A 140,623-nucleotide genomic window follows, 5' to 3' on the forward strand; every position below is an offset into this window, starting at 1 on the left:
CCCATTCTTCTCTGCAGATCCTCTCAAGCTCATTCAGTTTGGATGGGGAGCGTCGCTGCCCAGCTATTTTCAAGTCTCTCCAGAGATGTTCGATCAGGTTCAAGTCCGGGCTCTGGCTGGGCCACTCAAGGATATTCAGAGACTTGTCCCGAAGCCACTCCTGAGTTATCTTGACTGTGTGCTTAGGGTCGTTGTCCGGTTGGAAGGGAACCTTCGCCCCAGTCTGAGGTCCTGAGCGCTCTGGAGCAGGTTTTCATCAAGGATCTCTCTATACTTTGCTCCGTTCATCTTTCCCTTGATCCTGACTAGTATCCCAGTCCCTGAAAACATCCCCACAGCATGATGCTGCCACCACCATGCTTCACCGTAGGGATGGAGCCAGGTTTCATCCAGATGTGAAGCTTGGCATTCAGGAAAATAGTTCAATCTTGGTTTCATAAGACCAGAGAATCTTGCTTCTCATGGTCTGAGAGTCTTTAGGTGTTTTTTTAGCAAACTCCAAGCAGGCTGTCATGTGCCTTTTACTGAGGAGTGGCTTCAGTCTGGCCACTATACCATAAAGGCCTGATTGGTGGAGTGCTGAATAGATGGTTGTCCTTCTGGAAGGTTCTCCCATCTCCACCGAGGAACTCTAAAGCTCTGTCAGTGACCATCGGGTTCCTGGTCACCTCCCCGACCAAGGCCCTTGTCCCCCGATTGCTCAGTTGGACTGTCAACTGTGGGACCTGATATAGACAGGTGTGTGCCTTTCCAAATCATGTCCAATCAATTGAATATACCACAGGTGGACTCCAATCAAGTTGTAGAAGCATCTCAGGGATAACCATTGGAAATAGGATGCACCTGAGCTCAATTTCGATTCTCATATCAAAGAGTTTGAATACTTATGTAAATAAGGTATTTCTGTGTTAAATTTTTAATAAAATTGCAAACATTTCTAAAAACCTGTTTTCACTTTGTCATTATGGGGTATTGTGTGTAGATTGATGATTTAAACATGGAAAAAGTCCAGGGGTGTGAATACTTTCCAGAGGCACTGTGTAATAAAGAAAACATGAGACATAAGAGAGGAAGCTGTATACAGGGTCAGTGCCAATACCACATGTACAATGTGCAGGGATACTGTAGTATTGAGGTAGAAATATACATGTAGGTGGGAGATTAGGAGAAAGTCACTGGTAGCAGGATAAACAATAAGAATAATAATAGTAAACAGTATGGCAGCAACATAAGTGGTGGTGAGTGTGTGTGCCAGAGTGTCCGTGTAGGCGTGATACGCAGTTATATGTAAACAGGGCTGAAAAGTGACTGGTTGCAGGACTATACACCAAATGTACAAAATATTAAGAACACCTGCTCTTTTCATGACATGGACTGACCAGGTGAAAGCTACGTTCCCTTATTGATGTCACCTGTTAAATCCACTTCAATCAGTGTAGATGAAGGGGAGGAGACAGGTTAAAGAAGGATTTTTAAGCCTTGAGACAATTGAGATGTGGATTTTGTGTGTGCCATTCAGAGGGTGAATGCCCAAGACAAAATATTTAAGTGCCTTTCAACGGGGTGTGGTAGTAGGTGCCAGACGCAGCTGTGGAGATGTGCAGTGATTTGTATTTTTCACCCTAAACAGTTTCCCACGTGTATCAAGAATGGTCCACCCTAAGGACATCCAGCCAACTTGACACAACTGTGGGAGTGGTTGGAGTAAACATGGGCCAGCATCCCTGGGGAATGCTTTCCACACCCTGTAGAGCCCATCGAATTGAGGCTGTTCTGAGTGAAAATGGGGTGTGCAAGTGCAACTCAATATTAGGAAGGTGTTCTTAACGTTTGGTATACTCAGTGTATAAATAGTTATGGTAATATACTAGTGGTAATATACTAGCTATAATATACTAGCTGTAATATACTAGTGGTGATATACTAGTGGCAATATACTAGTGGTAATATACTAGCTGTAATATACTAGTGGTAATATACTAGTGGTAATATACTAGTGGTAATATACTAGTGTTGATATATTGTGGTAATATACTAGTGGTACTATACTAGTGACAATATACTAGTTGTAATATACTAGCTGTAATATACTAGTGGTAATTATCTAGTGGTAATATACTTGTGGTAATTTATAGTGTACATGTAAACTGAAGTAATAGTGACCAGTAGCAAGATGAAATAGAAAGATACTAAAAGTAATGGCAATCAATAATTAATGAGCGGCAATCATAAATCTAATCAATAATCAATGAACAGCAGCGTAGCGGTAATCATAAATCTAATCAATAATCAATGAACAGCAGCGCAGCGGTAATCATAAATCTAATCAATAATCAATGAACAGCAGCGTAGCGGTAATCATAAATCTAATCAATAATCAATGAACAGCAGCGTAGCGGTAATCATAAATCTAATCAATAATCAATGAACAGCAGCGTAGCGGTAATCATAAATCTAATCAATAATCAATGAACAGCAGCGCAGCGGTAATCATAAATCTAATCAATAATCAATGAACAGCAGCGCAGCGGTAATCATAAATCTAATCAATAATCAATGAACAGCAGCGTAGCGGTAATCATAAATCTAATCAATAATCATTTTAGCAGAAGCGTAGTGGTAATAATAAATTCAATCAATAATAATTTTAGCAGAAGCGCAGGGGGGGGGGCAGTAGTTGTTAGTCTTTTAACAATCTTATGGCAAAAGCATGGAGAACAGGCCTTTCTCAGACACCGTCTGTCATGAAGGTCCTGGATGGCTGGGAGCTCACTTCCAGTGACGCTCTGGGCCGTCCGAACCACCCTCTGTAGGGCCTTACAGGTCACCTTACAGGTGCAGGTGCCATACCAGACGGTGATACAACAACCATGCTCTCGATGGTGCAGCTGTAAAAGTTCCTAAGGATCTGAGGGGCCATGCCAAATCGTATCAGCCTTCTGAGGGAGAAGAGGCACTACCATGCTTTCTTCATGACTGTGCTGGTGTGAGAGGGCCATGTTAAGTCCTCAGTGATGTGGACACTGAGGAACTTGAAACTCTTGACCCTCTCCACTGCAGCCCCTGTTTCTTGAAGTCCCCAATCAGCTCCTTGGTCTTGCTGACATTGGGGGAGAGGTTGTTGTCCCAGCACCACACTACCAGGTTTCTGACATCCTCCCTGTTGGTCGGTTACAGTTGGGTGATCATAATATGAAACCAATATCGAGGATTAAGATGGAATATGATTTGATAATCTCCTTAGTGTTATACATGTGAATCTTTAGTCAGCATGCTTCAATGTAGCCTATAGTCTTATGGGTGAGATATAGTTAAGTAGGCTCTGCAATTTTGACAACAAATCATTGGTTGAGCTGGGCGGGAGGATACAATGTTGCTATTGTTGATTGTCAGAACATATGTTGCACTGACTTGTGCTGGACCACATAGCCCATTGTGATTGAGACCAAGCTCATGAGCTCACCAAGCTCTTCAAGCACCGCCGATTCAGCCGCCACAATGGCTGGCCGCCGCAGCTGTGTGAATTCGCTCTGGTCGGGCACCGAGCGGGTTCGGATTGGCGAGCGGCTGAAAGCGACCCTGGCCGGAATCCTAGAGCTGGACCTGCTCCGGGGACAACATCTAGACATGATCGATGCGGAACTAGACCTCAAAGACACCAGCAGCACCGATACCACGGTGACTGTCATCACTGATAAACAGGAGGAAAACCTCGAGAGCGCAGCCTCGGATGGCTCTGCGACATCCCGCAGGCAACAGGTCAGTGTGTGTGTAGACCCAGATCTCTTGACAAGATTGGTTGTTATTAAATATGAATGCATGCTGATCTGCAAGTAAGGCATTCCCATCCCGTTCCATCAAACAGACTGCTGCGCTGCGCTTCTCCACTGGTTGAGCGATGGAGTCATAAGCACGGAGCGACATTGATTACACAAAGGTGTAAATAATTCTAATAGAATTGACAGCAATCCATCCGCCTCTACTGCTTCTAATTCCGTCTTGTATCAGTCAAGGTTAAGAAGACAACGGGTGTTATGGTTCTGTCCCCTTCTGGATCTCATATGATGAGTGTCAATGCCCACATCTATTTCACATTCCAGTTTTCCCCAAGGACATCTCATAGAAATGTATCTGTGTAAAGAATGTGCACTGTCGTACACACCCTATAGACACAATTCTACTCCTAGGTCAGGTCATTCTGTAGATTTCTACAGAGTTCTATATTCTGTATAGAACAAACGTCTTCTTTGTAAGTAGGCTACTGTAGTATGGGAATAGGTTGATATTTGTGTGGGAGATAAGATTATTTGATTGGGAAAGCCCCATAGTAAAACAACTTGGTGCAAGTGTAAGTTGTAGACCTATTGAATAAAGTTTATCACTTGCATAGTTGGTACAATACTAAGAATAGAATGCAGAAGGTCACATAGCCCTACACATAGCCTGAGTTTGAAGTCTGAAGTTGAACCTGATAGTCTGTGAACCCCCTGACCTCATGTAGGTTAGGCTACCATGCTGCTTTGTTGTTACAGTGTTTGGTGAACAGTCACTTAGCTCCAGTAATAGGGACAACTCAAGTCATTCCCTTTTAATTAATCAAATAGAGCATGGTCATCATATCCCGAGGGAATGAATCAGCACAGCATTCTACTTACTGCCTTTTCCTTCTCAGAAACCCTGCATCGATTTATTCTCTAGGTTCCCTGTGGCTTTCAGCAGCATCCATCCTAAGCTATGTTAAATGGTATTAGTCATCACCCACACCATAGAGACTAGCGCTGTAGCTGCCTTTCCATCCGCCAACGCAGACCTGATTTGCATATTAAACAACAAATGAAGAGACAAGTTACTTCTGCTGTTGTTATTTTCAACATGACACGTTATCACTTCTCCAATTCTGCCCAGAGGAGAGAGGGAAGAGGAGAGGGGAGAGGAGAGGGGAGATAAGAGAGGGAAGAGGAGAGAGGGAAGAGGAAAGGGGAGAGGAGAGAGGGAAGGGGAGAGGAGAGAGGGAAGAGGAGAGGGGAGAGGAGAGGGGAGAGGAGAGAGGGAAGAGGAGAGGGGAGAGGGTAGAGGAGAGGAGGAGGGAAGAGGAGAGAGGGAAGAGGAGAGTGGGAAGAGGAGAGGAGAGGGGAGAGGAGAGAGGGAAGAGGAGAGGAGAGAGGGAAGAGGAGAGGAGAGAGGGAAGAAGAGAGAGAGAAGAGGAGAGGGGGAGCAGAGAGGGGAGAGGAGAGGGAAGAGGAGAGGGAAGAGGAGAGGGAAGAGGAGAGAGGAAGAGGAGCGAGGAGAGGGAAGAGGAGAGAGGGAAAAGGATAGAGGGGAAATGTGACTGGATATACAGACTGCAGTTAGTCACTCTCTTTCTCCAATCTGTCTCTCTCTCTCGCTCTCTCTGTGGCTATTTGAACTATCACAGTGGGGTAACAGTAGTACAGTACGGTTGCACCCCATCAACACTTGATTTGCTGCCAAAGCCCACACTGTGATCACCCTCACCAGCATTCTTCTATGTACATTTGCACCATTACATGTATTGCTGGCCCTATATCAACCCCCAGCCCACACAGAGAAACATGACATCAGAGGGCATTATCTTGGATTGATACGTCTCCTCTGCTTCTTCAGTTACAGTCAACAGAATTCATTAATAATGCATAGTATGCAGGTGTATAACCAATATCTGCCTGCAAGTGCTGTTAATAATGTAGCCTATCTTTCCCAACGTCTCAAAAAATATGCTTCCCATTTTGAAAACAACTTATAAAGGCTTTATAGAGTATTCATAAAGTGTTCGTAAGCCCTACATAGATGCTTCATGAAAGTACGTCACAAAAGTATGTTATACGTTCACATTATGTGGTCCGTCGTTCTTAATGGAGTATTTTCTGTCATTTGTCTTTGCATTGTGTGGACATATTGTACCTTTAGGGAAAATGACTGAGTCTCTGTCTCACATAGAAGGACATCATATTACATATCACTTTCTATGTGTGTGTTTGTGTGCATGTGCACGCTAGTGTGCGAGCGAATCTTAGGGCATTTGCTATTTGTGTTTTAGAGTGTGGCAGGCAGGCAGGCAGGCTCTGGATGAGTTGAATGTTCTTCTGCTAGGTCTGTTGTGTGGGTGGAGAGTGAGCAGGAACCGGAGCATTTGCACATCGTTACAACATTGTATATAGACATAATATGACATTTGAAATGTCTCATTTCCTATAGAACTTTTGTGAGTGTAATGTTAACTGTTTATTTTTTACTGTTTATTTCACTTTTGTAATATTATCTATTACACTTGCTTTGGCAATGTAAACATGTGTTTCCCATGACAATAAAGCCCTTTCAATTGAATTGAGAGCAGCTGTAGCTATGGTGAGGAGGGGGTAGCTTTAAGATATTATGGGGGTTGAGCGGGATATTCATCACACTTGTTCTCTCCCTGACTCACTCACTCTTTCACTCTCCTCTTTTCGCTCACCCTTAGCTCTCCCACTCTCAAGCACCCACTCACTTCCCCTTAGCTCCCCCACTCTCAAGCACCCACTCACTTCCCCTTAGCTCCCCCACTCTCAAGCACCCACTCACTTCCCCTTAGCTCCCCCACTCTCAAGCACCCACTCACTTCCCCTTAGAGAATGACTTTTCTAACTAAAAGTAGCAGAAGAGAGAGAAGGAGACAGAGAGAGAGAGAAGGAGACAGAGAGAGATAGGAGACAGAGAGAGAGAGAAGGAGACAGAGAGAGAGAAGGAGACAGAGAGAGAGAGAAGGAGACAGAGAGAGAGAGAGGAGACAGAGAGAGAGAGGAGACAGAGAGAGAGAGAGAGAAAACGAAGCAAAGCTTGTAAGCTGAAGAAGAAGAGATAAGCAGGATCAGTTTTTTTCCTGCCCCCACCCCCATCATCCTCCCTTATACCCCTCTCCTCCTGTCCCCACCCCCGTCATCCTCCCTTATCCCCCTCTCCTCCTGACCCCACCCCCGTCATCCTCCCTTATCCCCCTCTCCTCCTGACACCACCCCGTCATCCTCCCTTATACCCCTCTCCTCCTGTCCCCACCCCCTGTCATCCTCCCTTATCCCCCTCTCCTCCTGACCCCACCCCCGTCATCCTCCCTTATCCCCCTCTCCTCCTGTCCCCACCCCCGTCATACTCCCTTATCCCCCTCTCCTCCTGTCCCCACCCCCGTCATCCTCCCTTATCCCCCTCTCCTCCTGACCCCACCCCCGTCATCCTCCCTTATCCCCCTCTCCTCCTGTCCCCACCCCCGTCATCCTCCCTTATCCCCCTCTCCTCCTGTCCCCACCCCCTGTCATCCTCCCTTATCCCCCTCTCCTCCTGACCCCACCCCGTCATCCTCCCTTATCCCCCTCTCCTCCTGACCCCACCCCCCTGTCATCCTCCCTTATCCCCCTCTCCTCCTGACCCCACCCCCCTGTCATCCTCCCTTATCCCCCTCTAATCCTGACCCCACCCCCCTGTCACCATCCCTTATCCCCCTCTCCTCCTGACCCCACCCCCCAGTCATCCTCCCTTATCCCCCTCTCCTCCTGCCCCCACCCCCCTGTCATCCTCCCTTATCCCCCTCTCCTCCTGCCCCCACTGCTCTTTGTTAAGTCATCTGTCTTCCCCTATTATTCCTTAAAGTCCCCTTCTCTCCCCCTCTGAGGGAGAGTGCATCCTAAATGGCACCCTATTCCCTATGTAGTGCACTACTTTTGACCATTGCCCTATGGGCCCCATAGGGAATAGGGTACCATTTGGGACACAGACCTGTCTTCTCCTCTCAGTTAGGCAGTATGAGTCACCTGTTTTGTCTCCTGTTTATCTCCGTAGTAACGGTGGATTGATCAGGCCTGACTGTGAACAATGCCCCCTGTTGTCCCCTCCACCCCATAACCCTATCCGGCTAATATAGGGCATCACCGCAGGGGTCAAGGGTCATCACATTCATCTAAGTAAGAAGAAAGTCATGTATTGGCTTTTGAGGAGAAAGAACACATCATGTTCACGAGTGTTCTAGAACTTCCAGTAAGGCTGATGACATCAGTGTTTAGTAAATAAGAACATTATAGATCCATTCTACACCACTCTCTAATTATCATCTCTTTAAAGGCAAGTTGTGACTTGAATACCCCTGTTTTCTGTCTTTCAGGTTCTCTCTTCTCCTTCAGAAACAGTGTTACCATGCCACACCAGCACGTTGGACAAGGACAGTGGGGGGAACTCTGGAGGAGATGGGCCGGTTCGTTCCAGAGTTGATGGGGATGGTGGGGATAACTCACGCTGCTCCACCCTCTCTTGGGATGCTCCATCTGACCTGCTCTTACCCCCAGAACTTGATGGTGCAGTCCAGCTGGACTATTACTCCAGGCCCAGCTCAGGTAATGGGCTGTGTGGTTGTGTGATCGTACCATGGGGGCGTAATTTGGGGGTGGTCTGTGACACCCATAGGGCTTTGGCCAGGGCCGGACTACCAATTCTGGGGCCCCGGGGTACCTACAGTACCTCCAGGGGGCTTGTGATGTGTTCATATGTTATCTGGAGGGGCCCTGACCTCCAGCCCTGCATGCCCATTCTGTAACCTGGGCCTGGCTTTGGCCAATAACACAGTTTTGTTTACTTTGTGAGACACCATGTTGAAAAGCCATATTAAATATTAACCCTCTCCTCTCCCTGTTCCTTTATTTACCCCTCTCTTGTTATCTTCTTAACACCACTTAATCACTCTTTGTGGTGACCACCTTCTCACTCTCTCTCTGGGCCTACACTCTCTCTCCCTTTCTTGCTCCCCATCTCTCTTCCTCCCTCTTTATTTCTCCCACCCTCCATCCTTCTGTAGGTTTTTATTCAGTCAGTGGCAGCTCCCTATCAGACTCCTGCTACTCTGTGTCCAGTGAGGCATCCCTGGCCCAGGGGGGTCCAGTAAAAGGTGGGCTAGTCCGGGCTGGACAAGGACCACCCTCAGGGGGAGCCTTCAGGCTGTGGGAGCAGCGGGCTCTCTCTGCAGACCACAGAGACACCCAGTGGCCGGAGGCCACGCAGCAGCCAAGGACTCAGAGCATTGAGGAGACCACAGAGATCACTGATAGGAGACCAGTGTCTACGGGTCAGATAAATATAAATGCACTCACTCTTCAGTACAGTTCATCTGTATTTAACCAGTAGAGGCCATTCAGACATAATTATCACTGTTTTACAGGGAGTCCTGGGACCATGGTCCTAGATAAATGTTACTGTTTTACAGGGAGTCCTGGGACCATGGTCCTAGATAAATGTTACTGTTTTACAGGGAGTCCTGGGACCATGGTCCTAGATAAATGTTACTGTTTTACAGGGAGTCCTGGGACCATGGTCCTAGATAAATGTTACTGTTTTACAGGGAGTCCTGTGACCATGGTCCTAGATAAATGTTACTGTTTTCCAGAGTCCTGGGACCATGGTCCTAGATAAATGTTACTGTTTTACAGGGAGTTCTGGGACCATGGTCCTACATAAATGTTACTGTTTTACAGGGAGTCCTGGGACCATGGTCCTAGATAAATGTTACTGTTTTACAGGGAGTCCTGGGACCATGGTCCTAGATAAATGTTACTGTTTTACAAGGAGTCCTGTGACCATGGTCCTAGATAAATGTTACTGTTTTACAGGGAGTCCTGGGACCATGGTCCTAGATAAATGTTACTGTTTTACAGGGAGTCCTGTGACCATGGTCCTAGATAAATGTTACTGTTTTCCAGAGTCCTGGGACCATGGTCCTAGATAAATGTTACTGTTTTACAGGGAGTCCTGGGACCATGGTCCTAGATAAATGTCACTGTTTTCCAGAGTCCTGTGAACATAGTCCTAGATAAATGTCACTGTTTTCCAGAGAGTCCTGGAAACATAGTCCTAGATAAATGTCACTGCTTTCCAGGGAGTCCTGGGACCATAGTCCTAGATAAATGCTTTTGCTTCTTCACAAGCTGACTGACATTCATCAACTTTCTGTCTCTCGTCCTTTGATCCCAGTTGACCTGGAAATGAACAGCCTTTTCTTCCTGTCTGACCTGTGCGCCAGCCTGGGCGACCCCCATGCCGGCTCCCTCCTCCCGCTCCCAGACCTCCGACCCCAACTCGACCCCAGGTTCTGTTCTGACCTGGTGTCCCGGAGAACCAAGGAGGTGTACCCGTACCCAAGCCCCCTCCATGCCGTGGCCCTCCAGAGCCCCCTCTTCACCTACAGTCAGAACCCCTCTCCCTCCCCTCGCCTCTCGCCGAGTCCGGACTCCTCTACCCAGGCTGAAGAATCTCAGTCCACTCCCCTCTTCCGGCCCCCCCAGCCTCCTCAGCCCTCCACCTTCACCCAGCTGGAGCAGTACATCACCAGGCTGGCTCACCAGTACCGAAGCCGGATTGCCCCCCCTGACACCACCCTTACCGCCATCCCCAGGCAAGGCTCCCACAGGGGCCCCAGAACCCCTGGCCACGGCTCCACTCAGTCGCTGTCGGCCTTTGAGAGCCGCAGTACCCCCTCCAACCTGACAGGGGGCAGTGTGACGCCCTGCAAGTCTTTTCTGGGTAACTCTGCACGGGTCAGCCTCAGCAGTATCAGTAAGAAGGCCAGTAGGAACTCCATAAACCTGGGCCACCTGCCCTCAGTGACAGGAGAAGATCTCAAAATCAACCTCCATCTCAACCTCAGTCTCAACCTCAGCCCCAATCTGAACAAAAACCTGGGTTTAGACTCAAACTCCAAGGAAGGTATTAGCACTAGTGGTGTATTAAGGAGTGACCATGCTACCCCCACTGCCTCCCCCTCTCCTTCCACCTCCTCCCTCTCCAGCGCCGCCACTCCCACCCCTGCCCTGAGGGTGAGGCCACGCATCTCAACCTGTCCCTCCAACCTCAATCACCGGAGCTCTCTGGAGGTCACCGGGTCAGGGGCTGGGTCAGGTCTAGGAATCTCCCGCTCACTGGACTGGAGTAGATTGGATTCTTCACCAGGGAAAGTGACAATGAGTCAACCCAGCGTCAATGCCCCGGACGCCAGCCCGAGTATGCTCAGCGAGGACTCAGCGATGGTGGGGGAGATCTCCCGTCTCTCTGGCCTGCCCCGGGCTGTGGTGGTGGGGCTGATGGAGCAGGGTGTGGAGCTGGATGTTGACTGCTTCCAGAGCGACACCGAGAGAAAAGGTCAGGGGTCAGAGTTTAAAGGCCAAAGCTCCTCCCCTTCCTCCCGCCAGACAGCCCGGAATGACCACCAGTCTCATCATCATGATTATTCCAGTGTCCGCCACCTCCACGCCAGTAACGAGACTGACCTCGACCCCCAGAGGCCGATCCATCTGTCCCTCAGTGTCACCAACTCCTCCAGTTCCCATTCCAGTAGCCCCAATCACCCTTACCAGTCCACCTCAACCCATCCATCTACCCATCATCATGTCACCCACCACCACACACATACCTTCCACTGCCAACAAACCCCTTCCCCATCCGACCCCTCCTCCTCTACTGCCTCCTCCCCCTCGTCTCGTGACCACCCCAGGGTACGCTCCCCACCCCGCCCTCTCCAGCCCTCCCCCCTCGCCACTACTCCATTCTCTGTGTTCCGGCGGGATGACCCATTCCAGTGCTCCCTGCCTCGCGTCAGGGACAGCAGCTCACCACAAGGGGGCGGCATCCGGCCCAGAGGGGGGTCGCTACGGCAGTGTGCAGGGGGTGGAGGGGGTAGATGGAGGGTAGATGGGGAGGGAGAAGGATGGAAGAGGGTGGATGGGGAGGGGCTCTACCAGGGGAAGCATGTGTCCAGGGAGTTGGTGAGGGCATCGACGGTAAGCAGCTTCCACAGGAAAGGGAGGTGCTACAGCAGCAACTGGGGAGAGGAAGGCAGTCATGACACGGCCCAGACGCCAAAGAAGGGGGCAGACAAACTCTGGAGGGACTTCGAAGGGCATTCATGGGGGGAAGAAGCTGAGGAGAACAAGGAGAGGTGGAAGAGAGAGGGGATCAGGAGAAAGAAGGACAATTACCAAAAGGAGAAGCAGCAGGCCAACAAAGAGACAGAGAGGCGACAGAAAGAGAGCAGTGCCTCAAAACGCAAAGGGAAGGGTGGTGGTGGTGGCTGGGACAAGCGTAGCTCCAGCCTGAGGCTGTCCAGGCAGGCTCTGTTCCGCAGTGAGTCCCAGGGGGAAGTGCTGGATCCTCGAGCCCTAAAAGAGGAGCATCTGAGGGGGGCACAGTGGACCTCCTCCCTGGACATCGGCAGAGGCATGGAGGTCAGTGTGGAGGGAGTTCGTCCGTTGGTGTTTGGAGGAAGAGCAGAAGAAGAAAAGCGCTTGTCCTCTACTGCCAGCCTCTTCCACCTCTCTAGCTCTCAGAGCCTAGAGGATAGCTGTCCCTCCCTCTCTCCTCCTCTCTCCTCCCCATCGTTCTCTCCATCCCCTCCAAGTAGGGCACCCCTCACACGCTCACGCTCGCTGAGGGACCTGAGTAGAAGGGTGTTTAGCTCAGTGAGGTCTCTCAGTTTGAAACACAAGACGTCAAGGAAGTGAGAAAATCACAGAAAGTGTTTTTGCCACTAAGTTACAGTCAATATTCAGGCAGTTGTATTTTGGCTGATAAGGGGGTGCCAATGTTTTCCCTTTCTAAACTTGATTCTGTTGAACTTGACTCTCAGTAGTACTATGTGACTGTGTGTGACTGTGTGAGTGGTCCCCTTTGCATGCAGCTCTGTGACATCTCTGTGGACGGTCACAGCAATCGGTAGTCTGAGCTTGTTCTCCTCTCGGAGTGTATATCAAATAGAAGTTTACACACTGTATGTTGCCTTTGAAGTACAATCATATTGGCTATAAAGACCAAAATCAGCAAACAAAATGTTGTATAAATGAATATTGTGCTCAGGATTTTGAAATGGATATCAGTAAAGTAATCATTAAGAATAAAATGTTATTTGAAACAAATGTGTGTATCTTGGATTATTATTAATAAAAGGCAACTAATACAATTTATTTGACTCTGAATACTTCCATCCACCTCGCTGCAGTAACGCCAGTGTACCGCTGCAGTAACGCCAGTGTACCGCTGCAGTAACGCCAGTGTACCGCTGCAGTAACGGCAGTGTACCGCTGCAGTAACGGCAGTGCACCGCTGCAGTAACGGCAGTGCACCGCTGCAGTAACGGCAGTGCACCGCAGCAGTAGTAACGCCAGTGCACCGCAGCAGTAACGCCAGTGCACCGCAGCAGTAGTAACGCCAGTGCACCGCAGCAGTAGTAACGGCAGTGCACCGCAGCAGTAGTAACGCCAGTGCACCGCTGCAGTAACGCCAGTGCACCGCTGCAGTAACGCCAGTGCACCGCTGCAGTAACGCCAGTGCACCGCTGCAGTAACGCCAGTGCACCGCAGCAGTAGTAACGCCAGTGCACCGCAGCAGTAGTAACGCCAGTGCACCGCAGCAGTAGTAACGCCAGTGCACCGCAGCAGTAGTAACGCCAGTGCACCGCAGCAGTAGTAACGCCAGTGCACCGCTGCAGTAACGCCAGTGCACCGCAGCAGTAACGCCAGTGCACCGCAGCAGTAACGGCAGTGCACCGCAGCAGTAGTAACGCCAGTGCACCGCAGCAGTAGTAACGCCAGTGCACCGCAGCAGTAGTAACGCCAGTGCACCGCAGCAGTAACGGCAGTGCACCGCAGCAGTAGTAACGCCAGTGCACCGCAGCAGTAGTAACGCCAGTGCACCGCAGCAGTAGTAACGCCAGTGCACCGCAGCAGTAACGGCAGTGCACCGCTGCAGTAACGGCAGTGCACCGCAGCAGTAGTAACGCCAGTGCACCGCAGCAGTAGTAACGCCAGTGCACCGCAGCAGTAGTAACGCCAGTGCACCGCTGCAGTAACGCCAGTGCACCGCTGCAGTAACGCCAGTGCACCGCAGCAGTAGTAACGCCAGTGCACCACAGCAGTAGTAACGCCAATGCACCGCAGCAGTAGTAACGCCAGTGCACCGCAGCAGTAGTAACGCCAGTGCACCGCAGCAGTAGTAACGCCAGTGCACCGCAGCAGTAGTAACGCCAGTGCGCAGCAGTAGTAACGCCAGTGCACCGCAGTAGTAACGCCAGTGCACCGCAGCAGTAGTAACGCCAGTGTACCACAGTAGTTACGCCAGTGTACCGCACCAGTAACGCCAGTGTACCGCACCAGTAACGCCAGTGTACCGCACCAGTAACGCCAGTGCACCGCACCAGTAACGCCAGTGCACCGCACCAGTAACGCCAGTGCACCGCCGCAGTAGTAACGCCAGTGCACCGCACCAGTAACGCCAGTGCACCGCACCAGTAACGCCAGTGCACCGCACCAGTAACGCCAGTGCACCGCCGCAGTAGTAACGCCAGTGCACCGCACCAGTAACGCCAGTGCACCGCAGTAGTAACGCCAGTGTACCGCTGCAGTAACGCTAGTGCACCACAGTAGTAACGCCAGTGCACCACCGCAGTAGTAACGCCAGTGCACCGCAGCAGTAGTAACGCCAGTGCACCGCAGCAGTAGTAACGCCAGTGCACCGCAGCAGTAGTAACGCCAGTGCACCGCAGCAGTAGTAACGCCAGTGCACCGCAGCAGTAGTAACGCCAGTGCACCGCAGCAGTAGTAACGCCAGTGCGCAGCAGTAGTAACGCCAGTGCACCGCAGTAGTAACGCCAGTGCACCGCAGCAGTAGTAACGCCAGTGTACCACAGTAGTTACGCCAGTGTACCGCACCAGTAACGCCAGTGTACCGCACCAGTAACGCCAGTGTACCGCACCAGTAACGCCAGTGCACCGCACCAGTAACGCCAGTGCACCGCACCAGTAACGCCAGTGCACCGCCGCAGTAGTAACGCCAGTGCACCGCACCAGTAACGCCAGTGCACCGCACCAGTAACGCCAGTGCACCGCACCAGTAACGCCAGTGCACCGCCGCAGTAGTAACGCCAGTGCAGCGCACCAGTAACGCCAGTGCACCGCAGTAGTAACGCCAGTGTACCGCTGCAGTAACGCTAGTGCACCACAGTAGTAACGCCAGTGCACCACCGCAGTAGGAACGCCAATGTACCACAGTAGTTACGCCAGTGTACCGCACCAGTAACGCCAGTGTACCGCACCAGTAACGCCAGTGCACCGCAGTAGTAACGCCAGTGCACCGCCGCAGTAGTAACGCCAGTGCACCGCCGCAGTAGTAACGCCAGTGCACCGCAGTAGTTACGCCAGTGTACCGCACCAGTAACGCCAGTGTACCGCACCAGTAACGCCAGTGTACCGCACCAGTAACGCCAGTGCACCGCACCAGTAACGCCAGTGCACCGCACCAGTAACGCCAGTGCACCGCCGCAGTAGTAACGCCAGTGCACCGCAGTAGTAACGCCAGTGTACTGCAGCAGTAGTTACGCCAATGTACCACAGTAGTTACGCCAGTGTACCGCACCAGTAACGCCAGTGTACCGCACCAGTAACGCCAGTGTACCGCACCAGTAGTAACGCCAGTGTACCGCAGCAGTAGTAACGCCAGTGTACCGCAGCAGTAGTAACGCCAGTGTACCGCAGCAGTCGTAACGCCAGTGTACCGCAGCAGTAGTAACGCCAGTGTACCGCAGCAGTAGTAACGCCAGTGTACCGCTGTCATTTCAAAAAATATTTATTAAGTTGAATCAAAACATTTTGTACACAAAAAGTAACACAACTGATCATTAGACCAGAAACAACCACATTCAGAAGGCATAATAGGACTTTGAGTTTGAACAGTGCACAAAACAGTCTCTTTGAGTACCCTCACTTTGACCTTCAACCCTTTTGAGCCTCCAACGACATAGCTTCCTGTTGGTCATCAGGCAAATATCTACTCATTATGTGATCAATATATTATGTGATCAATATTAGCCAACCGGCCTTAGGCCGATTCCCTCTAACATGCTGTAGCTCTTCTTAGGTGTCCAGTCTAGGTTTGTTTCCTCTTTCTTCTCCAGTGCTCTTCTCAATCCTCAGGGTCAAAACAACAGAACATCCCTCCTGATGGGAACTTATTTCTGGGTGACTCCTCCGCTGGCCCCCTCCCCTGCTCTCTGACTGGAGGAGAACATGCCTCGGTACAGAGCCTTCTCCTTCTGGTACTCTGTGCTCAGCCTATCCTCCGCTTGCTGCAGGTGCCTCCTCACATTAGTGTCTGTTAAAGAGACACAGTGACAAATAAAGTTATTCAAATTTCAGTCAACATTAGGAGAATGGGAATAGCATAGACACAAAAATAAAACAATATATTGTGATCTACTTCATTCTGTTGGGGAATAGAATAGTATGCCTATAACACGCCCTCACAACTCATCAATAAACTTTTGTTTTACTCAAAGGCTGTGGTAGGGAGAGCAGTCAAAAAGCTGAGCTACCATTGGGTTGTCCTTTGCTGGCCTGAGTGAGGTATTGCTTGGCACTCTGTGCGTTTCCCAGCTGCAGAGAGGCCACTCCTGCTCTGTACAGGGCCTTGATGTCACCCGGACGCCACTGCAAAACCCGCAAGCTGTACTCCTGGACACGCGTGTAGTCTACACATTCTCTCTGCAACAGACAGGCTAAGAAAGGGGGTGAGACAGAAAAGGGAGAAAAGTCAGTCAAGAAAGAGGGGGGATTGTTCATTGTGTTCAGGATTATACATTACTTTAAAAGGGTTATTCACTGCATGCCACGTATCGAGGCCTGTAATACCTGCTAAATTGTTGTAGCAGTCCACCTGTGTGTTCCTAAGTAGTTCTTCCTGTCCTGCGGTGAGTACAGGAGCCTCAGGACCAAACCCCTTCACTGCCGCAGTGACATCAGAGTCTAAACTACGCAGAACGAGCAACGAACGGTGGTAACGTCCAATGGCAGACCGAAGGTTTTTCTCTTTGTAGAATTTGTTCCCCTCCATTTTTAGGTGGATAGCATCTTGGAGCTGGGAGTCTACTTTGGCACCTGAGGGGCCAGGACTGGTAGAAGAAGAGCCTGAACAGCTTGCCACTGCAGCCCCGGCCCCCAGCTCCATAATCTCACCACCTGGTGGCTCTGGACTCGCCATGGTACTTGATGGCCAGTGGAGATGGGAACATAAGTACACGAGAAGACATGATATTAGATGACTAGACACATTGTTGTGTTACTTGGGTGGTACACACCAACACTAAATCTTAAGACAAAACTTAGCCAATGTCACTAGCCGGCTACCACCCAGTTACTCAACCCTGCACCTTAGAGGCTGCTGCCCTATGTACATAGACATGGAACATTGTTCACTTTAATAATGTTTACATAATGTTTTACTCACTTCATATGTATATACTGTATTGTACTCACTGCCACTCCGAAATTGCTCGTCCTAATATTTATATATTTCTTAATTCTAAGGTTTACTTTGAGATTTGTGTGTACTTTTGTGAACTGTTAGATACTAACGTTCCTGCGCTGTTGGAGCTAGGGCCACAAGTATTTCGGTACACCCGCAATATCATCTGCTAAATATGTGTATGTGACCAATAAAACGTGTAATTTATTATGAGTAAAGAACTGGAGGTGCTATTGCCCTGAAATCTGAAACCTTCCCTTGATGTATATTGGAAAACAATATATTGGAAAAGAAAAACTAGCTAGTCATTTCAACTTATTCACTAAGACGTTATATGGAGTGTCCTACCTAGGTCCTGTACGAGCTAACAAGAAAAAACGTGTTTTTTTTATGCTAGCTTGCGCGATAGACACGCATGTGAGTGAACAAGATGCAAAGTAACTTCCAATTGACATGGTCATATGTTGACCGTTATAAAAAATTGTAATAGCGACTCACCTTACAGTCTATTGATCTTTACACAAAAGACAAATAAAATACTTGAACTTGTCCACCTAGCTAGAGCACATCCAAACAATCACAACATTGGTGTTCAGACAAGCACTTCCTGCTTTTTCTTCTTCTGTGGTGAGAGTACCCAACCTAGTTGACTGCAACGGAACTGATTTTCTAGTTTTTTTAGCGCCACCTGCTGTAGTAACATGGACATGACTATGTGATGCATCCATCAATGAAAGAGCGTTCATCAATACTGTAAAGTAAAATGGTGTAATGTTTATGTCTTTGGTGAATTAATGAAGAGTCCTAGAAGTTTGTAGAAGTTTGTTTGGAACAAATAAAATAATTCATAAATTGTAGATGACCTAGGCTGCAGTATGTCTTATTTATATGACATAATCCTATAAATGATTTATAGGACAGACTTTTGCAATGGTCCATTGTTAGGAAGGTTGATCGGATTAATGTTGTCCTACTGACCGACTTTAAATGACAAGAGGTGGGGGTCGGCTTTGTACCCCCCTTTCGAACCTGGCGTACATTCTGTCCCATGCATCTTACATAACTAAAAAAAAAACACACATTTGTCGCTATTATGGATAATGATTGATTAAAAAGTACCATGATTAAAAAGTACCACGATTAAAAAGTACCACTCAGTTGATTGAGTCAAATAATACATTTGCAAAATGATAACGTTTTGACAGCATGCACTGCATCTCTAGGAAATGTGTCCAACGCTCCAGTATGTGTCGTATGCAAGTGCGTCACTGGCACATTTGTAAGGGGAAGGGAGTGTTGTAATGCTAGTTTGCGTGCAGTCTGTTCTTTAAATATCCTGTTTTCTTTCAGAAATATGACACATGGTAGTTTAATAATTCAAGATAATACCGAATAAACGGGACGGTACTGCCTGAAGATATCCTGTATTTAGTTCGTTTTGATCGATCTTTTAGATTTAGGATATGGAGCTTGATCGGCGACTGTTGGTGGCTCACTGCGCAGCCCACACCCTGTCAGTACTGGCCGGGTTGATGGTGGTTGTCCCGCTGGCGCTAAACGGCTCAGCTTTCAAAGGGCGTTGTGCGCTTTTCACCACTGGTTCTTGGAGAACGGACAATCGAACCGACATTTCTGTGGAACAGGGTGAGATTTCACACTTGGTGGTACAGCAATGGGGTCCACCGTCTGCATGCCAGTTCGCAACTTTTGTCGGTGTTTTCACGGTGCTGTATGGTGCTGCGCAGGGCTGGCGAAGCATCTTCTATCTCCACGGACGGCTTGACGAGTGAGTAGGCTTTCCATAGGCTTTGAAATAGTTAATCAATAGTACAATAGTACATAAAGTAGGCCTATATATATATATATATATATATAGTATTTTTGTGTGTTAAATATATATATATATATATATAAAATATTTAAAAAACAACGATACAAATGGAAACATAAATGACATAACTAGCCTCATAATAATAATAATGACCATTATGAAATATCAAATTGTGCAATGCATTGTTAGTCATATGTGTCATCGGTAACTGCTATTACATAGTTATAACAGTTTACGTCAAATTACAATGTTTTCAGTAGTTCACAGTCACCAATGTTATTACTATGTTTATTTTCCAGCACCTTGTTCTCTGCCTTCCTGACCCTGATCCTGAGCCTGTGTGTGTTGTTCCTATCTGGAGGGGCTAGTGTCACCCTCTCCCTGGGGCTGGCCTCCTGGTGCAACACTGTCACAGACGACAACACCAGACCCTACAGGTAATGTTCATATACTGAGACATATATATCAACAGGTCGTACTTTAGGGTCTTCCAGGCCAGGTCATTTGGTCAGGAAAATCTCTGTGCATCGACCGGTGTGTTGCATACATTGCAGTGAGTGTGAGGGTCAAGCTGCAGGGGTTTGACTGTTGCCTTGTTAAATATTGACAGTTTCTTGTCTCTGTCTGTTTGCGTGCAGCTGTGCAGAATCCCAGTCCGTCCCCATGTACCTGGATGTAGAGACGTCCTCCTTCTACACTGAGCTCACTCTGGCAGAGGTATGTAGTCCCCCATAGCCCATATCTCATGCCAGTGGGCTTTCCCTGCTCAAAATAGAAATGGTCTGCTTTGCATTAACATGAGTGAGTCAGTGTACTTGTGATTTAGTTCAGTTTTTTTCTCCCTCTGTGCTCTCTATTTCCCCTTACACCCTCTTCTTCTTCTTCTTCTTGTTATTATTATTGTTGCTGTTATTATTATTGTTATTATGATCATTGTTGTTATTATTATTATTATTAGTGTTCTTATTATTATTATTGTGTTATAACTCTCTTTCTCTTTTTGTTTCTCTATTCAATAATACTTATAATCTATACTTTAACTGATAATAATCTTTCTCTCTCTCTCTCCAGGTTGCTCTGTGGAGTGTGACAGCATTGTGGCTGACCCACTCCATCCTGTCTTTCATGCGTCTCTACCACTCCCACAGCGAGCACATCAGCGGGCCCTGCCTGCCCAGGGAGAAGGAGCATCTCCTCGGTCACTCTTCCTCCTCCTCAGGCTCATCAGGATCAGACCGGGGCTCACCCTCACCCGCACAACCCCTATCAACAGCACCCAGCATCATCTTTGTCTAAACCCCTAATGCCAATGGAACTCCACGCAGCTACACATTATGAGGGGTGGAAATCTATATGAAACAAAGAAGCTAAGAATGTATTGATTCAAGAGACTGGACTACAGTTTGTAGTTTGATTGAACCCTTGTTTAAACCCATTTGAATTTTTATGAATTCCATCCCTCATAACCCTTCATTACCAACACCCAGTGTTTTTATTGAACCCCAAGACCTTTGTTCTGCTAAATCTCATCACCACCACCATTCACCACTTACTGTAGCCTCTTATTTAACAGGGTTCAACCTCCAACCACAAATCGTCATCTACCAATTATTTTTCAGACCAAAGGGGATTCATTGAACGTACGGTAACCAAAAAAGGAATAAATGAAGTAATGTTATTGCATTTATTAATTAGATGTTTAACTAGTACCGTCTTATCTTAGAGTCTTAGACATATGGTTTAATATGTGATCACAATCAGTATGATATTAGTGACATTCATCAGTGCATAGCTCACTAACTTCATAACAAGGTAGCTGACTGACTGACCTGTGCCAAATTAGTTACATATAAATACTAAGTTATTATTTTACAGGGTTGTCTGTTTCAACAAAACATGACCTAAAAGTGTTTGTTCAATATGTATGTCTGTTATATCCAACAGTTCCAAAATTGGCAAATGTACCATTTGCATGTTGTGTGCAATAGATCCCAAGGCAAAAGTAATTCATTGTTTGAGTAAATGAACATTTGTACTGAGGCGCTTTCATTGAGAAGCAAGAAGCATATAGTATTTTTTGAAAGAGAGACACTATATTCAAATAGGATCACTGTGTGAGAAAGACACATTAATGTTTTATTGTGTCACAGAATCACTCTCTTCCTCTAGTGAAGGTTGTCGTATGATGCTATTTGTGTAGATGCAGCTCCTTTCAAGGCATTTGAAGCCTCCAGATTTTTCACAAATATATAGCTTTGATGATAGTAGTATCAGAACAAGTATATGTGTGAACTAGGCTGAGCCAAGAAGGTTTAGGGAGGTATAGGATAGAGACAGAATACACTCGGAAAAACACGTATTCCAAATTGTCTTGACCTTCAAACTCTGAACTCTGACCTCAGTAGTCGTGGTGACACACAGATAGCGGAAAAATAAACCGGAAGAGAGATAGACTGTCTATAATCTATTGCATTTTGGAGTATTACTGGCAATATTGATGATATTTTATACTGGTTATTTATGTTAATGTTTTTATTTAGCATCCTGTTTGTGTAAATCAAAAAATATCTTCCTATGAATAAAAAAAAAGCGTTTCATTTTGGGGAGTTACTATGTTTATAACTTGTTGACATTGCGCTGGGCATGGAACTAGAAGTTGGCTTGCAGTGCTGATTTTAGATCCGTTTTGTTTGTTTCTAGATCATTCGTAGACAAACATTTGAATTGGTTGAGCAACGTCGGCTGATCCTAGATCTGTGCTTATTTGGTGAATAAAGGAAGCGTGATTGGTCAACCCAGTCCATCGGAATGAAACGTGTCTATGGGCGGACCCAATTTACACCAATAGCTGGTAGGGCTTGGATATCAAGGCGGGGTTATTTTCCCTATGGACCAATCAGAGAGTAGAATCGTATATTGAACTTTACAGGACAGCAGTCTCTGGGTGTGTTTTGTTTCGAGCAGTTGCTTTCTTTTGCTAAAGTTTTTATATTTTTTTTACTGCAGAACAATCATTTGGAAGCTCATGAGGTAAAGTAACGTTTTTAACTTGATAAAAGCAACGCACATTTCAGTGGAAAATGAAACTGTCAGAAGTCAAAAAACTAAAAGTGGCCAAACTACGAGTCATGCTCAAAGAGCGAGCACTGGACGTCAAAGGACTGAAGGCAGAACTCGTAGGGCGTTTGATGTCCGCTTTCGAAGCTGAATTGCAAGCTCCAGAATCAAGCGATCTTGGACAAGACAAGGGAGTCCCTGGTCTTGGAGAAGAGCCGAAGCCACAAGATGACGATTCACCCAGAGCATCCACAGTGTTAGCGATGGAGAGTGAAGTCCCTCTACCGGGCGAGGAGGCGAAAGCCACTGGACACGATGGAGACGTTGCAGGCGCCGCAAGTTCAGAGATTATGGTGAGACCTAGAGCTGATTGTTCTCCTATCGGTGCAGACACGGAGGCACCTGCAATTTCAGCAGCCAAACCTGATAACACGTCAACAAGCCAGTTGGAAGACGTGTGTGTAATCAGCACTTTTACCATGAGCCCGTGTGCAAAAACCACGGCAGACAAAGAAGGGTTGATGGAGCAGACCTCGTTAAATCACCAACAGCAACATGTCACCCAAGAAGAGAGCGCTCAAGAACAACAGGGTGAAGGAGAACATGCACGCGGAGTCTCCAAACGGACTGCCACACAGGAAGCAGAGGAGGATAAAACGACATCAAACCAGCTAAACACAACAAGCATGAGCACCAGGCCCATTCAAAACACATGTAATACATCACAGATATCACGGATAGACATCGTGTATCAAGACACAAGTATGTTGGTTGTTGGGCAGTCTAAAGAAGATCATGCAGGATCAGCTGTGGAGAACAGAGTTGAGGAGGAGGACAGTGTTTCCATGGTGGCCCAGAGAGGAAGCTGCACTGCATCCAGCCTCAGCCTGGGATCTGTGGCCAGTGACCAGACAAGCCAGGACACCGGTAGATATGATATGACACACACTGAATAATGTCATGATTCTTTTTATTGTTATCATTCAGGGTTGGGGTCAACTCCATTTTATTTACAGTCAATTCTAAAAGTGAAGCAAACTCCAATTAAAAACAAATCCTAATTGAAAAGCACTGAAGAGAATTGTAATCTTAGTGTACTTCCTGAATTGACTGGAATTGAAATGGAGTTGACCCCAACCCTGGTATCCATATGTTACAGGTTTATAACCCATCTTTTACATTGGCCTACACTTTTAGAGTAATCAATCAATCAATCAGAATCCCCTCCTCCCCCACTCTCGTTGCAGTGTTTCACATGGACAAAGACGAGGAAAATAGGGCTGGAGGTGGAGGGGAGAAGCGTGGGGTAAAGAGGCCTGCTCAGGGTGAGAGAACCAGAGGCAGGGCCTACTACGAATTCAAGGAGGAGATCCAGTACAACAGGTACCTTTCCTCCATGACTCAAGCTCTGCAGGGTTTTCCGAGTGAGCCTGGGCAAATGATCCTCTACCCACCAGACAGTGTCTTTAAACATGACCAAACTCTCTCTCCACACAGGGCCAAATCCCCACCTCCTCAGCCTGAGAGTAATGGTGTTGATGCCGAGGAAGACGGAGGGCGGGTCAGACTAGACTCCTGTGAGTTTAATTATGAGGGATCACCTCTCTCTCATTGCCCTGGTTGACCAGTGTGGTGTTAATGGTCAGTTGGTCATCCTCTCTAATCTCCACAGACGGCGGTGACCTGCACTTTGAGGTGGGCCGGGATGGCTGCAGCGGCCAGCCAAGGTTCTGGGAGCGTTGCCCTCTCCTGTGGTCTGGATGCAGACTGACACACGGAACTCACCAGGGGAGGGTGGGCTTCGAGGCTATGTTTGAGAAAAAGCTGGTGTCTCCATCACTGGACTCTGAGGACCCTGAGCACCATGGTCTGAGACTGGGCTGGTCAGTGGAGCGTTGGAACTCCAACTTGATGCTCGGTAAGGACCAAACTTTTTTCCCAACAAAAAAATGTGCCAATTATGTGGATATGTTCTGATTATAAATGTCCCATGGTTTAGCAGAGGTACTTCATTGAGTCTTATGAATGAAATGTTTCTGTATGATTTGTGCTGATTTCTCTCTCATTCCCCTCATTCAGGTGACGAGGACTTGTCTTACGGTTACGACGCTAGGGGCAGAAAAGTGACGGCTGGGAAAGAGGAGGAGTTTGGAGAGCCCTTTTCAGAGGGCGATGTCATTGGCTGTTATGCTGTGAGTGACACTAGTTTTTTTTGTTTTTTTACCCCTCCCTCACTTTCTTGAATGCAGGACATGTTGAAATGCCATTTTAATAATAACAATCCGAATCTAAAAAATACAAACCTTACTATTGAAGTAATCCCTGCCTCGCTTTGTGTTTATGGGTTTGTTCCTGTCTCCCTGCATCTTTCCACCCATAGTCTTTCTCTAAGGAGGAAGGAGTTGAGCTCTCCTTCCATAAGAACGGTCGCCTTATGGGAATGGCGTTCCACCTGAGTCCGGCTGCTCTCTGCGGTTCTGTGCTGTACCCCCACGTCCTCTGCAAAAACACCTCTATCACCCTCAACCTGGACCCCACGTCTCCCCCCTGGTACCCCAGCCCTGCAGGGTACACCCCCCTCTCCTCCCTGCCTGCTGGACAAAGGCTCAGTGCCCCAACCCCACCAACCTCCAAACTGCAGTGTGAGGTGAGAGAGCAGAGCAATGGCTGCCAGCACTAACATGAACTCTATTCGCTGGCCTGTGTGCACTTTATTCATGCTATACCCCTCTCTCTCTTCTCTCCACCCTCTCCCTCTTCTCTCTACCCCTCTCCCTCTTCTCTCTACTCCTCCCTCTTCTCTCTACCCCTCTCCCTCTTCTCTCTCCCCTCTACCCCTCTTCTCTCTAACCCTCTCCTTCTCCCCTCTACCCCTCTTCTCGCTAACCCTCTCCCTCTTCTCTCTAACCCTCTCCCTCCTCGCTCTACCCCTCTCCCTCTTCACGCTACCATCTCCCTCTTCGCTCTACCCCTCTCCCTCCCTGCTCTACCCCTCTCCCTCCTCACTCTACCCCTCCCCTCTCTACCCCTCTCCCTCCTTGTTCTACCCCTCTCCCTCCTCACTCTACCCCTCTCCCTCATTGTTCTACCCCTCTCCCTCCTTGTTCTACCCCTCTCCCTCCCCTCTCTACCCCTCCCCTCTCTACCCCTCTCCCTCCTTGTTCTACCCCTCTCCCTCCTTGTTCTACCCTCTCCCTCCTCACTCTACCTCTCCCCTCTCTACCCCTCTCCCTCCTTGTTCTACCCCTCTCCCTCCTCACTCTACCCCTCCCCTCTCTACCCCTCTCCCTCCTTGTTCTACCCTCTCCCTCCCCTCTCTACCCCTCTCCCTCCTTGTTCTACCCCTCTCCCTCCTTGTTCTACCCTCTCCCTCCTCACTTTACCCCTCCCCTCTCCCTCCTCACTTTACCCCTCCCCTCTCTACCCCTCTCCCTCTTCGCTCTACCCCTCTCCCTCCTCACTCTACCCCTCTCCCTCCTCTCTCTACCCCTCCCCCCTACCCTCTCCCTCCTTGTTCTACCCCTCCTCGCTCTACCCCTCTCCCTCCTCTCTCTACCCCTCTGCCTCCTCTCTCCTCTTCAGGTGTTGATGATGGTGGGTCTGCCAGGGGCAGGTAAGACCCACTGGGCCAGGGCTCACATGAAGCAATACCCAGAGAAGAGATACACCCTGCTGGGCACCGCAGGCCTCCTACCCTGCATGAAGGTCAGACCACAAGACACACAACTACCCACCATTATAACACCATTATAACACTATTATAACACCATTATAACACCATAACATTATTATAACACCATTATATCACCATAGTAGTATTATAACACCATTATAACACCATTATAACACCATAATAGTATTATAACACTATTATTTATTTTTTATTTCACCTTTATTTAACCAGGCACGCCAGTTGAGAACAAGTTCTCATTTACAACTGCGACCTGGCCAGATAAAGCAAGCAGTGCGACAAAAACAACAACACAGAGCTACACATGGGATTAACAAACATACAGTCAATAACACAATAGAAAAATCTGTATACAGTGTGTGCAAATGAAGTAAGGAGGTAAAGCAATAAATAGGCCACAGTGGAGAAGTAATTACAATTTAGAAATTAACACTGGAGTGATAGATGTGCAGATGATGATGTGCAAGTAGAAATACTGGTGTGCAAAAGAGCAGAAAAACAAAAACATATGGGGATGAGGTAGGTAGTTGGTTGGTTGGATGGGTGTGTACAGCTGCAGCGATCGGTAAGCTGCTCTGACAGCTGACGCTTAGTTAGTGAGGGAGATATAAGTCTCCAACTTCAGTGATTTTTGCAATTCGTTCCAGTCATTGGCAGCAGAGAACTGGAAGGAAAGGCGGCCAAAGGAGATGTTGGCTTTGGGGGTGACCAGTGCAATATACCTGCTGGAGCGCGTGCTACGGGTGGGTGTTGCTATGGTGACCAGTGAGCTGAGATAAGGGGGGCTTTAACTAGCAAAGACTTATAGATGACCTGGAGCCAGTGGGTTTGGCGACGGATATGTAGTGAGGACCAGCCAACGAGAGCACACAGGTCGCAGGGGTGGGTAGTATATGGGGCTTTGGTGACAAAACGGATGGCACTGTGATAGACTGCATCCAGTTTGCTGAGTAGAGTGTTGGAGGCTATTTTGTAAATGACATCGCCCGAAGTCAAGGATCGGTAGGATGGTCAGTTTTATGAGGGTATGTTGGCAGCATGAGTGAAGGAGGCTTTGTTGTGAAATAGGAAGACGATTCTAGATTAAATTTTGTATTGGAGATGCTTAATGTGAGTCTGGAAGGAGAGTTTACAGTCTAGCCAGACACCTATGTAGTTGTTCACATATTCTAAGTCATAACCGTCTAGAGTAGTGATGCTAGACGGGCGGGCGGGGGCGGGCAGCGATCAGTTGAAGAGCATGCATTTTGTTTTTACTAGCATTTAAGGGCAGTTTGAGGCCACGGGAGGAGTGTTGTATGGCGTTGAAGCTCGTTTGGAGGTTTGTTAACACAAGTGTCCAAAGAAGGGCCAGATGTATACAGAATGGTGTCGTCTGCATAGAGGTGGATCAGAGAATCACCAGCAGCAAGAGCGACGTCATTGATGTATACAGAGAAAAGAGTCGGCCCGAGAATTGAACCCTGTGGCACCCCCATAGAGACCGCTAGCTAGAGGTCCGGACAACAGGCACTCCGATTTGACACACTGAACTCTACCTGAGAAGTAGTTAGTGAACCAGGCGAGCAGTCATTAGAGAAACCAAGGCTGTTGAGTCTGCCGATAAGAATACGTGATTGACAGAGTTGAAAGCCTTGGCCAGGTCGATGAACACGGCTGCACAGTATTGTCTTGTATTGATGGCGGTTATGATATCGTTTAGGACTTTGAGCGTGGCTGAGGTGCACCCGTGACGAGCTCGGAAATCAGACTGCATAGCGGAGAAGGTACGGTGGGATTCGAAATGGTCGGTGATCTGTTTGTTCACTTGACTTTCGAAGATTTTAGAAAGGCAGGGTAGGATAGATATTGGTCTGTATCAGTTTGGGTCTAGAGTGTCTCCCCCTGCGAAGAGGGGGATGACCGCAGCAGCTTTCCAATCTTTAGGAATCTCAGACGATACGAAAGAGAGGTTGAACAGACTAGTAATAGGGGTTGCAACAATGGCGGCGGATAATTTTAGGAAGAGAGGGTCCAGATTGTCTGGCCCTGCTGATTTGTAGGGATCCAGATTTTGCAACTCTTCAGAACATCAGCTGTCTGGATTTGGGTGATGGGGGAGGCTTGGGCCAGTTGCTGTGGGAGGAAGTTCTCTTATTCTCCATGGACTTTACAGTGTCCCAAAACCTTTTGGAATTAGTGCGGCAGGATTCAAATTTCTGTTTGAAAAAGCTAGCCTTTGCTTTCCAAACTGACTGTGTGTATTGGTATCTGATTTCCCTGAAAAGTTGCACATTTCAGGGACTATTCGATGCTAGTGCAGTACGCCACATGGTGTTTTTGTACACCACCATAACACCACTATAACACATAACACTATAACACCATTATAACACTAACACCATTATAACACTATAACACAACACTATAACACCATTATAACACTAACACCATAGCACCACTATAACACATAACACCATTATAACACTAACACCATTATAACACTATAACACATAACACTATAACACCATTATAACACTAACACCATTATAACACATAACACTATAACACATAATGCTATAACACCATTATAACACTATAACACCATTATAACACTTTAACACATAACACTATAACACCATTATAACACTAACACCATTATAACACATAACACTATAACACATAACACTATAACACATAATACTATAACACCATTATAACACTTTAACACAACACTATAACACCATTATAACACAACACCATTATAACACATTATAACACTATAACACCATTATAACACTAACACTTCATAGTTTTATTCATCTATTGATTATATCAATTCCAAAGGTGTGTGTCTGTATGTTGTTAGCTGTACCTTTTCTCCCTACTGTATTTATTTATTTATTTTGCTCCTTTGCACCCCCCCCCCTTTTTTTTGCCTTTACCTCCCTTATCTCACCTCATTTGATCACATAGTATATAGACTTATTTTTCTACTGTATTATTGACTGTATGTTTGTTTTACTCCATGTGTAACTCTGTGTTGTTGTATGTGTCGAACTGCTTTGCTTTATCTTGGCCAGGTCGCAATTGTAAATGAGAACTTGTTCTCAACTTGCCTACCTGGTTAAATAAAGGTGAAATAAAATAAAAAACCTGTGTGTTCCTCTCCACAGGGGCAGGGTCGTAGAGAGAGCAGGCTGCAGCAGGCCTCTCAGTGTCTCAGTGAGCTGATCAAGGTGGCGGCTCAAACGCCACGCAACTACATCCTGGACCAGGTAGGTAGCTATTTGATAGGACAGCAAGGGGAGGCAGTGTCTGTTGATTGGCTAGATCCCTGAAAGAGTGAGGGTATATTAACTGATAGGTTAGGAATCAAATCTGTTCATAATTAAAGGTGATAGTTTATACAATCTTTCTCTCCTGCCACTCCTCTCTTTGTTTCCTCTCCTCCTCCTGCATACCACCAAGCAAAAAATATGAATTTGAGTTCTCTGTAAAGACAATTGGACAATAATGTATTGTTGTTCGTCCCCAGCCCAACGTCCACCCCTCAGCTCAGCGCCAGAGGCTGCTGTGGTTCGCGGGTTTCAGGCGGAGGGCGGTGGTGGTGTTCCCATCTAAAGAGGAGTGGAAGAGGCGTCTGCAGGAGCAACAGGAGGAGGAGGGGGACAAGATCCCTGAAACGGATCTCCACAAGGTCAAAGGTGAGGGAAATACAATACAGAAGATAACCAATGAGCAGTGACCTTTTTAAGTATAATTTCGTAAGCATTCACACAATTCAAAAACGTTTATAGAGTCGCAGCATATCAGTCTTTGAGTTGTTCTGAGTTGCATAATTTTCACACAGATTCAGTTTAATGGAGTAACATACTGTGCAAGCCTATACAGTGAAAGGAGAACCTAACTGAAGGTATGGTTGCTTTTGATGCTGTGTTGATGTCCTCTCCTCCCCAGTGAGCTGCACTCTGCCAGAGCAGGGAGACCTGCTGGAGAAGGTGCTGTTTGTGGAGCTAGCCAGAGAGGAAGCACAGGCTCTTTTGGAGGGGTACAAAAAAGAGTCAAAAAGCCTGCTCCCCCCTGTCCCCTCCGCCCCCAAACAACGGAAGAAACCCCGCGTCCGATACAATAACCCCCATAGCCTCGGACTTCAGTCTTATCACCTTAACAAGACCAGATTTGGAAGGATGGCCACGCAAGACTATAACCCCCCTAAACCCCTCATCAAGGGCCGGATGGACAGGGGGTACAATCCAGTGGCGGCTGGTGACTTGAGAGGTCAGGGAGAATGATTGATGGCGTGAAAAACTTGAGTGGCGCTATTACTGTGTAATTATTCCTTAATGTGTTTGGTCTGGTAATATGTCACGCCTTTGGGTTCTTCTGGTTATAGTAATAACATTTTTTGTCTGTAGGTTGGGACCGCACATGGTTCAACCAGGAGCAGCCATACCCATATGGTCATCAGCAGTACTGGACACCACAGCAGCTCAGATATGTGAGTCCTCGTCTATCCAATCAACCTCTGATGAACATACTTCACCTTTACATAGTTTCCTTATATTCCGCCTTATTAATTCATACATTTATTTTTTATTTTTATTGATTTAAAATGATTAGTTTATTGGATAGGACAGGAAAAGACTGGAATGATATAGTAGAGAGTTGCTGATATAGCAGATTGGAAACCATGCTGGGGTATATGATCTAGAGACAGTGGTATATAACCTAGAAGCAGGGGTACATAATCTAGAGGATAATCTAGAGGCAGGTGTATATGATCTAGAGACAGTGGTATATAACCTAGAAGCAGGGGTACATAATCTAGAGGATAATCTAGAGGCAGGTGTATATAATCTAGAGACAGTGGTATATAACCTACAGGGAGGGGTACATAATCTAGAGGCAAGGGTATATAATCTACAGGATAATATAGAGGCAGGGCTATAGGACCTAGAGGCAGGGCTATAGGACCTAGAGGCAGGGCTATAGGACCTAGAGGCAGGGCTATAGGACCTAGAGGGCAGGGCTATAGGATCTAGGGGCAGAGCTATAGGATCTAGAGGCAGGGCTATAGGATCTAGAGGCAGGGCTATAGGATCTAGAGGCAGGGCTATAGGATCTAGAGGCAGGGCTATAGGATCTAGAGGCAGGGCTATAGGATCTAGAGGCAGGGCTATAGGATCTAGAGGCAGGGCTATAGGACCTAGGGGCAGGGCTATAGGACCTAGGGGCAGGGCTATAGGACCTAGGGGCAGGGCTATAGGACCTAGGGGCAGGGCTATAGGACCTAGGGGCAGGGCTATAGGACCTAGAGCCTAGGCGACACATTTCTGTGATATTTATCTGGCAGGATGAACCGTTCAATGGAGCGAACTACCAGTACCGCAGCCATGACTTTAATCATGAAGCATGCAGGGAGTACAATAGACAGCTAAACTACAACAAACAGCTAGAATGCTACAGACAGGAAGCATGCTACAGACAGGTAGTGGTACACACTCACACAAACAGGCATGCACATTGGGTATCTGTCAGGGTTTCCATTAGCGGTAATAGCCGGCTTTTGGCAACAAGAAAAGTAATTTTTAAAAAGCCGATAAATAAAAATGTCCCCGGCCAATTGTCCAGGAGAAGAAAACAAATCCCATTGCGAAAATGTATTTTAGCCTATTGATTGAAATACCTGTCAATGTAACATGAGAGTTGCTGCTACAGCTCATCAAACAGCTTGTTAATTGCTGCTGGAGTGAAAAGTGCTTTTATAATAAGCCCAATCATTGTGCAACAATTCTAAATGCAATTGCATGTTGAGAGCTGTTTTGATGGCAAAGATTAAAAAGAGCTACTATTTTTATTTCTCAACGGCTAATTGAAGTGTGCTTCCCATTCTCCATTCAAGTGCATAGGCAATTTGGTAGGCTTCACACCACTTTGCAATGAGCTGGAGGCAGTATGTATTTTGAAAACATATACTTAACTGTTTGAAACCTGAACATTTTACACTGAGGCATGTCTTACCTTGCTTCAAAGTAGCTTAGCCAAAACCCAATCAAACTATAAAGACTTCCATATGCCATTGAAAACAGTAGCCTATTTAGCTGTTGTTTTTCAAATGTATTTCATTGTCGAGTTAGCCAAAGGCCCAATCCTAGTCATATTAGCAACCCATGCTAGTTGTTGCATCTTTATCTCAACTCTAACTAAATTTCTAATAGATACTGTAATTTCATCCCGGTCTCATGAAAGCGCTCTCATGTGCAGTGGCTTTTAACGTTTTTTTCCCGCTAAATTGCAGTTTGGTACGAACATTCACGCGTCGCCTACTGCCTTGAAATAATAGTTGATCAACATTTTAAGCTAATCGTTATCTGTTGCATCAGACTCCTTGCTTTTTAATGTTGTTTTGGATGTATCCTAGGCCTACTGGTTGTATGAATTTCGGATCTGTCGACCCACAACTGTCCCAGAGTGTTTGGAATGGGCTATTTCTTTCTCGCACAGAATGACTAGCTGACCAATAGAATAGGTTAACGTTTCTACTGGGGGATAGTAGATTGACATAGGCTAGTGATGTTGCTGTTCCTTACTGGTCTACTGAGGAAAAGTAAACGTGAACAGTTATTCTAACATCTTTAAATTCTGCATCGGAATTCGGTAAGGAGCACATTGCATCCGAGTTTCATGTTCTGTTAAAATGAATTACCATAATCTAAATGTGATTTATTTTATTCTGAGCACCGTGGGTGCGGTACATTTCTTAAATGTCTGGTAAATTAAAATACTGCCGGTCAAATGTCCTGCTCCACATTTTTCTGAGACCCTGGTACCGGTGTGTGGGTGCAAAACAGGTAAATGCTATAGACAGGGTAGGATAGAGAGCATACCTGTGTACAGAGCTCAAAGGAAGTGCAGTCTGATTTTGCAGCACCTTAGACAGTCTCACATGTTAAAAGTCTCACAGTCAATGTTTCTGTTAAGGTATGAATGATGTATTCTATTCTCTCTCTCCCCCCCTCTCTGTTCAGTGGAATCAGAGTTACCAAGACCAGGACTATTACGGCAACGAGAATCAGGTTTACCAAGACCAGGACTACTATGGTAACAGGAACTACGCTTACGATAGTTACCGTTACCAGGATTACTGTTAAACATCTAAAGAGATCAGCAAATTCTGCAGGTGGTTTTATAAAGATTTATTATACAGGTTATATCTTACATTATCTTACAGCATTTTTATGCAAAGTTGGGAAATATTGTGCCTCCACCAGGTGCCTAAGTGTCAAACATCAAGCAACGTTTGTATGGTGTTATCTTTTTCTGAAATACTGCTGGAACTTTATATTCAGGGAATGTTTCCTCAGACATTTTCATAGCGGGGGGCTTAACTTTCTACAACAGTATTGTCTCTTAAAGCAACAACAACATTAAATCGCTGCTTTTTCGTTGAAGAAAATGTCTATTGTATTAATTTCATCATCTGGAAATTTTATCCGGTGCAGTAGCTGGAGTTTGTGATCGATTGCTTTTGTCTTCTCGGTCAGGCAGCACTAGTTGATAGAGCAGCACAGCACCCTTGGCTGAAGGACACGACTCCGACCACAGGGGGGTGCTCTGGTCTAGCCGTAGCACCTCCTTCAAATCACAAGACAAACGTTCAGAGATTCATTACACATAAGATGTTAATGTGTAATAAACTGTTTATAAACTATTTGTATGACATTGTTCAATATCTATGTTTCAATGATGAACTTTCCATATGCTTTGCTCTGTTCTTAGACATTACATTTTCTTTATGCACAGATTACAGTTTCACAGATAACAGTAACTGTTGTGGCGCTTCTTACTGTTTGGCTCAAGAACACGATATCTGTAGACTCCTGGGCCTCAATGCCCCCCTGCCAGTAAAGCTCTCGAACTTCTGTGGAAGTCAGTGAACAACTGGGGACAGACAACACAACATAGGAATGGTATAATACTGAATGTCTTATCATTTTGTGGTCAGTTATCAAACATGGGCCTGATAATGAAGGGCTATTTTCTATGATGTCATTTCCTTTGAGTACCTGATGTAGAACTCTGCACTGGGTCTGCCTGCACTGGTGTGATTCAGAGCGATGCCCATCAGTACCGGCTCACCCAGAGAACACAGAGGAACATTTACCTGCAGACAGACAGTGGGGTCGTAATGAGAGGAATGAAGACGAACTTAATGAAAGAGATGGAGAAAGAAAATGATAGATGGCGAGAGAAAGAAAGGGGATAAACAAACAGACTGTCCTTGACCACTCAGTCTCATGGCCAGCAGCTATGTTTCTTTGTCTCACCTCGTCTCTGATCTCAGCGCACACAGAAGAGAACAGCTCTCTGACCACAGCCTCCTCCCTCCACTGCAGCATCTCCACCCTGATCCTGTCCTCCTCACCGAGGCCTTCAAACACAGCCTGGGGGAAAGGGGGAGGAGGCAGCAAAGGTAATTAGATACCATAAGTAAGTTGCCATAAGTATGGCAAACACTGGAAATAGATTGCAGTTCAACAGTCGTTTTGAATAAGTGTCAAAACTTAATCCAACCTCACAAGTATGGAGGATACAATACCACATTTCATACAGTATTGGTTTAACTTTCAACCTCTTTCTCCCGTCTCACCTTTGGTTCTGGGTGCCCCCCAGGGATGTCCAGCAGCCCCCTTGCCTCCGCCACTTGCTGGCTCCTCCTGATCAGCACCACCTGTCTGTCAACCGTACACAAGACCCCACCCACCCCCAGCGGCTGGGCCAATAGCGCCAGAGGATCCCCATACTCCACCTCCGCACGCTGGCGTAGCTTCCTTGCTCTCTGAGACCAGTTGGTGCCCAGGAAGTCCCTATAGCAGGTCAGGCCCAACCTCAGGGTCAGGATGGGAGTGGCCCCCTCACCCTTCCCACCCACATCGCTCTGTGGGAAGGGTTGAGCTTCTGCTGCACTGCTTCCCACAGCAGGATGTTGGTCTCTGCACCCTGGGGTGGAGGTTTGCGTGTCTCTGAGGTTCCCATCCCTCTGCTTATAGCTACTCAAATCCTTATCATTATGCTGTCGTTCGTCTATGACTCTGTCTATTTGATCTCTTTGGTGTCTGAGCACCTCTGCTCTTTCAGAGTCCGCGTTCCCCTTTGTCTCGTGTTGGCCCTCTTCCTCCTGAATGCTACATTGCCTTCCATCTTTGTCGCCTTCTCCATTCATGCAGGGAGGCTGGGGTGTAGGTGGACAGGAGGGCTGGGGTGAGGCCAGACTGAAAGAGTGCAGCCTGAATTTGGCCCCATTGAAAAGCCATGGCTCCATGGTCACCCTCTCTGTCCACACCTCCTCTATGTGACTCTCCAGTGCTGGCTCTGTCTTACGGTTAAACCTTGATAAAGAGAGAGAGAGATGGAGTGAGAGGAGAATAGATTCATTGTGATAACTGGTTTTATAGTTAGAAGTAGTCTAACAACCAACTATCGATTGAAAGTAATGAATTCTGAATTTACCTGGCAGAAAGCTCCACCTGCACTTGTGGTTCCATGAGTCCTCCCCAGGCAGTGCAGTTCAACAGCACAGAGACCTCAGGATCCATTCTGATTAAGCCTGATCAAATCGGAATCATATAAATCAGCTCTCATGTTTGTGTAGAATAAATGAAGATCATTTTCAAATTGAGGAAGGATAGTTTTACCTAGCCCAATATTGGACTAAAGGAGTCTAACGTTACTCCTTACAGTCCAAGGACCTTACATGCTCTGTTTAAAGGGCTAAGTGGCTCTCAAAGTCAAAACAGCCAAATACTCCATCTAAACGTGAATTCCCAATAATGGTACATTTCTAGCAACATAAGTCATTGATAAAGTAGTTTGTCACTAACAAAGTGCCGGGACTAAACGGTCAAACTAACTTTAGCGAGAAACTGATTGAACTAGCTAGCTACTAGCCAAAGATGTACTCTTACGGAGCCTAACGTTACTCCTTAAGTCCAAGGACCTTCTAGGTTATTTTCAGAGGTATACTGGCTCTGACACCCAAGGAGTAACGTTAGGCTCCGTAAGAGTACATCTTGGGTTAGTAGCTAGCTAGTTCAATCAGCTTCTCGCTAAAGTTAGTTTGACCGTTTGAAACCAGCACCTTGATCTGACAAGCTAATTTATCAATGACACAAACACGGCTATAGTTTGAAAGATTGATCCTTACCAATAGCTTCCTTCCACTGCTATATCATAAACAAGTCAAGCCTTAACGAACATATAGATTGCTTTTATGGAATGGACTCTGACTGAACCAAAGCCTCGAGCGTTTTGTAAAGTTAGAAACATATTTAAAAATTGGTCACTGAGAGACATAAATGCAAAGATACTAGTAACTGACAAAATATGTGGTCTTAAAAGTCCAGGAAGTGATTTAGTGGACGAGTGATAACAATCAGGTCAGCACCGCCCACTTCTACAGCTGATTGGAGGAGGCATGAGGTTGGTGAGTACATGAAGTAAACTGCTGTGAATGCATTGATGAGTAAAATACTATTTTGGGGTGTTGAAGAAAACCTCAAAAGTGTGTGAAATGAATTAAATGTGCGTATTTGTTGTTATTAGCCAGAAGAGAAACAATGAGGCATTATCTTGTAGAGAATAGAAAGACAAGGAAGGGTTAACCCCAAAACGTGCAGTAGTGTGTGGTCGTGTTCAGTATGGAATAAACGATCTGAAAAGGAGTGAAACTGTGCGCTAACGTCCTGAATGTGTCCACTAAGAACAGATATTTTGTTTTCAGTTGCAAACGGAACGAAATGGGGAGGGACTTACCTGAATTTGTCCAATATAAACTATAGTTTGCGTTTGGCGTAAACGCAACAGAATCGGTATAATGTTTACACCCCAGCACAATCTCCAGTATATTTGTTATGATGCGAAGAAAGTACAACATTTCGGTACGTCTATGCTTCTCTACCCTTGCAATTCACCATTGCTTTTTTGTTGTTCAAATACTTGTTTTGCCACGTGACATCATAGGTCACAAGCTTAGCCCAGTGTCTTTAGTCGAGTTAGCTAGCAAGCTTATAGCCACCGCTAATACTGAACAAAAATATAAACTTAACATGCAACAATTTAATGAGGAAATTGAAATACATTCATTAGGCCCTAATCTATGGATTTCTCATGACTGGGAATACAGATATGCATCTCACAATGGGCCTCTGGATCTTGTCTCGGTATTTTTGTGCATTCAAAATGGCACTCTGTTTACAATGTTGACATCGGCAAACCGCTCGCCCACAGGATCTAATACACGGTTGTGAGGCTGGTTGGATGTACTGCCAAATTCCCTAAAACGAATTTGGAGGCAGCTTATGTTACAGAAATGAACATGAAATTCTCTGCCAACCGCTCTGGTGGACATTCCTGCAGTCAGCATGCTAATTGCAGCTCCCTCAACTTGAGACATCTGTGGCGTTGTATGACAACTACACATTTTGTAGTTGTCTTTTATTGACCCCAGCACAAGGTGCATCTGTGTAATGATCATGCTGTTTTATAAGCTTCTTGATATCTTGATTATCTTGGTATAGGAGAAATGCTGACTAACAGGGATGTAAACAAATTTGTGCACAACATTTTAGAGAAATACGTGTTTGTGCCTATGGAACATATTTTATTTCAGCTCATGAAACATGTGACCAACACTTTACATGTTGTGTTTATATTTTTGTTCAGTATATATGTTTTTTTAAATGTCAAATACACATCAATCCAAATGCCTCAGTATTTATATGTGGGAACACTTTCGATTGGAGAACCATCTAATGAGTGAACATGTAGTTCATCTGAAACATTCTTATGAGAGTTTGAAAACAACATGTATTTCGCTTTGCCCGTATTAAGCACAAGTGTTAAACCAGCAAGGGATTTCTGCATAGCTATAAAATCTGACTGTAGTTTTAGCACAGCCAGATCAACAGTTGGGGAAGTAGCATACATAATAGTATCATCCGCATATAGATTAAGTTCACAATTTTTAACAGATTGACCAATGGTGTTTATATAAATAGGGAAGAGAAAAGGTCCCAAAATCGACCTCTGTGGTACATCTTCATGTACTTCAAGAAGTTTAGACTTAACCCCATCAATCACGATGGTCTGAGTTCTGTCATTAAGATAATCATGAAACCAAGAACAGGTGTCAGAGCTCAGGCCTATTGAGGACAACTTATTCAATAAAATAGCATGATCAACAGTATCAAAAGCCTTTGACAGGTCCACAAACAAAGCAGCACATTTCATTTTAGTGTCTAAAGCAATTGACAAGATCATGAACAACTAAAGTGGTTGATGTAATAGTGGTATGTCCAGGCCTAAACCCTGATTGGTTTACATTCCAAATGTAAAAAATTCAGATAATAAATAGCAAAGTTGTACATTTACCAAGGTTTCAAGAATCTTAGCTAGACAAGGAATCCTTGAAATGGGGTGATAATGATGAAGATCACTACTATCCCCGTCCATATGGAGTGGCTGCACAAGAGCTGATTTCCATACTTTTTGAATATTTCCTGATAACAATGTTAAATAAAAAATGTGAGTTATTGAGCCAACAATGAAAGGCAGACCTGGATTCAATTGGTTAGCCTCTGTGGATCTCTTGTTGTCTACAAAGCATCCAGGTCTCCTTTTTCTGTAAATAGCCTAAAAGAAAAGCTGTACCAACTATAATTTCTGTGATCATGCAGAAAGTTTACACTATCAGCATCCAGCCCAATATCATTGTGAATAGGCTTAGAAGTTCTTTCAAAGAGATAGCCCGCTGAAATAAAATGGTGATAAAATGCATCAATGATGTAATTTTTTCCCCGTAATGAGGCCAGTGTCTGAATTAATTTGTTGTGGCAGAGAGGAGGAAGTAGAACCCTTAAGAGATTTGACAGTTTTCCAGAATTTTGCCATTACAATTTTGCCAGGTTCCCATTACAATCTGAATAAGCGGTTACATAATAATCTGATTTAGCCTTTCTGATTTGTCTTACACAATGATTCCTCAGTTGTTAAAAGCTTGCCAGTCCAGGCCTGTGATCCCAGCACTGTGTGGTCATTCTGTTTAATTAGTGGCAGTAAATTATTACAACCTTCTTGGTGTAAAACCTGATGCCTCACTGGAGCAAATAAAGAATGCATTTTTTGACAAATCAAAAAAGGTACGACAATCTCCTAGTCTGCCATTTAAAAGCTTCATATACTTAGTAAATGTAGGAAAGGCACAGTTCAAGCAGCACAGATTTAGGGTTTGCTGCATGATGGTTTATATTGCAGCATCTCTGTCCAACCACACGAGTGCACTCTTGCACAGTATTTTTCTACCTTCTTCCAACATGGCATTCCCACGGTGTTCATGTATATTATATTTTGGTGTTGTGAGGATCTCTATGTTAACAGGGCTGTACAGTATGTTTACCAGTATATATATATGAGCAGTGGCAATTTTAGCATGTAAGTCTTGGTGGGGAAAACTCCGCATTTTTTCTTCAATGCATGCCAGCAAAGGCACAACAGGACACAACACTAAACAATATATTAATTGCACTATAACAGTGACAAACGGTGCCCACAAACTGTTAGGGCCTACATAAAGCTGTCCCAACAGCAGATATTTCTTTTCAGCACCATGGAGTGTATCCTTACCACGGCTACACCAGGCTATCAGCGGAGCCTTGTCTGGCAGCGACAACGGTTAATTCAGCCTTTTAAACATTTACTGCCTTTAAAAAAAAACTGCTGATATGGCTGACTTGCTTGAACAAATGTGGTTTATACTGACAGTTAAGATGTACAAATTATGGCATAAAAGACGACGAGCAGATAAGAGGCAATCCGGCAAATTTTTTCATCAAAGTCTGGCATTCTCTGGATTTATGGCGTTTTCAAGACAACTGGGAACTGAAAAAAACAAGGTCGAATCAGGAATCAGGAATCTTCAGGTCGGAGCTCTAAAAAGAGGTCAGAGTTTCTGACTTGGAATTCTGAGTTGGATGACCATTTAAGTTTACAGTTGTCTTGAGTTCACTGAAGTCTGAGATTTTCGAGTTTCCAGTTGTTTTGAACACGGCAGAAGTCATGCTGGATTGACATTATGACCGGTGTTGAATGTTTATTATTTTAAGCTTGGAAAAGAGACCCTGAAGCCCAGACTTGGACCACACACCCACTCCACTGAATTGCAGGCTAGTGATTGCTTTGCAACGCTTGCAGTTAGCCACTGATTCCTTCCAAACCACTCATTGTTGTATTTGCGATTTCCAACTTGTTGTGTAATATTTATGAACACCAATACATTTGTATCTGTATTGTGTTTTATCTTCATATGACAAGGTTTGAAAGTGATTTGCCAGTAGATTGTCAATTTGATTCATGATAATGACTGCTAGCTTGCTAGCTAAGTTTGATCAGTCCAATCAAAGCTACGGTAGATATAATATGATTTTATGTAATTTAATCTGTGGCCAATGACCTTGAGCCTTCTTGGATGGGCAATTCTAATGTAACTATATGGAAGCACCCAAGGGGCTTGAATTTTTGAGCTCTCCCCGTAGATTTTGCAGTGATGTGGTGTCCCCATGAGTGACAGAACACTGAGCCAATCACAGCGCAACTAAAAAACATTACCAACCCCTACGCTCCGTATTTTCCGCGGGCTGTCCCACCACCACAGAAAGCACTGAGCTAGGCTGGAACACCTGCATGTTCGAGCTGCCTTAAGAAAGCAAAAGAGCGACCATGTTTGTGTGCGGCTTTATTAACTCAGTGATTTATAAACATTTTTTTTACCTGGTTTGCAAACTGAAATGTGACACGTATTAAAGCCAAATTAACATGCAAAAATAAATATATGCAGTTGAAGTGGGAAGTTTACATACACCTACAGCCAAATACATTTAAACTCAGTTTTTCCACAATTCCTGACATTTAATCCGAGTAGAAATTCCATCTTAGGTCAGTTAGGATCACTACTTTATTTTAAGAATGTGAAATGTCAGCGTAATACTAGAGAGAATGATTTATTTCAGCTTTTATTTCTTTAATCTCATTCCCAGTGTGTCAGAAGTTTACATACACTACATTAGTATTTGGTAGCATTGCCTTTAAATTCTTTAACTTGAGTCAAACGTTTCGGGTAGCCTTCCACAAGCTTCCCACAGTAAGGGGTGAGTTTTGGCCTCCTGACAGAGCTGGTGTAACGGAGTCAGGTTTGTAGGCCTCCTTGCCCGCACATGCTTTTTCAGTTCTGCCCACAGATTTTCTATAAGATTGAGGTCAGGGCTTTGTGATGGCCACTCCAATACCTTGACTTTGTTGTCCTTAAGCCATTTTGCCACAACTTTGGAAGTATGCTTGGGGTCATTGTCCATTTGGAAGACCCATTTGCGACCAAACTTTAACTTCCCGATTGATGTCTTGAGATGTTGCTTCAATATAGCCACATCATTTTTTTCTCATGATGCCATCTATTTTGTGAAGTGCACTAGAAACTCCTGCAGCAAAGCACCCCCACAACATGATTCTGCCACCCCCATGCTTCATGGTTGGGATGGTGTTCTTCAGCTTGCAAGCTTCCCCCTTTTTCCTCCAAACATAACGATGGTCATTATGGCCAAAAAGTTGTATTTTTGTTTCATCAGACCAGAGGACATTTCTCCAAAAAGTATGATTTTTGTCCCCATGTGCAGTTGCAAACCGTAGTCTGGCTTTTTTATGGCGGTTTTGGAGAAGTGGCTTCTTCTTTGCTGAGCAGCCTTTCAGGTTATGTCGATATAGAACTTGTTTTCCTGTGGATATAGATACTTTTGTACTTGTTTCCTCCAGCATCTTCACAAGTTCCTTTGCTGTTGTTCTGGGATTGATTTGCACTTTTCGCACCAAAGTATGTTCATCTCTAGGAGACAGAATGCGTCTCCTTCCTGAGCGGTGTGATGGCTGCGTGGTCCCATGGTGTTTATACTTGCGTACTATTGTTTGTATTGATTAACCCTTCAGGCGTTTGGAAATTGCTCTCAAGGATGAACCAGACTTCTGGAGGTCTCCAATTTCTTTTCTGAGGTCTTGGTGGTTTTCTTTTGATTTTCCCATGATGTCAAGCAAAGAGTCACTGAGTTTGAAGGTAGGCCTTGAAATACAGCCACAGGTACACCTCCAATTGACTCCAATGATGTCAATTAGCCTATCAGAAGCTTCTAAAGCCATTACATAATTTTCTGGAATTTTCCAAGCTGTTTAAAGGAACAGTCAATTTAGTGTATGTAAACTTCTGAGCCACTGGAATTGTGATTAAGTGAAATAATCTGTCTGTAAATTGTTGTAAAAATTACTTGTGTTATGCACAAAGTAGATGTCCTAACCGATTTTCTAAAGCTATAGTTTGTTAACAAGACATTTATGGAATGGTTGAAAAACTAGTTTTAATGACTCCAACCTAAGTGTATGTAAACTTCTGACTTCAACTGTTAATATACAGCACCAGTCAAACGTTTGTACACACCTACTCAATTAAGGGTTTTTCTTTATGTTGACTATTTTCTACATTGTACAGTAATAGTGAAGACATCAAAACGATGAAATAACACACATGGAATCATGTAGTAGCCCAAAAAGTGTTAAACAAAATATATTTCAGATTCTTCAAAGTAGACACCCTTTGCCTTGATGACAGCTTTGCACACTCTTGGCATTCTCACAACTAGCTTCACCTGTGATGCTTTTCCAACAGTCTTGAAGGAGTTCCCATATATGCTGAGCACTTGTTGGCTGCTTTTCCTTCACTCTGCGGTCCAACTCATCCCAAACCATCTCAATTGGATTGAGGTTGGGTGATTGTGGAGGCCAGGTCATCTGATGCAGCACTCCATCACTCTCCTTCTTGGTCAAATCACCCTTACACAGCCTAGAGGTGTGTTGGGTCTTTGTCCTGTTGAAAAACAAATGACAGTCCCACTAAGCGCAAACCAGATGGGATGGCGTATTGTTGCAGAATGCTGTGGTAGCCATACTGGTTAAGTGTGCCTTGAATTCTAAATAAATCACCCTCCGTGTCACCAGCAAAGCACCCCCAGTAGGGTTGCACATTTTGGGGAATAGTCCGAGGTGGAAACTTTCCGTGGGAATTAACAGGATAATATGCAAATGAATATTAATACCATTTTAAATGTAGATATTTTTTTCTATTGGATATATTTACCATATCATATGGAGACAAACAAACCTTTTACCTTAAGTAAATATAATTGCAAATGATTAAATCCTTCCAATAGAAAAAATATATAAAACATTTGTTAAGAATTTAACTTTAATTAAATGAGTGGACTCTTCACATGGGATGATTTCACTGAACAACAAAATAATGGGAATATTGAATGATCCTCAATGATCCATCGCATCTCCCAAAAAACTTTTAAAAATACATCTGTAAAATGATAGTCTAGAAACTAAAGCTTTGGTTGTCTTCCTCTCAGGCTTCCTTGTCTTCTCCCTGAACCCCCTTAATGTCCACCTCTTGAACATCAGACTCTGAGGCCTCATCTTCACTGTCACTTTTCAACCTTGTTGAGGATGGCTCATTGTCAGGCTCAAAAAGCCTCAATTTTGCCCAGATGCCCACCAATTTTTCAACCCTTGTATTGGTCAGCCTGGTGTGCCCGTGTGTGTGCCCGTGTGTGTGTGCCCGTGTGTGTGTGTTCCCATGTGTGTGTGTTCCTGTGTGTTCCCGTTCCCAAACAAGGACCAGTTGCGCTCTGAGGTGGCTGATGTTGGTGGGATTTGGAGGATGATGGAGGCAACAGGGGAAAGAGCCTCAGATCCACAAAGTCCCTTCCACCAGGTGGCTGATGAGGTATGTTGGCACAACTGCCATATTGCATCTCCATCCCAAAGCCCTTGCTTGGAAGTGTAGACACGGAAGTGTAGAGACACGGAAGTGATGACACCATAGGCCTTGTTGATCTCTGCGCCAGACAGGTGGCTCTTGCCAGCATACTTGGGGTCCAACATGAATGCTGCTGCGTGTATGGGCTTCAGGCAGAAGTCTTCACGCTTTTTGATGTATTTCAGAACTGCAGTTTCCTCTGCTTTGAGCAACAGTGAAGTGGGCAGGGCAGTACAGATTTCTTCTTTTACATCTGCAAGCAGAGTCTGAACATCAGACAGGATGGCATTGTCTCCCTCAGTCCGTGCATTGCCTACTGCTATAGATTTTAGGAGTTTCAGGCTGCTTACCACTCTCTCCCAAAATACATAATCCAGGAGGATCCTCTTGATGGGGCTGTCCATATCGGCAGACTATGATATGGCCATTCCTTGGAGAGACTCCTTCACCTCCAGGAGACTGTCAAACATGATGACAACGCCACCCCAACGGGTGCTACTGGGCAGCTTCAATGTGGTGCTCTTATTCTTCTCACTTTGTTTGGTGAGGTAGATTGCTGCTATAACTTGATGACCCTTCACATACCTAACCCTTTCCATGGCTCTCTTGTAGAGTGTATCCATTGTTTTCAGTGCCATTGTGTCCTTGAGGAGCAGATTCAATGTATGAGCAGCACAGCCAATGGGTGTGATGTGAGGGTAGGACTCCTCCACTTTAGACCAAGCAGCCTTCATTTTCACAACATTGTCTGTCACCTGTGCAATACCTTCTGTGGTCCAAGGTCATTGATGACTGCCTTCAGCTCATCTGCAATGTAGAGACCGGTGTGTCTGTTGTCCCTTGTCTGTGCTCTTGTAGAATACTGGTTGAGGGGTGGAGATGATGTAGTTAACTATTCCTTGCCCACGAACATTTGACCACCCATCAGAGATGATTGCAATACAGTCTGCTTTCTCTATGATTTGCTTGACCCCTTGAACTCTGTTGAACTCTGTATCCAGCAAATGAGTAGATAAAGCATGTCTGGTTGGAGGGGTGTATGCTGGGCGAAGAACATTCAGAAATCTCTTCCAATACACATTGCCTGTGAGCATCACAGCAGAGGTTTGAGTATATTTTATTTTTACAGGGACAGTGCACATTAATCAACGTTTCACTAAAAGTGACGGTTTTAGCCAGCTGGCTAATTTTCAACCACAGTCCCTGGGCAGGTTATTAAAAACAATTACAATATAGACAATCATTGAGCAGTGAGCACACGCAGAGCAACATAGGACAAGCAAGACATAGCATATAGACAGAGTGGTTAGAATGGATACTTCAAAGTACCATTCAGAAATGTTCTCATAGAAAGATGCTTCGGCGGTAATCTGTTCTCGTCCTAGGTTTACGTAATTTCTAGGTGAACCAGTTGTGTACACAGCTCGAGCAAGACATTTGTCGTGTCTTTACAGTGATTAAATTAAATAACATGCTATTTTCAAAATCTGACTTTTGAATTATTTGATTAAATTAATCAGGCAATAACTAACTCATTAGGAATCCGGGGCACCACGGAAGCATTAAATTATATAGAGCGGCTATCTTCCAAATCCACTCTTAAAGATCTGAAGATCTTTTATATCAATAGCGGTCAATCATTAATTCTTCTTTACCTTCTATCAGTCTCATCTGAACGTCGTAAAAATGATTGATTATCTCCACAAACCCTAGCATAAATTATGAATCACCAATATACAAATTTGCTTGATTATTTTTTTACTAACTAACTAAATAATCACAGAAATACATAAAAACAAATTGTAGGTATTGGTTACTAACCATGATGGAAAAGTCCCTAGTGGGCTAAGCCAATATGACGGCTTGGTAGACAAAGGGAAGGGGGTGTGAACTGAGAAAGAGCGGGAAAGGCAACATGGATTCACTACACACAGTCTATAATTATATTAATTGAAATACTAATCCTTTGCACATGAACGGCCACTCATTCGAGAATAAATGTAATGTGTATATATAATTACGCCCGTATGTTGTTATTGTCTTCTCTGTTGGAATACTTGATCGTGCTGTAGGGTTCATCAGAGTCTCTGGTTAACTTTCATTGAAGTCACAGTCTTTCCTGGTTAGAATGGATACTTCAAAGTACCATTCAGAAATGTTCTCATAGAATAGGTGCTTCGGCGGTAGTCTATTCTCGTCCTAGGTTTACGTCATTTTTAATGTCAGATTAGTAATTATACGTCTAAGATTTGCTCTTATTCTGTAGGGACCGATAGTCTCAAGTTTAACCATTTCCAGCCGTGTAGCCAATGCTCCACGTGGTATAGTCTTGTCCTTTGGTAGAGTTGTAGTTTAAACCACTTCACACACCACCGTCCCCCGGCATGTTTTGGTCTTAGAAATTCAACCATTTGCAACCTTAGCTTACACCTGGGTTTGTGTGGTTTGGTGTGAATTTCACCAAGAGTGGGTTTTATACGTTTCAGTAGAAAAGGGCGGTTCCATGATGCCGGCGTAATGTCTCTGCTCACGTGGGCGGGGCCACTGGCTAGTTAATATTGTTAATATTGATATAAAAAACCCATACTCTCATTTAGAAGCATATTTTCACAAATAGTTCCATGTTTAATCACATACGTTTCGCAATATTTAGATGTAAACCTTACAGCTGGGAAATTCACACTTTAAGAGATACCATTATGTGTGTTTCTTGTCCTTCATGAGATCACCAAATGAAACACACTCAACATAAATGTCCCTTAAGTGTCTACGGATCATTCCCACATTCTCAAAAATAGAAAAAATGTTTAATTCTCACATTTTTCTCACATTTTGGGGATCTCTCGCTTTCTGTCTCTCTCTCTCTCTCTGTCTGTGTGAATACCGGTGTTTATGACCTGAGGTACTAAACCTGGTTTCGCCGAGAGAGAGTTTGGGGGAGCCACGATCTACACCCAAAAAGGGTCATATCATGACACATGCATCAGCATTTCTCTGACTACGTTCCTCCATTGAGTAAAAAAACCTTCTGATTCCAGGAGGACCATGAGCTGTTGCTATCGATAAGGTGTCTGATTCATCATTTTCACCTCGAATAGAAGTAGAGGGACTTTTGTAAGAGGTTGCTTGTTGTCAGCGCTGAGGGAACTTTATGCACTTGGCCAGATGATTCTGCATCTTTGTTGCATTCTTCACATATGATTTGGCACAGTATTTGCAAATGTACACAGCTTTTCCTTCTACATTAATGGCATTTTCCTGTAAAGATTAGAGAAAGAAATGGTCAAATAAACCAAATATGCAATTCCATGTACAGATAACTAGTTAAGTAGTTAGATTAAACAACTCCTTTGTAAGATAAATGTTTATTCACTGAAAGAATAAATGTTTTGTTTTCGAAATTATAGTTTCCGGATTTGACAATATTAAGAAGGAGGCTCGTAAGCATTAATTCAAACAGAACTTTACTGCGTTTGCCAGCAGCTCTTTGCAATGCTTGAAGCACAGCCCTGTTTATGACTTCTAGCATATCAACTCCAGAGATTAGGCTGGCAATACTAAAGTGCCTATAAGAACATCCAATAGTCAAAGGTAAATGAAATACAAATGGTATAGAGAGAAATAGCCGACGGGTCATAATTATATAATAACTACAACCTAAAACTTCTTAACTGGGAATATTGAAGTCTCATGTTAAAAGGAACGACCAGCTTTCATATGTTCTCATGTTCTGAGCGAGGAACTTAAACGTTAGCTTATTTACATGGCACATATTGCACTTTTACTTTCTTCTCCACAGGAGGTTGGTGACACCTTCATTTGGGAGAACGGGCTTGTGGTAATGACTGGAGCAGAGTCAGTGGAATGGTATTAAATACATCAAACACATGGTTTCCAGGTGTTTGATGCCATTCCATTTGCTCCGTTCCGGCCAGTCTTATCAGCCGTCCTCCCCTCAGCAGCCTCCTGTGCTGTCTGTGTGCAGGTACTGTAGTAACCCTGATTTGTCCTAATCCTTATCCTGACTGCTCGAAAGTAGTGTGCACACATCCATCTAGCACTGACTGAAACAGCGGGAGCAGTCAACAGTGTGCTGGTGTCTATTGTTTTTTTTCATCAGTAATCCTCACTGCTTATTGTCTCTCTACCAAATGCACCCAGACAGTGCCCTGTCTAACCCGGGGCTGCATGGCCAGTTTGTGGAGCTGAACGAGGCCTACAGGGTGCTGAGTAAGGAGGTGTCCCGGAGAGAGTACGACCTGCGGCTACAGCACCCTTTTACCGGGGGACAGGCCTTCAGACCCACCTCCACACAACCCTAGGTATGTAACCACACACACACACAGCCCTCCAGAGTTCATACACACTTTTAAAAATAGTTTTATTTACCTTTTATTTATTTCTCTGTCCCTCTCTCTCTGTTTCTCTCTCTCTTCTCTCTCTGTCTCCCCCTCTCTCTCTCTGTCTCCCCCTCTCTGTCCCCCTCTGTCTCCCTCTCTGTCTCCCTCTCTGTCTCCCCCTCTGTCTCCCTCTGTCTCCCTCTGTCTCCCTCTCTCTCCCTCTCTCTGGCTCTCTCCCTCCCTCTCTCTGTCTCTCTGTCTCCCCCTCTCTCTGTCTCCCTCTCTGTATCTCTCCCTCTCTCTGTCTCCCTCTCTTTGGCTCTCCCTCCCTCCCTCTCTCTGTCTCTGTCTCTGTCTCTCATGAGAGTATGCGCTACTAGGATCAGTTCAAACCCTGTCAACCTGAGGAGTGGGGGAGGAAGATGAACTTTAGAATAATTAGCTACTGTATGCTCATGTGACTGAGCTTCTCTTCAGGTAACATCATGGGGAAAGATCAGAGTGAAATTGATGATTGGACATTGATTCTGTATGTATGTACACTCTCATAGTTAAATAAGAAATGCAGTAATTCTGTCACATTCTAGGAACGTAATCTGTCACTCCTAAACCTAAAGAATTTCTGAATTATGACAAACATCTGTGCCAAAATGTCACAATTGCCTATTACTGCTATTACTATTTTGTTACTCATTCATAGTCTAGACTAAATAGCCTGTAAACTCAGATAACTGTCTGTCTGTAGGCACAGGTGCCCTTGGCTCAGACCCAGGTTATGCTGTCATAGATCTGGTAATCTGTGTTTTTGCACGTTGACTTGGCAGCACTTTTGTTGATTGTAGAGATTCAACTTTTCCTGGTATATGACTTCCATTTGTACTAGCACAGAATAATAAAACATGAATAATAATCAAAATGCCAATTCAACTGCCAACGATATTCCTCTGTGTGCTGTGCGTATGTCTGTGATGTCTGACAGGTGTCTCTCTCTCTCTTCCGGTCACACAGACAGTTGGAGTCTGTCCATAACAACTTCACGGACGAGAAGAACAGGTCATCAAGCAGATCTACAATGAGGGCAAGGTGTGTGAAAGAAGTTATAAACATACTGCATGTGTTATAACTTATTACACTGTTCTAGTTAGGGTAGTAGTAATAATCAACATTGCATGGAATATGTATTAATATGATTTGTTGGTGTGAAATACCTGAGGCTGGAACTGATTTTATATATTTCTTCATTTTGATTCACAGAGTGAACGGGTTTAAGAAGCAGACAGAGATTCTCAGAAAGAATTCTCAGGAGAAATACAAAATCACTTGCAACAAGTAGGAGTTTAGTAGAATACGAGCACATGGTAAAACAAGGGGGATTGATTTGGCCGAACACCTCGGAAGAGGAATGGAGTCATTCAGGAAGGGGAGTGAACGGTTGATTGAGTTAGGAGTAGTTAATTTTTCAGTGGTTTGTGGCAGACGTTGATGATGTGCACAGCTCTCGTTTGCTTGGATCTTGGATACTAAGCCAAGGAGTTAAAAAACAAGTGTGTAATACCTGGGTGAAACGGAAACATTAATGGGGTACATGTCTTTGTCACAGTAAAGTCTTGCCCCACAGCCATTCTAGGTTTTTCCAGGAGGAGAATACGTTGTGGAGGTTTGGTCTGGTATCACAAGACTAACAGCAGTAGGTCATTAGCAGCACATCTCTTCCGCTATTGGATGGAACCAAGACTCCTGTTAGCCAGTTGTTAATTGGTTTGCATACCCGTGACATGCTGTTTCCCCCACGACCGTTCAGAGGCAGTCTCAACAAGATTCATGGGACTGTGTGAATTTGCCCACTGGAGATGGGGCATTCCAGATATTGTAAACTTCAATGTTCCGTAATGTAAGTCTATGGTTCCGTAATGTAAGTCTATGGTTCCGTAATGTAAGTCTATGGTTCCGTAATGTAAGTCTATGGTTCCGTAATGTAAGTCTATGGTTCCGTAATGTAAGTCTATGGTTCCGTAATGTAAGTCTATGGTTCCGTAATGTAAGTCTATGGTTCCGTAATGTAAGTCTATGGTTCCGTAATGTAAGTCTATGGTTCCGTAATGTAAGCCTATGGTTCCGTAATGTAAGTCTATGGTTCCGTAATGTAAGCCTATGGTTCCGTAATGTAAGTCTATGGTTCCGTAATGTAAGTCTATGGTTCCGTAATGTAAGTCTATGGTTCCGTAATGTAAGTCTATGGTTCCGTAATGTAAGTCTATGGTTCCGTAATGTAAAGACTTTAATCAAAGGTAGAATCCCTTAATGACAGAAAGGGGGTGCTCTGCACAGCTGCCCTTGAACCACTGGGATTCAGTCATTGCTCTGTGTGTCAATGATATCATGGATCTCTTGACTCTGCTACTGGGCCCATGGTGGACCCAAATAGTCATAAAAATATACTGTTCGGGACAGGAGTTTTTCCTGACAATGTTACCTACATGCATAATTAGGGCCTTCTGCTTTTTCCTGGTTATGTGATGAGGAACAACTGTCCTTAGATATTCTATATACTTTCCCATTGAAAGGACATGGAATCAAGAGACATTTTGAAAATGAAGTCATATTGGGACTTTTTTAAATGGTATTTAATGGTGCACTTCTCTGATGTTGAAGAATTCATTTTAGGAATGGTAGTTATACTATGGAAAGTACTGAAGTGCCACGCAGGCAGATTTATTGAGATTAGAAATGTATTTCATTTATTGCTGTGGTGACGGCCAACCGACACTTACCATAAGTCACAGATTGTGTTTCAGTGATGTTTAATGACAGCCTTAACTCGTCACGGTGTCGTGGAGTCATGCAATGATGAATAAATTAGTAAACACTGTTCCTCTGATCTCAACCAACAACCTCCAATGTTTCATTTTGAGTTTGTTTCTCACCTGATTCCACGCTCGCATGTCCTGTCAGGTTTGGGAGTGAGCGAGTGGTGCAGTGTGTGTTAATGACTCTATGGCCTTGTGTTGTTTCTCAAGCCCTTAGCTGAAACCACAGGAGATAACAGGTCCCTGCATACCGACATCCCCTATGTAGTGCACAAGTGCCCCCTCATAACCAAAACACACCAAACTGACAGAGACTCTTCTGTCGACTTAAAGACAAACTGATGGGAGACAGGGTTCACTGTACGGTCTGGGCTGCTGATCAAGGTTTTGTAAGCCTCTGACTGTGACCTAGTGCTGCTGATCAAGGTTTTGTTAGCCTCTGACTGTGACCTAGTGCTGCTGATCAAGGTTTTGTTAGCCTCTGACTGTGACCTAGTGCTGCTGATCAAGGTTTTGTTAGCCTCTGACTGTGACCTAGTGCTGCTGATCAAGGTTTTGTTAGCCTCTGACTGTGACCTAGTGCTGCTGATCAAGGTTTTGTTAGCCTCTGACTGTGACCTAGTGCTGCTGATCAAGGTTTTGTTAGCCTCTGACTGTGACCTAGTGCTGCTGATCAAGGTTTTGTTAGCCTCTGACTGTGACCTAGTGCTGCTGATCAAGGTTTTGTTAGCCTCTGACTGTGACCTAGTGCTGCTGATCAAGGTTTTGTAAGCCTCTGACTGTGACCTAGTGCTGCTGATCAAGGTTTTGTAAGCCTCTGACTGTGACCTAGTGCTGCTGATCAAGGTTTTGTTAGCCTCTGACTGTGACCTAGTGCTGCTGATCAAGGTTTTGTAAGCCTCTGACTGTGACCTAGTGCTGCTGATCAAGGTTTTGTTAGCCTCTGACTGTGACCTAGTGCTGCTGATCAAGGTTTTGTTAGCCTCTGACTGTGACCTAGTGCTGCTGATCAAGGTTTTGTAAGCCTCTGACTGTGACCTAGTGCTGCTGATCAAGGTTTTGTTAGCCTCTGACTGTGACCTAGTGCTGCTGATCAAGGTTTTGTTAGCCTCTGACTGTGACCTAGTGCTGCTGATCAAGGTTTTGTTAGCCTCTGACTGTGACCTAGTGCTGCTGATCAAGGTTTTGTTAGCCTCTGACTGTGACCTAGTGCTGCTGATCAAGGTTTTGTTAGCCTCTGACTGTGACCTAGTGCTGCTGATCAAGGTTTTGTAAGCCTCTGACTGTGACCTAGTGCTGCTGATCAAGGTTTTGTAAGCCTCTGACTGTGACCTAGTGCTGCTGATCAAGGTTTTGTAAGCCTCTGACTGTGACCTAGTGCTGCTGATCAAGGTTTTGTTAGCCTCTGACTGTGACCTAGTGCTGCTGATCAAGGTTTTGTTAGCCTCTGACTGTGACCTAGTGCTGCTGATCAAGGTTTTGTTAGCCTCTGACTGTGACCTAGTGCTGCTGATCAAGGTTTTGTTAGCCTCTGACTGTGACCTAGTGCTGCTGATCAAGGTTTTGTAAGCCTCTGACTGTGACCTAGTGCTGCTGATCAAGGTTTTGTTAGCCTCTGACTGTGACCTAGTGCTGCTGATCAAGGTTTTGTTAGCCTCTGACTGTGACCTAGTGCTGCTGATCAAGGTTTTGTTAGCCTCTGACTGTGACCTAAATTAGTTGTGCAAATGTATTATTCCAACCAAATAAATGATTAATATCAATTCACTGGGGGTGATCAGTTAGTGGTCTGTGTGTTTTATGTGTCTGTCTGTGAGAGCTTGGATGTGGATTTGGGTGAATGATATAAAGAGATCTTAGTGCAATAAAATTGCCCCCTTTAATGTATCGTTATTATAAAATGTATTATGTGGCTGAGAAAGTGTAGTGGTAAATTATTGATTGACCTGCTGAATGACGAATTGAAGGGCGACGTTCACCTGTGTCCAGTGCGCGGATGCGTCCATGTCATTTTGAAAAAGTTGGCAGTGCAAAGGTTACGCTGAATTCGGAGTGCGTCCAGTGGAGTGCGCCTTTTAATTGTGATCTGAAGGGCAAAGGACATGAGCAACCAATCATAACAGACCAAGAGACGCTGTCAAGGACCCTTCTCTTTGTGGACTGCTCTGGCACCATTAACTTCTATATGTTATTATCAAAGAGGACAAAAGGATATGTCGCCGCGGCACATGCGTCTTCAACGAAACGTCATCTAGGCTATTTCTCAGAGACACCGCTGTGGATAGGCTGCGCAGTGTCATGAGATGTGCGTTCGGCACCGTAGCCTCTGTGATTCAAGACATTAGTGTTGGATCGTAAATAAGTGCTTTTTGTCCTTTTTAAACGTTTTTAGAGACAAGGATACAATATCGCAAAATATCTTATCGGGACTATAAATGGACCTGTAGTCACGCTACTACTGACGCTCAACCACGGACCGTTTCATGGGTTTCTGGCCAACAATGGGCGAATGTAACCGGTTTACATACCCGAACCTCTGGCTTTGGAATATTGGGGGCCATCATTCAAAGTTCACACAACTCTCAGTAAAATAGATGCAACCAAACTGTATTGAATTGAACGTGAACGACTGAGATTTATTAAACTAGGCTATTTGTCAATATGCAGGCTATTTGTCAATATGCAAAATGCATGTGTGCGCTTGATTGCCAAGAATGATTTGGCCGATTGATGGCATTCGATTATAAATTGTTATATTGTAGCCAAATACATTGTGCAATTGTTGATGAATTAAGTTACAATCTCAAGCCACTCATTTGAGTGTTAGCCTACTCATTTGCCATAAAAGGATTCATAATTACTTGTATGTATACATTAATATATTTCACGTTCTTAACCAACGGAAAGGGAATGCCACCCCAGCTGTCAATCCATAACATGGAACCTAAGGACTGCAGATTGAATATTGATTGAGTGGAGTGAAAAGACAAAAGAAAATCATCAATTAATTTACGGAAAATTAGGCTTTTGGGAGTTCTGCACAATGGGGATTATGCTTCAAGTTATTCTAGGAATGTTTCAGTTCCTCTTGCTCTCCAGAATACCCACGTCCCATGCTAAGGTTAGTTATCTGACATACTACACTCTGGTAGACAGTTGTTTGCATGGAAATATCAGGAGTTTAGATTTTTTTATTCCTTTGCCTGAATTATGCAACAAAACATGTGGTTTATTTGAAGGGAAAATAAAGATGGGAATACAGTGACTTTAGGAGCAGTATAGCGTCTTTGTTTCGAACTGATCCTTGTGTGTTTGGAGCTTACCCCCACGGTCATTGACGCTCTGAGCTTATGAAGGTTTACAGAATTCTGTGGTGCACCTCTCACTTTCCTAGAGCATGTACCATGTTGACTAATGGTAGACTCATGTACCATGTATGGATAGGCACAATGTGGCACAACTCTGTCAGAATGACTGACATGTTCTTTGTAACACAAGGTAGATGTACTGTACATGAGTGACATATGGGGATGGATAATAATTAGCCAACATAATAGACTCTCAGACACACAACTCTTCACATGGCAGATTGGTTTTATATCAAGAACATGTAGTGGCCCGAAGCTGCCCTGATTGAGCTGCGTGGCCGTGGGATATATCAGGTTGGAGGTCCTGGGAATCATGTTGTATTGGGGCCCACATCTCTCTCTCTCTCTCTCTCTCTCTCTCTCTCTCTCTCTGACACACACACACACAGTGGTCACAACGGCTTTTTCTACTCGTCCCCCTGGGGGAAAGCAGAGTTAATTTTGGCAGTTAGAAGGTCTAAGACTGATGCTGCAGCTGGCACTGTGTGGGCTGCTGCAAGAGCTTGGCTGGCACTGTTTACATTACTTGTGTGTGTGTCAGAGAGGGAGACACAGAGAGAGTGAGACTGTGCCAGTGTCAGCCAGAAAGAAATGCAACCAGCCTGGAGGGGAATAGTCTTCTCTGGGGGCAGTACAACGAACACACACTTGGGGTGACAGTATCAACTCCTCCACAGGGGCCAGTCTGTGGAGCTATAGCCCGCCCGACTTCTCCTAGGGGCCAGTCTGTGGAGCTATTGCCCACCCTACTCCTCCTAGGGGCCAGTCTGTGGAGCTATTGCCCACCCTACTCCTCCTAGGGGCCAGTCTGTGGAGCTATTGCCCACCCTACTCCTCCTAGGGGCCAGTCTGTGGAGCTATAGCCCACCCTACTCCTCCTAGGGGCCAGTCTGTGGAGCTATTGCCCACCCTACTCCTCCTAGGGCCAGTCTGTGGAGCTATTGCCCACCCTACTCCTCCTAGGGGCCAGTCTGTGGAGCTATTGCCCACCCTACTCCTCCTAGGACCCAGTCTGTGGAGCTATTGCCCACCCTACTCCTCCTAGGGGCCAGTCTGTGGAGCTATTGCCCACCCTACTCCTCCTAGGGGCCAGTCTGTGGAGCTATAGCCCACCCTACTCCTCCTAGCGGCCAGTCTGTGGAGCTATAGCCCACCCTACTCCTCCTAGGGGCCAGTCTGTGGAGCTATAGCCCACCCTACTCCTCCTAGGGGCCTGTCTGTGGAGCTATAGCCCACCCTACTCCTCCTAGGGGCCTGTCTGTGGAGCTATTGCCCACCCTACTCCTCCTAGGGGCCAGTCTTTGGAGCTATTACCCACCCTACTCCTCCTAGGGGCCAGTCTGTGGAGCTATTGCCCACCCTACTCCTCCTAGGGGCCAGTCTGTGGAGCTATAGCCCACCCTACTCCTCCTAGGGGCCAGTCTGTGGAGCTATTGCCCACCCTACTCCTCCTAGGGGCCAGTCTGTGGAGCTACTGCCCACCCTACTCCTCCTAGGGGCCAGTCTGTGGAGCTATTGCCCACCCTAATCCTCCTAGGGGCCAGTCTGTGGAGCTATTGCCCACCCTACTCCTCCTAGTGGCCGGTCTGTGGAGCTATTGCCCAACCTACTCCTCCTAGGGGCCAGTCTGTGGAGCTATTGCCCACCCTACTCCTCCTAGGGGCCAGTCTGTGGAGCTATTGTCCACCCTACTTCTCCTAGGGGCTGGCCTGTGGAGCTATAGCCCGCCCTACTCCTGGGGATGTTTTGCGCTGATTGATTTGTGATTTGAATGAAACACCCATGTGATCTGACATGTTTCTTGTTGCTCAGACACTACAGTATGTGTTCACAAAATGGCCACACACACATCGGTGAACTCCAAATGAAATGGGGCCAAACCAGAAACTGTAAAGAGAGCACAGGGGCAGGGTTGGGCGGTTAGGCGAAGTCTACATTCTCTCAGCAGTGGCCCTGGTCCACTCAGATCTAATAATGACGGTGGGTGTGATGTGTTTGCGTGTGTGCGTCTGTGTGTGCTTGTGTTTTGTGTGTGTAAACTACATAGTATGTTTTTTTTGGTGTGTTACTCACCTGGCTAAGGTTTTTGGTATCAGTGTAGAGCGTACGAGGGGCTGTGGGGTACGAGGGGCTGTGGGGTACGAGGGGCTGTGGGGTACGAGGGGCTGTGGGGTACTAGGGGTCGTCTCTGTATATAAGGTTAAAAACATGCAGGGATTTACCACCTGACACACCTCTTCTTCTGCCTCTGCTCATCCAGCTAGCCCACTGGAGACCTGCGGACACCACCCCCAAATCTAGAGAAGGTACCCCCCCCCCCCCCCCCCCCCCCCGTGATAATCACACCAGCATATATGAACAAGCTGATGATGAGTAACTGTGTGTGTATGAATAACACAGTGGAGATTCATAAAGTGAGAATGAATACATAATGACTAGATTTGTGATGTGTTAGTGACCTTGTCAAACCTATTCATCTGAAATTTCTGTCTCTCCCTCCCTCCAGTGCGTCGGTGGTTGGAGGTGTACTCTCGGAGTGGTTGTGAGCCCAGGGATACCCTGGTGGAGGTGTGGCGGGAGTTCCCGGGAGAGACGCATCACCTCTTCGTGCCTTCCTGTGTGTCGGTCCGCCGCTGTGGTGGGTGCTGCTCCGACGAGGCACTGGAGTGTGTGCCCTCACTCACACACTCTATCACCATGGAGGTACACACTCACACACTCTATCGCATTGGAGGTACACACTCTCACACACAGAATGATTTGTAACCGTAGTTTGTGTCTTTGTACTCTGCAGCTAATGAAGACCTCCTTCATGAAGCATGAGCTCATTGAGCTGGACTTCGTTGAGCACAGCCAGTGTGAGTGCAGGTGAGCACACACACACACACACACACACACACGCGGTCTATGCATGACTGCATTCTCTGTCTGTGTCCTCAAATAACCCGCTCTCTTTCCCTGTAGACTAAAAGAGAATCTTCAATCGGCCCCTACCAGGTACAGTACTGTATGTATGTGGCTGTCTGTGTACATTTGTGTTTTGTCTGTGTGTGTGTCTCTTAGTGTGTGTTTGGGTATCTGTTTCTGTGTACTTCTAGCTTAGTGAGTTAGCGTCTTTGTGATGCTCGAGCGCTAGCCTAATATCCCATGGGACAGTTCACCTGCCACTGTCTCCATAGAGATACCTTACCCTTTGTGCTGAGTGAGTGCTCTGAGAGCAATTACCAAAGCAGATCGAAGTTTCTATTTCTACACAACATTATTATTACACCATGTTATTTTATAGTATTTCTGAGAAGACGCTAAGGCAAGGCTACTTTTGCTCTGTCACATGTTTGGAAGACCCAGCCCACCCCTGACCTAGTGGCAGAGTGACTAGCTGGCGTTAGACCAACAGAGCTGGACAGAGGTCAAGGCCCACAGAGAGGGAAAGTTAGGGAAAGAGTGAAAACAGAGGGATAGAGAGAGAGTAAAAATAGTTTTTTAAATGTATTTATTATTTAACCTTTATTTAACCAGGTAAGTCAGTTAAGAACACATTCTTATTTTACAATGACAGCCTAGGAACAGTGGGTTAACTGCCTTGTTCAGGGGCAGAACGACAGAATTTTACCATGTCAGCTCGGGGATTCGATCTAGCAACCTTTCAGTTACTGGCCCAAGAAAGGGAGACTGACCCAGACATTTTATTTTCTAATAAGGCTGTTGGACTTTAAGGGTATCCACAAAAAATGGAAATAATAATGTATCTATTTAGATTTTGATCTGCTATTGTGATGTATTGTTGTTTGACACAGATGTATGTCTCTGACTAATAGGCCTGCGAAGCCTCTGAGGAAAGGCAGGAAAAGGGAGAGAGGAAAATCCAAACGAAAGAAAAGTGGAACTATGTAAGTTCAACTAAACATGCTAAATTAACTCCTGAGTTGTTGCTTCTTTATTTATATAAAGCTTTATGAACAAGTCTAAGCAACTATCTGTTTCTCTGTGGGTACGCACAAGTAATTCCAAGAATATCACTCCACACACAGCAGAAAGTGAATTCAGCCTTTCTTCTTCAATTCTCCACCCATCATGCTGCTGTCAGCTATGTCCTCTTATAGGGGTCAGAGTTCACTCAGTGTCTCTCAGGCCCATCCATCACTCAGATCAGATCCCATTGAGTTACTGGCAGGTGTGTAATCTGCCTAATTTGGTGACTCATTTTCTCTGTGGCAACCCAGCCACAACCTCCCTCCCTCTCGGGGCCAGCCCAGCCACCACCTCCTCCCTCCCTCCCTCTCTCTCTGTGGCAACCCAGCCTCCACCTCCTCCTCCCTCTCTCTCTGTGCCAGCCCAGCCACCACTTCCTCCCTCTCTCTCTGTGCCAGCCCAGCCTCCACCTCCTCCCTCCCTCCCTCTCTCTCTGTGCCAGCCCAGCCACCTCCTCCTCCCTCCCTCTCTGTGGCAACCCAGCCACCACCTCCTCCCTCCCTCTCTGTGGCAACCCAGCCACCTCCTCCTCCCTCCCTCTCTGTGGCAACTCAGCCACCACCTCCTCCCTCCCTCTCTGACAAACCAGCCACCACCACCTCCTCTCTCTCTCTGTAGCAACCAAGCCACCACCTCCTCCCTCTCTCTCTGTGGCAGCCCAGCCCAGCCACCACCTCCTCCCTCCTCTCGGTGCCAGCCCAGCCACCACCTCCTCCCCCTCTCTGTAGCAACCCAGCCACCACCACCTCCCGCTCTCTCTGTGGCAACCCAGCCACCAGATCCTCCCGCTCTCTCTGTGGCAGCCCAGCCACCACATCCTCCCTGGCAACCCAGCCACCACCTCCTCTCTGTGGCAACCCAGCCACCACATTCTCCCCCAGCCACCACATTCTCTCTGTGGCAACCCAGCCACCACATCCCCCCTCTCTCTATGTTGCAGCACAGCCACCACATCCCCCCTCTCTCTCTGTTGCAGCACAGCCACCACCTCCTCCCTCTCTCTCTGTTGCAGAACAGCCACCACCTCCTCCCTCTCTCTCTGTGGCAACCCAGCCACCACCTCCTCTCTCTCTCTGTGTGGCAGCACAGCCACCACCTCCACCCTCTCTCTCTGTGGCAGCACAGCCATGTGGCAGTACAGCCACCACCTCCTCCCTCTCTCTCTGTGGCAGCACAGCCACCACCTCCTCCCGCTCTCTCTGTGGCAGCAAAGCCACCACCTCCTCCCTCTCTCTCTGTGGCAGCACAGCCACCGTCTCCTCCCTCTCTCTCTGTGGCAGCACAGCCACAACCTCCTCCCTCTCTCTCTGTGGCAACCCAGCCAGCACCTCCACCCTCTCTCTCTGTGGCAGCACAACCATGTGGCAGCACAGCCACCACCTCCTCCCTCTCTCTCTGTGGCAGCCCAGCCACCACCTCCTCCCTCTTTCTCTGTGGCAGCACAGCCACCACCTCCTCCCGCTCTCTCTGTGGCAACCCAGCCACCACCTCCTCCCTCTCTCTCTGTGGCAGCACAGCCACCACCTCCTCCCTCTCTCTCTGTGGCAGCCCAGCCACCACCTCCTCCCTCTCTCTCTGTGGCAGCACAGCCACCACCTCCTCCCGCTCTCTCTGTGGCAACCCAGCCACCACATCCTCCCTCTCTCTCTGTGGCAGCCCAGCCACCACCTCCTCCTGCTCTCTCTGTGCCAGCCCAGCCACCACTTCCTCCCTCTCTCTCTGTGCCAGCCCAGCCTCCACCTCCTCCCTCCCTCCCTCTCTCTCTGTGCCAGCCCAGCCACCTCCTCCTCCCTCCCTCTCTGTGGCAACCCAGCCACCACCTCCTCCCTCCCTCTCTGTGGCAACTCAGCCACCACCTCCTCCCTCCCTCTCTGACAAACCAGCCACCACCACCTCCTCTCTCTCTCTGTAGCAACCAAGCCACCACCTCCTCCCTCTCTCTCTGTGGCAGCCCAGCCCAGCCACCACCTCCTCCCTCCTCTCGGTGCCAGCCCAGCCACCACCTCCTCCCCCTCTCTGTAGCAACCCAGCCACCACCACCTCCCGCTCTCTCTGTGGCAACCCAGCCACCAGATCCTCCCGCTCTCTCTGTGGCAACCCAGCCACCACATTCTCCCGCTCTCTCCGTGGCAACCCAGCCACCACCTCCGCTCTCTCTGTGGCAGCCCAGCCACCACATCCTCCCTCTCTCTCTGTGGCAACCCAGCCACCACATTCTCCCGCTCTCTCTGTGGCAACCCAGCCACCACATCCCCCCTCTCTATGTTGCAGCACAGCCACCACATCCCCCCTCTCTCTATGTTGCAGCACAGCCACCACATCCCCCCTCTCTCTCTGTTGCAGCACAGCCACCACCTCCTCCCTCTCTCTCTGTTGCAGAACAGCCACCACCTCCTCCCTCTCTCTCTGTGGCAACCCAGCCACCACCTCCTCTCTCTCTCTGTGTGGCAGCACAGCCACCACCTCCACCCTCTCTCTCTGTGGCAGCACAGCCATGTGGCAGTACAGCCACCACCTCCTCCCTCTCTCTCTGTGGCAGCACAGCCACCACCTCCTCCCGCTCTCTCTGTGGCAGCACAGCCACCACCTCCTCCCTCTCTCTCTGTGGCAGCACAGCCACCACCTCCACCCTCTCTCTCTGTGGCAGCACAACCATGTGGCAGCACAGCCACCACCTCCTCCCTCTCTCTCTGTGGCAGCCCAGCCACCACCTCCTCCCTCTTTCTCTGTGGCAGCACAGCCACCACCTCCTCCCGCTCTCTCTGTGGCAACCCAGCCACCACCTCCTCCCTCTCTCTCTGTGGCAGCACAGCCACCACCTCCTCCCTCTCTCTCTGTGGCAGCCCAGCCACCACCTCCTCCCTCTCTCTCTGTGGCAGCACAGCCACCACCTCCTCCCGCTCTCTCTGTGGCAACCCAGCCACCACATCCTCCCTCTCTCTCTGTGGCAGCCCAGCCACCACCTCCTCCTGCTCTCTCTGTGGCAACCCAGCCATGACCACTCAGCCAGGCCCACACAAAGATGGCCTCTCTGTAGCTGCTTCATTAATTAAATCACTTCATTGAAGAAGTCCATTAGCTTCCCAGACAGGCCAGGGTGAGTTAACTCAGTCATGGATGGACTCACTTAGACAGACTGAGGTTAACTCCCTAATGGGAATCCCAGCCAATGGCACATTAAAGGGTCTCTCAGACAAGAGGATGTCTACTGCAATGGGCACAGGGACAGCTTTATTCCTCTTGAATCCTATGTGGAGCATCAGGTTTGAAAGCCACTGGTGTCTGTTTTAAAGTTGCAGTATTTGTTCTATTCTTCTTACCGCCACAGACCCTCCTCTCCCCCCACTACGCCCTCTCCTCCCCCGACCACCCCGTCTCCCTTGCCAGGCCCTCGATGTACCCCCTGTCCTGGGAGGAAGTGGACACTCGATTTGCATTCGTGTCGGTGTCGCTGCAACGTGACCACAGAGAGCTGCAGTCAGAAAGGGAGGAGGCTCAACCAGCACCTCTGCAGGTCAGTGTCCAGTGACAGCAAACCATAGAAGGAGAGCTTGAACCATTAACAGAGATGTAGTATCAACTGTGACCATGCATCAACCACATTCAAACCTGGCTAAACAACATCGCAACATTACGTATTTAATCAATCTGATCTAAACTCTCTCTCTTGTTTCATTTTTTGTTTTAGATGTGAGGCCAGGAGGCGGTGATGCTCTTTCTCTCCGATGGTTCCAGACTCACTCTCATCCATGCTCATCCACTCTCATCCATGCTAAGCAGAAGTCTGGGTAACAAAGAGGAGTGGAGGATGTACCCCTAACTCTCCTCTTCCTTGCCCTCCAGAACCACCAAGTCAGTGCAGTATTACAACATAAATATATGTACCTGTGTGTAGAGCTGTATATGTGTAGTCAGTCTCATCACACAGCTTCTTCAGGCGCTTAGCTGCTATCGTCCAGTCAAATCAAAATCAAATCAAATCAAATTTATTTATATAGCCCTTCGTACATCAGCTGATATCTCAAAGTGCTGTACAGAAACCCAGCCTAAAACCCCAAACAGCAAGCAATGCAGGTGTAGAAGCACGGTGGCTAGGAAAAACTCCCTAGAAAGGCCAAAACCTAGGAAGAAACCTAGAGAGGAACCAGGCTATGTGGGGTGGCCAGTCCTCTTCTGGCTGTGCCGGGTGGAGATTATAACAAAACATGGTCAAGATGTTCAAATGTTCATAAATGACCAGCATGGTCGAATAATAATAAGGCAGAACAGTTGAAACTGGAGCAGCAGCACAGTCAGGTGGACTGGGGACAGCAAGGAGTCATCATGTCAGGTATTCCTGGGGCATGGTCCTAGGGCGAGTCCTCCGAGACAGAGAAAGAAAGAGAGAATTAGAGAGAGCATATGTGGGATGGCCAGTCTTCTTCTGGCTGTGCCGGGTGGAGATTATAACAGAACATGGCCAAGATGTTCAAATGTTCATAAATGACCAGCATGGTCAAATAATATTAAGGCAGAACAGTTGAAACTGGAGCAGCAGCACAGCCAGGTGGACTGGGGACAGCAAGGAGTCATCATGTCAGGTAGTCCTGGGGCATGGTCCTAGGGCTCAGGTCCTCCGAGAGAGAGAAAGAGAGAAGGAGAGAATTAGAGAACGCACACCTAGATTCACACAGGACACCGAATAGGACAGGAGAAGTACTCCAGATATAACAAACTGACCCTAGCCCCCCGACACATAAACTACTACTGCAGCATAAATACTGGAGGCTAGGACAGGAGGGGTCAGGAGACACTGTGGCCCATTCCGAGGACACCCCCGGACAGGGCCAAATAGGAAGGATATAACCCCACCCACTTTGCCAAAGCACAGCCCCCACACCACTAGTCAACATGTATGTAACACTCTCCTTCACAAGAGTAAATGATGGGACCAAATGTAAAGAGTTTAGATGTCTGGTAACATGAGGGCGATGTGAGGTAGTGAGTCGCCAGGACGTTAGTTGTGGACCAGACAGAATTCAACACTCACACCTCCAATGCTGTATGGGACATTGGGACTTTGGACATGAAGAGGATTTAAAGACTGATCACAGATCAGATTTAACAGACGTGTTCATGTTGAGTTTTGTTGTCTTCATAGACACGGTGGGTCAGTTTTGCCCATGAACTGCTATTGGACTGTTTTGCAGAAAGACAATGGCAACAGACATAATGATCCTGATATTGATACGTGTGTTATATTTTGTGTACAGGGAGACCCCCGATAGGAGAATGATTCCAGGGTCAAGTCATTAAAGTGCAGTAAGGATATAGAATAGTGAATGAACATACATGCACACACGCACACATGTACACACACACACATGCACACACGCACACATGCACACACGTACCAGCTATTTGTTGTGTGTATAAAGCCGTCAGGGATACCCCATGGACCTATAGCTAAGTGAGTTGAATAGCTGCATAGACTGTATCTGTGTGGTCTACACACTGAATGGCACAGATGGGTTAACATGCCACAGTTAGTCTCTCTCATTCACAGCATATGGTCACAGGCTGGATCACTGAGGGGTTTTACAGGCTGGATCACTGAGGGGTTTTACAGGCTGGATCACTGAGGGGTTTTACAGGCTGGATCACTGAGGGGTTTTACAGGCTGGATCACTGAGGGGTTTTACAGGCTGGATCACTGAGGGGTTTTACAGGCTGGATCATTGAGGGGTTTTACAGGCTGGATCACTGAGGGGTTTTACAGGCTGGATCACTGAGGGGTTTTACAGGCTGGATCACTGAGGGGTTTTACAGGCTGGATCACTGAGGGGTTTCACAGGCTGGATCATTGAGGGGTTTTACAGGCTGGATCATTGAGGGGTTTTACAGGCTGGATCATTGAGGGGTTTTACAGGCTGGATCACTGAGGGGTTTTACAGGCTGGATCATTGAGGGGTTTTACAGGCTGGATCATTGAGGGGTTTTACAGGCTGGATCACTGAGGGGTTTTACAGGCTGTATCATTGAGGGGTGTTCTGTCATCTGTTTGATTTGGTTTTTGTCTCCATCTCTCCGCTCTGGAGTGAATGAGCTGTTCACGCCGACAGGGCAGTGAGGGGAATGACAATGATGAGGCTTGGCTATGGTCCAAGGGTTCACACACACACTTCTGATTAGAAATGAATGCAATATAAGAGTCTAAATAAGTCCAAATGTTTGTTTCTGTTTAATTTTCTTTGTAGAATTTGTTATATTTTGGCATAATTCTGTCCAGTTGACTTATTAGATGTTGTATATTGTGGAATGTTTCTTTGTTTTGTTTTTATTTGTCCATAATCCGTCTACATAAAGAGTCCCTCTGGGTGGCCGACAAAGACCACTAGGTAGACATCAGGCATTTAAACATATCGCCACCTGTGTAGAATTTTAAACAGAGAGAGAGTTCTCAATGGCCACAAAATAGGACACAATATACATTCTAATGGGTAACTAAAATAATGGCCAGAAAAATGATGTCTAGCAAATACACATTCCCACTGCAGTGAAAATTCACCATTTAGTTCTCTGTCTGTGTGGGATATGTAGAGCTGTGGGGTTAGGATACAGCTACAATATTGGTTAGAACCCCATTCAACACTGAAAATAGTTCATTTCTACTTAACATTGTTCAAGCTTCCAATCTGTTCCTCTTCTTAGCAGTGCTGGAACCCCACTAATGTAATTCCTGAGCCTGTGTCACATTCCAAATGTTATTCCACTGACATTCCTTTTCGCTAAGCAATAAGTATGGTCTCTGATTCAGAGACTGAGATGATCATATGAGTATTTTAGCTGAAGTTGTAGCAGATTCCTCTCCAAAATATGAGATAAAACTCTGACAACATATCAGCTATTCCTCTGAACTCTGCCTGTTAACAGATATATAGCTGAGGGATTTGTGAGCTGTATGTGACGTGTGTTTGAATTCAGGCTCTGAGGTTGGTCCTGTGAGGGCAGTCAGACCAGACACAGCTCTACTGAATGTGCCTCCCCTCCCTATAGCTGGAAGCATCTGTGAGCTCCTCTCCTCTGAATGGTGGCCAATGAATGCCAACCCAAAACCCCCGAGGTATATTTCGCAAAGCGTCATTGTCTAGCTGTGTGTTGGTCCACAGGAAACTTGCCAGTTACAGAAAGACACTTCTAGAAGGGACTAAATGCTCTATTCAAGCAGTAGTATACTACCCATGTCCATGACATAGTCTAAATGAATGTGCTGGTTGCTCCTCTTGTTTGCACGCACCTAGTCTTCCCTCAACCACCTTGTTGTAGACCCACGAGTTGGACAACGCGAGTCTAGCAGATACCCTATCTACTGTAGACTGTCCAGGTAGACCTATTCTAGCCCCCATGGTCTTATACTCAGCTATAGCAGGCAGACCCTGACTAAACATACATAATAATATCTTATGTCTTATATCCAACCACCATCTTGTGTATGATGTAGAGCATACTTTAGAATGTCTTGTAATTCATTCCGACTATACTCCCATGTTAGACTGTACAAATGCGTTGTGATGTGTATATCACTGATACTATTTATGCTGCTACACCTTTTGTGCCCAATCTGATGTAAGTGTGCAACTGTCTGTACCATGCAGAGTTGGCCTATATTATGTCTGACTAATCAACTCGATGTCTATGTAAACAAAGCATACTGTCCTATTGAAGATGTTAATACTACCAGGAAATGCTCAAAACAACCATGATACAATGTTCCAGATATTATTAAATGAAACGTCTTATTTTTCGTAAAATGTATTGTTATTGGTAGTCTCTCCAATGCTTCCAATGTCCTTCCCGTAAACACTTTGACGTCATCCCTCTTTTGCCATCCTCCCTCCTCCCTTTTCTTCATTCCTCTCTTCCCTTTCATCTCCCTGAACAGTAATGAAAGATAAACAGGCTGAGGATTAGAGTGACACCCTGGGAGTGAAGGACGGAGGGATATAGAGTGTGTGAGTGATATGAGAAATAATATTGCCTCTCCTCCTCACATGAACTGTGCTGAATCAGCCACACGTGTGTGTGTGTGTGGGGGGAGTGGGGGGGGGGGGGGGGGGGGGGGGGGGGGTCTACGTCACTGTCTGTGTGTGTACTGCTGAGTGGCAATTATTTTAATCTTCAAACGAGTGATGATAATGTGATTTTATGGGAATATACTCAATCGTCCTCATATGGACTTTTCATGTCAGAGGTTGTGAGGCAGTGACAGTGCAATTTCCATTAGCAGATGTTATCTCTCTCTCTCTCTCTCTCTCTCTCTCTCTTTCCTCTTCTATCTCTCTCAGTGATGCAGTTCATCTTTTGGGGTCCTCCCCACCCTGAGATAGGCAGCTCTTTCTGTCTGTCTGTCTGTCTGTCTGTCTGTCTGTCTGTCTGTCTCTCTCTCTCTCTCTCTCTCTCTCTCTCTCTTTCATCTTCTATCTCTCTCAGTGATGCAGTTCATCTTTTGGGGCCCACACTGAGAGAAAGACAGAGTGGGCTCCAGTGAGAGTGAGCTCAAGGCCGATGCTGCCTGGCCTACCTGTCTCGAAGGGCATCCTGCCAGTGACTAAATATAGACGCCTGCACAAGATTAGGGGAACAGAGGGAGAGAGGGAGGAAGAGAGAGTGACTCATCCATCAGGAGACAAGGATTCATCTCTTTTTTTTGTAAAAACGTTGTCTACTCTCTGAAAATGCCCCAGAACCTTGCCATGTTGGTGAAGAGTAATATTGGAACTTACTGTGTCTGCTACGATGGTGATGCACCTGATAACCAATGACTTGTTGTGATGTGTCCCTGAAACTCCTCATCTCTCTCTCTCTCTCTCTCTCTCTCTCTCTCCTTCACTCCCTATCTTTCATTCTTGCTCGCTCCCCTCTCTTTCTCTCTTTCAATTCAAATGGCTTTATTGGCATGGGAAATATGTTTCTAAAGGAATAGAGACATTTCAAATGTCTAATTATGACTATATACAGTGTTGTAACAATGTACAAATAGTTAAGTTACAAAAGGGAAAATAAACATAAATATGGGTTGTATTTACAAGGGTGTTTGTTCTTCACTGGTTGCCCTTTTCTTGTGGCAACAGGTCACACATCTTGCTGCTGTTATGGCACACTGTTGCATTTCACCCAATAGATATGGGAGTTTATCCAAATTGGATTCGTTGGGTCTGTATAATCTGAGGGAAATATGTGTCTTTAATATGGTCATACATTTGGTAGGAGGTGATGAAGTGCAGCTCAGTTTTCACCTCATTTTGTGGGCAGTGTGCACAAAGCCTGACTTACTTGAGAGCCAGGTCTGCCTATGGCGGACTTTCTCAATAGCAAGTCTATGCTCACTGAGTTTGTACATAGTCAAAGCTTTCCTTAAGTTTGGGTCAGTCACAGTGGTCAGGTATTCTGCCACTGTGTACTCTCTGTTTAGGGCCAAATAGCATTCCAGTTTGCTCTGTTTTTTTGTAAGTTCCTACCAGTGTGTTGTCGTGTCTTTACTATCATTAAATTGAATACTTCGTTTTTATCAAAGATTCTCTGTAATTAGTATTACTGATTAATCATGTAACTGTAATTAACTAGGAAGTCGGGGCACCAAGGAAAATATTCAGATTACGAAGTTAGCATTTCCTAAAATAAATATTTTCATATCTGATCCAGAGTCTTCTGATTAATGATGTATTTATTTTACCTCACGTTAGTCTCATTCCAAACGTCGTGAATTGTTGGTTATCTGCACGAACCCAGTCTTCATTATGAGTCATCCATACATCAATTGTCTTAAATCACTTAGTTATTACTAACTAAGTAATTCACAGAATTGCATAAACAAAACAACAAAGTAAATATGGTTACAAGAAATGATAGGGGAATGTGCCCTAGTGGGCTAAACCGGCATGGCGGCTTGTTAGACAAAAGGGGAAGTGGGGGTCGACTAAGAAGTCACTACAGAGTGATAATTATAACAATTGAAATGCTAATCCTTTGCACATGAACACTCACTCATTCGGGAACAATTGCAATCAATATATATATTTACACTCAGTGTGTCGTCTTGATCGCTGTTGAAAAGTTTGTTTCTGTTGGACAGTTTTCGTCCTCTCTCTCTCTCTCTCTCCGTGGTTAGGCTAGATCGTTCAGAGTAACATGAATTAGTTTCGTTATAGAATGGATGTTTCAGCGGTTGTCGTTCTTCGCGTTCAATGATACCGAATTCCTAGCTGCAGACTAGTAATTAATATCAAAGACTTGTTCTTATTCTGTCGGTATCGATAGTCTAAGAGTTTAACCACGTGGTATGGTTAAAAGATTCAGCAATGGTCTGCAACCTTTGTACTCCCTTGATTGAGAGAAACATGGTCTGGTTGAGGAATTCTCAAGATTGGGTTTTTATTCGGAATTGCAGAAAAGGGGCTGTCCCAGGATGCCTGACCCTAACTGGGCTCATGGGCGGTCCTCTGATTTAGTTAAACTCAAAAGGGAATTGGAGTTTCCTTCATTAAACAGTCCAAAATCATATTACACAATTTTACAAACAGTATCATACTCACTCATTCATCTTATACAACAATTAGATGTAAACCTCATATCTGAGGCTATTATATAAACAGCGTTATGGTAATGTGGCCGCATCGTCTCCCATGAGCTTCCCCAAGTTGTAACAAACGGACCAGTTCATAGCTGGATTCTTCACCGATAATTTATACCTTCTCCGGAACGTAAATGTTGTTCGGACCTCAAGTTCTGTGAGGTGAAAGAAATTTCTTTGTTCTCTATGAAACTTTACTCTATCTCTATAGTGTGTGGCCATGAGGAGATCCTCAGGAATTTACGACCTCTCTCTGACCACAGCAGCCTAGTTGAAGGAGGAAAGGGGGAGGCAGGGGGAGGAGGATGGGGCTTGCTGTACCCAAAGAGGGCAACGTCATGACAGTGTTAAGTAATTTTATTTTTCTCATGATTTGGTTGGGTCTAATTTTGTTGCTGTCCTGGGGCTCTGTGGGGCTTGCTTAGGGGACTTTTCTCGCCTTGTCTATCAGATCGTTCAGAGCTTTTTGGAAGTTACCTGTGGCGCTGATGTTTAGGCCCAGATATGTATAGTGTTTTTTGTTCTCTAGGGCAATGGTGTCTAGATGGAATTTGTATTTGTGGTCCTGGTAACTGGACCATTTTTTGGAACACCATTATTTTTGTCTTACTGAGATTTGCTGTCAGGGCCCAGGTCTGACAGAATCTGTGCAAAAGATCTAGGTGCTGCTGTAGGCTCTCGGTTGGGGACAGAAGCACCAGATCATCAGCAAACAGTAGTCATTTGACTTCAGATTCTAGTAGGGTGAGGCTGGGTGCTGCAGACTGTTTTAGTGCTCTCGCCAATTTGTTGATATATATGTTGAAGAGGGTGGGGCTTAAGCTGCATCCCTGTCTCACCCCATGGCCCTGTGGAAAGAAATGAATGTGATGTATAATGTTGTATATTTCTCCCTCAACACCGCTTTCCATCAATTTGTATAGCAGACTCTCATACCAAATTGAGTCAAAAGCTTTTTTGAAATCAACAAATAATGAGAAGACATTACTTTTGCTCTCTCTCTCTATCCTTCTCTATCCTTCACTACCCCCCTCTCTCTCTCTGTCCTCTCTCTCCTCTCTCTCTCTCTTTCTCTCTCTCTCTCTATCCTTCACTCCCTATTTCACCCCTCCTCTCTCTTTCTCTCTTTCTCTGTCTCTCTCTGTGAAAGTGGTTTCCTGTATTTTTCCCATTTTCTCTGTGTGGAGTAGTGCTATATTTTTCTAATGATAAACTTCAGGCTTGTTTTCCTCTGCTTTTGTAGCAGCAGCTGTGTTGAAGCAGGTAGTTGACGGTATCTGAACTGTGTGTGTTGTTAGATGGTATCTGTGTGTGGGAGAGGGAGAGAGAGTGCATGTCATTGTAGGCCTACAATGTGTGTATGTTCTGTGTGTTGACTATGGCCAACCATGTCTCTCTGACAGGAAGATGAATGATGTTTTAAGACCCCTGTGACTTGTGAACAAAAGAAAATACAATCAGTGTTATCTGTTACGGAAACATGCATCGCTGTGCTGCTTTGACTCATTTTAAAAAAATAATCATTTTAGAGAACATAAAAGCCAATAGAAGCCAATAGAAGATGAATTACAGATTCTAGTAGGGTGATATTGTAAAATGTATTTACAATATGAATGTACTCAAATGCACAGATATTGTTTCGTTTTTTTCCCCTGCATTATCAGAGAACATAGGCTTTTATCACAGAAAGGGTTGAGGTGTGCGGAGAGTCTAGGTTATAGGGAAAGAGAGGAGAGGAGAGGGTATAGGAGAGGTGCAGGGGAGAAGATAGGTGAGGACATAGTTGTGGTCTGAACATGCCAGTTCTTGTTGAGGTAAAGATGTGGGAGCCAGTAGGTATAGAATGAGATCTGAGCAAGTCCTGTATGTTATCTCCCTACCTGTATTCATCTGTGTAGCTATATCGCCTTCCCTCTGTTTGTCTCCCTCCCTTCCCCTCTCACATTCTGGAGTTTGGTATTCACTGTTATCTTCACTATACTCTGTAAGGGCCACACTATCTTCATATCTTTCCTTTCACCTTAGTGTTACATTTAACTTGTTCATAACATTTCATTTTCAATTACTGAAATGTTTTCCCGTATGAAGCAGGTTTCAAATGAATACAGCCTAGTCCCTTGAGGGCAAGAAGGAGATATGTTAGTAAAAGTGCAATATTATCATAAAGAGACATACTTGGAAAACGGAGGAGGAATGGAGGGGAAAAAGAGTCGAAGAAGGAGAGAGTGAGGGAGGTAGAAGGTGAGCTTGAGTTGGTTGAAGATGGTGGGAAAAGGGAGATGGTTTGTCGAAGAAGAATGGAGGAAAGTGTAAGCAGAGCAAGCCATACGCCGGATCTACATCTGGAGGAGAAATAGAAGTGAATGAGGGTGAATTATCCAAGGTGGCAGGTGTACTGAAGTTCTCGAAGTGAATTATCCAAGATGGCAGGTGTACTGAAGTTCTCGAAGTGAATTATCCAAGATGGCAGGTGTGTGGAAGTTCCCGAAGCCCGAGGCTTGCACAGATGGTCAGGATAAAGATGAGTCTGTGATGGTAGGAGTGTTGAAGTTCCCGAAGCCCGAGGCTTGTACAAATGGTCAGGATAAAGATGAGTCTGTGATGGTAGGAGTGTTGAAGTTCCCGAAGCCCGAGGCTTGTACAAATGGTCAGGATAAAGATGAGTCTCTGATGGTAGGAGTGTTGAAGTTCCCGAAGCCCGAGGCTTGCACAGATGGTCAGGATAAAGATGAGTCTGTGATGGTAGGAGTGAGAGTTTGAGAAAGTGGATCCCTGCCTTTTGGCTGATCCATACAGCACATTTGGTATGTATTCAGACCCCTTAACTTATTCCACATTTTGTTTCGTTACAGGCTTATTCAAAAATGGATTAAATAGTTGTTTTCCCTCAATCTACACACAATAACCCATAATGACAAAGCAAAAACAGTTTTTTAGAAATGTTTGCTAATTTATAAAAAATTAAAAATGGTATCACATTTACATAAGTATTCAGACCCTTTTACTCAGTACTTTGTTGAAGCACCTTTGGCAGTGATTACAGCCTTGAGTCCTCATGGGTATGACACTACAAGCTTGGCACACCTGTGTTTGGGGAGTTTCTCCCATTCTCCTCTGCAGATCCTCTAAAGATCTGTCAGGTTGGATGGGGAGCGTCACTGCACAGCTATTGTCAGGTCTCTCCAGAGATGTTCGAATGGGTTCAAGTCCGGGTTCTGGCTCGGCCACTCAAGGACATTCAGAGACTTGTCTTGAAGCCACTCCTGCATTGTCTTGGCTGTGTGCCTAGGGTTGTTGTCATGTTGGAAGGTGAACATTCGCCCCAGTCTGAGGTCGTTGGCAATCTTCAGCAGGTTTTCATCAAGGATCTCCCTGTACATTGCTCCATTCATCTTTTCCTCGATCCTGACTGGTCTCCCAGTCCCACCCTCTGAAAAACATCTCCACAGCATGATGCTGCCAACACCATGCTTTACCGTAGGGATGGTGTCAGGTTTCCTCCAGATGTGATACTTGGTATTCAGGCCAAGGAGTTCAATCTTGGTTTCATCAGACCAGAGAATCTTGTTTCTCCTTTAGATGCCTTTTGGCAAACTCAAAGTGGGCTAACGTACCTTTTACTGAGGAGTGGCTTCTGTCTGGCCTCTCTATCATAAAGGCCTAATTGGTGGAATGCTACAGAGATGGTTGTCCTTCTGGAAGGTTCTCCCATCTCCACAGACTGATAATCGGGTTCTTGGTCACCTCCATGACCATGGCCCTTCTCCCCTGATTGCTCAGTTTGGCCCGGGCGGTCAGCTCTAGGAAGTGTTTTGGTGGTTCCAAACTTCTTCCATTTAAGAATGATGGAGGCCACTGTGTTCTTGAGGACCTTCAATGCTGCAGACAGTTTTTGGTACCCTTTCCCAGTTCTGTGCCTCAAGTTCTGTACACAATCCTGTCTGGGAGCTCTACGGACAATTCCTTTGACCTCATGGCTTGGTTTTTGCTCTGACATGCACTGTCAACTGTGGGACCTTTATATAGACAGGTGTGTGCCTTTCCAAATCATGTCCAATCAATTGAATTTACCACAGACTGACTCAGTTGTAGAAATATCTCAAGGATGATCAATGGAAACAGGATGTACCTGAGCTCAATTTTGAGTCTCATAGCAAAGGGTCTGAATAGTTATGTAAATAATGTATTTTGGTTTTTAATATTTAATGCATTTGCAAAAAAATCTAAAAACCTGTTCTTGCGTTGTCCGTGTGTTGATTGGTGAGGAAAAATAAATAATGTAATACATTTTAGAATAATGCTGTAACGTAACAAAATGTGGAAGAAGTCAAGGGGTCTGAATACTTTCCAAATGCACTGTATGTGGTTACAAGGTGGGTGAAAATGGAGTTGGGTGCTGTGGAATTGGTGAAGGTAACCCTAAGAGGTCTTGTGATAATTGTTTGTGTTTGCCCCACAAAGTGATGTTAGGATATTTCAGTTATCCTCTGAGCTTTTGTACCGAATCCACTACGTTGTTTCAAGTGTCAAGCTTCTGGGCATGTGGTATTAGTGTGTAGGGGGGAGGTTCCTAGGTGTGAGAAGTGTGTAGAAGGGCATGAGACAAAGGAATGTGTTCTATTGGGGAAAGAAGCTGTATGTGTTAATTGTAGGGGTGCCCATGGGGCTGGGGATCAGAAGTGTCTGGTCCAAGAGAAGCAGGTTGAGGTTACCAGGGTTAGTGCAGAGTAGTACGTATGCTGAGGCAGTTTTTTTTGTGTTTTTTATTTATTTTACCTTTATTTAACCAGGCAAGACAGTTAAGAACAAATTCTTATTTTCAATGACGGCCTAGGAACTGTGGGTTAACTGCCTGTTCAGGGGCAGAACGACAGATTTGTACCTTGTCAGCTCGGGGGTCTGAACTTGCAAACTTCTGGTTACTAGTCCAACGCTCTAATCACTAGGCTACCCTGAAGAAAGTAGAGGAAGATGGGTCAAAAGGGAGGGATCCTGAGAGGATTTGTGTGAGTAGTAGATCTATGCCAGTAGAGGGATAGGGAAATTAGTGATGTATTTAACAACAACAAAAAATGGAACCTTATTTAATTAGGCAAGTTAGTTAAGAGCAAAGTATTATTTACAATGACTGCCTACCGGGGAGGATCTGCCCCTCAAATGTTCACCTAAAATGACATACCCAAATCTGACTGTGCAGTTAGATGAACAAGAATTTAAGCTTTCTGCCAATATCAGATATGTCTGTCCTGGGAAATTGTATTATTACTTATGTAACCGATGTGAAATTGCTAGCTAGTTAGCTAGTGCTAATAGCATTTCAATCGGTGACGTTACTCGCTCTGAGACCTTGAAGTAGTTGTTCCCCTTGCTCTGCAAGGGCCGTGGCTTTTGTGGAGCGATGGGAGGCAGTGCGATTAGCATGAGGTTGTAAGTGTAACAGTATAGCTTCCATCCCTCTCCTTGCCCCTACCTGGGCTCGAACCAGATACCCTCTCCCCATATGGGATTAGCATGAGGGAGAGGGTCTCTGGTTCGAGCCCAGGTTGGGGTGAGGAGAGGGATGGAAGCTATACTGTTACACTTACAACCTCATGCTAATCGCATTAGCCTGCGTTAGCTCAACCGTCCGGTAGGGGACCCACCGATCCTAAAGAAGTTTTAACTGCCTTGTTCAGGGGCAGAACAACAGATTTTTACCTTGTCAGCTCGGGGATTTGATCCAGCAACCATTCGTTACTGGCCCAACGCTCTAAACACTAGGCTACCTGCCGCATCAGTAAGATTGGATGAAATGTAAGTCACATAAAATAAAGGTTGTAGAGGCACCTGCAGAGAAGTATTTGGGTGTGCGAGATTTCATATCAGAAGAGTTACAGGGTGTAGAGTTGTGGTTTCCCGTTCTTCCAGGCCCTTGGCCTGAGGTAGGAGTAGATAGGTTTAAGTAGTGGAATTGGGTGGGTTAGATGGTAAGGTATTTGTTTATGATTTATTTATTTTCCTTTTCCAAGCCAAGTATAAGGGATTTTATACCCCAGTCTAGTCGGTGGCAGTAACGCAACATGTATTGTCGCCTTTAAACCTAGAAGAAACAATAACAAACAGCAAGTTGGCTTGAATACTGCATTAGTTGACATATCTGTTTACAAAACATAACATATGGCGACATCTGGTGGTGTATTTTGGCTGGGGCTCAAGCAGTGGTGGACGTGGCAATGACGTCGGCATCCGGAAATTACCCGGATTCAAACTTTCATTCCATCAGACTCGGCTTGCTAAAAACATCGACATATCTGTGAAGTCTTGTGGAAGTTCGCGAATAGTAAGTTGAATTTTATAACGTTTATCGAGTAAAACTAGATATATTCGTTTGATTTGAGTGGTTATGAGATAAAGTTTTCGTTCTTCAAAGAAAACATTCAAGCCACGTCGCTAGGGTTAGCAAAACATCATCAGCTGTGATGGAGTCGACTCTTTAAATAACGTTAGCTTGGAGTAACGAAATAGCTCAATGCCTAAGAACATGTAAATGACAACAGTTTTTTTCTAGCTAATCTTAGCAATAATTTGATATTGTATTACTGTCATGCTAGTGTCTAGTAACATTTGTTTCTGTTTCAGTGGTAATGTTGGCTATGCTAACATTAGCTAACTTGCTACTAGCTAGCTATTATGTGGGGGGCAAGCTGAATTGCTAAATAAAACCGAGACGTAGTATTGGTAAATATCTAACTAGATAATGAAGTTATTTAGGCAGCGCGGGGCATCGGTGACCACCTAGCAAAATGTCACTTTACTTGAATTAATTTATGTTCCTCCTATCAGTACAGATGTGTGTGTACATTGATTATGTATATGTGAACATCAATGGACACGGATCGACGCCTCGCTGTTAGGAGTTGACGTCAGGAGGTGTAGCGACTTTCCACGGAGCACGGACCGTCTCCAGGACACTACCAAGATCATTCAGACCCTTCCTGGTGATATACCTGCACCAGGATGACGTGCAGGGATCGCACCAATGAGTTTCAGTCCGCTTGCAAATCCCTACAGACCAGACAGGTATGGAGGTATGGGAGACCCAAGGGCAGTGATGTTGAAGTAGCCAAATGATAGTTTCTTATGCATTTTCCCTCATGTAATCTGGAACAATGATCACTATTTTCATCCTTCTCTCTCGTTCTGCAGAATGGTGTTCAGCCCACCAAGCCGGCCCTCAGTGCTCTCAAGCAACGCAGTGACTTCACCCTCATGGCCAAGTGAGTCCAACTGCCAGTGCCACTGCCACCAATCTCACCCAAAGAGCCAGCCAACTCATTTACAGTGCACAACCCATTTTCTCAGAGGTGTCGCTGACACTTGTGTGTCTGGTTTGAAGTTTAGTATATAGCCAGTTGTTGCTGTTAGTTTCTCCATGGTGTTTTGATCACATTGTAGCTCAGTGTGATCTCTTTGGAATGCTGTTCTTTTCTGTTATCTTACAAATCAAATTGTATTGGTTGCATACACATATTTAGCAGATGTTATGGCAGGTCCCGTGAAATGCTTATGTTTCTAGCTCCAACAGTGCAGTAATACCTAAGAATACAAAACACACAAATCTCAAAAAGAAGAAATATCAGAACGACCAAGGTCAGATTCCGGAATATAAATATATATTTATGCATACAATGGTGTGTATGGACCGTATATGAATAGAAAAAGTGTGTACTGCAGTAGTTATATAGGATGAGCCTTGACTAGAATACAGCATATACATATGAAGTGGGTAAAACAGTATGTGTTCCATGACAATGTACATAGGGCAGAAGTCTCTAAGGTGCAGGGTAAAGTACCTGCACCTTCATGCAGCTATGTACATGCGTTAGCAGATTCCTTTCACTGTTTTCATGTTTTGGCCTATGACTGATGCCAATCTCCTGTTGTTTTGAATCTCTCCAGGAGAATAGGAAAAGACTTGAGTAATACGTTTGCTAAACTAGAGAAACTCACTATATGTAAGTATATAGCAATATTTATGTTTTAACATTTCTCATGAATAACAATTTTGAGTAACTTGTTTTGTCAAAGTTCTGGATATATGACTGTTTTGACCTTTTTAGTGGCTAAAAGAAAATCTCTATTTGATGACAAGGCAGTGGAGATTGAAGAGTTAACCTACATCATCAAGCAGGTGAGATTTTTTTGTTTTGTTTTTGCGTTGACACAGATACCATAAAAACAGTCGGCTGTCTCTCGTCATTAACTATAAATGGCAAACATGATGACCAGTCAGTCAGGTGGAATCTCTAGTCAAGAGGCAAACATGTCTGTTTTAGTGGGCGCAGTCTATGTGTAACCGTTCTGTGCCCCGTTTGACTCTCTTCTGTATGTCTCCCACTATTCCCCTCTCAGGACATTAACAGCCTGAACAAGCAGATAGCCCAGCTGCAGGATCTGATTCGTTCACGTGGAGCTCCCAGCGGCAGACACATTCAGACCCATTCCAACACCATCGTCGTCTCCCTGCAGGTCTGACTGCCAGTGCCTCTCTACTGCATTATGTAACTGATGTGGATGAGTAAAATGATGTAGCCATATGAAACCTGAGGCTTTAATAATCAACAACCAGGTTTTTGTTTTGTTTTTGCAGTCCAAACTGGCATCCATGTCCAATGACTTCAAGTCGGTTCTAGAAGTAAGAACAGAGGTAAGATTCACTGGAACTTCCAGCCCCTGGAACTTTCTGCCACTGAACCTGAAGAATTCTAATAATGCTAGGTTGAGTTTATCGTTCTTTCTCTTTCGTTCTTTTTCAATTTAATTGAAGGGATTTATTAGCGTGGGAAACATATGTTAACATTGCCAAAGCAAGTGAAGTAGATAATAAACAATAAAAATGTACAGTAAACATGACACTCTGACCCTTGCTGTCTCTAGAACCTGAAGCAGCAGAAGAGCAGGAGAGAACAGTTCTCTCAGCCTCCTGTCTCCTCTTCTTCTCCTCTCCTCGCCAACAACTTCAGTAAGATAGAACACCATGTTTATCTCACCTTCAGCCTCTCATTCCTACACCAGATAACTTCACAAATGTCTCTTGGAATTTCAATCACCAAACTTTTATTTTCTATCAACTGACCATCTCCTCTGCCAGAGAGTTCAGTGTTGATGCAGGATGAGTCCAGGAGTATGGGGGGTGAGGTGGCCATCAACATGGACAACCAGTCTAACCCTCTACAGCTCCAGCTCATTGATGAGCAGGTACAAACACTTTATTATCACCTGTATTGTGTCTGTCAGTGTTACTATAATGCTGTTTCTCTGTGGTGCAGGACTCATACATTCAGAGCCGTGCAGACACCATGCAGAACATTGAGAGCACCATCGTAGAGCTGGGTTCCATCTTCCAGCAGCTGGCGCACATGGTGAAGGAGCAGGAGGAGACGGTACAGAGGTGAGGGAGGGAGAGAGACGTGGGGGGGAACAGAGGAGGAACTTTGAGATGCTTGAGCACTGCCAGATCTTTATCTAAAGCCCTATGTGTTTGTTCCTGTCCTCCCCTGTAGGATTGATGCTAACGTGGAGGACACTCAGCTCAACGTGGACATGGCTCACACAGAGATCCTAAAGTACTTCCAGTCTGTGTCCTCCAACCGCTGGCTTATGGTCAAGATTTTCCTCGTCCTCATCGTCTTCTTCATCGTCTTTGTGGTTTTCCTCGCCTGAGCAGGGAGAAACGACAGAGAAAGAAGGGAATCATGAAGAAGAGAAGGAAGGGGGGAAAGTCTGAGGTTGTGCCACTCCTAGTGTCTCTTCTGATAGGTTGTGTCACTCCTATAAAACAATAGTCGAGCAATAGTTGAGGCGGGGTCAGGCTGTCTGAAATAAGACAATGGGAAAGCTTGGACTGAGATGAGGGGTTGCCACAGCACCGGGGCAGTGGGAATGGAGTGTTATTGGATGGTTTGGGACTTGAGGTCCAGCAGACCAACAAATTATAGTAGTTCTCCCCCCACAGAGATTAAGGAAATACCTGTAATGAAAAGGATATGGTATCGAAACACTTTACAGTATGACCAGAATTCTTGTCATTCTGTTCATTGTTACTTTAGAGACTAAATCATCATAAAACATTTAATCAAAAATTGCTATTTAATGGTTTGATTCTGCAAACTAGTTTTGGTTTTTGGTTAATTTTATTTTATGCCTCGTAGTGTTGATTGGTGGTAAGACAGGAAGGGCTTACTCATTAACTTCCTGTCTGTGAGCACACAAAATACTGGAGTTTTCTTTCTCATATTGTAATTATGTATGCTAGTTTTTGTTCCTCATTATTATCCTCTTATTAAAGAGAGGGACTTTAAGCACTTCTCGCTCTATCATTCACACCACGCATGAGTGAAAACATTTTTTGTTTTGTTGGGGTACTTCCAAGCTTTCAAGCTTCCTTATTTGCCAAATGGGTACTTTCAATTTCAAAGAAATGTGACAAGACACCTGTGGTATGAGCTGTTGTTTTATGAAGTACAGGAGGGTTAAAGGTGGTTTAAACTGAAGAGGACATTCCCTTCATAGATCCAATCATAAACACAATGTGACGAGTCCGACCCAAACACTTTCTAACAAGTTACATAACACTGTTATTGCAGAATGAACAGTTTAGATGATCTGCTTTACCTGCCAGCAAGTCAGCTGGGGTCACTTTGAATACTGTTACCTGTTGTGTCCCAAATGCCACTTCCTATACAGTGCACTACTTTGATCAGAGCTTTATGGGCCCTGGACAAAAGTAGTGCACTAAATAGGGAATCGGAAGAGTCTCAAATGGCACCATATGTCATTACTTTGTATTGTCACTTGAGAGAAACCCTTATTAACAGGTTATAACTGTTATTAATAGGTGACATGTTGATGGTTCTGACTCGGTATGAAGGGCTGAATGTACACTAGTGAAGTGACTTTCTCTATCAATCCTCTCTGCAGCTGGTCAGTTTGGACCTTACTGCTTTATTGGAGACTGTCCTCTTCCTCTCTATCTCTGAGGACAGACGGTTATGTACAGGCCATTATTTAACGACCAGAACTTTGTTAATAAGAAAACACTCCTATTTCTTCCCTTTTTTTGCCAAATGCCTTGACTTCTACAGTGTATAAAGTGCTAATATATTGGAAATAAGTGCATATTAAAAAATAACTATGGGGAAGTACAAAGGACTCCAATTCTTTACTGAGTAAGAGTATTATAGAAGGTTAATATAATTAACTTATAGAGTAACAATCACAACCAAAGGACTGGAACAGTAGTAATGGACTCATTGTATTGAATCCACACACAAACTCATTATCAAGGATCTGTTGAAAATTAAGGTTTTATTTTATGCATTCAAAGTCGAGTTAATTTTGCATTTCAAGTGTTTAACACGTTCAGAAAATGTCATTCACAATAAAAACAATGTTTGAAATATTATGGCATACATCTGCTGGCTAAGCTTGCATTTCCACTCTAGTATATGTTTGATACAGCTGCATCTTTTTGTCTAAAGAGTAAGTGGAAATCTGCTGAGGTGTGAGCTGTCAATGTTGCATGTCTCATCTTGAGACATATTTGACTTCTCGACATTCCTTTATTTGTCCCATTCCTCCCTTCCTCAATCAATCAGATGTATTTTATAAAGCCCTTTTTACATCAGCAGTTGTCCCTCCCTCTCTCAGCCAAGTGCACTCTGTTCGATGGGGGTGATATCAGGCATGCTCATGCTCCTCCCCTTCCTGGCCGCTCTCGCCACATTCGCTGCTCCCTTATGCTCCTCTTCCTCGTACCAGCTTGACTCCTCCTGCAGGTTGGCGCGCGACCCGCCCAGGCCCCCGCCCCTGAAGGGTGCGGGGCGGAACTTGGAGCGGAAGGTTACAAAGGAGAGGCTCTTGCTGCGTTGTTTGTCCCAGCCGGCTGACCTCATCCTCATCTCCTCGTCCTCCTCTTCTCCCTCCACACAGTCACGTAGAACAGTGCGGAACAGACGAGCCACCTCGTAAACTTCTGTCTCTGTCTTTGTCACCAGATTCCTGAACCTGGGTAGAGGACAAAGGTAAAAAAGGAGTTTGTTTGATGTTGATAGAGAGATAAAGGTGGACCTGTTGAGAATGATGAATAATCCATTTCCATTATCTACCTGAGACATTCAGGATAAGTGGACAAATGACGCAGATGCTAAACTACAGGACTGTTTTTCTAGCACAGACTGGAATATGTTCCGGAATTCTTCCCATGGCATTGAGAAGTATGGCATTGATCCCGCTATGCCCTCCGATGAATCATCAAACAGGCAAAGCGTCTACAGGACTAAGATTGAATCGTACGACACCGACTCCGATGTTCGTCGGATGTGGCAGGGCTTGCAAACAATTACGAACTACAAAGGGAAGCACAGCAGCGAGCTGCCCAGTGATACAAGCCTACCAGACGAGCTAAATAACTTATATACTCGCTTCGAGGCAAGCAACACTGAAGCATGCATGAGAGCATCAGCTTTTCCGGACAACTGTGTGATCACGCTCTCCGTAGCCGATGTTAGTAAGACCTTTAAACGGGTCAACATTCACAAGGCCGCAGGGCCAGATGGATTACCAGGACGTGTACTCTGAGCATGCGCTGGCCAACTGGCAAGTGTCTTCACTGACATTTTCAAACTGTTCCTGACCGAGTCTGTAATACCAACATGTTTCAAGCAGACCACCATAGTCCCTGTGCCCAAGAACACCAAGGTAACCTGCCTAAATGACTACCAACCAGTAGCACTCACGTCTGTAGACATGAAGTGCTTTGAAAGGCTGGTCATGGCTCACATCAACACCATTATCCCAGAAACCCTAGACCCACTCCATTTTGCATACTGTCCCAACAGATCCACAGATGATGCAATCTCTATTGCACTCCACACTGCCCTTTCTCACCTGTACAAAAGGAACACCTATGTGAGAATGCTATTCATTGACTACAGCTCAGTGTTCAACACCATAGTGACCTCAAAGCTCATCACTAAGCTAAGGACCCTCGGACTAAACACCTCCCTCTGCAACTGGATTCTGGACTTCCTGACGTGCCGCCCCCAGGTGGTAAGGGTAGGTAACAACGCATCCGCCACGCTGATCCTCAACACGGGGGCCCCTCAGGGGTGTGTGCTCAGTCCCCTCCTGAACTCCCTGTTCACCCATGACTGCATGGCCAAGCACGACTCCAACACCATCAAGTTTGCAGACGACGCAACAGTGGTAGGCCTGAGCACCGACAACAATGAGACAGCCTATAGGGAGGAGGTCAGACCTGGCAGTGATGCCAGGATAACCACCTCTCCTTCAATGTGATCAAGACAATGGAGATGATTGTGGACTACAGGAAAGGGAGGACCGAGCAAGTCCCCATTCTCATCGATGGGGCTGTAGTGGAGCAGGTTGAGAGCTTCAAGTTCCTTGGTGTCCACATCACCAACAAACTAACAAACTAACACACCAAGACAGTTGTGAAGAGGGCACAACAACGCCAATTCCCCCTCAGAAGACTGAAAAGATTTGGCATTGGTCCTCAGATCCTCAAAAAGTTCTACAGATGCATCCAGACTGGTTGTATCACTGCCTGGTATGGCAACTGCTCGGCCTCCGACCGCAAGGCAGTACATAGGGTAGTGCGTACAGCCCAGTACATCACTGGGGCCAAGCTTCCTGCCATCCAGAACCTCTATACCAGGCGGTGTCAGAGGAAGGCCCTAAAAATAGACGGTTCTCTCTGCTACCGCACGGCAAGTGGTACCGGAGCACCAAGTCTAGGTCCAAAAGGCTTCTAAACAGCTTCTACCCCCAAGCCATAATACTCCTGAACAGCTAATCAAATGGCTACCCAGACTATTTGCATTGAACCCCCCCACCCCCATTTTTATGCTGCTGCTACTCTCTATTATCTATGCATAGTCACTTTACTTCTACCTACATGTACATATTACCTCGACTAACCGATGCCCCCCAGCACATTGACTCTGTACCGGTACCACCTGTATATAGCCTCGCTACTGTTATTTTATTGTTGCTCCTTAATTATTTGCTATTTTCTATTTTTCTTTCTTTTCTTTCTTTCTTTTTTACTTCAGTTTATTTTAAATACTTTCTTAACACTTATTTTTCTTAACTGCATTGTTGGTTTAGGGCTTGTAAGTAAGCGTTTCACTGTAAGGTCTACTACACCTGTTGTATTTGGCGCATGTGACAAATACAATTTGATTTGATGTGTAGTGTACATATACCTCTCTGACACTAATAAGGTACAAAGTCCCACCTGACAATGACAGGGCCACACTGAGATGGTGGCACCCTGGCACACAGGTCCTGCAGTTCTATCAGATCTCGGGGGGTCAGCTCGTAGGGTTGGTGGGTGGGGGCAGTGGCCAGCCATCTATAGTCAGCAGAGGAGGAGCTGCGTCGGCGCCGGCCCTCTTGTGTCACCCTCTCCAGGCGGATACGTTCGGTGCGCTTCACCATGGCACCCAACTCCAGCATCAGAGTGTTGGTGACTAGTTCTTCTGCCGTACGCTGTCCAGGCACCTTCGGCTCCAGAGAAAACACTGCTGACCAGGGGAACATCTAGGGATGGGACCAATACAAGTTCTTGAAACTGTTTTCATGCTGCAAATTCATGCTATACGATACAGGATATTAATACAAAACATTTTTGAAGTAAATGTTTTATGCATCTTAATTGTTTAAATTTGTTCTTAAATCTTAATCAGATAAGTGCTTCATTCGGTAAAGAAACATACCTGGGGATACTTGATTGAGAGAACTGCAACTACAGGTAATTAGAATCACTGCAACATTGTATTTTTGTCTTAAGATGTCCTGCCCTGTTCAAGACACCATGTAAAAGTACATTTACCTGTAGTCAAACAGAAGTTTGATAGCTTACCTTTACAAAATTCTCTGAGTCAATTATTGAATAGTCTCTTTGTTACAAATCCTCTTCTTATCAATATGCAGACAATGACACAATTTCACAGTATAAAAAATATGTTTCTGTTGTCTTTGGTATGCAACTGGAAAAAATGTACTGTTAAAAAGAAAATCTAAAAATCTAAACTCTTTCACACACTGCTAACTGACCACCTTGCTACCTCGAAGGTCCGTGGCAGATAGGTATGTGTGTTTGTTCGGGATTGACAATGAATGTAATCCTGTATTAAAATACAGAGTGATTGACAGGTATTTTACCTCACAACAGGACTAACCTCATAAGCACACATGGAGGTGTTGCTAGACGTGTCAGGCTGTACATATCCAGTCAGCCAACTAGAGCAGCATAGCAGCAGGGGGTACTAGCAGTTTTGTAATGTCATCTGTGAATCAAAACAGAGACACTAGACCTTAAATATACAGTAAAACACAAGCAATATCTTCAGCGAGGAATCCTGATTAATGACTCTACTTAGATGCAGGTTGGTAAAGGAATGGTGTGGGTTTTGTCAATGATACTTGCATTTGATTAAATTGAAATGATAAACCTCAGATAAATGTTTATAGAACCCCTAGACCAACAGTGAGCTGAGTGTGACATTGGCAAGGTATTTCTACTCTTCCTGGAAGACCTAGGCACATATAGGAAAACTACCTCATTAGTGACAAAATAGTAACATCAAAAACTATTATATTTAGATCATGATCATCGTCCTAATAACTCCGATGCAGTTCCAGGTATCGTCGTCTGGATTTGAGCGTAATCTGAGATTAGGTCTGCGCATGAGGTAAAGCCGCCTCAATGCTGAGTGGTGTGGAAACCAAGGGGGGTTAGAGAAGTAACCACATCCCCATATATATATATATACAGTGCCTTGCGAAAGTATTCGGCCCCCTTGAACTTTGCGACATTTCAGGCTTCAAACATAAAGATATAAAACTGTATTTTTTTGTGAAGAATCAACAACAAGTGGGACACAATCATGAAGTGGAACGACATTTATTGGATATTTCAAACTTTTTTAACAAATCAAAAACTGAAAAATTGGGCGTGCAAAATTATTCAGCCCCCTTAAGTTAATACTTTGTAGCGCCACCTTTTGCTATGATTACAGCTGTAAGTCGCTTGGGGTATGTCTCTATCAGTTTTGCACATCAAGAGACTGACATTTTTTCCCATTCCTCCTTGCAAAACAGCTTGAGCTCAGTGTGGTTGGATGGAGAGCATTTGTGAACAGCAGTTTTCAGTTCTTCCCACAGATTCTCGATTGGATTCAGGTCTGGACTTTGACTTGGCCATTCTAACACCTGGATATGTTTATTTTTGAACCATTCCATTGTAGATTTTGCTTTATGTTTTGGATCATTGTCTTGTTGGAAGACAAATCTCTGTCTCAGGTCTTTTGCAGACTCCATCAGGTTTTCTTCCAGAATGGTCCTGTATTTGGCTCCATCCATCTTCCCATCAATTTTAACCATCTTCCCTGTCCCTGCTGAAGAAAAGCAGGCCCAAACCATGATGCTGCCACCACCATGTTTGACAGTGGGGATGGTGTGTTCAGCTGTGTTGCTTTTACGCCAAACATAACGTTTTGCATTGTTGCCAAAAAGTTCCATTTTGGTTTCATCTGACCAGAGCACCTTCTTCCACATGTTTGGTGTGTCTCCCAGGTGGCTTGTGGCAAACTTTAAATGACACTTTTTATGGATATCTTTAAGAAATGGCTTTCTTCTTGCCACTCTTCCATAAAGGCCAGATTTGTGCAATATACGACTGATTGTTGTCCTATGGACAGAGTCTCCCACCTCAGCTGTAGATCTCTGCAGTTCATCCAGAGTGATCATGGGCCTCTTGGCTGCATCTCTGATCAGTCTTCTCCTTGTATGAGCTGAAAGTTTAGAGGGACGGCCAGGTCTTGGTAGATTTGCAGTGGTCTGATACTCCTTCCATTTCAATATTATCGCTTGCACAGTGCTCCTTGGGATGTTTAAAGCTTGGGAAATCTTTTTGTATCCAAATCCGGCTTTAAACTTCTTCACAACAGTATCTCAGACCTGCCTGGTGTGTTCCTTGTTCTTCATGATGCTCTCTGCGCTTTTAACGGACCTCTGAGACTATCACAGTGCAGGTGCATTTATATGGAGACTTGATTACACACAGGTGGATTGTATTTATCATCATTAGTCATTTAGGTCAACATTGGATCATTCAGAGATCCTCACTGAACTTCTGGAGAGAGTTTGCTGCACTGAAAGTAAAGGGGCTGAATAATTTTGCACGCCCAATTTTTCAGTTTTTGATTTGTTAAAAAAGTTTGAAACATCCAATAAATGTCGTTCCACTTCATGATTGTGTCCCACTTGTTGTTGATTCTTCACAAAAAAATACAGTTTTATATCTTTATGTTTGAAGCCTGAAATGTGGCAAAAGGTCGCAAAGTTCAAGGGGGCCGAATACTTTCGCAAGGCACTGTATATATGAGAGAGAAAGAAGCAGAAAAGGAGGGAGAGAGAGAGAGAGAAAAAAGGGGGGGACAGAGAGAGGAAGAGAGAGGACGAGAGAGTGAGGAAGAGAGAGTGACGGCTGGTGGATGCTGTAGCCTACTAATGAGTGAGACTGAGTTGGATGTGTGGGTGGATGGGGGTAGGGGGGAGCATCACTCAGATGACATATACTGGATGACACAGTCATGTTATGTAATCGGGACATGATTGTTATAGTCTGAACATTTCTTTCAGATGCTCGTGTCTTCATATCAAATGTTCAAAAATGTGTTGTCCTTGACCTTGGCAATTTATCAATATGTATCTGTTTCACAAACTAGTCAGTGGGCCTAATATTACAATATGACATAACATGGACAGAATCTGTATCCAGAGATAATGAAGTATCTCTTCATATTTTCTGCAATGATTATAATGTCTGAAATGATTGATAATATAATAACTTGTGGTCGAAGACTAAGGAAAAGCTTAAAACCCCCTCTTGAAAATCTTTCTCTCTATTTATAGTTTCATCATACAGTACAATCTTTCATCGCTAGGTGTCATCCAAGAGGTCTTAATTTCCTCCTCCATTCTGACCACACGTCACTGACCGCCGCCTCGTGTCAAATCGTTTTTTGTTGGCTTGGGCTGCACGAGACTCACGTTTTTTTTTAGCATCCAGTTGTTGAGTTGAAACGCTAGCAGATTTTGAAGCCATCACCAGTCACGCTGCTGCAGAAATACTTCCATTAAACCTATATTCTGCTGCCACCTGTGAAGGAACAAATATGAGTGGATCTGAAGTCGCGTTGGAGCATTTGGATTTTACATCAGTATAAACTGGATCTGGACATACAGTGGGGCAAAAAAGTATTTAGTCAGCCACCAATTGTGCAAGTTCTCCCACTTAAAAAGATGAGAGAGGCCTGTAATTTTCTTCATAGGTACACTTCAACTATGACAGACAAAATGAGAAGAAAAAAAATCCCCAAAATCGCATTGTAGGATTTTTAATGAATTTATTTGCAAATTATGGTGGAAAATAAATATTTGGTCAATAACAAAAGTTTATCTCAATACTTTGTTATATACCCTTTGTTGGCAATGACAGAGGTCAAACGTTTTCTGTAAGTCTTCACAAGGTTTTCACACACTGTTGCTGGTATTTTGGCCCATTCCTCCATGCAGATCTCCTCTAGAGCAGTGATGTTTTGGGGCTGTTGCTGGGCAACACGGACTTTCAACTCCCTCCAAAGATTTTCTATGGGGTTGATTTTCTATGGCAAGGCCACTCCAGGACCTTGAAATGCTTCTTACGAAGCCACTGCTTCGTTGTGTTTGGGATCATTGTCATGCTGAAAGACCCAGCCACATTTCATCTTCAATGCCCTTGCTGATGGAAGGAGGTTTTCACTAAAAATCTCATGATACATGGCCCCATTCATTCTTTCCTTTACACGGATCAGTCGTCCTGGTCCCTTTGCAGAAAAACAGCCCCAAAGCATGATGTTTCCATGCTTCACAGTAGGTATGGTGTTCTTTGGATGCAACTCAGCATTCTTTGTCCTCCAAACACGACGAGTTGAGTTTTTACCAAAAAGTTATATTTTGGTTTCATCTGACCATATGACATTCTCACAATCTTCTTCTGGATAATCCAAATGCTCTCTAGCAAACTTCAGACGGCCCTGGACATGTACTGGCTTAAGCAGGGGGACACGTCTGGAACTGCAGGATTTGAGTCCCTGGCGGCGTAGTGTGTTACTGATGGTAGGCTTTGTTACTTTGGTCCCAGCTCTCTGCAGGTCATTCACTAGGTCCCCCCGTGTGGTCCTGAGATTTTTGCTCACCGTTCTTGTGATCATTTTGACCCCACGGGGTGAGATCTTGCGTGGAGCCCCAGATCGAGGGAGATTATCAGTGGTCTTGTATGTCTTCCATTTCCTAATAATTGCACCCACAGTTGATTTCTTCAAGCCAAGCTGCCTACCTATTGCAGATTCAGTCTTCCCAGCCTGGTGCAGGTCTACAATTTTGTTTCTGGTGTCCTTTGACAGTTCTTTGGTCTTGGCCATAGTGAAGTTTGTAGTGTGACTGTTTGAGGTTGTGGACAGGTGTCTTTTATAGTGATAACAAGTTCAAACAGGTGCCATTAATACAGGTAACGAGTGGAGGACAGAGTAGCCTCTTAAAGAAGAAGTTACAGGTCTGTGAGAGCCAGAAATCTTGCTTGTTTGTAGGTGACCAAATACTTATTTTCCACCATAATTTGCAAATGTGATTTTCTGGATTTTTTTTCTCATTTTGTCTGTCATAGTTGACATGTATCTATGATGAAAATTACAGGCCTCTCTCATCTTTTTAAGTGGGAGAACTTGCACAATTGGTGGCTGACTAAATACTTTTTGCCCCACTAAATGGTAACTCATTTACCAATGGTTAGTCTGGATTGGCTAATTTTAACTAGCTGGCTGGCAAGATAACCCAGTGTAGAATTGTCAATACTGTCTAGGTGGCTAACGTTTTTTCCTTTCTTTCTACTGTCATTACATATCTAGCTAAAGTAAAGATACATTGATACTAGCTAGCTAACTTACTATTTGAATATTCAAAACAATGCCATTGAGTGTTACATGGTGTGTTTCAGTGAATCAAACAGACAACAATATTGTCTTACTCCACAGTCCTGATTTCATCCAAGTGGTGGTTGAAGACGAGCGTGACAATCCTGGCTAGACCGATTCTGAATATTTTCCTGTCTTGTTCGTCTGAGGGACGTTGCCGCTGCTGTCTCCTAAACACGTTATTATTTATTGTCAAGCAGTATTTCCAAGTAACTTTGTTGCTATGATGAGTTGTAGCTAAATACTGTAAACAGTTTTGAACTTTGAGCTGTGAATTGCACTATGGCCTCTACCTAGAATGAAGGAAGGTTTCAAAGCAGCATGTTACTTGGCATACCTTTCATTCGAACCACAATGTGATTGTTGTCACACTAGAGAACTGAAACAATAGTTTTTGCAATGCCAGCTATACATAAGCCAGAGGAGCTGTCTCAACCTGAGGCTCCTCCAAAAGTGAAAGCATGCACACGGTGTTGTGTAGAAGAATAAACATAAGACTAAACACTCATTTAAGTTGGATTTGAATCCAGCATGCCTCCTGAAAAGTGGCTTGTCCCTGAAGAAGGCTGTCTGTGTTGTGCTAATGTGCTGGTGGAAACTGACAAGCTTGGTTACGCGGTTCAAACTAAGGCAAGCTGTGAGATAGATTGAAACATGTTCAGATGTTTCTTTGTCCTATTTTTTCTACTTTATTCAACATCACTGTCTCTTTCTATTCCAGCCTTAACTTCCTGGGGCATATTGGTCTTACCAGGCTGGTTCTCCAGTGTACCAACCCTGGTGTCTGAGAGATCTACCCTGATCGGGAGGGGATGAGCTGGGCAGAGGAGGACTGGACGGTGGGCCTGCCTGGCCGGGCCTTGCAGAAGGTCAAGGAGCTGCAGGTCCAGCATGAGAGGCTGAACAGAGAGAGACAGCAGAAACAGCTGCAGCTGGACAGCACGCAGACCTCCCTCAACAAACAGACTGTCAAGGTACGAGGCCTATGTTAAGTTAAGGTATTGTGTTCAGTTCACGAGGCAGACAAAGTTGTGATCTGAGTTAGGTGATGATTACTGTAGAGAAAGGATATTGAGCTGTAAAACAACAACAATGCAGTGCTTTGCTCAGCTGGTTTAATACTCTTAACATGCTTTTCCTCTCATGCTGTAGCCTAAACACCTGTTTGTTGTTGCTTTTAGCCAAATGCTATGTTGTTGTCATGCCAAGTCTGTTATGTCTGCGATCCCTGTACAGGGACTAAAATCAGCGGAAATTTCAGAGCGCCAACTGTAGTACTCGATAAAACTCAAACTTTCATTAAAACACACATGCAGGGTACTCAATTAAAGCTACACTTGTTGTGAATCTAGCCAACATGTCAGATTTGTAAAATGCTTTTCGGCGAAAGCATGAGAAGCTATTATCTGATAGCATGCACCCCCTGAAATACCTGAACGAGACGCAAACAAAATAATTAGCGTAGCCGGCGCTACAACAAAACACAGAAATAAAATATAAAACATTCATTACCTTTGACGAGCTTCTTTGTTGGCACTCCTATATGTCCCATAAACATCACAATTGGGTCTTTTTCCCGATTAAATCCGTCAAAGTATACCCAAAATGTTGATTTATGAAGCCCGTCTGATCCAGGAAAAAGCGCCTTTCCAAAACGCAACGTCATTGTATAAAATTACTAAAAGTTGCCTATAAACTTTTACATATCACTTCAAACTACTTTTGTAAACCAACTTTAGGTATTAATAAACGTTAATAATCGAAAAAATTGATCACGGGGCGATCTGTATTCGATAGCAGCAAGTCTTGAAATCATCGTCCATATTTTGCCTTTCATAACTTCCTTCGGTGGACCCCAAGACAGGAAGTGCCTATTCGTCATCACATACTAATAAAATGCCAGTACTGGCGACATCGTGTGGAAGCTGTAGGCATTGTAAACGGGTCTCTATCTATTTTCCCTTGCCGTAGACAATACATTGACTGGCATATGTATTTTTTCTTTTGTGTTTTTTGTGAATAGTTTTCCTCTGGATTTTTACTCCTAAACACGTTCTGTTAAAGCCACAGACATGATTTAACCAGTTTTAGAGACTTCAGAGTGTTTTCTATCCACACATACTAATCATATGCATATACTATATTCCTGCCATGAGTAGCAGGACGTTGAAATGTTGCGCGATTTTTAACAAAAATCTGCGAAAATTCGCAGCATCTTAAACAGGTTTTAAAGCAAGAACAGACTGGCACCTAGACTAGTGTGTACTACTACTATGTCAGGAAGTAAATGGTGTTTTTCTGGTGTATTCTTTAAATTGTTATTTCCTGGTTTCCTGACATTATTGAGCTGATATCTACCCTCTCTCTGTCTGCTCTTCTCCCTTGCCTCTTCTCTCCGTCTGCCACACTCCTTTACCTCTCTCTCTCCTCTCCATCTCTCCTTTCCTTTGTCCTCCTCTCTCCGTCTGCCCGTCTCCTTTACCTCTCTCTCTCCTCTCCATCTCTCCTTTCCTTTCTCCGTCTGCCCGTCTCCTTTACCTCTCTCTCTCCTCTCCATCTCTCCTTTTCTTTCTTCTCCTCTCTCCGTCTGCCCGTCTCCTTTACCTCTCCTCTCTCCTCTCCATCTCTCATTTCCTTTCTCCCCCTCTCTCCGTCTGCCTGTCTCCTTTACCTCTCCTCTCTCCTCTTCTCTCCCCTCTTCTGTCTGCCCATCTGCTCTCTACCTCTCCTCTCTTCTTCAGTATGAGTAGGTGCGCAGGGAGCTGCAGTGTGTACAGAGGGAGTTTACAGGGGGCTCGTGAGGAGGTGCAGGCAGGTGCGTGTGCGCGGGAGCGTCTCTCTCAGGATCTCCAAGTGAAACAGGCCCAGGTGTGATCACTGGAGGGACTCGGCACGAACCCTCACACACACCCTCGAAAAGGAGGTGAAAAGGTGAGTAGCAGCAGCTATGGACATTTGACATGCAACATTTTAATTTACTGGACATTTGACATGCAACATTTTAATTTACTGGACATTTGACATGCAACATTTTAATTTACTGGACATTTGACATGCAACATTTTAATTTACTGGACATTTGACATGCAACATTTTAATTTACTGGACATTTGACATGCAACATTTTAATTTACCGGACATTTGACATGCAACATTTTAATTTACCGGACATTTGACATGCAACATTTTAATTTACTGGACCCATATGCATTGGGTCCAGTAACCTGATTAGGGCTTCCACCAACGGTGCTCTGAATGACAGAAATAAGGTTTATAATATGGTAATTCATATTAACAGAACATGCAAGTCGAGGATGCAATGATGATCTGTCCTTTTTACCGAATTCTGATGTGCACTTTGAACATGTTAGAATAACTGTAGGTGGGAGGCAGGGATACAGAGGCGAGGGGGACAATAATGCAGTACACGTCAGAGTGAGTTCAATACCTAAAATTGAGGCCTTGTCAGTACAACCAGCCACACATGTTCTGACCACACTGTATTCGCTGTCATCGTACCATATGTGTTCCCAGTTCTATAACCCAGTGTTGTAGCTGCACTTGTTTTCATTCCTCTTTTCTCATCCCACCTTTTTCATCCCACCTTCAGCAACAGCTCAAGTTCTCAGACCCTGGCGTCTCGCCCGTGCCCATGTTCCCACAACAACAAGCCAAGGGCACGCCCCACCGGTGTCCGTCCCACCAATCAGACTCCTCCACTCCCGCGGCTGTGTTTCCGTGGGAATGGGACGACCAAAAGCCTTCCACCAGGGGACGACTCGCTCCTCCTCCATCTCCCCCTCTCCCCTCCAGCAATGTCATCAGACGAGGATGCTGGGGGTTGTGGGATGGTGGAGGACCTCGGGAGAGAGACAGACAGTACGTGTCAGTTTGTCACCTTTGTTATCACTTATTGCCAGTTCAGTGGCAACGCAGTTCATGTGTTCTGATGTCAGACTCCACTCCAAGCACCTTGGTTTATCATATACTGTATGTCCCAACATCATATATTTGATACATTCTGATGTCTGGCTTCAAATCTCTCTCTAGTATTTCCAATGATCTGAGGATTTGTTTCCCTTAGTAGGGCAATAATATGGGTTGTATTTGTTTCCATTAGTAGGGCAATAATATATGGGTTGTATTTGTTTCCCTTAGTAGGGCAATAATATGGGTTGTATTTGTTTCCATTAGTAGGGCAATAATAAATGGGTCGTATTTGTTTCCATTAGTAGGGCAATAATAAATGGGTCGTATTTGTTTCCCTTAGTAGGGCAATAATATATGGGTTGTATTTGTTTCCCTTAGTAGGGCAATAATATATGGGTTGCATTTGTTTCCATTAGTAGGGCAATAATATATGGGTTGCATTTGTTTCCCTTAGTAGGGCAATAATATATGGGTTGTATTTGTTTCCCTTAGTAGGGCAATAATATATGGGTTGTATTTGTTTCCGTTAGTAGGGCAATAATATATGGGTTGCATTTGTTTCCATTAGTAGGGCAATAATAAATGGGTCGTATTTGTTTCCCTTAGTAGGGCAATAATATATGGGTTGTATTTGTTTCCCTTAGTAGGGCAATAATATATGGGTCGTATTTGTTTCCCTTAGTAGGGCAATAATATATGGGTTGCATTTGTTTCCCTTAGTAGGGCAATAATAAATGGGTCGTATTTGTTTCCCTTAGTAGGGCAATAATATATGGGTTGTATTTGTTTCCCTTAGTAGGGCAATAATATATGGGTTGCATTTGTTTCCATTAGTAGGGCAATAATAAATGGGTCGTATTTGTTTCCCTTAGTAGGGCAATAATATATGGGTTGTATTTGTTTCCCTTAGTAGGGCAATAATATATGGGTTGTATTTGTTTCCCTTAGTAGGGCAATAATATATGGGTTGCATTTGTTTCCATTAGTAGGGCAATAATAAATGGGTCGTATTTGTTTCCATTAGTAGGGCAATAATATGGGTTGTATTTGTTTCCCTTAGTAGGGCAATAATATATGGGTTGTATTTGTTTCCCTTAGTAGGGCAATAATATGGGTTGTATTTGTTTCCCTTAGTAGGGCAATAATATATGGGTTGTATTTGTTTCCCTTAGTAGGGCAATAATATGGGTTGTATTTGTTTCCCTTAGTAGGGCAATAATAAATGGGTTGTATTTGTTTCCCTTAGTAGGGCAATAATATATGGGTTGTATTTGTTTCCCTTAGTAGGGCAATAATATATGGGTTGCATTTGTTTCCATTAGTAGGGCAATAATAAATGGGTCGTATTTGTTTCCCTTAGTAGGGCAATAATATATGGGTTATACTTAATTGAGGAAAATAAGAACAATCCGAAATTCCTTTTTGATACTGTCGCAAAGCTAACTAAAAAGCAGCATTCCCCAAGAGAGGATGACTTTCACTTTAGCAGTGATAAATTCATGAACTTCTTTGAGGAAAAGATTTTGATTATTAGAAAGCAAATTACGGACTCCTCCTTAAATCTGCGTATTCCTTCAAAGCTCAGTTGTCCTGAGTCTGCACAACTCTGCCAGGACCTAGGATCAAGAGAGACGCTCAAGTGTTTTAGTACTATATCTCTTGACACAATGATGAAAATAATCATGGCCTCTAAACCTTCAAGCTGCATACTGGACCCTATTCCAACTAAACTACTGAAAGAGCTGCTTCCTGTGCTTGGCCCTCCTATGTTGAACATAATAAACGGCTCTCTATCCACCGGATGTGTACCAAACTCACTAAAAGTGGCAGTAATAAAGCCTCTCTTGAAAAAGCCAAACCTTGACCCAGAAAATATAAAAAACTGTCGGCCTATATCGAATCTTCCATTCCTCTCAAAAATTTTAGAAAAGGCTGTTGCGCAACAACTCACTGCCTTCCTGAAGACAAACAATGTATACGAAATGCTTCAGTCTGGTTTTAGACCCCATCATAGCACTGAGACGGCACTTGTGAAGGTGGTAAAGGACATTTTAATGGCATCGGACCGAGGCTCTGCATCTGTCCTCGTGCTCCTAGACCTTAGTGCTGCTTTTGATACCATCGATCACCACATTCTTTTGGAGAGATTGGAAACCCAAATTGGTCTACACGGACAAGTTCTGGCCTGGTTTAGATCTTATCTGTCGGAAAGATATCAGTTTGTCTCTGTGAATGGTTTGTCCTCTGACAAATCAACTGTAAATTTCGGTGTTCCTCAAGGTTCCGTTTTAGGACCACTATTGTTTTCACTATATATTTTACCTCTTGGGGATGTCATTCGAAAACATAATGTTAACTTTCACTGCTATGCGGATGACACACAGCTGTACATTTCAATTAAACATGGTGAAGCCCCAAAATTGCCCTTGCTAGAAGAATGTGTTTCAGACATAAGGAAGTGGATGGCTGCAAACTTTCTACTTTTAAACTCGGACAAAACAGAGATGCTTGTTCTAGGTCCCAAGAAACAAAGAGATCTTCTGTTGAATCTGACAATTAATCTTAATGGTTGTACAGTCGTCTCAAATAAAACTGTGAAGGACCTCGGCGTTACTCTGGACCCTGATCTCTCTTTTGAAGAACATATCAAGACCATTTCAAGGACAGCTTTTTTCCATCTACGTAACATTGCAAAAATCAGAAACTTTCTGTCCAAAAATGATGCAGAAAAATTAATCCATGCTTTTGTCACTTCCAGGTTAGACTACTGCAATGCTCTACTTTCCGGCTACCCGGATAAAGCACTAAATAAACTTCAGTTAGTGCTAAATACGGCTGCTAGAATCCTGACTAGAACCAAAAAATTTGATCATATTACTCCAGTGCTAGCCTCTCTACACTGGCTTCCTGTCAAAGCAAGGGCTGATTTCAAGGTTTTACTGCTAACCTACAAAGCATTACATGGGCTTGCTCCTACCTATCTCTCTGATTTGGTCCTGCCGTACATACCTACACGTACGCTACGGTCACAAGACGCAGGCCTCCTAATTGTCCCTAGAATTTTTAAGCAAACAGCTGGAGGCAGGGCTTTCTCCTATAGAGCTCCATTTTTATGGAACGGTCTGCCTACCCATGTCAGAGACGCAAACTCGGTCTCAACCTTTAAGTCTCTACTGAAGACTCATCTCTTCAGTGGGTCATATGATTGAGTGTAGTCTGGCCCAGGAGTGGGAGGGTGAACGGAAAGGCTCTGGAGCAACGAACCGCCCTTGCTGTCTCTGCCTGGCCGGTTCCCCTCTTTCCACTGGGATTCTCTGCCTCTAACCCTATTACAGGGGCTGAGTCACTGGCTTTACTGGGGCTCTCTCATGCCGTCCCTGGAGGGGGTGCGTCACCTGAGTGGGTTGAGTCACTGATGTGGTCGTCCTGTCTGGGTTGGCGCCCCCCCCCCCCCCCCCCTTGGGTTGTGCCGTGGCGGAGGTCTTTGTGGGCTATACTCAGCCTTGTCTCAGGATGGTAAGTTGGTGGTTGAAGATATCCCTCTAGTGTTGTGGGGGCTGTGCTTTGGCAAAGTGGGTGGGGTTATATCCTTCCTGTTTGGCCCTGTCCGGGGGTGTCCTCGGATGGGGCCACAGTGTCTCCTGACCCCTCCTGTCTCAGCCTCCAGTATTTATGCTGCAGTAGTTTATGTGTCGGGGGGCTGGGGTCAGTTTGTTATATCTGGAGTACTTCTCCTGTCCTATTCGGTGTCCTGTGTGAATCTAAGTGTGCGTTCTCTAATTCTCTCCTTCTCTCTTTCTCTCTCTCGGAGGACCTGAGCCCTAGGACCATGCCCCAGGAATACCTGACATGATGACTCCTTGCTGTCCCCAGTCCACCTGGCTGTGCTGCTGCTCCAGTTTCAACTGACCTGAGCCATAGGACCATGCCCCAGGAATACCTGACATGATGACTCCTTGCTGTCCCCAGTCCACCTGACTGTGCTGCTGCTCCAGTTTCAACTATTCTGCCTTATTATAATTCGACCATGCTGGTCATTTATGAACATTTGAACATCTTGACCATGTTTTGTTATAATCTCCACCCGGCACAGCCAGAAGAGGACTGGCCACCCCACATAGCCTGGTTCCTCTCTAGGTTTCTTCCTAGGTTTTGGCCTTTCTAGGGAGTTTTTCCTAGCCACCGTGCTTCTACACCTGCATTGCTTGCTGTTTGGGGTTTTAGGCTGGGTTTCTGTACAGCACTTTGAGATATCAGCTGATGTACGAAGGGCTATATAAATAAATTTGATTTGATTTGATTTGTTTGTATTTGTTTCCCTTAGTAGGGCAATAATATATGGGTTGTATTTGTTTCCCTTAGTAGGGCAATAATATATGGGTTGCATTTGTTTCCATTAGTAGGGCAATAATAAATGGGTCGTATTTGTTTCCATTAGTAGGGCAATAATATGGGTTGTATTTGTTTCCCTTAGTAGGGCAATAATAAATGGGTTGTATTTGTTTTTTGAGTGCTGGTTTGGAGCAGGAAGGATGCAGTTAAAGTTAAACTAGTAAATACAGCTAGCTTCCTTTTGACAGCAGGAGGGCAGAGGGAGACACAGTCCAATGTTTGCTTTAGGTGAAAGTCATAGAGAGTGTGTTTAGCCTGATGGCCTTGAGATAGCCTTGATGGCCTTGTCTTCCCTGCTGGTCGGCTGACAGCTGGCTGCAGTGATGGGCTTTGTGTCATCCTGTATGGCTCCAGACACATTGAATTACTGGCCTTTCAGTACAGACACTGCGTTCTTCAACAGAGGAGACAAGACTGCTCAAATGTACTGTGAAATTAGCTCCAAATGGATTTTACATGACTTGAAATCCATTGGAATTGTGAAACCCCAAAGTAATTTGAGAAACAGAGCTGATAGTGCATTGACAGTTGACTGACTCCCCTTAGGACATCTGTATGGATTGTCCTACTTTCACAATCACCAACAGTAGCTACAGTGGTGTTGTTGTTTTTGGCCCATCCACCACCACTGTTCAGAGAACAAAATAAACATTGTTTTTACAGCTTATTTTTTTGTTGTTACATGTACAGTCTACACACATTTTATGTACATGGCCCTTTTATTTGTATATATATTTTTTACAGTAGTTACATAGCAAGAATAAAGTAATTTGACATTTTGATATACATTATGTTTTCAGTCATAACTATTGTAGAACATGAGCTTTTAAAGCATCCCCTCAGCTACTCTCAGTCCATCCCACTTATCTCCATAACCCACCCATCAGCTATTCTGTCCATCCCACCTATCTTCATAACCCACCCCTCAGCTATTCTGTCCATCCCACCACCCCCAGGTGGTGAGGGTAGGTAACAACATCTCCACCCCGCTGATCCTCAACACTGGGGCCCCACAAGGGTGCGTTCTGAGCCCTCTCCTGTACTCCCTGTTCACCCACGACTGCGTGGCCATGCACGCCTCCAACTCAATCATCAAGTTTGCGGACGACACTACAGTGGTAGGCTTGATTACCAACAACGACGAGACGGCCTACAGGGAGGAAGTGAGGGCCCTCGGAGTGTGGTGTCAGGAAAATAACCTCACACTCAACGCCAACAAAACAAAGGAGATGATTGTGGACTTCAGGAAACAGCAGAGGGAGCACCCCCCTATCCACATCGATGGGACAGTAGTGGAGAGGGTAGTAAGTTTTAAGTTCCTCGGCGTACACATCACAGACAAACTGAATTGGTCCACCCACACAGACAGCATCGTGAAGAAGGCGCAGCAGCGCCTCTTCAACCTCAGGAGGCTGAAGAAATTTGGCTTGTCACCAAAAGCACTCACAAACTTCTACAGATGCACAATCGAGAGCATCCTGTCGGGCTGTATCACCGCCTGGTACGGCAACTGCTCCGCCCACAACCGTAAGGCTCTCCAGAGGGTAGTGAGGTCTGCACAACGCATCACCGGGGGCAAACTACCTGCCCTCCAGGACACCTACACCACCCGATGTGACAGGAAGGCCATAAAGATCATCAAGGACAACAACCACCCGAGCCACTGCCTGTTCACCCCGCTGTCATCCAGAAGGCGAGGTCAGTATAGGTGCATCAAAGCAGGGACCGAGAGACTGAAAAACAGCTTCTATCTCAAGGCCATCAGACTGTTAAACAGCCACCACTAACATTGAGTGGCTGCTGCCAACACACTGACTCAACTCCAGCCACTTTAATAATGGGAATTGATGGGAATTGATGTAAAATATATCACTAGTCACTTTAAACAATGCTACTTAATATAATGTTTACATACCCTACATTATTCATCTCATATGTATATGTATATACCGTACTCAATACCATCTACTGCATCTTGCCTATGCCGTTCTGTACCATCACTCATTCATATATCTTTATGTACATGTTCTTTATCCCTTTACACTTGTGTGTATAAGGTAGTAGTTTTGGAATTGTTAGGTTAGATTACTCGTTGGTTATTACTGCATTGTCGGAACTAGAAGCACAAGCATTTCGCTACACTCGCATTAACATCTGCTAACCATGTGTATGTGACAAATAAATTTGATTTGATTTGATATCCCCGTAAACGCACCCCTGAGCTACTCTGTCCATCCCACCTATCTCCATAACCCACCCCTCAGCTACTCTGTCCATCCCACCTATCTCCGTAAACCCACCCCTCAGCTACTCTGTCCATCCCATCTATCTCCGTAACCCACCCCTCAGCTACTCTGTCCATCCCACCTATCTCTGTAAACCCACCCCTCAGCTACTCTGTCCATCCCACCTATCTCCGTAAACCCACCCCTCAGCTACTCTGTCCATCCCACCTATCTCCGTAAACCCACCCCTCAGCTACTCTGTCCATCCCACCTATCTCCGTAAACCCACCCCTCACCTACTCTGTCCATCCCACCTATCTCCGTAAACCCACCCCTCAGCTACTCTGTCCATCCCACCTATCTCCGTAAACCCACCCCTCAGCTACTCTGTCCATCCCACCTATCTCCGTAAACCCACCCCTCAGCTACTCTGTCCATCCCACCTATCTCCGTAAACCCACCCCTCAGCTACTCTGTCCATCCCACCTATCTCCATAAACCTGCCCTCTTCTGATTTCCGTGGGACATATTTTTTCCAACTGTGCTGTTTCACATAAATTCTGAACCCGTTTAATCGCATAAGTATCTACAATTTGTAAGTTAAAGATAAATATTTTTACTAATAGTATTATTATATTGTTGATCAATTGACTATTGCTATTTGTAGGGTTCATTTCAAATAAATGTTTTTTTTGTTTGTTGCTTTTCTTGAACCTGTGACCAGAAACAAGCTACATGGGGCAATACCAGTATAAGTCATATATTGATGCTGTCTCTATGGTAGAACATCTGCAGAGCTGAGATAGTTACAGTGGATGGTGAAAGTATTCACCCCCCTTGGCATTTTTCCTATTTTGTTGCCTTACAACCTGTAATTCAAATGGATTTTTGGGGGGGTTGTATCATTTGATTTACACAACATGCCTACCACTTTGAAGATGGAAAATATTTTGGATTGTGAAACAAACAAGAAATAAGACAAAAAAACTAACTTGAGTGCATAACTATTCACCCCCCCAAAGTCAATACTTTGTAGAGCCACCTTTTGCAGCAATTACAGCTGAAAGTCTCTTGGGGTATGTCTCTATAAGCTTGGCACATCTAGCCACTGGGATTTTTGCCCATTCTTCAAGGCAAAACTGCTCCAGCTCCTTCAAGTAGGATGGGTTCCGCTGGTGTACAGCAATCTTTAAGTCATACCACAGATTCTCAACTGGATTGAGGTCTGGGCTTTGACTAGGCCATTCCAAGACATTTAAATGTTCCCCTTAAACCATTCGAGTGTTGCTTTAGCAGTATGCTTAGGGTCATTGTCCTGCTGGAAGGTGGACCTCCGTCCCAGTCTCAAATCTCTGGAAGACTGAAATAGGTTTCCCTCAAGAATTTCCCTGTATTTAGCGCCATCCATCGTTCCTTCAATTCTGACCAGTTTCCCAGTCCCTGCCAATGAAAAACATCTCCACAACATGATGCTGCCACCACCATGCTTCACTGTGTTCACTGTGAGAGGATGTTCTCGGGTTGATGAGAGGTGTTGGGTTTGCACCAGACAGGGTTTTCCTTGATGGGCAAAAAGCTCAATTTTAGCCTCATCTGACCAGAGTACCTTCTTCCGTATGTCTGGGGAGTCTCCCACATGCCTTTTGGCGAACACCAAACATGTTTGCTTATTTTTTTCTGGCCACTCTTCCGTAAAGCCCAGCTCTGTGGAGTATACGGCTTAAGGTGGTCCTATGGACAGATACTCCAATCTCCGCTCTGAAGCCTTGCAGCTCCTTCAGTATTATCTTTGGTCTCTTTGTTGTCTTTCTGATTAATGCCCTCCTTGCCTGGTGTCGTGGAAAATTGCAAGATTATGTTTAATGCTTGTATTACATTATAATAGTTGTTACGTTCGACAGAATAGAGTATTAGGTGTGCGTGTTCCACTGAGGATGGGCCTCTATGAGATAACACGGACAGAGGAGATTTACGATGTCTTTGGGGTGATAAAACCTAAAGAGCATTCCAGATAACATGAGCTAATGGTTCTGTTCTATGCCGTATCAGGGAGAGACGGTTCCCCTTTGGAGTGAGGGGGCCAAACACTGGTCTTTACAATGAGAGCTGTTGACACAGCAGTAACTGTCTGCTGTGTTTTATAGATATCTTTCATACAAATCTTAACCTTTGTGAGCTGTTGACACAGCAGTAACTGTCTGCTATGTTTTATAGATATCTTTCATACAAATCTTAACCTTTGTGAACTGTTGACACAGCAGTAACTGTCTGCTATGTTTTATAGATATCTTTCATACAAATCTTAACCTTTGTGAACTGTTGACACAGCAGTAACTGTCTGCTGTGTTTTATAGATATCTTTCATACAAATCTTAACCTTTGTGAACTGTTGACACAGCAGTAACTGTCTGCTGTGTTTTATAGATATCTTTCATACAAATCTTAACCTTTGTGAACTGTTGACACAGCAGTAACTGTCTGCTGTGTTTTATAGATATCTTTCATACAAATCTTAACCTTTGTGAACTGTTGACACAGCAGTAACTGTCTGCTGTGTTTTATAGATATCTTTCATACAAATCTTAACCTTTGTGAACTGTTGACACAGCAGTAACTGTCTGCTGTGTTTTATAGATATCTTTCATACAAATCTTAACCTTTGTGAACTGTTCTTAAGATCTGTGGTTCGTCATGTAAGTTGAGATGGGTGTATCTTGGCTATTAAAGATCTTTATACTTTTCTGTTGGTACTTTTCAATGGTTTATTAGGGATGACACATCATTGAAAGTCAAAAAGGCTATTGCAAAGCTCTTATAAAAAAAATATGTAGTTTAAGTGTAACTCTGACTGGTGTGTAGTTTGTAACTCTCATTTGGTAAAGCAGAAAAATGCCACGACACTGGTCCATTCATTTTGGTGGGCGGCTCTCTCTTGACAGGTTTGTTGTGGTGCCATTTTCTTTCCATTTTTTTTTTAAATAATGGATTTAATGTTACTCTGTCGATGTTCAAAGTTTCTTATTGTTTTATAACCCAACCCTGATCTGTTGGAGAGCTCCTTGGTCTTCATAGTGCCGCTTTCTTGGTGGTGCCCCTTGCTTAGTGGTGTTGCCGACTCTGGGGCCTTTCAGAACAGGTGTATATTTACTGAGATCATGTGACAGATCATGTGACACTTAGATTGCACACAGGTGGACTTTATTTAACTAATTATGTGACTTCTGAAGGTAATTGGTTGCACCAGATCTAATTTAGGGGCTTCATAGCAAAGGGGGTGAATACATATGCACGCACCACTTATCTGTTTTTTATTTTTTAGAATTTTTTTAAACAAATACATTTTTCCATTTCACTTGACCAATTTGGACTATTTTGTGTATGTCCATAACATGAAATCCAAATAAAAATCTATTTAAATTACAGGTTGTAATTCAACAAAATAGGAAAAATGCCAAGGGGTTTGAATATTTGAATATTTTTGCAAGGTACTGAATATGCCCCATATACATAACATTATGTTTGTGGCAAGAATTTTTGTACAATAGTTTTTTATTTATTTAACTAGGCCAGTCATGTAAGAACAAATTCTTATTTACAATGAAGGCCAAACCCAGACGACGCTGGGCCAATTGTGCGCCACCCTATGGGACTCCCAATCAGGACCAAATGTGTTGCAGCCTGGATTCGAACTGGAGCCCCCAGTTTAAATTGAAAAAAAGTTTTGATTCAAGCGTTGTTTTGCGTATCATTTCATAAACCATGTGCCACGGAATCGGCACATCTCAAATCTCTTCCCAACTATTTTGCAACCTGTATGGGGCAGTGGTCAACATTTTGGCCCTCAAGTAAAACTGATATATATTTTTTATTGAGATGAATGTTTTTTTGTTGACAATGTTGGTGTTTAATAAAGGACAGACAAACAAGTTCTTTATCTTCTTCCACTTGCCTCCTCCATTTTTGCGGTAATGCTGTAATCAGTTGGTTGTGATTTTGGATAGACCAGACAGCTACAGTGCTAATCAATGTGTTAGTCGTTCTGACAATCAATCTAATAGCTATCTGATAAATCAGTCACTTCCCTGTTTACATTCTCAACATATAACAACATCCACAACGTATCTACCATGAATCACTAACACTCTCGCTCAAATACATGTCATTAAATTCAAGACCCTTTTAGAAAGAACTTACCAAAGCAAACAGGGAACATGTTCTCTCCTATCTCTGCTCCCCTCTCTCAATATGATATTAAACATGTATATCTGTCTCTCTCTCTCTCTCTCTCCCCATCTCTCCCAGTGTCCGGGTGTGTAGCCGAGCTGCAGGGGCGTATGCGTGGCCTACAAGGGGAGATGAGTGTGAGTGGTTCAGACAGTCCCAGGATGCTCTAGCCAACGCCAGGAGAGACCTGACCACCAGAGAACAGTCTACAGAGGGCCAAGGACGAACTGAGCCTCGCTCACACGCGCATCTCACAGGGGAGCGATCGGGTATGGATGCACACACACTGTATGAAACACACAGCGGGAGTGACTGCCAAACACAGACACGAGTGTGACGGCAAGGCAGAGGGACACAGCCACATCTATCACACATTCAGTTATACTGTGTGTCTCCTCTCCAGGCCCAGTCGTTGGAGCAGCGTGTGAAGCAGCTGCAGGAGGAACTGAAGTGTCAGAGACAGAACACTGAGAGCAGCCGCCTGCAGCACCAGCAACGCACCAGAGACCTGGACAAGCAACACCGGAGGGTGAGGAGGGGGTGGGTGTGTCTGAGGGTTGCATGCACCCTTCCACTGTGCGTTAGATGATCTGGAGAAGGACAACCAAAGGGTGTGGGTGGGGGGGGGTGTCTCATATCCCCATGTAGCTACACACCCAGGTGTGATGGTGTGTAAGGTGATCTGTAAAAAGTCTAGTGTAAAATCAAGTAAAATTAAAAAATTGTTTACATGCGCACTTACAAGCCTGTTCCCAACAATGCAGAGTTTAAAAAGTAAGACAAATATTTTCAATAAAGACAGTGCATTCAGAGTATTCAGACCCATTCCCCTTTCCCACTTTTTTTTTTATGTTACAGCCTTATTCTAAATGTTTTCCCTCATCAATCTACACACAATACCCCATAATGACAAAGCAAAAACAGGTTTTTAGACAGTTTAGCAAATGTATTAACAATAAAAAACAGAAATGCTTAAGTATTCAGACCCTTTGCTATGAGAATTGAAATTGAGATTGGATACATCCTGTTTTCATTGATCATCCTTGAGATGTTTCTACAACTTGATTGGATTCCACCTGTAGTAAATTAAATTGGTTGAACATGATTTGGAAAGGCACACACCTGTCTATGTAAGGTCCCACAGTTGACAGTGCATGTCAGAGCAAAACCAAGCCATGAGGTCAAAGGAATTGTCTATAGAGCTCTGAGACAGGATGGTGTCGAGGCACAGTTCCAAAACATTTCTGTAGCATTGAAGGTCCCCAAGAACACAGTGTCTTCCATCATTCTTAAATGGAAGAAGTTTGGAACCACCAAGACTCTTCCTAGAGCTGGCCGCCCAGCCAAACTGAGCAATCAGGAGAGAAGCGCCTTGGTCAGGGAGGTGACCAAGAACCCGTGGTCACTCTGACAGAGCTCCAGAGTTCCTCTGTGGAGATGGAAGAACCTTCCAGAAGGACAACCATATCTGCAGCACTCCACCAATCAGGCCTTTATGGTAGAGTGGCCAGACAGAAGCCATTCCTCAGTAAAAGGTACATGACAGCCAGCTTGGAGTTTGCCAAAAGGCATCTAAAGACCTTCAGACCATGAGAAACAAGATTCTCTGGTCTGATGAAACCAAGATTCAACCATTTGGCATGAATGCCAAGTGTCATGTCTTGAGGAAACCTGACACCATCCCTACGCTGAAGCGTAGTGGTGGCAGCATCATGCTGTGGGCATGTTTTTCAGCGGCAGGGACTGGGAGACTAGTTAGGATCGAGGGAAAGATGAACGGAGCAAAGTATAGAGAGATCCTTGATGAAAACCTGCTGGGGCGAAGGTTCACCTTCCAACAGGACAACGACCCTAAGCACACAGCCAAGGCAATGCAGGAGTGGCTTCGGGACAAGTCTCTGAATGACCATCTCTGGAGAGACCTGAAAATAGCTGTGCAGCGACGCTCCCCAACCAACCTGACAGAACTTGAGAGGATCTGCATAGAAGAATGGGAGAAACTCTCCAAATACAGGTGTGCCAAACTTGTTGTGTCATACCCAACAAGACCCGAAGCAGCCAAAGATGCTTCAACAAAGTACTGAGTAAAGGGTCTGAATGCTTATGTAAATGTGATATTTCATTTTTTTCTCTTTAATGAATTTGCTCCAATGTAATAACTTTTTATTTTTATTTTATTTTTTTAAGATGTCATTTTTGGGTATTGTGTGTAGATTGATGATGGGGAAAAAAATATATAATCCATTTTAGAATAAGGCTGTAAAGTTACAAAAAAAACGTGGGAAAAGTCTGGATACTTTCCAAATGCACTGTATCTAATCTAGTTCAATATGATAAGGCATTCACTGTATCTAATCTAGTTCAATATGATAAGGCATTCACTGTATCTAATCTAGTTCAATATGATAAGGCATTCACTGTATCTAATCTAGTTCAATATGATAAGGCATTCACTGTATCTAATCTAGTTCAATATGATAAGGCATTCACTGTATCTAATCTAGTTCAATATGATAAGGCATTCACTGTATCTAATCTAGTTCAATATGATAAGGCATTCACTGTATCTAATCTAGTTCAATATGATAAGGCATTCACTGTATCTAATCTAGTTCAATATGATAAGGCATTCACTGTATCTAATCTAGTTCAATATGATAAGGCATTCACTGTATCTAATCTAGTTCAATATGATAAGGCATTCACTGTATCTAATCTAGTTCAATATGATAAGGCATTCATTGGTTTAATCCCAAATGGCACCCTATTCCCCTTATAGTGCACTACTTTTGACCAGGACCCATAGATGGGGAATAGGATGCCATTTGGGAAGCGTCCATTCTCTTCCTTTCTCTCCAATAGACACTGAACACAATAGAGCTACAGTACATATGGTTTCGCTAGCTGCCTCAAATCAGATTGACATCATGTTTAATTACTGATAAGCTTTTTAATATGCTTTCACGTTGCTTTTAAAGTGGCCACTTTGAGAGTTAAACGTACCAAGCTGGAAGGTCTGTGACTTCAGGGCTTTGTGTTCACAGCATGGAGATTAACAGGGAATAGTTGCTTTAAGACCAGTGCATGCGACAACAATGACAGTACACAAATTGATTAACCTCAAATTGGTTGATCAATTTGTAGGGGATTTCATCTGTTGTTTTTATTCATGGCATGGAAGTGTATCCAAATGTTTGAATGTGTTACCTTATGTAAGCAAAAAAGATTTGATCATGTTTAATATGTATCTGATGGGTTTGATAGTTTCCCCTTCCGTCTCTGCTGTGTAGGTAACTGCATGTGGCGTGGCTGATTCATCAAACGGATGTTTACGACAGGACCTGTCCTTTAGATAGAGAGGGAGATAGAGACCCTGTTTGTTGCTTTCCCGCGTCTACTCCCCTCCCACCCTTCCCTTTTCTCAAGAGTCCATGTTTCAACTTCCTTTTATATGTGATCTTCTCATAGTCCTCCCCGGTCTCCACCTTTTCCTTAGTGAGTACTTCCTTCCTCCATGATGGAGTAATATTCCTGTCTCTCTCCCAGCTGACCCTTCAGAAGCAGGCGTTGGAGAGGGATACAGACGCTTTGAAAGAGAAAGTCAAATGGACTGAGGGTGAACTGAAGGAGAGCCAGAAGAAAGAGGCCCAAACACAAACCAAACTAACGGTATACACATACGAGCTACAGACGGACAGACTCTTGTGTCCTTGGTCTGGACATGTCAATGCATGAACTAGGCTGTGGCCGCATGATGAAGTCACTAAATCATTTAGTACATAGGTTATTGCTATAGAATTGTCTGCTGTTATATAAAGAATAGGTTGGTTAGTAAAAGTTTATGTAGTTGATGTTGCATAGTTATTACATAGTTATTGACTTCATGCATGTGAATATGTGCTGTTTCTCTCCTGTTGCTGTCCTATAGGAGTCACTGTGTGAGAGGGAGGGGCTGAATGTAACACTGGAGCAGAACAGGAGGAGAGAGACAAGACTGGAGGAGGAGGTGAAGAAGCTGGCTGAGGAGCTGGCAGAGGCCCTCAGATGCATCAAAGAACTAGAAGGTGAGGAGGCGGGAGGAAAGAGGACTGTTGTTGATAATGGGTTGTTTATCCTTTATGACTAGAGACGATAGACAGTGCTGTTGTCTGTTCAATGTTAGGAAATTTGAACAGGACGTGTTTGACTTAACAAAAGAGTGACATCATTCCTACACCTGCACAAGCTGTTATTCTTGTTACTGCTGCCACCTATTGACTTTCAGCGGTATTACACCCGGCTATTTGGTTGATTATCCAAATGATTAACATTTTGTTGAATTAACATGGCAGTTTGAATGATAATAAGTCATTTTGTTGATCATTTCTTCTTTCTCTTGTTTGTTTCCCTATTCCTCTTTCCAGACCAGAAGACGGTCCAACCCACTGCTGCTCCAATGGCTCCAGTCCCATTTAGCCCTGCCGGACAGAGCTTTGCCCCGGTCTCACAACCACGACATGGCCACACCACCCCACGCGCACCTTCGGCTCAGACCAACAGACCTGCTAGAGGGGAACAAGCGAGGGAGGAGCGAGAGGAGAGAGGGAACGAGGGACAGAGAGCAAAGTACCCCACAGAGCGAGAGCCTGGCGAGGGCATTGACTCGGAGCACATCACTCCGTTTGGATCCACAGACTCTGACAAAACAAAGAGGGCAGGAGAAAGGGGGAAAGGGGAGGAGAGGAAACGAGAGACAAGACGAGGTAGAGTCGGTAGTAGATGGCTGCATCCCTGGAAAGGATGCTTCCACCAAGGACAAAAACTCACTCAGCACACAGAGCTCTCTTTCTGACACACACCACAGTCCCCACCTCACCAGCTCCGCTGGCTCAGACACAGACTACAAGAGCGAGACCCTGTCCAGCCACTCCAAACCCCGAGCCCAGACCACTAGGGCTGAGGGAGACCTACAGAGGGAGAACAGAGAGCTGCGTTCAGAGTTGCAGGATGTTAAGGATGAGTTACAAAGGAGACTGGAGGATCTGGAGACCCAGCGCAGAGCGGAGGCCGAGGCCAGGACCAGGCTCAAGCAGCTCAGCCGCAAACACGCCTCCCAGGCTGAGACCTCCAGAGAGAAGGAGAAGAGGGGGGAGTTAGAGGAGAGAGCAGAGACGGGGAGGTTGAAGGAGGCACTGGCTGAACTTGAGATAAAGGTCAGGAGAGATGGAGTGGACAGGGAGACGGGGGAGAGAGAGAAGGAGGAAAGAGAGGGAGAGAGAAAAAGAGGAAAGGAAAGAGAGGGAGAGAGAGGACAGGGAGAGGGGGGAGAGGACAGGGAGAGGGGGGAGAGGACAGGGACAGGGGGGAGAGGACAGGGAGAGGGGAGAGAGGACAGGGAGAGGGGGAGAGGACAGGGAGAGGGGGAGAGAGAAAGGAGGAAAGGAAAGAGAGGGAGAGAGAGGACAGGGAGAGGGGGGAGAGGACAGGGAGAGGGGAGAGGGAGAGGGGGGAGAGGACGGGGGGAGAAGACAGGGAGAGGGGAGAGAGGACAGGGAGAGGGGAGAGAGGACAGGGAGGGGGGGAGAGGACAGGGAGAGGGGAGAGAGAGAAGGAGGAAAGGAAAGAGAGGGAGAGAGAGAGGACGGGGAGTCTGAAAGCATGCTGCTGAACCTCCCGCTAAAAAAGCAGCTGGCTGAGTTGAAGACAAAGCTCTTGATAGAACGGGAGGAGAGAGAAAGGGAAAAGGAGGAGGAGAGGAAGAGATTGAAAAACAAAGGGATCGAAGGAACGATTGAACTTACTGTGAAGCTGGAAGAGCTCCAGGCAGAGTTGAAGGAACTGAAGAACCGTGGAGGTCTTGTGAAGAACATGGTAGATAAAAACACCTCTCTGACATATCTCACCCTGCACCATGACATCACCTCTAACTCCAACAACAACACCGTTGTCCCTGACTACAAGCTACTACCATCTCCAGACCAGCACCATCTCCTGTGTGAGAATCCCAACCCACAGAACACTGTTGTCTCCCAGGCAACAGCAACAACAGCTGATCTGATCCAGGAATATGGAACTCTGACCAAAGCTCCAGATCTCTCCAGACCTACTGGTGAGGGAGAGACCATTGTGGAGGCCCAGAGGGGTGTGTCTCCCTCAGACCAGGCTGAAACCACCATGGAGCTCCAGAGTAGAGGCCTCTCTGCCTCAGAGCTAGCCCAGGAGGTGGAGCATCTGGGTGGGGAGAGCGCCAAGGAGGCTGGGCGAGCCAGACAGACCCAGGCCAAGCTGGTGGTTCAACAGAGTCAGGTAACCAGGCAGACCCAGCAGCTGACCCTGGCCTTCGACCACCAGAGCAGACACATCCAGGAGCTGCTGGCAGAGCTGCAGGAGAAGGAGGGCAGTGGCGTCAGGCAGGGACAGGAACTGCAGCACTGTAGAGAAGAACTGGCCACGCTTAGAGAGGAGAAGGAGAGACTGGAGGAAGAGAGACAGAAGGAGGAGCTCAAGGAAAGTAGGGTCACAATAACCCCTCAGCAGGTTGACCATTACACAGACGTACATCAGATCCCCCATAACACTCAGAATGAGTCTGCCTCTGGGATAGAAGAGAGTACAGACATAACAATAAAACCACTGAACACTACCCAGGCTTCCTCTGCACTTTGTGATGAGGGAGGTCAGCTGCCCACTCCACAGAAAAATTGTGTCACAGAATTATATGATGTAATCGACAGCACTACCACTCTGTTGAAAATGAGGCAGCGAAGATGGTGGATTCTAAGGCTTCTGCTCAGCCAAGCAGGAGTGAAGAGAGAGTTGAAAACAGAGAAATTCAAATCGGACCATTTAACTGTCACACGTTCTGAGGAGCAGCTGGAACATCCTGAGATTTCTGGGCTCCAACAGCAACACGTCCGTAGTGACGGACACACCATGTACAGCCCTGCCTTCAGGAGAGCTACCGAAGAGTTCCAGCTATCCCAGAGAGACCTGAGTCTAACCAGGACTGAGAACACACATCTTACTGTAGAGCTGGAGAAAGCTTCCGGTCCTACCAACAAACAACAGTACACCAGTGGACAGGGTCGAGAAGAGAGTCTGGCTGAAGAGCTGCGGTCTCTAAAACAGAAGAACGAACAACTGGAACTCAAACTTCAAGATGTTGCAACCACAGACAGAGAAATTAGTTTTGTCAGTAACACAACACTACCAGCCACCTGTGAAGACCAGGCTGAAAGAAAAGGAAAGAGAAGGAAAAGAAAAACCCAGAGAGGAGGACAGGAAGTTATCTCCACCTCTGGAGAGCTAGAGCAAATCAGTGACATCATCACCTCAGGACTGGAGGCCACACTGCAGGATGGAGGGAAACCAAAAGACGAGGAGAGAGGGGAAGTAGAGTCTGAAGGAAAGAGAGGAGCTAGGGATGAGGGGAGAGGGGAAGGAGAGGGGGAGAGAGGAGCTAGGGATGAGAGGAGAGGGGAAGGAGTGGGGGAGAGAGGAGCTAGGGGTGATGGGAGCGTGGGAGTAGAGAGGGAGAGAGGAGCTGGATATGAGACTCTATTAGACACTACTCCACTGGCTCCACTCCAGATCACCTGCCTAGAGAAGCAGGTAGGTTTCTATACTCTAAATCTTACTGTGAACGTAGTTATCAAAGTTACCATACATACTTGAACAATTTCCCCCCATATCTTAAGCATGTGGTTGTCCAAAAACCCTACTACAGAAGGCTTTATTCGAGCTAGCTATTTTGAATAAATGTATTTTGAATAAATCCTGAATGTTATTTTGTCTCTCTCGCTCTCTCTCTCCTCCTGTCCAGGTGGTGGCGCTGCAGGCTGAACTGCAGTCTCTCTCTGAGGAGAATCAGAGACGGGCTGAGGAGCTGGCAGTGTGGAGGCTGACGGCCCAGACCCCCTGTCTGGACCCAGAGGACCCCATCGTTGCTACCCTCAGCCCTGCTCCCCTCAGGCCTGGACACAACACTGCTCCCCTCAGCCCTGGACACAACACTGCTCCCCTCAGGCCTGGACACAACACTGCTCCCCTCAGGCCTGGACACAACACTGCTCCCCTCAGGCCTGGACACAACACTGCTCCCCTCAGGCCTGGACACAACACTGCTCCCCTCAGGCCTGGACACAACACTGCTCCCCTCAGCCCTGGACACAACACTGCTCCCCTCAGGCCTGGACACAACACTGCTCCCCTCAGCCCTGGACACAACACTGCTCCCCTCAGCCCTGTACACAACACTGCTCCCCTCAGGCCTGGACACAACACTGCTCCCCTCAGCCCTGTACACAACACTGCTCCCCTCAGCCCTGGACACAACACTGCTCTCCTCAGGCCTGGACACAACACTGCTCCCCTCAGGCCTGGACACAACACTGCTCCCCTCAGGCCTGGACACAACACTGCTCCCCTCAGCCCTGGACACAACACTGCTCGCCTCAGGCCTGGACACAACACTGCTCTCCTCAGGCCTGGACACAACACTGCTCGCCTCAGGCCTGGACACAACACTGCTCCCCTCAGGCCTGGACACAACACTGCTCTCCTCAGGCCTGGACACAACACTGCTCCCCTCAGGCCTGGACACAACACTGCTCCCCTAAGGCCTGGACACAACACTGCTCCCCTCAGCCCGGTACACAACACTGCTCCCCTCAGGCCTGGACACAACTCTGCTCCCCTCAGGCCTGGACAGAACACTGCTCTCCTCAGCCCTGTACACAACACTGCTCTCCTCAGGCCTGTACACAACACTGCTCCCCTCAGGCCTGGACAGAACACTGCTCCCCTCAGGCCTGGACAGAACCCTGCTCTCCTCAGCCCGGTACACAACACTGCTCGCCTCAGGCCTGGACACAACACTGCTCCCCTCAGGCCTGGACACAACACTGCTCCCCTCAGCCCGGTACACAACACTGCTCCCCTAAGGCCTGGACACAACACTGCTCTCCTCAGGCCTGGACACAACACTGCTCCCCTCAGGCCTGGACACAACACTGCTCCCCTCAGGCCTGGACACAACACTGCTCCCCTCAGCCCTGGACACAACACTGCTCCCCTCAGGCCTGGACACAACACTGCTCCCCTCAGCCCGGTACACAACACTGCTCCCCTCAGGCCTGGACACAACTCTGCTCCCCTCAGGCCTGGACAGAACACTGCTCTCCTCAGCCCGGTACACAACACTGCTCTCCTCAGGCCTGTACACAACACTGCTCCCCTCAGGCCTGGACAGAACACTGCTCCCCTCAGGCCTGGACAGAACCCTGCTCTCCTCAGCCCGGTACACAACACTGCTCGCCTCAGGCCTGGACACAACACTGCTCCCCTCAGGCCTGGACACAACACTGCTCCCCTCAGCCCGGTACACAACACTGCTCCCCTAAGGCCTGGACACAACACTGCTCTCCTCAGGCCTGGACACAACACTGCTCCCCTCAGGCCTGGACACAACACTGCTCCCCTCAGGCCTGGACACAACACTGCTCCCCTCAGCCCTGGACACAACACTGCTCCCCTCAGGCCTGGACACAACACTGCTCCCCTCAGCCCTGTACACAACACTGCTCCCCTCAGGCCTGGACACAACACTGCTCCCCTCAGGCCTGGACAGAACACTGCTCTCCTCAGCCCGGTACACAACACTGCTCTCCTCAGGCCTGTACACAACACTGCTCCCCTCAGGCCTGGACAGAACACTGCTCCCCTCAGGCCTGGACAGAACCCTGCTCTCCTCAGCCCGGTACACAACACTGCTCGCCTCAGGCCTGGACACAACACTGCTCCCCTCAGGCCTGGACACAACACTGCTCCCCTCAGCCCGGTACACAACACTGCTCCCCTAAGGCCTGGACACAACACTGCTCTCCTCAGGCCTGGACACAACACTGCTCCCCTCAGGCCTGGACACAACACTGCTCCCCTCAGGCCTGGACACAACACTGCTCCCCTCAGGCCTGGACACAACACTGCTCCCCTCAGGCCTGGACACAACACTGCTCCCCTCAGGCCTGGACACAACACTGCTCTCCTCAGCCCTGGACACAACACTGCTCCCCTCAGGCCTGGACACAACACTGCTCCCCTCAGGCCTGGACACAACTCTGCTCCCCTCAGGCCTGGACACAACACTGCTCCCCTCAGGCCTGGACACAACACTGCTCCCCTCAGGCCTGGACACAACACTGCTCCCCTCAGGCCTGGACACAACACTGCTCCCCTCAGCCCTGGACACAACACTGCTCCCCTCAGGCCTGGACAGAACACTGCTCCCCTCAGGCCTGGACACAACACTGCTCCCCTCAGGCCTGGACACAACACTGCTCCCCTCAGGCCTGGACACAACACTGTGACTGTGATCAGGGAGGATGAGCTGCTTCTCTCCTGCACCTCCTATAGACTCTATGGGAGGACCCTGGCCTCAAGGTAATGGTACATTTAGCACTTGTAGGAAACATGTGGTGACAATAATGCTTTTCATACAGTGCTTATATATAAAATATAAACAGTGCATTCGGAAAGTATTCAGACCCCTTCACTTTTTCCACATTTTGTTATGTGTTCAATAAAACAAATTCAATAAAAAAGTCCTCATTAATCTACACACAATACCCCATAATAACAAAGTCAACAGGTTTTTATACATTTTTGCAACTGTATTAAAAATGAAAAACCAATGTCTTATTTACATAAGTATTCAGACCCTTTATGAGACTCGAAATTGAGTTCAAGTACATCCTGTTTCCATTGATCATCCTTAATATGTTTCTACAACTTGATTGGAGTCCACCTGTGGTAAACTCAATTGATTGGACATGATTTGGAAAGGCACATACCTGTCTGTACAAGGTCCCACAGATGATAGTGCATGTCAGAGCAGAAACCAAGCCATGAGGTCTAAGGAATTGTCCATAGAGACAGGATTGTGTCGAGGCACAGATCTGGGGAAGGGTACCAATTATTTTCTGCAGCCTTGAAGGTCCCCAAGAACACAGTGGCCTCCATCATTCTTAAATGGAAGAAGTTTGGAACCACCAAGACTCTTCCTGTAGCGTCATACCCAAGAAGACTTGGCTGTAATTGCTGCCAAAGGTGCTGCGTCAGGTTTTTTATTTTTATTTTTTCATTTCACCTTTATTTAACCAGGTAGGCTAGTTGAGAACACCTTTATTTAACCAGGTAGGCTAGTTGAGAACAAGTTCTCATTTGCAACTGCGACCTGGCCAAGATAAAGCATAGCAGTGTGAACAGACAACACAGAGTTACACATGGAGTAAACAATTAACAAGTCAATAACACAGTAGAAAAAAAAGAGAGTCTATATACATTGTGTGCAAAAGGCATGAGGAGGTAGGCGAATAATTACAATTTTGCAGATTAACACTGGAGTGATAAATGATCAGATGGTCATGTGCAGGTAGAGATATTGGTGTGCAAAAGAGCAGAAAATAAAATAATTAAAACAGTATGGGGATGAGGTAGGTAAAAATGGGTGGGCTATTTATCGATAGACTATGTACAGCTGCAGCAATCGGTTAGCTGCTCAGATAGCAGATGTTTGAAGTTGGTGAGGGAGATAAAAGTCTCCAACTTCAGCGATTTTTGCAATTCGTTCCAGTCACAGGCAGCAGAGAACTGGAACGAAAGGTGGCCAAATGAGGTGTTGGCTTTAGGGATGATCAGTGAGATACACCTGCTGGAGCGCGTGTTACCACCAGCGTGTTGCCATCGTGACCAGTGAACTGAGATAAGGCGGAGCTTTACCTAGCATGGACTTGTAGATGACCTGGAGCCAGTGGGTCTGGCGACGAATATGTAGCGAGGGCCAGCCGACTAGAGCATACAGGTCGCAGTGGTGGGTGGTATAAGGTGCTTTAGTGACAAAACGGATGGCACTGTGATAAACTGCATCCAGTTTGCTGAGTAGAGTGTTGGAAGCAATTTTGTAGATGACATCGCCAAAGTCGAGGATCGGTAGGATAGTCAGTTTTACTAGGGTAAGTTTGGCGGCGTGAGTGAAGGAGGCTTTGTTGTGGAATAGAACGCCGACTCTAGATTTGATTTTCGATTGGAGATGTTTGATATGAGTCTGGAAGGAGAGTTTACAGTCTAGCCAGACACCTAGGTACTTATAGATGTCCACATATTCAAGGTCGGAACCATCTAGGGTGGTGATGCTAGTCACCACTAGGTGGCCTAGTGGTTAGAGCGTTGGGCCAGTAACCGGAAGGTTTCTGGATCGAATCCCTGACAAGGTAAAAATCTGTCGATCTGCCCCTGAGCAAGGCAGTTAACCCACTGTTCCCCGGGCCTCGAAGACTTGGATGTGGATTAAGGCAGCCCCCTGCACCTCTCTGATTCAGAGGGGTTGGGTTAATTTCAGTTGAATACATTGTTGCACTGTGTCTCACTTTTTATTGATCTCTCTAAGGCTTTTGATACAGTTGATCATGCTATACTAAGGCAGAGATTGTTGAGTGTAGGTCTTTCAGAGCATGCAGTTGCATGGTTTGCTAACTATCTGTCTGATAGAACTCAGTGCACTCAATTTGAATGGCTTATGTCTGTTACATTGTCTGACTAGGTATCCCCCTTTTCAACAAAGTACTGAATGCCTAATGTAAAATACTGATACAGTTACATGCTTTCAGAGCATGTAAATGTAATATTTTGTAATATTTTCATTTTTTATTTTTAATACATTTGCAAAAATGTATTTTGCTTTGTCATTATGGGGTATTGTGGGGGGAAAACAATTTAATCAATTTTAGAATAAGGCTGTAATGTAACAAAATGTGGAAAAAGGGTCTGAATACGTTCTGAGTGCACTGTATTTCTATCAATCTGAATGGGGTGTTTGTACTTATCTTATCTACAATGTGTTGGTATCTTGAAATGTAAAATTTACTTCTTTACATTTTTGGGGGGGTCCAGACTGCAGCACTGCAATTCTCTTGAACCAAAGAGTATCCAAAACTCACCCAGAAAGAACAAATCGACATATCACCAAGAGACAGAAAAACCGACCAATGAACTTAGAGATGAAGAAGCAGACATCACCAACGATGTTTACCAAACCTCAGAGCTCCAGAACAAGGCAACAGAGCACGCTAACCAAGATGATCCAGAAAACAAGACCAATCCATACACCAGATCCATCCATACATCCAGAGCAACAGATGAGACCCAGACCAAAGAAATCATCTCAAGGCACCATCTAGACATCATAGAACTAAATGACCTCAGAGAGTTCCCCACTCCATCTCTCGCTGAGCCTCAATCCACCGAAGCACAGTCCTCTGAAACCAACCATCCCAGTCACCATCAAGAGCAACCAATCTCCACTGGGATTGAAAATAAAAATCACTGCTCGTTCTGTAGAAAAGTCACCACCACAACCACTACATCAGAGTGGCGAGGGTGGAACGATAGTGGAGACCAAGGGTTAGAGGTTAGGAGCACCAGCTCTCACACAGAGGGGGGAGCAACTGGAGTCTGGACACCGACACATCCTCCTACTCCAGCCACTCCACCAGAAACACACCAGGTATACACACAGACCGAGGAGGATGAAGTACCCACAGAATCTCCCCCTATGTCACCAGTCTGGATGTCGAAGGCAGAGGGGGACAGGATGTTGTTTTCCGGTTCATTCCCGATCCCAGCCGACCCGGCCCGCCTTGCGGAGCGTTTCCGTCGTAACCGGTGTCAGATGTCTGCAGCGTACGACGACACGGAGTACGAACCCTATGGCCTGCCTGAGGTGTTCATGAAAGGTGAGGAGAGAAGGGATGTTGTGTTTAAACAATAAGGCACAGTAGACTGATGCTATATTTGAATGTCACAGCTAACTCCATTTTATCAATGTACCAATCGGGCTTCAGGTAGAAGCATAGCACAATTACAGCAGCCATGAAGGTTTTAAATGATATCACTCAAGCCATTGACAAAAAACAGCACTGTGTCTCACTTTTTATTGATCTCTCTAAGGCTTTTGATACAGTTGATCATGCTATACTAAGGCAGAGATTGTTGAGTGTAGGTCTTTCGGAGCATGCAGTTGCATGGTTTGCTAACTATCTGTCTGATAGAACTCAGTGCACTCAATTTGAATGGCTTATGTCTGTTAAATTGTCTGTCTTGAATGGTGTGCCCCAAGGCTCTGGACTTGGTCCTCTATTATTAACTATTTATATAAATGATTTAGACAAAAATGTCCAAAATGCAGAACTTCATTTTTATGCTGATGATACTGTTATTTACTCTTACAAAAGCTTTCCAGAACATGCAAACTGCTTTTTATACTGTTCAACATACCTTGTGTCAATTGAAGCTTATCCTCAATACTTTCAAAACTAAACTAATGGTGTTTTCTAATGCAAGAAATAGACCTCTGAACCTTTCACCTATTACTACCTGTCAGGGCAAGGAGATTGAGGTTGTAACCTCATAGAATCATAAAACACGGGACGAGATGTTAAAAACTGTCCATTGTGCCAATAGATGGAATGCACTCGCATGAGATTTGCCGTGATGTTGACAGAGTGGCATGGGAGGTTTATTTCTTAGACTGGGTTAAGATGTCAATTTTGGGACACATCCTCAGTAGTGTGCCTTCGAATCGGTGGGTGTTTCGGCCTTTAATCACTAAACACTCTCATCAAAGGTGGCCAGCTAAAGGGTGATCAAGCCTTAGCTTGTGTCCCATGCCCAATTAAGATGTCCCACGGGACTATGCAAGGCAGGGGCGTCCTCTTCCCTGAGCCAGTCCTACAGCTGACCGCATACCTCATATGCCCTCCTCAAGTTGGAGGGATCTGAATTGGGTTCTCAGGTGGGGGTGGGGGGTCATGAAGTTATAGCCCAGCAAGGGTCCTTCCGTTTGATCCAGATCCACTGGCTGCCTCTTTCAGCTGCTTGAGAAACTGCTCTGACGGTCTGCCGCAGAGCCTGTCCATGGATTCCAAGTTCTTTCAGCAACCTGATGGTGGAAGAAGCCATGAATCCTCTGCATCCCACTTCAACTGGCCAGACTTTTGCATTCCAGCCACGCTGAGTTGCGTCTGCTGCCAACTCTGTGTAACGCAGTTTCTTACGCTCGTAGGCCTCTTCAACAGAGTTTTCCCACGGGACTGTGAGCTCTATGATGTACACAGCCTTTCGTGAAGGGGACCAGAGTACCATGTCTGGCCTAAGGTTGGTAGAAGCAATCTCAGGTGGAAAAATTAGTTGCTGGCCAATATCGACAAGCATCTTCCAGTCCCGGGCCATGGCTAGGTGTCCAGTTTCTGGCTTTGTAGGAGGATACTTGGGCCTTTTCTGTCTCTCCCGGATGAATGTTGTTGTTTTGACGGGATTGCTTGTTTTTGGAGGTAATGAATTGGTTGCACTCCTCTTGGTCTCAAGTGCTGCAGCCAGGCTCTTGAGGACCTGATTGTGCCTCCAGGTGTAGCGGCCTTGTGAGAGGCTGGTCTTGCAACCTGTCATTATATGCCTGAGAGTCGCTAGAGCTGGGCAGAGGGGGCAGGTCGAGTCCTCGCCATACCATTGATGTAGATTTTTTGGTGATGGAAGCACATCATAAACAGCTCTTATGATGAAGCTGATGTTGCTTGCCTCCATTTGCCAAAGCTCACTCCAGTTGATCTTTCTCCTCTCCAGGCCTTCCCACCGCGTCCATTGCCCTTGTTTAGCAAGAGAGACAGCCTTTGCACTTCTTGCAGTCTCCTCCTGTCTGCGCACCTCCTCGACCACCAGCTTCCTGCGTTCAGATGTTGTTGCCTTTTGGAACGTTGGTTTGCTTGCTGCCAGGCCAAAGCCTCCTCTTCCATGCTGGATATTCCCCACAATGTCTTGGTGTCTCAGGGCTGATGTTGCTTGCTGCACAGCCTTGGATGATGTCCATTTCCGTCCAGTTTGTAGGGGAGGTGCAGCCTTGCTAATGGTCTGGTCTTTGGAGTCCTTCAATGTCATCTGAAGTCTTACTTTAGAGCACTTGTACTCCTCCGTTAGACTTGTAAGAGGTAGTTCAAGGACCCCTTTGCCATAGAGGCCGATGTTACTCAAGCATCGTGGGACACCCAGCCATTTCTTCACGTATGAGGTAATGGTTCGCTCCATCTTCTCCACTGTTGTTATTGGGACCTCATAGACGGTGAGTGGCCACATTATATAAATATCTTGGAATTTTAATTGATGACGGCCTCTCTTTAAAATTGCATATTCAACAACTTACAAAAAAATTGAAGCTGAAATTGGGATTTTATTTTAGGAATAAGGCCTATTTTTCTTTTGAAGCCAGAAGGAGGCTAGTATCAGCTACATTTATGCCTTTACTAGACTATGGGGATATTTTATATATGAATGCTTCCACTCAATGTTTGAGCTCAATTGACACTCTTTACCATGGCACTTTGAGATTTATTTTAAACTGCAAAACCCTTTCGCACCACTGTACTTTGTATACCAGGGTTGGCTGGCCTTCTTTAGTCACTTGTAGAATCAGTCACTGTTATACTTTTATTTACAAAGCCATTTTGGGTTTACTACCTTTTTATTTGGCCATTTTTATTGTTCAGAAATGTGGTGGGTACTCTCTTAGTTCGCTGGACTTTATCCTGCTAACTGTTCCAAATGTCCGAACAGAATTTGGTAAAAGGGCATTTATGTACTCTGCGCCATCGTCTTGGAACACCTTACAAAATACTTTTAAACTGGAAGAACTTGTCCCGATTGGTGTTTTTATATCACTGATGAAGGATTTTGAGGCTGATTGCCTGACCTGTCAATGTTTTTAATTTGCTGTTTTATACTCTTGTGAATTCAATGGTTTTTACTAGTTTTTCATGTTGTCTGTCTGTAATTTTTTCGTAATGACTTGGTGCTGCCTATCTTGACCAGGGCACTCTTGAAAAATTGATTTGAATCTCAATGAGCCCTTCCTGGTTAAATAAAGGGTAAATAAAATAATGGGGGTTGTTACTGTTGGCCAGAGGTAAAGCCAACATCTTTTATCATCCTAAAATACTGTTACAATCATTTCATCATTCAAATAAAAATGTTTTGATCGTTTACATATATTTTGCAGATGTTATGCTATTGTGAAATCCTGCATGCTTATGTTTCTAGCTCCAACAGTGCAGTAATACCTAACATTACAAAACAATACATACAAATCCAAAGAAATTAAAAGAAAGAAATTCAGGAATATCAGTTCGGAAAGTGTTCAGACCCCTTGACTTTTTCCACATTTTGTTACGTTACAGCCTTATTCTAGAATGGATTAAAAAAATTCCCCTCATCAATCTACACACAATACCCCATAGTGACAAAATAACGTTTTATTAAATTTTTTATTTTCACATGTATAAAAAATTACAAACGAAAATATTACATTTACAGTGCATTGCGAAAGTATTCGGCCCCCTTGAACTTTGCGACCTTTTGCCACATTTCAGGCTTCAAACATAAAGATATAAAACTGTATATTTTTGTGACGAATCAACAACAAGTGGGACACAATCATGAAGTGGAACGACATTTATTGGATATTTCAAACTTTTTTAACAAATCAAAAACTGAAAAATTGGGCGTGCAAAATTATTCAGCCCCCTTAAGTGAATACTTTCTAGCGCCACCTTTTGCTGCGATTACAGCTGTAAGTCGCTTGGGGTATGTCTCTATCAGTTTTGCACATCGAGAGACTGAAATTTTTTCCCATTCCTCCTTGCAAAACAGCTCGAGCTCAGTGAGGTTGGATGGAGAGCATTTGTGAACAGCAGTGTTACGGATACAGTTATCCTGTGTGTATCCTGTGTGTGTGTGTGTTTCTTTTCTCTCCTTCTCCCCTCACAGGTGAAAATCATCACTCCCCAATCAGTCAACAATCAACCCAACCCAAGACACACCTCCTCCTGTTTCCTACCCTATCACAGTTCCTTCCCCATGGTTTAAAAACCCCATCATTTGTTTGCTCTAGAGCTCAATCTCTTTGTAATGCCATGTTGGTAGATCTCTGTTCTATATAGATTTCAGTAGCTCAATCTCTTTGTAAATGCCATGTATGTAGATCTCTCTCTTTGCGTCTTAACCTCTTCTTTTGTTTGAGCACCTCCAAATCACTTTGTCATCTCCTGTGAGTATTGTTTTGGTTATGGTGTTTGTTTGTTGCTGGTGGGAAAAGGGGGAAACCAAGACAAGTCGCCCATGGGCATACACTACCCGTAGGTGAACTTTGTTAAATACACTAGTTAGAACTGGGCGGACCACCCACTGTATTTTTGGTTAGTTAGTTAGCTGTTGTTGAAATAGGCTAGTCTAGCTTAGGGGTGTTTTGAATACTTATTGTTTCTTTCCTTGGGTCCAGCTCAGCCCCTTTTCCTGCTTCCCCCCATTACCGTGTGTTTATAAATAAACCCTGAGTTTGACGGTATTATTTCGGTTGTCGTGGTTATTTCGTTCACACTTACTTTGTCACAATTATAATTTACATGAGTTATGTTACGGGTCTCACTACCATCCCCCCTAGACTGTCGGGCCAAAAGGGATTCGTAACATAAGTGGAGCCTCGTCCGGGATATGTCTTTACTGACACCCATGCCGCTCATGTAGATTGTTGATAGTGGTATAGTTCAGTGTTGAACGTTATAGCTGAAGTAGCATTAGTGTTTGCTATTTTCGTTGGCTCTTGTGAAGTAGTGTAAGATGGCTACTTTTGATTTGAAGTCCTTTTTGGATAACCCTTCGTGGGAGGTTTTTGACAAATATCGTAGAGTTGATTTAATGACCTTGGCTGACCATTATTCAGTATCGATTCCACAGAATGTAGTTAAGTCGGAGGTTAAAAAGCTGGTGTTAAATGTATTGTTGGAAGAGCAGGTGCTTGTGTTACCGCTGCCTGAGCATACTAACCCTGTAGGGGATGTTGCTGCTCCTGTAAGCCCATTGGTGTCTGATAATGAGGGCGAGGCTAAAACACCAGCCACATTGTCCCATTTTGAACCACTCTCCCCACTGTCAAACGGTGATGCCAGGAGGGATGTCCGTTTAGCACAGTTCCAACTAGAGGTGGAAGAAAGCCCAAATTAGGCGAGAGACTCTCCAGTTGGAGATGTTTAAAATTGAGGCAGGAAAAGAACGAGAACAGCGGCATTTAGATTTGGAGATGGGTAAAATTGAGGCAGAAAAAGAACAGCGGCATTTGGAGATGTGTAAAATTGAGGCAGAAAAAGAACGAGAACGAGAACAGAGGCAGATGACGTTTAAAATGCGCCAGATGGAACTGGAGGCAGAGACAGCGAGGCTAGCCTTCGTTCCTACTGTTCCTGTTAGTGAGTCGTCCTCACCAGCTGTGTCCTCAAACACGTTTGACATTAGTAGGCAGATTGCCTTAGTACCTTTGTTCAGAGAGTCGGAGGTTGACTCCTATTTTTGTGTATTTGAGCGTATAGCCGTAGCATTGAAATGGCCTGAAGAGGTATGGTGCCTATTACTTCAGTGTAAATTAACTGGTAAAGCCCAAGAGGTTTTGTCAGCGCTACCTCTAGAGGACAGTTTGAATTATGAAGTGGTCAAAGCTACTGTTCTTTGTGCCTATGAGCTTGTGCCTGAGGCACAGAGATTTAGGTCTCATAGAAAGTCTTCTAGTAAGACTTATGTGGAATTTGCTAGAGACAAGGGAAATCTGTTTGATAAATGGCATGCTGCTAGTAAGGTAACTGATTTCAACTCTCTCCGGGAGTTAATCTTGTTGGAAGAGTTTAAAAATTGCTTACCCGAACGCATTGTAGTTTACCTAAACGAACAGAAAGTATCCTCCCTGGCAGAAGCGTCTGTGTTGGCAGACGAGTTTGTGTTGACGCACAAGAGTGTGTTTTCGGCTCAAACTGAGAGTAGAACCACTGAGTTTCCTACCTTTAGCCCTAGTCGGCCAGCAGTAGTACATAAAGCACGCCAGAAGAAGGAGCTTTCCTGTTTCTATTGTCATAAAGTGGGACATATGATTAATGATTGCTTCCTGCTTAAACGCAAACAAGGGATGCTTCTTCGTGCCAAGCCACCAACAGGTGTTGCTCTAATTCGTACGGTTGTGAGGTCTGCAACAAAACAGGTGCCTCAGAGTAACTGTAGTTTGAAAGACTCAGTCCCCGACCGCAGTTATGAACCATTCATTTCCGAGGGGTTTGTGTCCCTAACGAATGACGGAGCGTCTCAGCGTCCGGTTAAAATCCTTAGAGATACTGGTGCGGCGCAGTCGTTTATATTGTCTGGTGTGTTGCCCTTATCTGACGATACATACTGTGGTTCCAGTGTGTTAGTGCAGGGTATTGAAATGGGTTTTGTCCCAGTGCCGTTGCACTTTGTGAAAGTACACTGAGTTAATCAGTGGAATATTCAGAGTGGGGGTACGTCCTAAGTTGCCAGTGAAAGGTGTGACCTTTATAATGGGTAACGATATTGCCGGAGGAAAGGTAGTACCCGTATTGGAAGTATTGGATAAAAGTGACCACTCTCTCTCGAATGAGTTGGCACAGTTATGCACATGTGTTCCCCGCTTGTGCTGTCACTCGTGCTCAGGCACTACAAGAGGGTGACGTGATAGATTTGTCGAACACTGTTCTGTTCAAAGAGGATGATCAAGAGGATGGGTTGTGTGATACCTCTGAGAAGCTGATCACCTCTGACAAACAGCCCAGGAAAGAATCAAAGAACGTTGAACTTATTGCTGATGCAATACAGTTACCAGTCACTCGTGAGCAGCTGATTGCTAACCAAAAGGTTGACAACAAACTTGCTAAATGTTTTACTAGTGTTGTCTCATTGGAAGATGTGAAGAAGAAGAACGTGGCTTACTTCATTGATGGTAATCTCCTCATGCGTAAATGGAAATCCCATGTTGACGCGGGTGGAGATTGGAATGCTGTTTACCAAATAGTGATTCCTACAGCCTTTCGACAAAATGTGTTATCCCTTGCTCATGATCACCAGTGGTCTGGTCATTTAGGAATTACAAAGACGTATGATCGGATCCTTCGACATTTCTTTTGGCCGGGTTTAAAACAAGATGTGGCTCAGTTCTGTCGGACATGCCACACCTGTCAGATAACAGGAAAACCAAATCAGGTTATTCCTCCCGCTCCTCTGTGTCCCATACCTGTCATAGGTGAACCATTTGAGCATGTGGTGGTTGATTGTGTCGGACCGTTACCGAAGACAAAATCGGGTAACCAGTTTTTGTTAACGATAATGTGTATGGCTACAAGATACCCCGAGGCTATTCCTCTGAGAAGGATTACAGCTCCGATAGTGAGTAAAGCCTTAATAAAATTCTTCACGACATTTGGGTTACCTAAGGTGGTACAAAGCGATCAAGGTACCAATTTCCTATCCAAGCTCTTCAAGCAGGTGTTGAAATCCTTATCAATTACGCACCGTGTGTCAAGCGCCTATCACCCAGAGTCTCAGGGTGCGCTTGAAAGATGGCATCAGACACTGAAGTCTATGCTACGTAAATATTGTTTGGAATCTGAGAAAGATTGGGATGAGGGAGTTCCTCTAGTTTTGTTTGCTGCTCGTGAAACTGTGCAGGAGTCCCTAGGTTTCAGCCCGGCTGAACTAGTGTTTGGTCACACAGTGAGAGGACCAATGAAAGTCCTTAAAGAACAGTTCTTGTCCCAAGAGTTGTGTACCAGAGATGAGAATGTGTTGGACTATGTTAGTCGCTTTCGTGAGCGCCTACACCAAGCTTGTGCTCTTGCAAAGGAAGCTCTGTCTTCCTCACAGAGGAGCATGAAAAGACACTGATAAAGAGGCTGTTTCTCGTCCACTACAGCCAGGTGATCAAGTACTGGTGTTATTACCTGTTCCAGGATCTTCACTGTCAGCTCGTTTCTCTGGTCCTTATTTAATTGAAAAGAAAATAAGTGAAACTGACTATGTGCTTCAAACTCCTGATAGAAAACGCCAATCTCGTGTGTGTCACATTAACATGTTGAAAGCATACCACACCCGACCCATCACACAGTTAGATAGTTCAAAAACAGAGGAAGGTACTGCTGTCTCCTCTGCTACTACTGCGATGATAGTGGACTGTCAAATTGTTGATGGCTTGGAGTTGCGCAATACTTAGCAGCAGTGTGTTAGATTGCCCAACTCAGAAATGCTGCTGTCTATCCAGTCAGGTCTGGTTCATTTAACGGATGGACAGGCTAATGATATTGTGAGGCTACTACACAGTTTTCCATGTCTCTTTAATGACGTTCCTACTCGCACAAATGTGTTGGAACATGACATTAATGTTGGAAATGCTACACCTATCAAGCAACACCCATATCGTATCAACGCTTCCAAGAGGAAGATAATGAGGGATGAGGTGAGATATTTGTTGGAGAATGACCTGGCTAAGCCAAGTTCAAGCCCTTGGAGTTCTCCTTGCATTCTGGTTCCTAAACCTGATGGTACGTCCAGGTTATGTACGGATTATCAAAAGGTAAATTCTGTCACAATGCCAGATTCGTTCCCGTTACCCAGACTGGATGACTGTATCGATACTATTGGTGCTGCTAAGTATGTAACTAAGTTGGACCTCTTAAAAGGTTACTGGCAGGTTCCGTTAACTTCACGTGCTTCAGAGATTTCTGCCTTTGTGACTCCAGACAACTTCCTACAGTACTCAGTCATGGCTTTTGGGATGCGAAATGCACCAGCCACTTTCCAACGACTGGTTAACTCCGTATTAGCTGGCGTTCCTAATTGTAGTGCATACCTTGATGACCTAGTGATTTATTCGTCTGAGTGGTCAGATCATGTTGACTTGCTAAGGGTAGTATGTGAACGGTTGGCAGCTGCTTCTCTAACCCTGAACTTGGCAAAGTGTGAGTTTGGGAAGGCTACTGTTACCTATCTCGGTAAAGAGGTTGGCCATGGACAGGTGCGCCCTGTTGATGCCAAGGTCTTGGCTATAACTGCATTCCCTGCACCTACCACCAGACGCGAGCTACACTGCTTTTTAGGGATGGTTGGCTACTACCGTAGCTTCTGCAAAAAATTCTCTGCGGTAGTTGCTCCATTGACTGATTTGCTCAGTCCGGCAAGACCATTTGTGTGGTCCCCTGATTGTAAGAGAGCTTTTGAATCAGCGAAAGCACTCTTATGTAGTACCCCTGTACTTGCTGCTCCGGATTTTGAACAACCATTCAAGCTTGAGGTAGATGCTAGTGCCAGAGGTGCTGGTGCTGTTCTACTGCAGCAGGACAAGAGTGGAGTAGATCATCCTGTTTGTTATTTTTCTCGTAAATTTAATAAATGTCAAACAAGCTATGCGACAATAGAACAAGAAGCTCTTGCTTTGTTGGCTCTGCAATACTTTGAAGTATACATTGGTTCCAGTACCCTACCAGTGATTGTGTATACTGACCATAACCCCTTAGTTTTTCTCCACCGAATGTACAACCAGAACCAGCGCCTTATGCGTTGGGCGCTGATTGTACAAAATTATAATTTGGAGATCCGCCACAAAAAGGGTTCAGATAATGTGTTGGCAGATGCTTTGTCTCGTATGTAATGATTTTTGTATGTTTTGGTTGACTTTGTTATTGTTGTGAGTATTCATGGTAATACTGTGGTCGCAACCACTAGGGTTGCTCTTCTAAGGGTGGGAGTGTTACGGATACAGTTATCCTGTGTGTATCCTGTGTGTGTGTGTGTGTGTTTCTTTTCTCTCCTTCTCCCCTCACAGGTGAAAATCATCACTCCCCAATCAGTCAACAATCAACCCATCAATCAGAAGACACACCTCCTGTTTCCTACCCTATCACAGTTCCTTCCCCATGGTTTAAAAACCCCATCATTTGTTTGCTCTAGAGCTCAATCTCTTTGTAATGCCATGTTGGTAGAGCTCTGTTCTATATAGATTTCAGTAGCTCAATCTCTTTGTAAATGCCATGTATGTAGATCTCTCTCTTTGCGTCTTAACCTCTTTTTTTGTTTGAGCACCTCCAAATCACTTTGTCATCTCCTGTGAGTATTGTTTTGGTTATGGTGTTTGTTTGTTGCTGGTGGGGAAACCAAGACAAGTCGCCCATGGGCATACACTACCCGTAGGTGAACTTTGTTAAATACACTAGTTAGAACTGGGCGGACCACCCACTGTATTTTTGGTTAGTTAGTTAGCTGTTGTTGAAATAGGCTAGTCTAGCTTAGGGGTGTTTTGAATACTTATTGTTTCTTTCCTTGGGTCCAGCTCAGCCCCTTTTCCTGCTTCCCCCCATTACCGTGTGTTTATAAATAAACCCTGAGTTTGACGGTATTATTTCGGTTGTCGTGGTTATTTCGTTCACACTTACTTTGTCACAATTATAATTTACATGAGTTATGTTACGGGTCTCACTACCATCCCCCCTAGACTGTCGGGCCAAAAGGGATTCGTAACAAGCAGTTTTCAGTTCTTTCCACAGATTCTCGATTGGATTCAGGTCTGGACTTTGCCTTGGCCATTCTAACACCTGGATATGTTTATTTTTGAACCATTCCATTGTAGATTTTGCTTTGTTTTGGATCATTGTCTTGTTGGAAGACAAATCTCCGTCCCTGTCTCAGGTCTTTTGCAGACTCCATCAGGTTTTCTTCCAGAATGGTCCTGTATTTGGCTCCATCCATCTTCCCATCAATTTTAACCATCTTCCCTGTCCCTGCTGAAGAAAAGCAGGCCCAAACCATGATGCTGCCACCACCATGTTTGACAGTGGGGATGGTGTGTTCAGGGTGATGAGCTGTGTTGCTTTTACGCCAAACATAACGTCTTGCATTGTTGCCAAAAAGTTCAATTTTGGTTTCATCTGACCAGAGCACCTTCTTCCACATGTTTGGGGTGTCTCCCAGGTGGCTTGTGGCAAACTTTAAACAACACTTTTTATGGATATCTTTAAGAAATGGCTTTCTTCTTGCCACTCTTCCATAAAGGCCAGATTTGTGCAATATACGACTGATTGTTGTCCTATGGACAGAGTCTCCCACCTCAGCTGTAGATCTCTGCAGTTCATCCAGAGTGATCATGGGCCTCTTGGCTGCATATCTGATCAGTCTTCTCCTTGTATGAGCTGAAAGTTTAGAGGGACGGCCAGGTCTTGGTAGATTTGCAGTGGTCTGATACTCCTTCCATTTCAATATTATCGCTTGCACAGTGCTCCTTGGGATGTTTAAAGCTTGGGAAATCTTTTTGTATCCAAATCCGGCTTTAAACTTCTTCACAACAGTATCTCGGACCTGCCTGGTGTGTTCCTTGTTCTTCATGATGCTCTCTGCGCTTTTAACGGGCCTCTGAGACTATCATAGTGCAGGTGCATTTATACGGAGACTTGATTACACACAGGTGGATTGTATTTGTCATCATTAGTCATTTAGGTCAACATTGGATCATTCAGAGATCCTCACTGAACTTCTGGAGAGAGTTTGCTGCACTGAAAATAAAGGGGCTGAATAATTTTGCACGCCCAATTTTTCAGTTTTTGATTTGTTAAAGTTTTAAATATCCAATAAATGTTGTTCCACTTCATGATTGTGTCCCACTTGTGTCCCACATTTCTCCCATTCTTCTCTGCAGATCCTTTCAAGCTCTGTCAGGTTGGATGAGGAGCGTCACTGCACCGCTATTTTCAAGTCTCTTCCGAGATGTTCAGTTTCAAGTCCGGGCTCTGGCAGGGCCACTCAAGGACATTCAGAGACTTGACCCGAAGCCACTCCTGCGTTTTGGCTGTGTGCTTAGGGTCGTTTTCCTGTTGGAAGGTGAACCTTCGCCCCAGTCTGATGACCTGAGCACTCTGGAGCAAGTTTTCATCAAGAATCTCATACATTTTTGCCTCGATCCTGACTAGTCTCCCAGTCCCTGCCGCTGAAAAACATCCCCACAGCATTATGCTGCCACCACCATGCTTCACAGTAGGGATGGTGCCAGGTTTCCTCCAGACCTGGCACCATTCCTCCAGTTGGCATTCAGGCCAAGGAGTTGGTTTCATCAGACCAGAGAATTGTGTTTCTCATGGTCTAAGAGTCTTTAGGTCTGGTCACTCTTCCATAAAGGCCTGATTGGTGGAGTGCTGCAGAGATGGTTGTGCTTCTGGAAGGTTCTCCAATCTCCACAGAGGAACTCCAGAGCTCTGTCAGAGTGACCAATGGGTTCTTGGTCACCTCCCTGACCAAGGCCCTTCTCTCCTGATTGCTCAGTTTGTCTGGGCGGCCAGCTCTCGGAATAGTCTTGATGGTTCCCAACTTCTTCCATTTAGGAATGATGGAGGCCACTGTGTTCTTGTGGATCTTCAATGCTGCAGGACACCATCCTGTCTCGTAGCTCTACGGACAATTCCTTTGACCTCATGGCTTGGTTTTTGCTCTGACATGCACTGTCAACTGTGGGACCTTATATAGACAGGTGTGTGCCTTTCCAAGTCATGTCCAATAAATTGAATTTACCACAGGCTGACTCCAAGTTGTAGAAACATCTCAAGGATGATAAATGAAAACAGGATGCACCTGAGATCAATTTTGAGTCTCATAGCAAAGAGTCTGAATACTTGTGTAAATAAACTATTTCTGTTTTCATTTTTAATACATTTGCAAAAATGTCTAAATCTGTTTTTGCGTAGTCATTATGGGCTATTGTGTGTAGATATTTCAGGATTTTTTTTATTGTATCCATTTTAGAATACGGCTGTAATGTAACAAAATGTGGAAATAGTCATGGAGTCTTCAACAAAGTACTGAGTAAAGGGTCTGAATACTTACAGTACCAGTCAAAAGTTTGGACATTTTCTACATTGTAGAATAGTAGTGAAGACATAAAAACTATGAAATATCACATTTGGAATCATGTAGTAACCAAAAAACTGTTAAACAAATCAAAATATATGAATAAATTTGAGATTCTTAAAAGTAGCCACCCTTTGCCTTGATGACAAATTTGCACACTTCATAAGTGTGGAATGCATTTCAATGAACAGGTGTCCCTTGTTAAAAGTAAATGTGTGGATTTTGTTTTCTTAATGTGTTTGAGCCAATCATCAGTTGTGTTGTGACAAGGTAGGGGTGGTACACAGAAGATAGCCCCATTTGGTAAAAGACCAAGTCCATATTATGGCAAGAACAGCTCAAATAAGCAAAGAGAAACAACAGTCCATCATTACTTTAAGATATGAAGGTCAGTCAGTCTGGAAAATTTCAGGAACTTTGAACATTTCTTCAAGTGCAGTCGCAAAAACCATCAAGCACTATGATGAAACTGGCTCTCATGAGAACCGCCACAGGAAAGGAAGACCCACAGTTACCTCTGCTGCAGAGGATAAGTTCATTAGAGTTAACTGCACCTCAGATTGCAGCTCAAATAAATGCTTCACAAAGTTCAAGTAACAGACACATTTCAACATCAACTGTTCAGAGGAGACTGCATGAACCAGGTCTTCATGGTCAAATTCCTGCAAAGAAACCACTACTAAAAGACACCAATAAGAAGAAGAGATTTTCTTGGGCCAAGAAACACGAGCAATGGACATTAGACCAGTAGAGATCTGTTCTTTGTTCTGATGAGTCCAAACTTGCGATTTTTGTGTCTTTGTGAGACGCAGAGTAGGGGAATGGATGATCTTTGCATGTGTGGTTCCCACCGTGAAGCATGGAGGAGGTGTAATGGCGTGGGGGGTGCTTTGCTGGTGACACTGTCAGTGATTTATTTAGAATTCAAGGCACACTTAACCAGCATGGCTACCACAGCATTATGCAGCGATATGCCATCCCATCTAGTTTGCGCTTAGTGGGACTCATTTGTTTTTCAACAGGACAATGACCAAGCACACCTCCAGGCTGTGTAAGGCCTATTTGACCAAAAAGGAGAGTGATGGAGGGCTGTATCAGATGACCTGGCCTCCGCAATCACCTGACCTCAACCCAATTGAGATGGTTTTGGATGAGTTGGAAGGAAAAGCAGCCAACAAGTGCTCAGTATATATGGGAGCTCCTTCAAGACTGTTGGAAAAGCATTTCAGGTGAAGCTGGTTGTAAGAATTCCAAGAGTGTGCAAAAATGTCAAGGCAAAGGGTGGCTACTTTGAAGAATCTAAAATAGAAAGAAAAACCCTTGAATGAGTAGGTGCGTCCAAACTTTTCACTGGTACTGTATTTCAAATGTGATCAAATGTTATCAATTTGCCAAAATGTCAAACTGTTTTTGCTTTGTCATTATGGGGTATTGTGTGTAGATTCATTTAATCCATTTTAGAATAAGGCTGTAATTTAACAAAATGTGGAAAAAGTCAAGGGGTCTGAATGCTTTCCGAATGCACTGTATATTATGGTGTGTATGGACAGTATATGATGAGCCTTGACTAGAAAACAGTATATACATATGAAGTGGGTAAAACAGTATGTAAACATTATTAAAGTGACCGGTGTTCAATTACTATTTACATAGGGCAGCAGTCTCTAAGGTACAGGGTAGAGTACTGGGTGTTAGCCGGCTAGTAACTGTGACTAAGGTTCAGGGCAGGGTACTTGGCGGAGGCCGGCTAGTGTTGACTATTTAACAGTCTGACGGCCTAGAGATGGAAGCTGTTTTTCAGTCTTTCAGTTGCAGTTTTGATGCACCTGTTATGTCTCCGCCTTCTAGATGGAAGTGGGGTGAAGAGGCTGTGGCTCAGGTGGCTGAAATCCTTGATGATTGTCATGGCCTTTCTGTGACACCAGATGCTGTAGATGTCTTGGAGGACAGGCAGTGTTCCCTCGGTGTTGCGTTGGACTGACCGCACTGCCGTCTGTAGAGCCCTGTGGTTGCGGACGGTGCAAATGCTGTACCAGGCGGTGGTACAGCCCGACAGGATGCTCTCAATGGTGCATCTGTAGAAGGTGAGGGTCTTAGGGGCCAAGCCAAATTACTTTAACCTTTTGAGGTTGAAGAGATGCTGTTGCGCCTCCTTCACTACACTGTCTGTGTGGATTGACCATTTCAGTTTTATTTATTTGTAGAATTTTGTAATTTAGCAGATGTTCTTATCCAGAGCGACTTACAGTAGCCAGGGGCCTGACCACCTCCTTGTAGGCTGTGTCGTCCAGCTGGTCTGCACATGCTCTGAGGATGCGGCTTGGGATACCGTCTGGGCCAGCAGCCCTGTGAGTGTTAACATGCTTACCTTACATTTCTTACTCAGGTCGGCCATGGAGAACGAGAGCTCATGGTCTTTGTGCGGAGGTGGCCCACGTCGGCAGCTCTGTGTTTTCCTCAGTGGGTGAAGTTGTTTAGCTTGTCCGAGAGCAAGGCGTCAGTGAATGCCGACAATCTATAGATGGTTTTTGGTTCTAATAGTCAGTGGGAACAACATCCTCTATGCACTGATTAACTCAGTCACAGAGTCAATGGCCGAATACCCATACTAGCGTACTAAACAGTATGTGAAAAACAAAGTTTTATAGTATGTGAAGTTTCAAAAATAGTACTCATCTAATGCACGATTGCGTTAACTTCCGCCATTCGTTTTGGTACAGCTGTTGTCATGCTGTTATCAGCTGTCAAACACGTGAGTCGGTGAAGACGAGTGAATTCTACTCGATCAAACGGCAAAATGTGTTTATGTATGTAGTACACTAGTATGTGTATTCGGACACGGCCAGTGTATATGTCAATACTATTCTCAGAAGCAGCCCGGAACATTTCAGTGTGTGTGTGATTGATCAAAACAATCTTGAAGCATAGACTCCGATTGGTCAGACCAACGTTGAACAGTCCTTACCACGGGTGTGTCCTGATTTACATTTATGCTTATGGGGGAGGAACAAAATAGAGACGTGATCTGATTTGCCGAAGGGAGGGCAGGGGAGGGCCTTGTAGCTGTCCCAGAAGGGGGAGTAGCAATGGTCAGGAGTGCTCGATGAGCGAGTACCACAGGAGATGTGTTGATAAAACTTTAGTTGAGTTTTCCTAAGATTTTCTTTAGTGAAGTCCCGAGCTACAATAAATGTGTCCTCAGGATATGCGGTTTCCAGTTTGCACCAAGTCCAGTGTAGTTCCTTGAAAGCCATTGCGATGTTGGCTTGGGGTGAACACAGCCATGACAATGACCGAAGAAAATTATCTCGGGAGGTAATGCGGTCAGCATTTGATGAGGTATTCCAAATCAGGAGAACAAAAGGACTTGAGTTCCTGTACGTTACCACAGTCACACCATGAGTAGTTAATCACAAAACATACACCTTCTACCTGTCCAAGCCATGGACAGAGAACCCTGCTGTCTGAGTGGACGGCAACAGTATATCCGGAGAACCATGTAAAACAGAGTATGTTACACAGCCCCTATGTCTTTTTGGAAGGAGATCCTGCCCTGAGCTTGTCTACTTTATTGTCCAGGGACTCAAAGTTCGCAAGTTCTTGGAAGCGGTGGATGGCATGCACGCCTCCGGAGTCTAACAGCCCACTCCTTGTTCCTCTTCCACGGGGACGGTGACATAGAGCAGCCCCGGGATTAATGGAATTGCCCCGTGAAGTTCAAACAAAGGATCCAATTCAGGGAATTCTAATTTCTGGTCGAAATGCTGGTGAGTGACCACCGATCTAATACCCCATTTGAATAACTCCCAAACTTGCTATGATAGACGCTCAAAGCATCAACCTCTCTAACCAAACCAAATCTCCATCAGACCCTACAGACACCAAAACAGACATAACAGATCTGAGCTTAACCTGCGGGATGGTAACAACCTAGGTCTTCCACCTACCACCACTATTAAACATACCACCTCCCCACTAGCATTGTACAGTGCCTTCAGAAAGTAACCATACCCTTTGACTTACTCCACATTTTGTTCTTACAGCCTGAGTTCAAAAAGTATTTCAAAAACATATTATCACACCCATCTATATCACGATACCCCATAATAACAGTGGAAACATGATTTTAGAAATGTTTGAAAATGTATTGTTCTGTATGGCTTTAGAGGCTTCTGACCTCAGAAAAAAAATTGTAGAAATCCACAAGTTTAGTTCATCCTTGGGAGCAGTTATCAAATGCCTCAAGGTACCACATTCATCTGCACAAAGAATAGTATGCAAGTATAAACACCATGGGACCACGCAGCCGTCATACCGCTCAGGAAGGAGACGCGTTCTGTCTCCTAGAGATGAACATACTTTGGTGCGAAAAGTGCAAATCAAACCCAGAACAAAAGCAAAGGACCTTGTGAAGATGCTGGAGGAAACAGGTACAAAGTATTTATATCCACAGTAAAAGTCCTATATCGACATAACCTGAAAGGCCGCTCAGCAAGGAAGAAGCCACTGCTCCAAAACTGCCATAAAAAAGCCAGACTATGGTTTGCAACTGCACATGGGAACAAATATCGTACTTTTTGGAGAAATGTCCTCTGGTCTGATGAAACAAAAATAGAACTGTTTGGCTATAATGACCATCGTTATGTTTGGAGGAAAAAAAGGGGATGCTTGCAAGCCGAAGAACACCATCCCAAACGTGAAGCACAGGTGGCAGCATCATGTTGTGGGGGTGCTTTGCTGCAGGAGGGACTGGTGCACTTCACAAAATAGATGGTATCATGAGGAAGTAAAATTATGTGGATATATTGAAGCAACATCTCAAGACATTAGTCAGGAAGTTAAAGCTTGGTCGCAAATGGGTCTTCCAAATGGACAATGACCCCAAGCATACTTCCAAAGTTGTCAAAATGGCTTAAGGACAACAAAGTCAAGGTATTGGAGTGGCCATCACAAAGCCCTGACCTCAACCACATAGACAATTTGTTGGCAGAACTGAAAAAGCGTGTGCGAGCAAGGAGGCCTTACAAACCTTTACAAACCTTTACTCCGTTACACCAGCTCTGTCAGGAGGAAAGGGCCAAAATTTACCCAACATATTGTTGGAAGGCTACCCGAAACATTTGACCCAAGTAAAACAATTTAAAGGCAATGCTACCAAATACTAATTGAGTGTATGTAAACTTCTGACCCACTGGGAATGTGATGAAATAAATAAAAGCTGAAATAAATAATTGTCTCTACTATTATTCTGACATTTCACATTCTTAAAATAAAGTGGTGATTCTAACTGACCTAAGACAGGGACATTTTACAAGGATTAAATGTCAGGAATTGTGAAACTGAGTTTAAATATACAGTGGGGCAAAAAAGTATTGTCAGCCACCAATTGTGCAAGTTCTCCCACTTAAAAAGATGATAGAGGCCTGTAATTTTCATCATAGGTACACTTCAACTATGACAGACAAAATGAGGGGGGAAAATCCACTATGGCCAAGACCAAAGAGCTGTCAAAGGACACCAGAAACAAAATTGTAGACCAGCACCAGGCTGGGAAGACTGAATCTGCAATAGGTAAGCAGCTTGGTTTGAAATAATCAACTGTGGGAGCAATTATTAGGAAATGGAAGACATACAAGACCACTGATAATCTCCCTCGATCTGGGGCTCCACGCAAGATCTCACCCCGTGGGATCAAAATGATCACAAGAACGGTGAGCAAAAATCCCAGAACCACACTGGGGGACCTAGTAAATAACCTGCAGAGAACTGGGACCAAAGTAACAAAGCCTACCATCAGTAACACATTGCGCCGCCAGGGACTCAAATCCTGCAGTGCCAGATGTGTCCCCCTGCTTAAGCCAGTACATGTCCAGGCCTGTCTGAAGTTTGCTAGAGAAGAAGATTGGGAGAATGTCATATGGTCAGATGAAACCAAAATATAACTTTTTGGTAAAAACTCAACTCGTCGTGTTTGGAGGACAAAGAATGCTGAGTTGCATCCAAAAAACACCATACCTACTGTGAAGCATGGGGGTGGAAACATCATGCTTTGGGGCTGTTTTTCTGCAAAGGGACCAGGACGATTGATCCGTGTAAAGGAAAGAATAAATGGGGCCATGTATCGTGAGATTTTGAGTGAAAACCTCCTTCCATCAGCAAGGGCATTGAAGATGAAACGTGGCTGGGTCTTTCAGCATGACAATGATCCCAAACACACCGCCCGGGCAACGAAGGAGTGGCTTCGTAAGAAGCATTTCAAGGTCCTGGAGTTGCCTAGCCAGTCTCCAGATCTCAACCCCATAGAAAATATTTGGATGGTGTTGAAAGTCCGTGTTGCCCAGCAACAGCCCCAAAACATCACTGCTCTAGAGGAGATCTGCATGGAGGAATGGGCCAAAATACCAGCAACAGTGTGGGAAAACCTTGTGAAGACTTACAGAAAACGTTTGACCTCTGTCATTGCCAACAAAGGGTATATAACAAAGTATTCACTTTTGTTATTGACCAAATACTTATTTTCCACCATAATTTGCAAATAAATTCATTAAAAATCGAACGATGTGATTTTCTGGATTTTTTTTCCTAATTTTGTCTGTCCATAGTTGAAGTGTACCTATGATGAAAATGACAGGCCTCTCTCATCTTTTTAAGTGGGAGAACTTGCACAATTGGTGGCTGACTAAATACTTTTTTGCCCTACTGTATTTGGCTAAGGTGTATGTAAACTTCCGACTTCAACTGTAGGTTAGTATTATGGAGTAACTACAATGTTGTTGATCCATCTTCAGTTTTCTCCCATCACAGCCATTACACTCTAACTGTTTTAAAGTCACCATTGGCCTCATGGTGAAATCTCTGAGCGGTTTTCTTCCTCTCGGAAACTGAGTTAGGAAGGTCCCTTTGTAGTGACTGGGTGATACACCATCGAAAGTGTAAAAAAGTGTATTGATACGCCATCAAAAGTGTAATTAATAACTTCACCATGCTCAAAGGGATTTTCACTGTATGCTTTTTATTTTTACCCATCTACCAATAGGTGCCCTTTGCGAGGCATTGGAAAACCTCCCTGGTCTTTGTAGTTGAATCTGTGTTTGAAATTCACTGCTCGACTGAGGGACCTTATGTCTGGGTACATTCAAAAAAGAATGTTAAGAACTGTTATTGTCCATACAACTTATTATGTGACTTGTTAAGCAACTATTTACTCCTAAACTTATTTAAGCTTGCCATAGCAAAGGGGTTGAATTCTTATTGACTCAAGACATTTCAGCTTTTCATTTTTCATTAATTAGTAAAAATGTCTAAACATAATTCCGCTTTGACATTATGGGGTATTTTGTGTAGGCCAGTGACACATCTCAATCTATTTTAAATTCAGACTGTAACTCAACAAAATGTGGAAAAAGTTGAGGGGTGTGAATACTTTCTGTAGGCTCTGTATGGACAGTAATACATGCTTACATAGCTTCTTCCCCCCCACCCATCTTCAGGTTTTGCTGACATCTCCAGTGGTACAGCCTGTCCGTACATCGTGAGGAGGGGGCTCCTGGGTACTGATGCTATGCCCCTCCCTTGGAGAGGTCCCTGGCCAGAGGGAGCGGGGGCAGGAAGACCCTGATTAACCCCCAACAGGTGAAGGAAGCATTTATCCCCTTAGAACATAACATCTACACTAGTGATGCGCGGGTTGACTCATAACGGGTTTGTGTGGCTGAAGGGCGGGTTGAATAAAGGGAAGCAATATCTTTAAAAAAAAGGCCATTTATAAAGGCTACATTGAGGTTTTTCTTTCATTATGTTTAGACTATCTGGTATTACACATAAGCTTAAGCTTCTGGCTTAACTGTATGAGCGCCAAATAGCCTACACAGCCAATCGCCAAATAATGCTTTTAGGAACGGGCAGAAAAAGTTGATGTCAATTCACGGAGGCAAAACAGACATTGTCGAAGTTCAATTCAATATGACAAAAGCTGCGAAAGGAGAGTTGAAGATAAAGAAAAGTAATTTTTGGAAAATATTTGGTGAAGTGGTAAAAGAAAATGGTGGCGGTTATTTTAGGTGTGATGATTGTGAGGCGCTATACAAATTTGACAGTCATAAGACGGAGCTTCAAATAGGCCGATGGCATGTCAGTTGAACTGTAGCCTACTGCTTAGATGGGTTAAATGGAAACTGACATTTTAACATATCCAGTGCAAGTTAGGCCTAGCTGTTTAGTTGACATCTGAAGACTGGGAGGCATTTAGGACGTCTTCTAATGCATCATCACACACATAACCGCTGCATCATCACACACATGACCTCTGCATCATCACACACATAACCGCTGCATCATCACACACATGACCTCTGCATCATCACACACATGACCGCTGCATCATCACACACATAACCGCTGCATCATCACACACATGACCGCTGCATCATCACACACATGACCTCTGCATCATTACACACATGACCGCTGCATCATCACACACATGACCTCTGCATCATTACACACATAACCGCAGCATCATCACACACATGACCTCTGCATCATCACACACATGACCGCTGCATCATCACACACATGACCTCTGCATCATCACAAACATGACCTCTGCGTCATCACACACATGACCTCTGCGTCATCACACACATGACCGCTACATCATCACACACATAACCGCTGCATCATTACACACATGACCGCTGCATCATCACACACATGACCTCTGCATCATCACACACATGACCTCTGCATCATTACACACATGACCGCTGCATCATCACACACATGACCTCTGCATCATTACACACATGACCACTGCATCATCACACACATGACCTCTGCGTCATCACACACATGACCTCTGCGTCATCACAAACATGACCTCTGCGTCATCACACACATGACCTCTGCGTCATCACACACATGACCGCTACATCATCACACACATGACCTCTGCATCATCACAAACATGACCTCTGCATCATCACAAACATGACCTCTGCGTCATCACACACATGACCTCTGCGTCATCACACACATGACCGCTGCGTCATCATTACATTCGGCACATATTTCACGTCTATCACAGAGTCTGTATAGTCATAATGTAAACTTATGTAGCTACTGAACGTGATAGTGGATACAAATTATGTTCCAATTCAGGAGAACAAAAGGACTGTGTCGTCTTTAGGACTTGATTTTATCCTCTTGGCCTCCTTGCGAGAGTAGGGGTCCACAATGGCTCTCCACCTTACGCTCTTCTTAATATTTGTTGTGTGTGTGTGTGTTTGTACAGATCCACAGGGAGACCGTCAGAGAGAGTCCATTTCACTGGACCTACAGCATACCACCTCCTGACCTGATGTACTGACCCGTGGTACTGGAACATAGAGATCAAACAAAACTCCTTTCATCTCTGTCTACTGAAACACCTAGACCTGAAGAGGGACACCAACTTTCACCTACTGACGTTTCAGAAGAGGCCTTTTATTGAGTTTAACCACAGCTCATTGGTTTCTCAGCACCCATTAAAGTACTGTTCTTAACAAATCTGTTTAACCACGGGTCATTGGTTTCTCAGCACCTACCACAGTACTGTTCTTAACAAATCTACTGATAAAGATTTCCTTGATGTGCTGTTAATTAGAAATAGTGCTTGACGCCAAGGTTATGATTTATCTTATGGGTTAGGCCATGGTCAGTGGTAAGTTGTAGAACTAAAAACATGAATTTTTGTTTGAGTTGCCTTATTTATAGTCTGAATGTGTCAGTGTGTGTGTTCATATCGGCTTTTATAAGCAGTTGGTGTACATTTTTAGGGAGTGTGTGTGTTGGTTTTTACAAAACTGTGTGTACAAGGCTGAGTACGTACTGCATGTGTAGGATGATGTGTGGGTCGTTATGTTTTCTCAATGTTAGCGTGTGCCTGTGTATGACTCAACCTAACCTGAGCTTGTTTCCTCTCCTTGTATGGCAATCCACTGGGAGCGCTCCCTCTCTTCCCTTTCCTCCCTTCCCCTCCCTTTCTTCCTCCCCTTTTCTTTCCTTCCACTTAGAAACGTTTTAAAACTCGCACCCTCACACCGTGTTCTTACATTTAC

General features: G+C 45.0%; 10 protein-coding genes across 16 annotated transcripts; 7 read left to right on the forward strand and 3 right to left on the reverse strand.

Moving 5' to 3' along the window:
- The first annotated feature begins 3,498 nt into the window (after nt 1–3,498).
- Nucleotides 3,499–12,800, forward strand: LOC139390822 (uncharacterized). Its single transcript, XM_071138221.1, has 6 exons — nt 3,499–3,760; nt 7,438–7,471; nt 7,828–7,832; nt 8,166–8,375; nt 8,834–9,100; nt 10,003–12,800. The coding sequence occupies exons 1-6, from the start codon at nt 3,499–3,501 to the stop codon at nt 12,522–12,524; spliced, it is 3,300 nt and encodes a 1,099-aa protein (XP_070994322.1). The 3' UTR covers nt 12,525–12,800.
- Nucleotides 12,801–12,941: 141 nt separating this feature from the next.
- Nucleotides 12,942–17,937, reverse strand: LOC139390526 (tetratricopeptide repeat protein 9C-like). Its single transcript, XM_071137693.1, has 4 exons — nt 17,812–17,937; nt 16,701–17,053; nt 16,385–16,567; nt 12,942–16,164 (listed from the first exon to the last, which is right to left on the reverse strand). The coding sequence occupies exons 2-4, from the start codon at nt 17,047–17,049 to the stop codon at nt 16,022–16,024; spliced, it is 675 nt and encodes a 224-aa protein (XP_070993794.1). The 5' UTR covers nt 17,050–17,053; nt 17,812–17,937; the 3' UTR covers nt 12,942–16,021.
- Nucleotides 17,938–18,571: 634 nt separating this feature from the next.
- On the forward strand, nt 18,572–21,741 carry LOC139390527 (transmembrane protein 179). Its single transcript, XM_071137694.1, has 4 exons — nt 18,572–19,099; nt 19,444–19,581; nt 19,783–19,861; nt 20,216–21,741. Exons 1-4 carry the CDS (start codon nt 18,777–18,779, stop codon nt 20,438–20,440), a joined length of 765 nt encoding a protein of 254 aa, XP_070993795.1. The 5' UTR covers nt 18,572–18,776; the 3' UTR covers nt 20,441–21,741.
- A 316-nt stretch (nt 21,742–22,057) lies between these two features.
- Nucleotides 22,058–33,583, forward strand: LOC139391222 (heterogeneous nuclear ribonucleoprotein U-like protein 2). Of its 2 annotated transcripts, XM_071138845.1 has the most exons (13): nt 22,084–23,128; nt 23,449–23,584; nt 23,699–23,778; nt 23,874–24,119; nt 24,281–24,393; nt 24,582–24,848; nt 25,784–25,906; nt 29,048–29,149; nt 29,410–29,578; nt 29,832–30,152; nt 30,290–30,372; nt 32,903–32,975; nt 33,419–33,583. In XM_071138845.1, exons 1-13 carry the CDS (start codon nt 22,225–22,227, stop codon nt 33,430–33,432), a joined length of 2,631 nt encoding a protein of 876 aa, XP_070994946.1. In that variant the 5' UTR covers nt 22,084–22,224; the 3' UTR covers nt 33,433–33,583. The 2 variants fall into 2 exon arrangements, with proteins under 2 accessions (XP_070994945.1, XP_070994946.1); XM_071138844.1 differs by lacking the exon at nt 33,419–33,583 and having other exon boundaries at nt 22,058–23,128; nt 32,903–33,330.
- On the reverse strand, nt 33,286–37,122 carry LOC139391223 (nudix (nucleoside diphosphate linked moiety X)-type motif 22). 2 transcript variants are annotated; one of them, XM_071138846.1, is made up of 7 exons: nt 36,687–37,122; nt 35,385–35,481; nt 34,525–35,263; nt 34,202–34,318; nt 33,941–34,038; nt 33,722–33,815; nt 33,286–33,509 (listed from the first exon to the last, which is right to left on the reverse strand). In XM_071138846.1, the coding sequence occupies exons 1-7, from the start codon at nt 36,805–36,807 to the stop codon at nt 33,351–33,353; spliced, it is 1,425 nt and encodes a 474-aa protein (XP_070994947.1). In that variant the 5' UTR covers nt 36,808–37,122; the 3' UTR covers nt 33,286–33,350. The 2 variants fall into 2 exon arrangements, with proteins under 2 accessions (XP_070994947.1, XP_070994948.1); XM_071138847.1 differs by lacking the exon at nt 36,687–37,122 and adding an exon at nt 36,079–36,313.
- Nucleotides 37,123–37,973: 851 nt separating this feature from the next.
- LOC139390823 (dnaJ homolog subfamily C member 4-like) lies at nt 37,974–50,202 on the forward strand. The gene is made up of 6 exons (XM_071138222.1): nt 37,974–38,016; nt 38,982–39,068; nt 47,935–48,107; nt 48,488–48,602; nt 49,134–49,208; nt 49,380–50,202. Exons 1-3 carry the CDS (start codon nt 37,974–37,976, stop codon nt 48,105–48,107), a joined length of 303 nt encoding a protein of 100 aa, XP_070994323.1. The 3' UTR covers nt 48,488–48,602; nt 49,134–49,208; nt 49,380–50,202.
- Nucleotides 50,203–52,651: 2,449 nt separating this feature from the next.
- LOC139391224 (snake venom vascular endothelial growth factor toxin-like) lies at nt 52,652–62,229 on the forward strand. Of its 2 annotated transcripts, none has more exons than XM_071138848.1 (8): nt 52,652–54,053; nt 56,561–56,606; nt 56,807–57,003; nt 57,095–57,168; nt 57,265–57,297; nt 58,119–58,190; nt 61,601–61,786; nt 61,961–62,229. In XM_071138848.1, exons 1-8 carry the CDS (start codon nt 53,976–53,978, stop codon nt 61,980–61,982), a joined length of 708 nt encoding a protein of 235 aa, XP_070994949.1. In that variant the 5' UTR covers nt 52,652–53,975; the 3' UTR covers nt 61,983–62,229. The 2 variants fall into 2 exon arrangements, with proteins under 2 accessions (XP_070994949.1, XP_070994950.1); XM_071138849.1 differs by having other exon boundaries at nt 61,660–61,786.
- A 12,863-nt stretch (nt 62,230–75,092) lies between these two features.
- LOC139390581 (syntaxin-5-like) lies at nt 75,093–80,068 on the forward strand. Its single transcript, XM_071137788.1, has 11 exons — nt 75,093–75,200; nt 75,704–75,940; nt 76,067–76,137; nt 76,820–76,875; nt 76,981–77,051; nt 77,273–77,389; nt 77,511–77,567; nt 77,798–77,882; nt 78,012–78,118; nt 78,190–78,311; nt 78,424–80,068. Exons 2-11 carry the CDS (start codon nt 75,878–75,880, stop codon nt 78,581–78,583), a joined length of 909 nt encoding a protein of 302 aa, XP_070993889.1. The 5' UTR covers nt 75,093–75,200; nt 75,704–75,877; the 3' UTR covers nt 78,584–80,068.
- Nucleotides 80,069–80,210: 142 nt separating this feature from the next.
- Nucleotides 80,211–89,193, reverse strand: LOC139390582 (protein RD3-like). 4 transcript variants are annotated; one of them, XM_071137789.1, is made up of 4 exons: nt 89,016–89,193; nt 84,127–84,234; nt 83,181–83,485; nt 80,211–80,926 (listed from the first exon to the last, which is right to left on the reverse strand). In XM_071137789.1, exons 2-4 carry the CDS (start codon nt 84,139–84,141, stop codon nt 80,566–80,568), a joined length of 681 nt encoding a protein of 226 aa, XP_070993890.1. In that variant the 5' UTR covers nt 84,142–84,234; nt 89,016–89,193; the 3' UTR covers nt 80,211–80,565. The 4 variants fall into 4 exon arrangements, with proteins under 4 accessions (XP_070993890.1, XP_070993893.1, XP_070993891.1 ...); XM_071137792.1 differs by lacking the exon at nt 89,016–89,193 and adding an exon at nt 83,662–83,745 and having other exon boundaries at nt 84,127–84,504; XM_071137790.1 differs by lacking the exon at nt 89,016–89,193 and having other exon boundaries at nt 84,127–84,505.
- Nucleotides 89,194–89,774: 581 nt separating this feature from the next.
- LOC139390824 (trichohyalin-like) lies at nt 89,775–108,652 on the forward strand. The gene is made up of 7 exons (XM_071138223.1): nt 89,775–89,936; nt 92,573–92,700; nt 103,827–104,010; nt 104,137–104,262; nt 107,280–107,402; nt 107,662–107,797; nt 108,137–108,652. Exons 1-7 carry the CDS (start codon nt 89,775–89,777, stop codon nt 108,562–108,564), a joined length of 1,287 nt encoding a protein of 428 aa, XP_070994324.1. The 3' UTR covers nt 108,565–108,652.
- Nucleotides 108,653–140,623: the final 31,971 nt, after the last annotated feature.

This window comes from Oncorhynchus clarkii, chromosome 31 (genome assembly GCF_045791955.1).
Source record: "Oncorhynchus clarkii lewisi isolate Uvic-CL-2024 chromosome 31, UVic_Ocla_1.0, whole genome shotgun sequence".
Lineage (NCBI taxonomy): Eukaryota > Metazoa > Chordata > Actinopteri > Salmoniformes > Salmonidae > Oncorhynchus > Oncorhynchus clarkii.

What these genes read in the sequence shown, in the direction of transcription:
- LOC139390822 (XM_071138221.1), top strand. Translation starts at nt 3,499, where the DNA reads ATGGCTGGCCGCCGCAGCTGTGTGAATTCGCTCTGGTCGGGCACCGAG. An exon ending in GACATCCCGCAGGCAACAGG is followed by an intron (nt 3,761 to 7,437) that starts TCAGTGTGTGTG and finishes CCTGTCATCCTC; the next exon opens with CCTTATCCCCCTCTAATCCT. An exon ending in TTACTCCAGGCCCAGCTCAG is followed by an intron (nt 8,376 to 8,833) that starts GTAATGGGCTGT and finishes ATCCTTCTGTAG; the next exon opens with GTTTTTATTCAGTCAGTGGC.
- LOC139390526 (XM_071137693.1), bottom strand. Translation starts at nt 17,049, where the DNA reads ATGGCGAGTCCAGAGCCACCAGGTGGTGAGATTATGGAGCTGGGGGCC. An exon ending in CTGCTACAACAATTTAGCAG is followed by an intron (nt 16,568 to 16,700) that starts GTATTACAGGCC and finishes CCCCTTTCTTAG; the next exon opens with CCTGTCTGTTGCAGAGAGAA. An exon ending in CAGCAAAGGACAACCCAATG is followed by an intron (nt 16,165 to 16,384) that starts GTAGCTCAGCTT and finishes TCTCTTTAACAG; the next exon opens with ACACTAATGTGAGGAGGCAC.
- LOC139390527 (XM_071137694.1), top strand. Translation starts at nt 18,777, where the DNA reads ATGGAGCTTGATCGGCGACTGTTGGTGGCTCACTGCGCAGCCCACACC. An exon ending in CTCCACGGACGGCTTGACGA is followed by an intron (nt 19,100 to 19,443) that starts GTGAGTAGGCTT and finishes TTTATTTTCCAG; the next exon opens with CACCTTGTTCTCTGCCTTCC. An exon ending in CTGAGCTCACTCTGGCAGAG is followed by an intron (nt 19,862 to 20,215) that starts GTATGTAGTCCC and finishes CTCTCTCTCCAG; the next exon opens with GTTGCTCTGTGGAGTGTGAC.
- LOC139391222 (XM_071138844.1), top strand. Translation starts at nt 22,225, where the DNA reads ATGAAACTGTCAGAAGTCAAAAAACTAAAAGTGGCCAAACTACGAGTC. An exon ending in CCTCCAAACTGCAGTGTGAG is followed by an intron (nt 24,849 to 25,783) that starts GTGAGAGAGCAG and finishes TCTCCTCTTCAG; the next exon opens with GTGTTGATGATGGTGGGTCT. An exon ending in GCCTCCTACCCTGCATGAAG is followed by an intron (nt 25,907 to 29,047) that starts GTCAGACCACAA and finishes TCCTCTCCACAG; the next exon opens with GGGCAGGGTCGTAGAGAGAG.
- LOC139391223 (XM_071138846.1), bottom strand. Translation starts at nt 36,807, where the DNA reads ATGTTGTACTTTCTTCGCATCATAACAAATATACTGGAGATTGTGCTG. An exon ending in TTTATATTGGACAAATTCAG is followed by an intron (nt 35,482 to 36,686) that starts GTAAGTCCCTCC and finishes CGATTTGATCAG; the next exon opens with GCTTAATCAGAATGGATCCT. An exon ending in AGTGCAGAGTTCTACATCAG is followed by an intron (nt 33,816 to 33,940) that starts GTACTCAAAGGA and finishes GTCTGTCCCCAG; the next exon opens with TTGTTCACTGACTTCCACAG.
- LOC139390823 (XM_071138222.1), top strand. Translation starts at nt 37,974, where the DNA reads ATGTACTTCAAGAAGTTTAGACTTAACCCCATCAATCACGATG. An exon ending in TAACCCCATCAATCACGATG is followed by an intron (nt 38,017 to 38,981) that starts GTCTGAGTTCTG and finishes CTGTTTAATTAG; the next exon opens with TGGCAGTAAATTATTACAAC. An exon ending in ATTTTTTGACAAATCAAAAA is followed by an intron (nt 39,069 to 47,934) that starts AGGTACGACAAT and finishes TGTCTCTCTACC; the next exon opens with AAATGCACCCAGACAGTGCC.
- LOC139391224 (XM_071138848.1), top strand. Translation starts at nt 53,976, where the DNA reads ATGGGGATTATGCTTCAAGTTATTCTAGGAATGTTTCAGTTCCTCTTG. An exon ending in CACACTCTATCACCATGGAG is followed by an intron (nt 57,004 to 57,094) that starts GTACACACTCAC and finishes TGTACTCTGCAG; the next exon opens with CTAATGAAGACCTCCTTCAT. An exon ending in CACAGCCAGTGTGAGTGCAG is followed by an intron (nt 57,169 to 57,264) that starts GTGAGCACACAC and finishes CTTTCCCTGTAG; the next exon opens with ACTAAAAGAGAATCTTCAAT.
- LOC139390581 (XM_071137788.1), top strand. Translation starts at nt 75,878, where the DNA reads ATGACGTGCAGGGATCGCACCAATGAGTTTCAGTCCGCTTGCAAATCC. An exon ending in ACTAGAGAAACTCACTATAT is followed by an intron (nt 76,876 to 76,980) that starts GTAAGTATATAG and finishes TGACCTTTTTAG; the next exon opens with TGGCTAAAAGAAAATCTCTA. An exon ending in CAGGAGGAGACGGTACAGAG is followed by an intron (nt 78,312 to 78,423) that starts GTGAGGGAGGGA and finishes CCTCCCCTGTAG; the next exon opens with GATTGATGCTAACGTGGAGG.
- LOC139390582 (XM_071137789.1), bottom strand. An exon ending in TGTGGCCCTGTCATTGTCAG is followed by an intron (nt 80,927 to 83,180) that starts GTGGGACTTTGT and finishes TCCTCTACCCAG; the next exon opens with GTTCAGGAATCTGGTGACAA.
- LOC139390824 (XM_071138223.1), top strand. Translation starts at nt 89,775, where the DNA reads ATGAGCTGGGCAGAGGAGGACTGGACGGTGGGCCTGCCTGGCCGGGCC. An exon ending in ACTCCCGCGGCTGTGTTTCC is followed by an intron (nt 92,701 to 103,826) that starts GTGGGAATGGGA and finishes CCGGGTGTGTAG; the next exon opens with CCGAGCTGCAGGGGCGTATG. An exon ending in AAACACAAACCAAACTAACG is followed by an intron (nt 107,403 to 107,661) that starts GTATACACATAC and finishes GCTGTCCTATAG; the next exon opens with GAGTCACTGTGTGAGAGGGA.